This window comes from Xenopus laevis, chromosome 7L, assembly GCF_017654675.1.
Source record: "Xenopus laevis strain J_2021 chromosome 7L, Xenopus_laevis_v10.1, whole genome shotgun sequence".
NCBI lineage: Eukaryota > Metazoa > Chordata > Amphibia > Anura > Pipidae > Xenopus > Xenopus laevis.
The window spans coordinates 52669899-52791794 of NC_054383.1; the positions used below are offsets into that span (position 1 = coordinate 52669899).

General features: G+C 38.1%; 3 protein-coding genes across 3 annotated transcripts; all 3 read left to right on the forward strand.

Moving 5' to 3' along the window:
- Positions 1–32346: 32346 nt before the first annotated feature.
- slc18a3.L (solute carrier family 18 (vesicular acetylcholine transporter), member 3 L homeolog) lies at positions 32347–34958 on the forward strand. The gene is made up of 2 exons (XM_018225546.2): positions 32347–32643; positions 33124–34958. Exon 2 carries the CDS (start codon positions 33236–33238, stop codon positions 34826–34828), a length of 1593 nt encoding a protein of 530 aa, XP_018081035.1. The 5' UTR covers positions 32347–32643; positions 33124–33235; the 3' UTR covers positions 34829–34958.
- A 1952-nt stretch (positions 34959–36910) lies between these two features.
- chat.L (choline O-acetyltransferase L homeolog) lies at positions 36911–101996 on the forward strand. The gene is made up of 15 exons (XM_018225547.2): positions 36911–37208; positions 49467–49549; positions 55158–55349; positions 67863–67981; positions 75060–75113; positions 75850–76030; positions 87066–87243; positions 88038–88207; positions 92427–92527; positions 92734–92862; positions 93651–93773; positions 95179–95317; positions 96160–96222; positions 99777–99914; positions 100622–101996. The coding sequence occupies exons 2-15, from the start codon at positions 49487–49489 to the stop codon at positions 100877–100879; spliced, it is 1908 nt and encodes a 635-aa protein (XP_018081036.1). The 5' UTR covers positions 36911–37208; positions 49467–49486; the 3' UTR covers positions 100880–101996.
- A 10777-nt stretch (positions 101997–112773) lies between these two features.
- LOC108695802 (UPF0728 protein C10orf53 homolog) lies at positions 112774–121189 on the forward strand. The gene is made up of 3 exons (XM_041570012.1): positions 112774–112961; positions 119336–119455; positions 120800–121189. Exons 1-3 carry the CDS (start codon positions 112865–112867, stop codon positions 120862–120864), a joined length of 282 nt encoding a protein of 93 aa, XP_041425946.1. The 5' UTR covers positions 112774–112864; the 3' UTR covers positions 120865–121189.
- The last annotated feature ends 707 nt before the right edge of the window (positions 121190–121896 follow it).

Genomic DNA, 121896 nt, shown 5'->3' on the forward strand with positions numbered 1-121896 from the left:
ACATTCTGACGTGTTCTGCTACATCCAATTCCTTAAGTTCCGAATCCGGATTCTGATGTGTAAAAGTCGGGACTACAATTTCGTCCTTTAAGTGAAATGGAGAAACCACTTTAGGTTTGAATGTGGGACAAAGTCTCAATACTAGTCCGTCCTGAAAAATGGCCGGACTGTCCTCCGCGAATCTTAGGGCTTGTAGCTCGCCCACTCTTTTAGCAGAAGTTATGGCCACCAGGAAAACCACCTTAAGAGTTAGATACCAGAGGGAAATCGAATTCTTGATAGAAAATGGCCCTGAAGAGAGCATGTGTAGAACTAGAGGTAAGTCCCAGCTTGGGCATGTAGAACGTTTTACTGGTAAAATCCTCACCGCAGCTTTGAAGAACCTAATAATCAATGGATGCCGAGCCCATGATATAGCAGAGATTGCGGAGGTATGTGTTCTTAGTGTACTGACACTCAAGCCTTTATCTAACCCAGACTGAAGGAATTCCAAGATCTTTGAGACTGATATAGAATCTATTGATCCTAAATTTGAGTGAGATCGAAATAAATCCCATACTCTGGCATATCTGTTGCTGGTTGAAGATTTCCTGGACTGCAGTAAAGTGTGAATGACTTTATTAGAAAGCCCCTGAGCTTCTAAATTTTGCCTTTCAGTCTCCACGCCGCGAGGGCTAGGGATCCCGGTTCCGGATGAACAAATGGTCCCTGGATCAGTAAGTGTCCTGCTGTCGGAAGTCTCCATGGATGGTCTATTGACAACAGGATCAGGTCTGTAAACCAAGGCCTTCGTGGCCAAGCTGGAGCAATGCAGATTACTTCCGCTCGATCCTCCTTGATCTTTTGTATCACTTTCGGAATCAGAGGAAGAGGAGGAAAGATATAGCCTAAATGGAAATTCCATGATTGAGTCAGGGCATCTACTGCCAATGCTCTCGGGTCCCAATTCCTTGTGAAGAACTGAGGACACTTGGTGTTGCTGGATGATGCCATCAAGTCTATCGAAGGCTGACCCCACTTCTGCACTATTGCTCTGAAGACTTCCTGACTCAGGGCCCATTCGTGCGTTTCTGCGAAGTTTCTGCTGAGCAGATCTGCTACCACATTCAGCTGACCTGGAATGTAGACGGCTGTAAGGTCTATTAAAAAGTCTTCTGCCCATTGGAATATGGGTTGGACTTCTTCCAGTAGGCCAAGACTCCTTGTACCCCCTTGCCTTCTTATAAAGGCTACTGCTGTTATATTGTCCGACTTTATTTTTAGTCTTTTTCCTCTGAGTTGATCTTGAAAGAAGATACAGGCTTGTCTTATTGCCCTTAACTCCAGGATGTTTGATGGTACGTCTGATGATGGATAGAGCCAACGCCCCTGTGCTACTCTGGAACCAAGCTCTGCTCCCCAACCTAGACCTGAGGCGTCTGTTGACATTACAACCCAGGCCTCTGGAAATAATACTGTGCCCCTGTTGAGGTTGTTCTTTTCTTTCCACCAAAGGAGAGATGACCTTATCTGTGATGATACTGTTATCACTTGGGCCTGTGATTCTCCGTTCCATTGTTGTAGAAACGCCATTTGAATAGGTCTCATCTTCCAATGGGACTAGCCCGATTGAGGAAGACATCTTTCCCAAGATCTTCATAAACGTCTCTGCCGGGACTTCTGCTGTTGTTATTAGCCTTTCTGCTGATGACGTCAGAGAAGTCTGTCTCTCCACTGATAACCTTAATTGTCCTGACACAGTGTCTATTGAGGTTCCCAGGTAAGTAATTCTTTGAGCTGGCATGAGATGACTCTTCACCTGATTGATAAGCCATCCATGAGCTGACAAGGTTTTCAGGCACAGATCCCTTTGGATGATCGCTTGATCCCTTGTTGATGCCAGCAATATCATGTCGTCCAAATAGTGGAATAGGCGGACCTTCCTCCATCTGAGGTGAGCCACTAAGGTAACTAGGACCTTTGAAAAAACTCTCGGGGCTGTTGCTAGCCCGAAGGGTAGACACTTGAATTGATAATGCTGGTCTTCCACTTTGAAGCGGAGAAATTTCTGATCCGCTGTGGTTATGGGGATGTGATAATAGGCATCTCTGATGTCCATGGTGCACATCCAATCTCCCGGAGATATGGCCGATTTTATTGACTCTATTGACTCCATCTTGAAATGTTGGATTTTCAATACCTTGTTGACACTTCCCAGGTCCAGGATTGGTCTCCATGAACCTGTTGCTTTTTGGATTATGAAGAACCGAGAGTAGACTCCTTTTCCTCTCTGGTCTAGTGGAACACGGCCTATCACTTGTTGTTTTTCCATCATAACAAGACAAGCCCTTAGAGCCGCCTTTTTGTCGACACTCATTGGTAATGGAGAAGTTAGAAAACATGGAAAAGGAGGGTCTGTTTTGAATTCCAGCTTGTAGCCTTGATTTATGATTCCTAAGACCCATCTGTCTTCTATGGAAGCTTCCCAGGCCGCCTGAAAAAGGTGTAGCCTTCCCCCTAGAGCAGGCTCCTGGGTTGCACCACCTTCATAATTGCTTGCTGGAATTCTCCCCTGCCTTGCCCTTGGGGAGGCGAAAAAAACCTGATTGGCCTGCCTTCCAGCTGTCCTGTCTTGGGGCATCCTTTGCTGTACGAAAAGGTCGCCGGTCATAAGGCACAAATCTAGACTTAGCCGAAGACTTTCCCCTTGTTGTTTGTTTCCATGGTTGGCGTTTCTTCCTTTGAGGAAGTAACTGACTCTTGCCCCCTGAAGCCTTGGAGATTAAATCTTCTAGCCTCTTTCCAAACAGGACCTGACCTTGAAATGGTAAGGAACAAAGGGCCGTTTTAGAAGCTAAGTCTGCTTCCCAGGCCCGCAGCCATAATGCCCTCCTTGCCGAGACTGATAGAGCCAAGGTTCTGGACGCCAAACGGATCTGGTCTACCGAAGAATTTATGAGAAATACTGATCCAAGCTTCAACTCCTTAAGACCTTCGAGGATCTCTGATGTCTCGCGGCCCTCTCTTAAGGCTGCATCCAGGTTACCCAGCCAGACTTCTAATGCCTTTGCTACTGATAGATTAGCAATTGCTGGTTTGAGACCCTCCCCAGCTGTGGAGAATACTCTTTTTAAATCTGCATCCAATCTTTTATCCATTGGGTCTTTCATAACCGCATGGTCCTCAATGGGTAACAACGTATTCTTTGAAATACCCAGGATTGGGGCATCCACTTTTGGCATAGTGCAAAAGTCTTTGACCTCCTCCTCTTTAAACGGATATAGCTTATTGCTTCTGGATTGCAATGTGATGCGTTTAGAAGGGATATCCCATTCTGATTTTATTAGCTCAGTCACTTCCTTATGTAATGGAAAGGTCTGACCCTTCAATTTGGAGCATGGTAAAAAGCATGTTGAAGTAGAGGCTTGACTCTCATCCTCTAATGACAATGACGCCCTCACTGCCCTGATCAAGGGTTGGATTAGAGTGAAATCAAAGGAAGATTGGACTTCCTCTTCTTCTTCAGATGATAAAGATAATTGATCATCTGCTAGTATTGCATCCACAGAGTCATCCGGCTCCAGGTCTAACACCACCTGAGGGGTCTTAGATGTAGATGCTGTAGCATTCGAAATCTCTTTAGCCACTGCTTCCTTTATCCAGGCTAGGATTCCTGCACTAGAGCCTGCTTCTATGCCTGATGCCGCAGTAAGGCATGATTGGCATAATTTATTGTCCTGTAATGGAGGATTTGCACAACCCAGGCAAGTGGTATTTGAGATCTGCTGGACATCCTCATAGTCATCCGGTACATCCTTGGATCTCTCTTTCGATCTGGATGATCTCATGATGGCACTATAACCAGAAAACACATATGGTAATAAAAGTGCTCCAAACCCGTCTTTTAAAAAAAAAAATTTTTTTTTTTTTTTTTTTTTTACCTCAACCAGGGGAAGAAGACTTATTTGGGGTGGCGGCTGGGACACGATAGGGCTTACAAAAAAAAATCTGAAAAAAAACCATATTAAGGGTCTGGACGCCCTTCATACAAAATCACAAAATACAAGAAAAAAATGTCCCTCTACCTACCTCCAGGCGCTGCAGAGAAAAATGCCAAACCACAGCCACGAGGCTGCATACAGGCTAGGGTTTTAAAAGGTCATATGACTCCTCCCCCTAAGACACCCCTGTAATGCTGGTGTCCTGAATGGTCCTAAGCGCTGTGTAACCATTGCGCAATTGGAAAGTGACACATCACTAATGCGCGTCTACCCACGAGGCAGGGATCTCCGCTGACGCTCCCGGGTGACGTCATCGCTAAGCGCCAGTTTCATTGTGCAGCGCCTGCGGCTAAAAAACTAACTTCCGCCACCCCACCTGTTCCTAGAAATTGCGGGTGTGTTGGGCAGTGAACAGCCCCACAGCTTACCAGACGCCCTTGGAGAGGCAGGCCGTATGAAGCCTTAGGAACAGGGAGACACAGCAGGATGCTCGAAGCGTCCTCATGAGGTAGGCTGTATAGGGAAAACCCTTAGGCAAAAACCCTTGTCTCTGGGACGTAATCAGCCCCAACTCCTTCCCCTGAAAATAGCAGGCTCCTGTCCTCAGGAGCCAAAAGAGGGAAAGAACCCAAAAAAAAGACACTGAGGGGAGGGAGTTCCCCTAATTTATTAAGTTGGGGGTTGGGTTCTCGTGACGAGAGGGGAGGGGCTATCCCGAGGAGTATAGACATGGAGAGGGCCAGGGGAAAATACTTTTACCTAGGGTTTTTCAAAGCTGATCAGCTTCAAGCTGCCATGTTTATCCTATATATTAAGAGTTCCATTTGACTGTCATTGATGGACACAGGCCCCCCTATTTGAACAATGACATTGCAGTACTCCATAGTATTAGAGAACTACTTGAACTGGAAATAATTTGTATACTTTTGCCTCTAAATCAAAAACATTACCAGAAAGCGATGTGTTGTCTGTTATGTTTTTTTTTTTGCTCTTTTCTGATATTAACTTTTTCATAACAACTATAAATGTAGGTTGAGATGAGTACTCTATAGCACTGTGTCCACTCTCTGCTGTCACACTTGCACAGTTTAGTAAGATAGGTCTACAGATGGTGGTCTTGATAATAACATGTACTCAAGGGAAACCTGATTATATTTAGTGGAAAATGTCATCATAGTGATGTGGAAGAGTTTTTCCTTTAGAAAGCTAAGTTATTTTCAGTTTTCTTCCAATTGTGAAAATTAGGTTTTTTTTCTGTAGAAAGTAGCCTTAAAGGTCAAGTGATTAATGTGTATGGGTATATCTACGGTCACACATGAATATCTCAAGGGAACTGTTTGTTCAAATAATTATACAGTTGACATTGGGGCCATCCTTAGCTATTTATAGTAAAGGAGATAGGACAGCATCAATATACAATATGGATCTTTAAGTATAGAAAGTTAAAATTATGGAATTCTGCTGCAGAGGTGTTATTGATTATGGGAGGACACTGTCTGCCATATTGCTAACTGGAAATAATGAATCCACCTATCCACCTGCCCTACTGGTTTATTTGGCTAATGCTTCATTGTGTTGTGGGGAGGAAGGGGTGTTGTGGCACTGTGTAATTTTTGTGTGCATTTCCTCTGGAACAAGGACAAATGTGTTACTATATAAAAATGCTTACATATGTAGTGTAAGATAGCATACTATAGAAAAGGGAGATACGGAACTTAAACAAATTACACAAAAGGAAGTGATATTGGTATGTTGGTATTGAGATACCACTTTAATTTATAAGCAATGCCAGCTACCCAACCAAATGGATTAGATGTCAAGTGAAAACAGGCCAAAACACATTTTTCTTTGGCACACCACTTACTTTCTTTCCATAGGGTGCATTCAACTCCTCAGGCTACTTCCATCAATTTCTCATACATGAATTCCCATAGGGAGGAAGCACACCAGACACTTGGCTTTGCCTTTTAGAACATTTATTTCAGCAGAGATGGCATACATTTTCGGGGTCAACTTTGCACCTGAGGAAGGGGTTGACCCCGAAAGCTTGTGCCAACTCTGCTGGAATAAATGTTCTAAAAGGCAAAGCCAAGTGTCTGGTGTGCTTCCTCCCTATGGGAATTCAAGTGAAAATAGGCAACATACTGTCCGCCACATCTTGGGACCCATGGCAATGGAGGATCAAAGTTAAATGTGTTATTAAATTCAGACAATAATTTAGTTCCCATGCCAAATACACACCTCTATGTACCACTGGTGTTGTTTAGTAAGAAAAAAAGTATTTCAAGCATTATTGCCTTGTTTTCTATGAGGAAGTGCAAGGAGCGTGTTTGAAAGCAAGTACCTTTTCTTGATAGTGCCAATACATAGTTACATAGTTAAATTGGGTTGAAAAAAGACAAAGTCCATCAAGTTCAACCCCTCCAAGTGAAAACCCAGCATCCATACACACACCCCTCCCTACTTTTAATTAAAATTCTATATACCCATACCTATATTAACTATAGAGTTTAGTATCACAATAGCCTTTAATATTATGTCTGTCCAAAAAATCATCCAAGCCATTCTTAAAGGCATTAACTGAATCAGCCATCACAACATCACCCGGCAGTGCATTCCACAACCTCACTGTCCTGACTGTGAAGAACCCTCTACGTTGCTTCAAATGAAAGTTCTTTTCTTCTAGTCTAAAGGGGTGGCCTCTGGTACGGTGATCCACTTTATGGGTAAAAAGGTCCCCTGCCATTTGTCTATAATGTCCTCTAATGTACTTGTAAAGTGTAATCATGTCCCCTCGCAAGCGCCTTTTTTCCAGAGAAAACAACCCCAACCTTGACAGTCTACCCTCATAATTTAAGTCTTCCGTCCCTCTAACCAATTTAGTTGCACGTCTCTGCACTCTCTCCAGCTCATTTATATCCCTCTTAAGGACTGGAGTCCAAAACTGAACTGCATACTCCAGATGAGGCCTTACCAGGGACCTATAAAGAGGCATAATTATGTTTTCATCCCTTGAGTTAATGCCCTTTTTTATGCAAGACAGAACTTTATTTGCTTTAGTAGCCACAGAATGACACTGCCCAGAATTAGACAACGTGTTATCTACAAAGACCCCTAGATCCTTTTCATTTAAGGAAACTCCCAACACATTGCCATTTAGTGTATAACTTGCATTTATATTATTTTTGCCAAAGTGCATAACCTTGCATTTATCAACATTGAACCTCATTTTCCAGTTTGCTGCCCAGTTTTCCAGTTTAGACAGATCACTTTGCAAAGTGGCAGCATCCTGCATGGAACCTATAGTTCTGCACAATTTAGTATCATCTGCAAAAATAGAAACAGTACTTTCAATGCCCACCTCCAGGTCATTAATAAACAAGTTGAAAAGCAAGGGACTTAGTACAGAGCCCTGCGGTACTCCACTAACAACACTGGTCCAATTAGAAAATGTTCCATTTACCACCACTCTTTGTAGTCTATCTTTTAGCCAGTTCGCTATCCAGGTACAAATACTATGTTCCAGGCCAACATTCCTTAATTTAACCAGTAACCTTTTGTGTGGCACTGTATCAAATGCTTTAGCAAAGTCAAAGTAAATCACATCCACTGCCATCCCATAATCGAGGTCTCTACTTACATTCTCGTAAAAAGAAATTAAGTTAGTCTGGCAAGATCTATTACGCATAAAACCATGCTGGCACAAACTCATAGTATTATGATTTGCTATGAAGTCCAGTATCTTATCCTTTATTAACCCTTCGAAAAGCTTTCCTAATACTGACGTCAGACTAACTGGCCTATAGTTTTGAGGCTGAGAACGGGATCCTTTTTTGAATAGAGGCACCACATTAGCAATTCGCCAGTCTCTCGGCACAATACCAGATCTCAATGAATCCTGAAAAATTAAGTAAAGAGGTTTGGCAATCACAGAGCTAAGCTCGCTACTTACCCTGGGATGAATACCATCTGGCCCTGGACCTTTGTTAATCTTAACCTGTTCAAGTCTCTTTTGAATTTCTTCTTGTGTGAACCATGCATCATTAGTTGTATTACTGGAATTGGGAGTGTTAAGAAGGAAACCTTCACTTACTGGTTCTTCATTTGTGTAAACAGATGAAAAATACAAGTTCAGAATCTGCGCTTTTATTTTGTTTTCATCAACCAGCTGATCCCCCTCTGATAGTAAGGGTCCCACCCCTTCCTGCTTCATTTTTTTACTATTGACATATTTAAAAAATAATTTTGGATTTTTTTTACTGCTTGCTGCAATATCCTTTTCTATAGCAATTTTAGCTTGCCTTATAGCTTCTTTGCATGATTTATTGGCCTCCTTGTACCTTATAAATGTTTCGGCTGTACCAGCTAACTTGAAAGCCTTAAAAGCACGTCTTTTCTTACCCACCTCAACACCAACGCTTCTATTGAACCAAAAAGGTTTTGCTTTGCAACGACGTTCCTTGCTTACAAGTGGAATATACTGACAAGTATATTTATTAAGCAGCATTTTAAAGACTTCCCATTTTTGTTCTGTGTTTAACCCTGTGAAAAGCATTTCCCACTTAATATGTTGCAGAGATGCCCTTATACTGTCAAAGTTTGCACGTCTGAAATTTAGTGTTTTAGTTACTCCCTTATAGAATTGCTTCTGCAACAGAATCTCAAAGGAGACCATGTTATGATCACTATTCCCTAAATGCTCACCCACACAAATGTTAGAGATGAGTTCAGTATTGTTAGTTATTACAAGGTCCAAAAGAGAGTTATTCCTAGTAGGTTCTTGAACGAGCTGGAATAAAAAGTTGTCATTCAGCATATTTACAAACCTACTAGCTTTTTCTGTCTTAGCAACCCCATTACCCCAGTCAATGTCTGGATAATTGAAGTCACCCATAGCAACAACTTGACCCAGCTGTGAAGCCGCTTGTATCTGCAAGAGTAGCTGGGCTTCATACTCGACACTTATACGAGGTGGTTTATAGCATACACCAATGATAATTCTTTTTGATACCTTTTGCCCAGTCGAAATCTCTACCCAGAGTGATTCTACACCCTCACCAGTGCCAGCTATTTTTATTTCTTTAGCGCATGGCTTTAATTCAGGCTTTACATACAAACCCACTCCTCCACCCTTTTTAATCCCTCTGTCCCTCCTAAAAAGGGTGTAACCATTTAAATTCACAATCCAGTCACATGTTTCATCCCACCAGGTCTCAGTGATACCAATTATATCATAATTTTTAGAGCATGCAATTAATTCTAGGTCTCCCATTTTACCTGACAAACTCCGTGCATTTGCCAGCATACAGCGGAGGTTACTACTTTTACTTTTGAAATGTGCATTACTTAGTGAAGAATTATACGTTAAGTTAGTATTATTCTGTTTTCCTTGTAACAGAGGGACCTCCTTAGCTGGTAAACTGTATGCCCCCCTCACTCCTCCCCCATGACCCCTTACTAACCCCACTACCCCGTCTACACTAGCTTCCCCATAATCCTTTATCTCACCCACCCCCCTCTTGCCTAGTTTAAACACTCCTCCAACCTCTTAGCCATTCTTTCCCCTAGCACCGCGGACCCCCTTCCATTGAGGTGCAAACCGTCACGGCTGTATAGGTTGTACCCCAACGAAAAGTCAGCCCAGTGCTCTAGGAACCCAAACCCTTCCTTCCTGCACCAAGACTTGAGCCACGCATTAAGCTCCCTAATCTCCCGCTGTTTTCCTAAACTTGCACGTGGCACAGGCAAAATTTCAGAAAAGATTACATTGGAAGACCTTTCCTTGATCTTAGAGCCTAGATCCCTGATATCATTCTTTAAGGTCTTCCATCTACCATTTATTTTGTCATTAGTACCGATATGCACTAAGACAGCTGGGTCGTGCCCAGCCCCACCCAATAATTTGTCTATCCGATCAACCACATGCCGAACCCTGGCACCAGGTAGACAGCAAACTGTTCGGTTGTAGCGATCCGGACGACAAATTACCCTATCCACTTTCCTAATAATTGAGTCCCCTACAACCACAATCTGCTTAGGCCTGACTCTACTCTCCCCCCCACCACTACTAGAGAAACTGGTCTCCCGGCTGTTAGAGAGATCAGCCCCATCTAGAATTGCCAATCCAGAGTTCATACTCCCATCATCTTCACACAATCTGGCAAATTTGTTGCGATGTATAATCTCCGGATCAGCCTCCATTTTCCTTTTGCCCACCTTAGATTTTCTAACTGTCACCCAGCTAGCTGCCTCAACATCCTGCTGCTGTTCTGTTCCCCCCAAACTATCTGACCCCGCTAGGTCCTGCTCAGTGAGCAAAAGACTCCTTTCAAGATTGTCAATCGACCGCAGTGTTGCAATTTGTTGCTCTAGTGCTCTAACTTGAGCCTCCAAAGTGGCAATTTGCTCACAACCACCACAGAGGTAAGCATTTTGGATCTCTTGTTCCAAATCTGCATACATATGGCAGACTGTGCACTGAGTCAGACCTTCAATCTTGCTAGCACTCATTATCCCAGTTACAGATCAAAACAGGAAAAAATATAAGTAAATATATAGAAAAAAAATGAGGGTTTAGAACAAACTTTTGACCTAGTTTGAACCTCCTTTAGTTTTCAACTCCGGTGTTTGTAACTCCACTTACAGATCCCCCACTTAACGAGCAAACACTTAAGAGAAGCTAACACTAGAGCAAGCTCCACTGGAATGAACATTCTCTCATTAAAGATTGTTTTCATTCCACAGCTCTGTAAATCGGTCTTAATCTAAATAGTTATCTGTATATTCTTTAGTTAATGTCATTGTTTATTGGACTACTAAGTGATAACAAACTTAAAGGTAATTCAAATATTGCAAAAGGAATCATAAGCCTGTGGAGAGGCCTGACAGGTGACTGAAACTAGAGATGAATCCATGGTGAACACTTGTAATCTGTTGAACCACATGACAAGCTAGAGTTAGAAAATATGGGATACAGGAAAGTTGGGGCTCTAAAAACATGTAAATGAGGGACACATCTTGTGTAAATAACCTGACGGGTGTTGTGACTTGTTGGACTGCTCTGATGAATATACTAATGATGTCTTTTCATTAATGCCTTTATGGTGTTGTATTGCCAAAACAAATGCTCTCACTGTGCTACCAAGCACCAGCAGTCCAAATAGGCACTTTGGGGCTCATTTACTAGAGTGTGAATTTTATTCTTGTCTAAATTCATCAAAGTTAACCTTAATTTGCCAGGTGTATTTTCACAACACTTCTCATATTTACTAAAAATCATAGTACATTTTTTCAAGAGAAATATTGTGAATTTTCTCCTGGTGTTAATTTTCAGTATATTTTCCCTATAGAATTGTAGTGGGGAAAATTCTCGACAGAATTTTTGCCTTGAAACAATGAATAATGGAACATTGGCTTGGAGGTTCGATGTACATAAAGAGATTCAAAAGTGGCAGCTCTATCTAGTTCACCAGCCTGAACCTGGAGATATTTCTCTTGGCGAAAATTTGTTCTTGAGCTCATAGTAAATTGGAGAATATTCACCTGAGTAATAGAGGGCACATTTACTAATGTGTGAATTTTATCTTCATTTAACTTCAACGAAGTTCACCTCAATTTTCCAGATGTATTTTCCCAACAAATCTCATATTAACTAAAAATCCAACACATTTTCAAAAGAAATGTGGTGAAATTTCTCCTGGCGTAAATTCTCTGAAAATCCGCCAGTTTACTATTCCCATACATGTAGTGGAGAAAATTCTCCATGGATAAAATTGTCATGGAAAGAGTGAAGTTGATAATGAGGTTTAAAAGGCAGCTGCTCTATCTTTATGATGGTATTTCATCAGCCTGAACCTAGAGGAATTACTCTTTGTGAAAATACGTTCTTGTGATCTTAGTTAATCAGAGAATTTTCACTGGGCAAAGTTCACCTGGAGGTGAATTTATACTGATTCAAAGAGAATTTTCAATACTGCGAAGTGAATTCTCCAAAACTTGTTGTATTGTCCTTTTAGTAAGTTGGCGATGTTGAAGGGAATCTTAATTTTTGGTAAAATTACTCTGGGGTATAATAAATCTCGAAAAATTAGATTTTTGTTCTCTAAAAGTTAGAGTTTTCTAGTGAAAAATAATTAAAATTTTTCGAGATTTTAACATTCGGATTTTATTAAATAACCCCCTAAATGTTTGAAGACCCAGTTAGCTACATTGTGAAAAGATAACCAGTGATATGACCTATAGGGCATTTATGTGGTAAAGGAACACATTTCAATGCACATCCCATGCATGCTCCTTATTGCACATACATTATTTGCAAACAGAAGTTATCTGCAGGTGCAAGGTACATTTGGAGCCCTGTACCCACCAGCTGCTAAAAGCACAGGACACCCTTGTCTCTGCATCAGTGTTAGACATAAATGCCATGAATATTGTGCATTGATGGGGAGAACTCATAAGCCCATTATTTTGTATAGCTTGCATCTAGCATTCATAAATGAGCCCTACAGAGAGTGACAGCTTGCAAGGGAAGCATGGCTGCATTGATTTCACAAACACAAGATAACAGCTGTAGATCTTAAAGGCTATGCAAATCAGCACAGGATAATTGCTTAGTCAGCTTCCTTTAATGTGATTGCAAAATAGCAGTGTAATCTGATATAATACACAAGAGCCATGAATATCCTGTAAATTATATAGTGAATAAAGTACTCGCTATTGTAAAATATAAGGATATCATAAGTCACAGAGGAGTTCCATGACCATATATTTAATATTTTATACAGGTCATGGAACTCCGAGGTTACTTCTAATATCCTCATATTTTCCAACAAGTGGTACTTTATTTATTATAATACACAAGTTTTAGTCATGTGACAAAAATAAAATCAAATTCATTGTTCATTATTTCAAATGGGGTACACTGACCTCTAAAAAACAATGCTCTGTAAGGTTACAAATGTATTGTTATTGCTATTTTTATTAATCAGTAGGGATGGGCAAATTTTTTCGCCTTGTTCCGCCGCAAAAATTACGGCCATAGACTTGTATGGCGGCGTGTGTCCAAAAAAAGGCACGTGTCAAAAAAATTTCGATGCGCGACAAATTTTTTTTGCCACACTAAGGGGCACATTTACTAAGGGTCGAATATTGAGGGTTAATAAACCCTTGAGGTAAAATCCTACGAATTCGAATATCAATATCAAATTCGTAGGATTTGAAATGGGTCAAATTCACACATCCCTATTACTCACCTTTGTATTCAGACCCTTTGTATTCAGACCCTCTCCTGTTCATATTCCAGTATTTTATTCATATCAATGCAATGCAGTGGGAACCGACACAGCACACTCACCCAGGCTCAGATGGTGCGGAGAACTCGTCAAAGACGAGCAACAACAAGATCCAGCGCAGCTAAGCCCATGGCCTCCCAAGATGGCGCCGAATCCCCTCCAGAGTGCGCAGTCACGGAGGCAACAAAAGGGGTGAGTGACACGGCGGCAAAAAGGCTAGCAAAATATGCTAGGGACCCGCTACACCAGCGCTCCAGTAAAAGTGCACTCACAGCATAAGAACAGGCTCCATTGCACAATAGCACAGCGTCAGACATGGATTATACCACTACACCTGCAACTGGGCCCGCAACCCCACTCCCAGAACCAACATTAGCTGAAGTCCTAAATGCCATAACCTCTAACCACACTACACTGGTGGGAAAGATTGATAAAAATGGACTTTGCGATTTTAAAGCATGACGTGCAGAAATTAAGGGAGAGAATGGGGGAAGCTGAAAGAAGGGTCAGTGAGCTTGAGGATCATACAAACCCACTACCAGCCCGTATTACCACTACTGAAAGGCTATTAGTGCAGCTGGAAAATAAGGCGGATGACTTGGAGAACCGCCTCCGACGGAAAAATATAAGGATATTAGGCCTTCCAGAAAGGGCTGAAAGAAAGAATACTGAAAAATTTATTGAGCAATGGCTGTGTACTACCTTCAGCCAAACAACCTTCTCACCAGCATTTACTGTTGAGAGAGCGCATAGGGTACCGGGTAAAGCACCACCACCGGGAACCCCACTGCGCCCAATTATAGCACGTTTGCCAGACTTTTCCACAGAAGTGAGAAAACAAAGAGCCAAATTCACTGAGGCCAAAAAACAACTGAGGCAAAAACATATACAACTGAGGCAAAAACAAATACATTATGCTATGTTCTTTCCAGCAAGACTATGAGTTACTGACAATGGAAAGACATTCTTCTTCACAACACCTGAGGAAACTATAGCCTGGTCGCCTGCAAAGGCCACGTGGCTCGCCAAGAAAGGAATTCTGACGTTTCAGAGGAGTATAAGGAAAGGAGGAAAGAAAAGAGAAAGATGAGAGGAGAAGAAGAAAGGAAGATAGGAAAGAAAAAAGAAGGAAAAAGTAATGAATCATTTATACAACACAGTGACTATCTAACAACTCAGAATTCGGGACAGATAACTGGAGCTGAGACATATTAATTCTGTTTGCAGGACAGTCATTCACACAACATCCCCAAGTTCAGGGAAGTCCTATCTGAAACTTCAGGTGAACACTAACCCCTAAGTGCAAGTTATTGTTATGATTAAGCTTTACGGGAGAAAAGTCACTCTAAATGTTTTGGGGGAGTGGGGGGGGAGGGAATGGGTAGGTTCTGAATGTTATTTTTTCTCTAGTTATGATAGTTGTCATCACAGTGACCATAGGGTCAATGGGAAAAATGTGTATTATGGTTTTTTTTCAATACTTTCAATACGAGGTTCAATATTCTCGCACACTATCTGAAAAGTAATAACTATGGCGCAGGTTAAAATTATGTCATGGAATGTAAGGGGTTTGGGAGACCCGATAAAAAGGAGGCTAGTGTTTGATTTTATTCGTAAGTATAAACCCCAGATCATTCTCTTACAAGAGACTAATTTATTAAGAGACAGAGTGATGTCATTAAAAAAAACCCTGGATAGCTGCAATGTATCATTCCCATTACTCTAATTATTCCAGATTAGTATCTATTTTGGTGAATAAGAGCTGTTCTTTTACAATAGATAAGTTGATTACAGACAGATATGGGAGATACATACTTATCCATGGGGCCCTGCAGGGGAAACAAATTTCGCTAGCCAATATATATGCACCACCCCCTCCCACGGAAGAGTTTTTCACAGAATTGACGGGGAAAATATTGACATTACCAGATGCGCCTCTCCTTCTGATGGGAGGTTTTAACGCAATTACCAATTCAAAGTTGGACAAACTCCACCCCCCCCAGACTAAGTTCCCCAGCATTTAAAAAAATGGGTTTCTATACTCAGTCTGGTCATTCTATGGAGAGTCAGGGATCCTACCAGTAAACAGTATACATGTTATTCCCCATGACACAACAATATGTCCCGCATTGATGTTGCCTTGGGATCTGTAGAGGTGAACAAATGGGTTAAAAAAATAGATATACTTACTAGAGGTATATTGGATCATTCTCCAATTTTACTATACTTATCAACATCATTCACACCAGCGGATAGACTTTGAAGACTGAGTCCATATTGGGCCAAACATGAACAACTCAATTAATCAATACACAACAGTATTCAGACCTTTTTAACCTTAAATAAAGAGGATACCCCTCTGGCCACAATCTGGGATGCATTTTAGGCATATGTAAGAGGAGAGTTCATCAGTAATATGAAAGCAATAACGACCATTGTGCAGGCTGATATAGAAAAAAAAACCCAAAGAGCCCAAGAAATGGAGGCTACCTATGTTGCCCAGCCAAATGACCTAACACACCAACAATGGATAGATAGCCAAAGTGCTCTCACGCTAGCACAGGTGGAACTAACAAAAAAACATGTGCTTTATCAAAGAGCTACCATTTTTGAATCTGGGGACAAAAATGGGAAATTGGCAATTCTGTCAAAAGACAACACAACCACTATAGCGACCCCAGCAGTAAAATTACAACAGGGGGAGACGGTAACTTCTACGGAAGAGATAAATAATAGATTCCTAGATTACTATACGGAATTATATACTTCAAAACTGGAAACCTCTCCGGAGGAGATTAAAAAATATCTAAGAGAAACAGATTTACCAATGCTAGATGACCAAGGGGCCACAGAATTGGAAGCTGACATTACACAATTAGAGGTTGAAATGGCCATTGCGGCCTTTCCTGCTGGAAAAACAGCAGGGACAGACGGCCTACCAATAGAATGGTATAAACAACATGTCAAATCCATAGCCCCCTTTTTAATGAAACTGTATAATGAGGTAAAAAGAGGGAAATCCCTCCCTGACTCCATGAGAGAAACACTGATGATCTTGATCCCCAAACCCGGTAAGGACCCCTTAGAATGCCCCTCCTATAGACCAATATCGTTGATCAACACAGATGCCAAAATACTGGCAAAAGTGTTGGCAATGAGATTGGCACCACACCTCTCAGATGTTATCTCTCCGGACCAAACCGGATGTATGCCCGGTCGAACTACCAACATAAATATAAGACGATTGTTTACTAATATTGAAATTCAGCACGAAAATTCAGGTACCAGAGTGATAGCTTCCCTGGATAATGAAAAAGCGTTTGACTCGGTGGAATGGGAATACTTGTGGGCCACTATGGAAAGAGTAGAGATACACCGAGCATACATCAACTGGGTAAGGGTTTTATATTTTAATCCAGTAGCTAGAATTAGAACTAATCTAAACATATCCAAATCAATCCCAATAAAAAGGGGCACTAAAGAGGGTTGCCCTCTCTCACCCTTGCTATTTGCAATAGCAATGAAACCATTGGCATGCCGAGTTAGAGATTCACCAGAGGTAGGGGGACTAAAAATCGGGGGCCCTGAGAGAAACTATTTCAATGTATGCCAATGATACATTGTTATACTTACCCAATTCTCAGCAGGCCCTCACCTACGCTCTAAAGATTATTGACAAACATACCAACTATTCAGGTCTAAAAATATATTGGGCTAAATCGGTTTTGTTTCCCGTAGATAAATGTCCAGAAAATTCTTCAACACAGATGCTAGGTCTTAAGTGGGTAGACAAGTTCAAATACTTAGGGATATGGATAAGTGCAAACCTAACGCAATACAATGAACTGAATATGCAACCACTTATAAAACTTATAGAGACTAAAAGAGAACTGTGGGAAAAGCTACCATTATCATTAATAGGTAGAATAAACCTGGTCAAAATGGTGGTAATTCCAAAATTAACACATATTTTTAGACAAACACCAGTGGTGCTACAGCAACCTATCTTTGCAAAAATAAAATGTTTAATGATTTCCATTTTTTGGAACAAAGCCTCCCCAAGACTATCTCTTACAACACTGCAACTCCCTACTACTCAAGGGGGATTAGCGGCTCCAAACCCTTTTTTAAACTATGTGGCAGCTCAGTTAGCGGTAGCGAGACAATGGAGCGGTAACTTTGGAAGCTCAGGTCGTAGGTTCCTATGAACTTGGGAATTTACTTTATAGGGGTACTACCAGGGCTGGACTGAGAGTCAAAACAGGCCCTGGCATTTCAGGTCACAGAGGCCCAATCAGCCCACACAGAGGCCCAAACAGCCCCCACCAGCCCACTAAATACTGACTTTCTATGGCACCTTATAGCAGCCCCTCTGGCATTTGCCAGAACCCACAGATTGCCAGTCCAGGCCTGGGTACTACTTACTCAAATAAGATAACCCCACTGATGAAAACCACAGTTAAAGTTTGGAAAGCAGCCCTACAATATTGCTCAAAAGCAGAACATCACTGTTCAAAGTATGCCCCTCTATCATGTAATCCTCAATTGACCCATCTTAGGCAAATCCCAGACGCACAGATATGGGCCCGACACAATATCAAGTAAATAGCAGACATAATAGTTGAAGGCAAAATGTTAACTTTCCAGGAACTAAAGGAAAAATTCTCCCTACCTAACAAAATGTTTTTAGGTTTCTACAGGTTAGACATGCAGTGGCTACCCAATTTAAGGCCCAACATATCGAGACCACTCCAAACATTATAGAACAGGGGGTACATAGCGAAGAGTTGAGCAAACCTCTATCATACTTTTATAAACAAATGATACAGAAGTGTAGCTCAACCCTGACCAAATTGATAATGAAATGGCAACAGGACATTCCTGACCTAACAACTGATACATGGGAAGAGGTTTTGGAGGAGCTATTTGAGGGTAAAATAAGCACAAAAGATAAAATGACACAATTAAACTACTTACACCGTGTTTATCTTACCCCCCAGAGGTTGCATAAGATGAATCCAAATGTCAGCCCGGGGTGCCCTAGGTGTTCATATTCACCAGCTGGTTTTTTTCATATGGTATGGGATTGCCCCCGAATACAGAGGTACTGGGAGACAATTATACATCAGATATAAAGTTAGGACTGGTATTCCCCTTTCGAGAGATCCTAAGGTATTAGTACTACATAGGATGGAGGAACAGGTTCCTATACGAGCACAAAGGACTCTGTTATCAATATTATGTATGTATGCCAAAAAAGCTATAGCCATGAAGTGGAAGTCTCAGAGCGGCCCGACACTTAAAGATTCGGAACAACTGGTTGAAAAATTCATACCCTTATATAAACTTACTTACATGAGAAGGGGGTGCCCGGAGAAATTTATTAAAGTGTGGGATACATGGGTTGAGTGGGAACCAGTTGTAAATCCACCCTGAAAAAAGGCTCATAGAATGTGGACAACAAACACCAAGACTGCTATCCTTTTAATATGTTTATGTTTTTTATTGCTTTATTCATAATACTACTTAAAAGTGAAACATCTTTATTGTAATTACATATCAATGCTTATGATGCCAGTTATGTAATACTTAAATAAAATAATAAATAAATAAAGAATTGTTAAAAAAAAGAGAGATTATTATATGATCCCCTTATATTTTTATACATAGTTATCATATCACTCCTTAAGCACCTCTTCTCCAGTGTGAACATCCCCAATTTTGTCTTTCCTCATAGCTAAGATTTTCTATATCTTTTATCAGCTAAGTTGCCCTTCTCTGGACCCTCTCTAATTCAGTAATGTCCTGTTTGAGCACTGGAGACCAAAACTGTACAGCATATTCTAGATGGGGCCTTACTAGTGCTCTATACAGTGGATGTCAGATGTGATGTCAGGGGAAGAAGCAGTTCACTTCCTTATCTTCTGTGCAGGTAGAAACATCCTACCCGCCCTCCCCTTTTATGCATATTTTGTGAAGTTTCTCTGTATGTTGTCATATTATCTATCAATATGCAAATGTGGATGTATTCCTGCATGTATTGTAATATTGTGATTTTGGTACAGTTATACCATGAGAGAGTTTGCATGTTATTATTCATGTTTAATGAATGTCAAATGCTTGATCCAGGGAATGTTTCCGATCGCCATTAAGGTCAATTTTGTCCTAGTGAATGGCATTATGAGCAGCAATCAGCTTTATGAAGGATAGGTCATGTCAGACAAATTTGATTGCTTTTTATGATAAGGTAAGTAAGATGCTGGGCAGTGTGGGGGCAGTAGTTGTGTTCTATTTGGATTTTGCCAAAGCGTTTGATACTGTGACCCACAAACAACTGCTTTCTAAACTAAGGTCTGTTGGGCTTAATTAAGTCGTTTGCACATGGATAGGAAACTGGCAACAGGATCGGGTACAGAGGGTAGTTGTTAATGGTACATTCTCTACTTGGAGTAAGGTTCTTAGTGGGGTCCCTCAGGGCTTGGTATTGGGTCCACTTTCATTTAACTTGTTTATTAATGACTTAGGGGAGGGTATTGTAAGTAATGTATCAGTGTTTGCAGATGACACAAAACTATCCAGCCCAATAAATTCCATCCAGGATGTGGCATCCTTGCAACAGGATCTTGACAAATCTGGGCAAGTGTATTTTAATGTATTTTAAGTTTTATTTGTCACAGCAGCGGTAGGACCTTGCCAGAGTACTGCGCAGGTAAATTTAGAAGAGGGAAAAAGGAGGTTCTCTCCTGTGACTGCACAGTGGGTTGATTGATACCGACGATGTAACAATGGGGTTCAATGGGATGGCTGAAGGCGAAGGGTCAATTGAGGAGTCCCCTTGTCAAAACCCTTTATGAATATTAAGTCCTTTCTTATAAAATAAGTGAATGCACTTCTGTCTGCTGGAAGGACTTATCTGTATATTCCTGTTTATTTTGTTTTTAAAGTGACACTTATCTGTATATTCCTGTTTATTTTGTTTTTAAAGTGACACTTATAGATACAATTATTGTTTAATTAATTGTATATTCAAAATATCAAGGATAATGAGTACAGCTGCATTATATTTCTTAAACAGACAGAAGAAATTGAGGCTGCTTTTATGTTTATTCAAATTAATTATTAAACCTTCCTCTTTACAGGTTTTGACACCCTTTGGGTCACAGAATGCAGTGATGTAACCAGGTCCCTGACACTGCAATAAAATAATCCTTGCCTGGTTTGTATTCTGAGAGGCAAAAACAGCAGTGACGTAAACGTCAGCATAAGCCAATCAATTATTTCATATATTGAGCCACCTAAATTAATTTAACAATATTTTACAAGCATAATTCAACTGAGTTTAGCAGTAATAAATTACATCTGGCTCCCCAGAGACAAGCACAAGAGAAACTACTCAAGCAATTTCCAGACATAACCCAGCCTGGGTTCCATTTAAGAAAAAGGAAATGGCCATATCTTTGATTAAAATAGATACTTTAATCAGATAAAGTGCTTTGTAAAAATTCCAATACGCTTGTGTGGCTATTATATATTACAGCAGTGATTCTTCTTCCAAGGGAAAAGGTGACTTGTGATGGATCATACTCTTACACACCTAAAAATAAGCAGAATAATCTTTTTTTCACACTAAATAAGCTATGAAAAAATATACATTCTCTTTTCCAGTCCTACCTTTGATGGCATAGTTGGTAAATAATTTAGCAAAGGCAAGGATAGGAAAAAGTCTCAAATGGATGAGGGTTGGGGCTGAGTAAAAACTCTGAAATCTGTGAAGAATAGACAGCTTGAATGCTCTCAAAATATTGTTTGTTTGTTTTTTTTGAAGGACCAGCTAACAAGAATAAAAATAAAGGAGTACATTTATGAAAGCATGAAAGGATACTAGAGGGCAGATTTACAAAACATTGAGCTGGGTAATCCACAGGCAATACCAGTGGCTTCATACATTTGATCAGTTTGCTGACATTCAGGAACATTTTTCTGACATAAAAGTGTTTAACTAATTGAACACGTTTGCTGGTTGGGGGTAATGGTTCAGTTAAAAAGAAAGTTACATTAGTATGAATTGGCATTAATACATAATAACATTATGTGACAAAGAGCTATGTCCCAATAGGCTGCCTGTATATGATGGGAGGTATATAGCACCCAGCTTGAGGTATTGGCTCCTTTAAATCTCCAGGGTAAGACAGGCTAGGACCCTGGAGCAAGGATAGTTCAGTATGCTGCCCAATTAGTCCACAGGTGGGGCTGTTTAAGGGAGCCTGGCGGGGAGTGGGAGTGTGTTGTACTGGGAGTCAGAGAGTACCTCTGAACACGCGCTGTGAAGTGATTTTGAACAAACTGTGTATTTGACTGCAACTCAAAAGAGCGACTGTTTGTTACCGCCGCAAGGAACTTTCCTGTGTACTGTAACACTGGAAACCGGTGAGGTTTTCCTTATTATTGACTGTTATAGCACGGAACTTGTGCCTGTTTAAGTTGTCCGGTTTGAACAATAAAACCTCAGGCAGGAGCCTGTTTCATTTTTGTTGCAAACCTAAGCCTCCTGTCTCCTCTGTAAGAACTGTTTTACCTGAGCCCTACCCGCTGCTTTCAGCTATTCCCCACAATTAGTAAATGGGACCCACTTGTATGGTATATCTGCCCCTATGACTGATACACCTATATATAACTTCATGAAGCCAATTTAGATTAGTTAGGTGTTGGGCAACAAAGGAGAAAAACAGTAAAGATTGTGCACTTTTCAGGCATCAATTTAATTTTACACTTTTTTTACCCATGATCCTGTTTTTTCACACAATAAAAAGTTTGGAACCTAAAACCAGACAAGCATTAAACTTTTTGAAAAAAAATAAATTTGCCTGTAAATTAATATTTGTGCTTTGCAAAGTAAAATGCACATTTTTGGATAACACTGAAACAGCCAACTGACAGGGTCTAGAAATGCATTTAAAAAATTCCTATTTGCTATAGAAGCAGCAATTCTGCAGTCTGTCTAGGCTATAAAGCTTTCTGTGTTTCCCACATCTTAACTCCCCTTTTTCTTCTTTTCATCGAGTGAGGGCAATGCTGATTCAACATCACGTGAGCTGAGCTCAAGCCAAGAAAATCCTGCATTCTTTCTTAATCATCTTATTGCTTTAATAATGGCAAAATACTCCACAACCACAACATTAGGTAAGGCAGAAGTGCAAAAGCACAAAGGAGAGCATGTATGAGGATGGAGAGGAGATGGTAATTGCCTCTCCCTTTCTGTGCTTCATGATACAACGCTGCCAAATGCAGGCAGTGGTGCATTAATCAAAGCAGCCCTTCATGATGGAGTGAAAAAATATGGCACATTGCACCTGTTCTTTGCACCCTGTCTTGTTAAATCTATTAAATCTTGTATTGCATGGGAATAAATTGAATTTACAGTACCACTTGCATGATTATTAACTATCATAAAAAAGATAATTTTAACCAGATATGGAAAAAAGGTTTTGTTTTTTAGAAAACTGGGAAAATGGAAACCGTTTGTCAAAGTTTATGTTGATCATATTACAATGACTAAAGTTTTGGTCAAAGGAGAAAGAAAGACAAGTTAATTTGGTCGATGCCAAACGTTAGTCACCCCAAGTGATTGTGAATTGATACTCTGGGCTGATGCTTCAGTTAGCAGAAAACTGCTCCAGTCTGGGGTTCTTCTTACGGAGTACCACAGAGTACCACTTTTTTGTTCAGCTTTTCATTCAATTGTGCATGTGCACCCGTGCAAAGAAAGCAGGAAGAGGATTGCACTGTGGTGCTCACTGGAAGAACTCTGGGCCAGTGCAGTTTTCTGCTGATAGGAACACTGGCCCGGGGTATCAGGTAATTCACATACAATCACTGGGGGGTGCCTAACTTTTGGCACCCCACGGCAATGTTACCTCTAATTACTTCTCAGCTATGTGTGCAAAAAAAATCTTTTGTACGCATTTCTAAAACCTGTGTGCGCAGGTCAAAATAAATGTTTTTTGCTCAAAATTCATTCGGGCATATTCACTATTCACAATTCATTAGGATTCGGGATCCGACACTTTGGGCCACTTCTCCAGGCATAAATTTGTTACCACTACACTAATTTACTAAAATGCGAAGTTGCATCTCTGTAGCCGAACAATGACAACGTTTTGCTAGTGTTAATTCATCAGCGCGAGCATTTCATAGCAAAATTTTGCTAGCATTCATTTCTGCTTAGCGAAACTTTGTTAGTACACTTATGCTTAGGTCAATTTGAATAGGGCGGGTACATATAGGTCAATGTCTTTATTAGAGATGTTGGTGCAAATAGTTGAAGTGGCCACTTATTATTACAAATGTCCATGGAAGCAGTTTAAAGACAAAAGAGATTCTCTAATGCCCTAGGCATGAGCACACCATAAAACAAATGTGGCATGCCCCTCAAATGGTTGGGAAAAAATGTTAACACAAAAATCTTTAATAGTAAGGACTTTTGAAAGCACTGAAGTTTTACAATATGAAAAAATGCCAGCATTTTTTATAGAACTTTTATGCCTTTTCAGCGTACAGGATATGATTTCACTGACATAAGATTAAGGAGGAAACTCTGACGAAAGAGGTAAAATTCACACTTTAGTGAATTTGCGGCGTAATGATCGTTCGCCAGAGCGAAAATACGCCTGGTGATAGGGCATGAAACTGTGCTAACAGCAGACTCTATCGCTATCAAAATTGTCCTCTATGCCTGTTTTTCTGACGATTTTCACAAGCACACAGCTTAGAGGGAACATTGTCCCCAGTGATTGTTGCATTCTTCTCCTTAAAAGAAGAACCACAGAGTGTCGTATTCAATGGCCTAAGCAGGTAAGTAGTAAATAACCTCAAGGATTGGCAGTGTTTCCTGTTTTGGTTTCTTATATTCATTTTCAGTGAATCTCAAGGGAAGGATGCAAATGACTCAAAGATTTTTAATGGGATTAAAAATTCAGAAGAGGTAAGTTAAATGTATAATGAATTAAAGAGAACATATAATGTCAACCCTTCACAGTGGTTAATTAGTAATGTCGGTGCAGCTGTCCCCTGTTTTTGTCTTTTGCAATTATTGATTAGTTACTGAAAATTTCCACATACATTAGCACAACACTTCCTGTGAGAACGATTATATACACTGCACATACTGTATGTGCAAACTAAAAAGAAATTTATGAAAGTGTGATATTGCAATGCTAACTTATAAGATTAGGAAGGGAAGGAAATTCCAGGGAGATCTGTTCAGGGTCGGACTGGGGGGCTTTGGGCCCACCGGGGCTATTGCCCCAGGGCCCCGCTCCGGCCCCCGCTGCTGCTCCGGCGTGCTTCATCGAATGCAGTGCGCATGCGCGCGGCGCCGCATTTGTGCGCACGCGCAGCAATACCTTTGTGCGCATGCGCAGATCCTCTTTTCTACCGCGACCCCCGACAAAGTGGGGTCGCGCAGCCAAATTAAGTAGCGGATCTGGGCCGGCGGGGCCCACAAGAGCCCGGGGCCCACCGGGTTTTTTCCCGGTGTCCCGCCGGCCCAGTCCGACACTGGATCTGTTGGCTGCTGTAGCAAATTTTTAACTTTGCCGACAAATTATCCCATGCGCAATTCAGCTGACCAGTAAATGCTACCTGGTGATTGGTTGCTATGGGTTTCAAGTAGCTAACTTAAAAGCATTTATTACATTACCCACTTAATAGGCTTCTGTCAGTCAGCTTCTGTCTGCAGTATTCGAATCAAATTCTAATCAAGTTTTCCTCTGAAAAAAAAACTTGAATGTCAGGAAGTCAATTAAGATATTCAAATGGTTCAACAGACCTCTGCCTTTGACTTGTAAATGAACCCAGCAGGTTTTAGGTGGCGAATATTCGAATTAGAACTGTTGCTGTGATCGAGGTGCTATAAATCTCACATTCAAATTTACATTCAAGTTGGTCCTTTTAAATTTGAATTTGTGAGTGACACAAAAAAATTCAAAATTTGAACCTTAATAAATCTGCTCCAATCTGTTGAGACAGCCAGACCTGCAACAATTGTTACATATAACAATAGGTATAATAAACACAAGGTTGACTAAAAAGACATACCCCTGCATATGCCACATTAAACTTTGTCATGATTATAAATCTGATGGAAGTCTATAATTGCGGTTACATGTTTAACCAGGATCCAGACAATAAAGCAAACATCAATATAGTTAAAAACCCACATGAGAAAAAGAATACACTGAAAATAATAGCAAATTAGATAAAAATGGCAAAAGATTTTGGTGTCACCGACTATTGATGCTTCAATAACACATGAATATGTAGAAGCAGTAGCTTTCCGTAAAGAAAACATTTCAAGGAGAAATGATGTGATACAAATTATGTGGAAATTGCTCTTATACTATTAACACAAATTATTATACTATAATTATACACATAGTATTATTATACTATTATACACAAATTCTGTGTGGAAAACATTTCTGTTCTCGCATTAAGTAACATTTTGGGCAAACAATATTAGCTAGTTTGGAGCTGGTATAACCATTGGACCTTTGATATATATAAACTAGATAGCTAAATAGTTAAATAGTTACATAGTTAAATTGGGTTGAAAAAAGACAGTCCATCAAGTTCAACCCCTCCAAATGAAAACCCAGCATCCATACACACACCCCTCCTATCTTTAATTAAATTCTATATACCTATACTAACTATAGAGCTTAGTATCACAATAGCCTTTGATATTATGTCTGTCCAAAAAATCATCCAAGCCATTCTTAAAGGCATTAACTGAATCAGCCATCACAACATCACCCGGCAATGCATTCCACAACCTCACTGTCCTGACTGTGAAGAACCCCCTACGTTGCTTCAAATGAAAGTTCTTTTTTTCTAGTCTAAAGGGGTGGCATCTGGTACGGTGATCCACTTTATGGGTAAAAAGGTCCCCTGCTATTTGTCTATAATGTCCTCTAATGTACTTGTAAAGTGTAATCATGTCCCCTTGCAAGCGCCTTTTTTCCAGAGAAAACAACCCCAACCTTGACAGTCTACCCTCATAATTTAAGTCTTCCATCCCTCTAACCAATTTAGTTGCACGTCTCTGCACTCTCTCCAGCTCATTTATATCCCTCTTAAGGACTGGAGTCCAAAACTGCACTGCATACTCGAGATGAAGCCTTACCAGGGACCTATAAAGAGGCATAATTATGTTTTCATCCCTTGCGTTAATGCCCTTTTTTATGCAAGACAGAACTTTATTTGCTTTAGTAGCCACAGAATGACACTGCAGAGAATTAGAAAACGTGTTATCTACAAAGTCAAAGACCCCTAGATCCTTCTCATTTAAGGAAACTCCCAACACACTGCCATTTAGTGTATAACTTGCATTTATATTATTTTTGCCAAAGTGCATAACCTTGCATTTATCAACATTGAACCTCATTTTCCAGTTTGCTGCCCAGTTTTCCAATTTAGACAAATCACTCTGCAAAGTGGCAGCATCCTGCATGGAACCTATAGTTCTGCACAATTTAGTATCATCTGTAAAAATAGAAACCGTACTTTCAACGCCCATCTCCAGGTCATTAATAAACAAGTTGAAAAGCAAGGGACCTAGTACAGAGCCCTGTGGTACTCCACTAACAACACTGGTCCAATTAGAAAATGTTCCATTTACCATCACTCTTTGTAGTCTATCTTTTAGCCAGTTCTCTATTCAGGTACAAATACTATGTTCCAGGCCAGCATTCCTTAATTTAACCAGTAACCTTTTGTGTGGCACTGTATCAAATGCTTTAGCAAAGTCTAAGTAAATCACATCCCCTGCCATCCCAGAATCGAGGTCTCTACTTACCTTCTCATAAAACGAAATTAAGTTAGTCTGGCAAGATCTATTATGCATAAAACCATGCTGGCACAAACTCATAGTATTATGATTTGCTATGAAGTCCAGTATCTTATCCTTCATTAACCCTTCGAAAAGCTTTCCTACCACTGACGTCAGACTAACTGGCCTATAGTTTTGAGGCTGAGAACGGGATCCTTTTTTGAATAGAGGCACCACATTAGCAATTCGCCAGTCTCTCGGCACTATGCCAGATCTCAATGAATCCTGAAAAATTAAGTTTGGCAATCGCAGAGCTAAGCTCGCTAAGTACCTTGGGATGAATACCATCTGGCCCCGGACCTTTGTTAATCTTAACATGTTCTAGTCTCTTTTGAATTTCTTCATGTGTGAACCCTGCATCATTAGTTGTATTACTAAAATTGGTACTATTGAGAAGGAAACCTTCACTTACTGGTTCCTCATTTGTGTAGACAGATGAAAAATATGAATTCAGAATCTGCTCTTTTATTTTGTTTTCATCAACCAGCTGACCCCCCTCTGAAACTAAAGGTCCCACCCCTTCCTGCTTCATTTTTTTACTATTAACACATTTAAAAAATAATTTTGGATTTTTTTTACTGCTGCAATATCTTTTTCTATATCAATTTTAGCTTGCCTTATAGCTTCTTTGCATGATTTATTGGCCTCATTGTACCTTATAAATGTTTCGGCTGTACCAGCTAACTTGAAAGCCTTAAAAGCACGTCTTTTCTTACCCACCTCAACACCAACGCTTCTATTGAACCAAAAAGGTTTTGCTTTGCAACAACGTTCCTTGCTTACAAGTGGAATATACTGACAAGTATATTTAAGTATATTTACTTATTCAAGTATATTTATTAAGCAGCATTTTAAAGACTTCCCATTTTTGTTCTGTGTTTAACCCTGTGAAAAGCATTTCCCACTTAATATGTTGCAGAGATGCCCTTATACTGTCAAAGTTTGCACGTCTGAAATTTAGTGTTTTAGTTACTCCCTTATAGAATTGCTTCTGCAACAGAATCTCAAAGGAGACCATGTTATGATCACTATTCCCTAAATGCTCAGCCACACAAATGTTAGAGATGAGTTCAGTATTGTTAGTTATTACAAGGTCCAAAAGAGAGTTATTCCTAGTAGGTTCTTCAACGAGCTGGAATAAAAAGTTGTCATTCAGCATATTTACAAACCTACTAGCTTTTTATGTCTTAGCAACCCCATTACCCCAGTCAATGTCTGGATAATTGAAGTCACCTATAGCAACAACTTGACCCAGCTGTCGACACTTATACGAGGTGGTTTATAGCATACACCAATGATAATTCTTTTTGTTACCTTTTGCCCAGTCAAAATCTCTACCCAGAGTGATTCTACACCCTCACCAGTGCCAGCTATTGGTATTTCTTTAGCGCATGGCTTTAATTCAGGCTTTACATACAAACACACTCCTCCACTCCTCCTGAAAAAGATGTGATTCCCATATGAATACCATATACTTACAACAGGATAAAAAGCAAATAGTGTCATATGTATATTCTTCCATTTATCAGTCTAGTTGCGTGGCTCTGCACTTTCTCCAGTTCATTGATATCCTTCTTAAGGACTAGGGCCCAAAACTGCACTCCATACTCAAGGTGTGTCCTTACATGGACCTATAAAGAGGCAAAATTATGTTTTCATCCCCCACACAGTTAATGACTTTTGTGCATGACACTTTATTTGCTTTAGTAGCTGCTAATAACAATGCCTATAGTTACACAGCTTGTTATCCACAAAAATCCTCAAATCCTTACCAAGGGTTGGCAGTCTCAGAGCTATGCTTATTTAGTACCCTTGGATCTAAACCATCTGGTCAAGATTTTGGATAATTTAGATGGTTTTGGACTGAGTAAGGAAACCAGAGAACGAGGAGAAATTTGGCATAAACATACTAACTCATGCAAGGCTGGAATGCAAGACAATATACTGTTGTTGTGTCATTCAGTGACTAGTTGCTAGGGTGTGTTGGACCCTATCAACCAAATAGCTATTGAAATTCCAAACTGAAGAGCTGCTTCACAAAAAGTCAATACATTCATAAAATAAAAAAAATGGCAATTAAAGGTGATCACAGAGTGTCACTGTCTACATCATACTATAAATTAATTGAAAGGCAACTACCCCTTTAAAGCAGTTATTGCTGCAAACGTTGGCACCAAAAGAATTAAAATGTGGCAAACTGCATACTTTCATATTTCCATATTGCAATGTCACATTAAACAACTAAATCTGAGTTTACTGTTTCAGCATGGGGTGTTTATTTTCATAAAATGAACTGGCAAAGAGGATGAATACCTGCAAAATAGATTTTTTTTATCAAGCCCCCCCCCCCATTGAGGACCAGCACTGGGCCTGAGAAACCCTTATATCACAAGGCAGATACAGAAACATCATTTACAATAGTTCAACAAGTAGAACAGCAAATAAGGGTTTACCCCTAATTTTACCCAGTTTACCAAGGTCTTTAGGGGCTGGTGCCCAAGGCAAGCCCTCATCTCTGATTGCCTCAAATCCATCCCCCACCTCCTCACTCATGCACTACATTCAACCCCACTTTCTCCAAGACTTGCCCACCATAGCCCCCTCCATCTACTTATAAATAAAGGCCAAACCTAGGAGAATGCAGGCAGAACAGGCATGTGCCCAGTAGTGCTGTGCAGGTGGTCTGACAAAAGTGGGTTGGGGGGGGGGGTTGGGACTACTTCCACACATTTTGACATCAGGTATTGCTGGGTCGGGCACAGGAGGTGCAGACCAGGTTTGGTTTGGGTGGGTGCAGGTTAGGAATAGGTGTTTTAGGCTTGTGTGCAGGCAGGGGTGGATTAATGAATAGACTACCCTATAAATAGAGGTGCAGGCCAGGTGCAGGTTAGGTGAAGGATGGGAGAGGGTGATTTAGGGTCGGTGCAGGCAGGGTTAAATGAATAGGCCAGAATAAGCAACCCGGTCGGCTAACCCAAAGTGTGCGAGTGCAAAAGTGAATGAGCCATAACGGAGGGGAAGGGCAATGAAGGGGAGGTATCGGTGAGCATCAATGGGAGAGAGGTAGGAAGAGGTGAGTGACATGAGGGAGGCAAGAGAGGAGCTAATCTGGACAAGTAGTAGGCAGAAGACCCTTTAACAGGCACCTGCCCAGCGCCCCCACATCGTTGTGCCCTAGGCAGGTGCCTCTTCTGCCTACCACTAGTTCAGGCCCTGGAATAGGCTCACTCTAGCCCATCTAGCTATGCCAATTACTATTTTGTTTTCTTTCAGAAATGTATTTTTATCTACACTCCTAGGTTTGGGTACCTGCTGGGAGAAAATTAGGCAGCCAGACAAGGCACATGCGTGCGTGGTGTGCGTCTGAGCTCTCTAAAAGGCATTGGGTTCAGCGAGTGCCAGTGATGTCATGCATGCACATGCGCTTCGCCTTGTCTGGCTGCCTAATCTTTTCTCAGCAGGTACCTGTCCAAACCCATGCCCAGCAGCGCAAATAAATAGTAAAGAAAATACAAATAATAATTGAGAAAAGCTAGATCATAGGTACCTTGTTTCTCCAGATGCACCTGTGACTCTGATTTATTGTTGTATATTTCTAAACATTTTGGAGTAGGAGTAGCCTAGAAGTGGGGGGGGGGGCTGTGGAAAGTGCAGTCTAGGAGCCTCATATCTCATTAATCCTCCACTGGGTGCAGTGCAGGTCAAATTTTTGTCATATCACTAGTGCTTAGAGCCCACACATCTGCTTCTTCTACTTCATCTGACTAAGCCTAGTATTAGCCCTAATTTTACCCTTATCCAGTAATACAAAGAAGCGCAAAGAGGCATTCATGCCAGCTCTCATCCTAGCTAACATTAGCGGCTGATTCCCAAACCACCGTATGGCGGACAGTTCCACAGTTCAAACATTATTTCAGTTATGTTCACACTAGTTTCCCCTATTTAGAGGGACAAATACCACTCATATTTATATGGAATGGAATGCAGGAAAATAAATAAAAGATAAATAATGATGCCTGGTCTCCTTCAAAATGGATCGCTGTTATAATAAAAGGACCTTCATCAAGGTATATAATGTCTGAGTCTCCACCTTCTACTGAACTATAGCTTCAAGACAGGTAAATTGGTGGATGCTGGAAGCAGGAGTGTCCCTGTTCAGGCACTGCTACGCCTCACCCTGAACGCCATGCAACTGCTGGCAGAATATATTTTTATCAGAGTGCTGTATTATACTTCATATTAAAAGAACATTTCACAAAGCCTCATTACACTGGTTTTACCTTCAAAGCCATTGGCTCTGGGATGACAGAACCCTGAATACGTCGACAGTCTCCTACAATTAGTTTTTTTTTACCTTTATCAGGAGATTCCTAGTAGGGATGTAGCGAACTGTTCGCCGGCGAACTAGTTCGCGCGAACTTCGACTGTTCGCGTCCGCCGCAAGTTCGCGAACGTCGCGCGACGTTCGCCAATAGGCGTTCGCGTCAAAATCGGTCGCCCATTCGACCATTCGATCGCTAAAATCGAACGATTTTCGTTCGATTCGAACGAAAATCGTTCGATCGAACGATTAAAATCCTTCGATCGTTCGAATCGAACGATTTTCGGATGATCGAAGTTCGCGAACAGTTCGCGAACAGTTCGCAAATTATGCCGGTGTTCGCGAACGGCGTTCGAGAACACATCGGCGGCGGTTCGCTACATCCCTAATTCCTAGTTCTCTCCACGCCCAAGACAGAGCAACTTTTTGGTTTTGGTACCAAAGTGCATTGCTTGGGTTCAGAGAGCCAAAGCGGTTCTATTTATAACCCGTAGCATGAACAAAATGTGTGATACTGTAGAAAAGGGATATATAGATATTATCTATATAATGGAAAGAAGGTAGATTTGTAACAGATATAACTAAAAATGTAGATATGTAACAGATATAACTAAAGAAGGTGCAACGGAAGAGACAGAAACATCGGTATAAAATTAATGAAGGCGCAGGAAGGATGCTATGACCAGTCTCTTCAGCAGCGATAGTCTCCGAAATGAGGGAGTCCCGCTCCTATCTGTGATGTTACCAGAGCCACCAAGTGAGAGGGGAGGTTCGCTCACCGGCAATTGGTTAAGGTTCCTCCATGTGTTAAATTAGCATAAGGAGACGCCGCTCCCTAACGATTCACTTGGGGGCCAGTGCCAACAGTGCGTCACTCCCTTTGGTGGAAAGAAAGTAGAGGAGACAAGAAGCATGCAAGTCAATCTGTGCCAATGGCATCACAAGGGGATGGATGGAAGCTCGGATGATAAGGAGACCTCTCCCATGGTTCAGTCTCAAAGCGATACGAATCTTACAAGAAGCGCTTAGGCTGCTGGTGCTGCTGTTATTAATTAGGAAATTCCCTAGTTTGTGGAAGGCAGTGCTTCTCTGCTAAGCAGCTGGGCACCACTTGTGAGGATGATCCATGCCAACTGGATTTGATTTTCAAGCCCCAAAAGCGAAGTAAGTGATTTATTCCTGTCCCCTCATCAAAATGTTGAGAGGGCGCAAATCAAAGGCTGAAGGGGGTGGGCTGGTAGATTTGGTGGCGCAGAACGGAATTCTACCCGTTAAAATTCTGGTACCCAGAGCTTAGTAAATGAACCGTGCAGGCAGTAAAATTACTTTCTTACTGATCAGCAGTGGTAATCTTCGAGTCCTTTTACTGACCTGCTAATAGTGCAATGTATAATTCATGGCTTTGGGATGTGGCTGCTTTATTGAAGGGAATTTGATTTTCTGTAAACTTAAGTCTACTGCTACACCCTATAGGTGCAGGGAGCAGTTGCTTTGGTTAGTCCTGTTATTTTACTATTTTGGGGTCATCTGGGGCGAATAAAACATGTCTCATGTAAAGAAATGACAAGGAAGGGCCATTTTATAGACTTGTTTCAACAGCATAACCTTTATGTGGTTTCAATAACACGTTTTCTTTTGCTAAAGGGGGGACCTGTTACTGCAAGATCGTCGAGGACCTCATAGGTTTTTCTGACCCTTGAACTGTAGAAGAGCTTTCATCGCAGCTTCGTTTTCTGTGCATTGCTGTTAGATACCAATGGAAGGTATCATGGCTCCCGAGGAGACCCAAGGGGTGGCAAAGTCTGCGATGGAAAAACTATCCAGTGCCATGGGTGACAGAACTAAGCAGATTGGCACAGCAATAAAGGAACCACACCACCAGAGACGGCTTATATTGTTCATTGTGTGTGTGGCTCTTTTCCTTGATAACATGTTATACATGGTCATAGTTCCCATTATCCCAGACTTTATTCAAAACTTGAGATCGGTCAGTGAACATCATGCCAAAGGCATTAATTCCAGTAGTCAGTATAGGTATAATAAGTCTTCTGTAATTAGACCCCAATACCCAGCAGAAAATGAAGATATGAAGATTGGAGTCCTGTTTGCTTCTAAAGCAATCCTGCAACTACTAATCAACCCACTAAGTGGAACTTTTATAGACAGGGTTGGATATGACATTCCCCTTCTTATTGGACTGATTGTTTTGTTTTTCTCGACAGTCATATTTGCGTTTGGTGAAAACTATGCCACCTTGTTTGTAGCTAGAAGCCTCCAAGGAGTGGGATCTGCGTTTGCAGACACTTCTGGAATTGCCATGATAGCCGATAAATACACAGAGGAGGCTGAAAGGAGCAAAGCCCTAGGCATAGCATTGGCATTTATCTCATTCGGTAGCTTGGTGGCGCCCCCTTTTGGGGGCATATTGTACCAGTTCGTAGGCAAGCGAATGCCTTTTCTAGTTCTGGCTGGTATTGCTCTTATAAATGGCGTGCTGCTATTATTAGTCATCAAACCCTTTACTAATAGGACTAGAGCAAATATGCCAGTTGGCACACCCATCCACAGACTGATGATAGATCCTTACATTGCTGTGGTGGCAGGGGCTCTTACCACGTGTAATATTCCTTTGGCATTCCTTGAGCCCACCATAGCAAATTGGATGAAAACAACAATGGATGCATCTGAGTGGCAAATGGGTTTGACTTGGTTACCAGCCTTCTTCCCTCACGTCCTTGGTGTCTATATAACTGTAAAGCTTGCTGCCAGTTATCCTCACTACCAGTGGTTTTATGGGGCTATAGGAATGGTTATCATAGGTGCAAGTTCTTGTACTGTACCAGCATGTAAAAACTTCTGGGAGCTAATTGTGCCCTTGTGTGGGATCTGCTTTGGCATAGCCCTAGTAGACACTGCCCTATTGCCAACCCTTGCCTTACTGGTAGATATTCGGCATGTATCAGTTTATGGAAGTGTTTATGCCATAGCTGATATATCATACTGTGTGGCATATGCCATGGGACCTGTAGTTGCTAGTCAAATTGTTCATACTACGGGTTTCACACAACTTAACCTCGGTATGGGTCTAGTCAATGTTCTGTATGCACCGGCTCTTCTGTTCCTCAGAAATGTGTGTCAGATGAAACCCTCTCACTCAGAGAGGAACATATTGTTGGATGAAGGCCCTAAGGGCTTGTACGACACTATTAAAATGGAGGAACGAAAAGCCAAGTCGCACAAAAGAAATCCAAATGATGGGGTGAATGAAAGTATCATGGACAATTATCATGATCCGCGTAAAGGTAACTACGGGTCTGAAGAGGACTCATCTGATTATGAGTACAGTTAAATCCAATGATCCAATTTCCGTATGTTTATACAATACATTAATTATCAATTGTTCAGTTGTTGTGATGTCAGGATGTTTTCTGTCGACCTTTTTTTATGATTTGTTTGCTGACAGATCAAATTAATAGACAATGGAATGTGGAAAACCCAGGTTTGTTTTAAAGGCTAAGCGCAGTATTGTGAAAATGTTTTTTTCCCAGACACCCAAGTGTGAAATACTGTATATCTGTACAAAGTTAAATATATAAATATATTATACAAATGGGATTATTAATCTTGCATATTCAGGGAAATAAACTTAATATTGTATATACCTATATTTTGTGACATTGAATTAATAAATACTAAAACGTTCTGTGCCATTTGATTTGCAGGACACATTCCCTGTACTGATTACTGTTATTCTATAAAATCCCACATGCTGTTAACACTGCGTGCTATTCAATACAATCCGAACAAATAAACAGTTACACAAAAGAGAATTCTGGTGTGTTTATCTTGAAACTTTCAAGAACAGTCTCAAAAGTATTTGTTCGGGAACTGGAGGAATCTGGGTGCACACACATTGTACATGAAGTGATTGTGTTTAGAGAGAACCAAGCAGAACATACATACATATGTACACGCTATGTGGCCTGACAGATGCACCTGACAGATGCGCCTCCTGCACCAGTTCTTTCTTCTTTATGTACTAAACAACCCGCTATACACCAAGGAAAGAACCTGCCAGCACTGTTCCTAGATGTTACAACGCAACAAGTTATGTGGGGAATTATTGTTTAATTAACGTTCAAACAGAATATTTTGGTACACAATTTTGGTGTCACACTTTCGTTTCTCAGCCGTACTCTCCCAAAAAAACTGGTGTGTTTAGGAAAAAATGAGGAACTGTGTACAAACGAATTATTGAAATTAGTATAATAAAAGGTTGTATGTAGCTCCCATGCCCGTTTTTTAAATCCAGTATCCATATGCCTGATTACTTCGGAGAATCCCGGCTTTCCATCCATATTCATAAATTACAGAGTGTCCATCAAGCTTCCCAGGGTGATGGTGAGTAGCAAAGAAAGCAGAAGCGATACATCAATCACATTATGTCCTTGTTACTGCCATCCTGTCAGTCCACCAATCACATAACTGTGTCAGGTTATCGAGAGCTTTTCTGCACACCTGTTCGTGGCATAATACATAAGGCAACTAGTATTTTGTCAAATCCGAAACATTCATTGAATTATCCTCTGCATGTGGTTAAAAACCCATCTCTTTATTTTTCATACATGTTTTTTTTGTGTGTAAATCTCTTATAAATTAAAATGTTTGGGATTAATATCCCTCAGGTAGTATAAAAGCTTATTTTAGAAACGTCGTTAATCATATCCAGGGAGTGGGACAAATGTTAATTAAATCTTGCAACAACTGATCAATATTTAGGGGCAACTATAACTCAACGCAAGTGTTCCACAACCAAGAATATCAGGAGTTTTCAAGGAGATTGATTGTGATAGCAAATGCCCCTTTGAAGTATCCTTCATGTCGCTGCAGAGTCTGTATAAGATTTCTAATGATGTAGTTAAGTGAGTGAATAGACATATAGACAGATGAATGCGCTCAGAAATAGGGACAAATGAAGGGAAGGCGAGAAAGGGGAAACAGATACTTGGCCAGTTCATTACATCTCCTATAGGTTGTGTGCAGTAATTACATTATTCGTCGCACAAACCAATAAGGGCAGTAGGAAATACAAGCCACGTATAAGAATGCAGCCTTTGCAGATATTTTGCATGCATGCTTTGGTTATGATGTGGATGTTTTAATTGGGTTTCTTTTGTTCTCTGTTTCTCCATTCGTCAATATAAAACTCCCAATATAGTACGAAAACTGGTTACTTAGGTCATCCATTCATGCGAGGGTAGAGAGTTGCGCATTTGTGCCTGTCAATACGGCAAGCAGTTGCCATTCCGTGTGGTATACTCGTTGGCTTTTGATCGATCATGGTGGATCGGCAGAAGCATGCATACAATCGCACAATATCACTCAAAGTGTATCGAGTCTCGGAAAGAAAGTTGCAGAATGAGGGAGGTAACCTGGTGAAGTTGGTTTTGTCACTAATTATTAAAAGCTGCACAAATGGGAATGGGAGGGAGGAGTTATCCACAACATGACTGAAGGTGGGGATGAAGAGGTTCGTGGGGGCAGATCTGTTCAGTTGCTAGTGTATCTAAACACCCGCAAGATATTCCCTCCCAGGACTGAGAGTGGAAATGGTACCATGGACAGCGGCAGAGTCGCCAGCAGCGTTTTTCAACAGGATTCTCTGATCTTTGTGCCACTGGGAACTTATGAGAATACAGTCTGAAGCCCCACCTTATGAAGTAAAACAGGTAAATAATCTTACTAATGATTTAAAATCAGATAGGTATATGATTGCAATAGTCTGTCTGCTCTGGAGCCTTAAAATTAAATAATGGCAATACTTTGGCATCTGAAATGAGAAACCGTGCAGTTCTACATTACAGAAGTAATGTTTATAGAATTATAATGCATTTAGATTTTAATCAGCTGAAAGAAAAATACCTAAGATTAGAAATATCTAATGCATGTTTTTCTTGTCTAAGGGACTGGAACCTAGCTTTCATAGTTGTGCTACAAACAAATCTAAAGAAAGAAAAAAACGTTGTATTTTAAGAGCCAAATAGCTTTTCTGTAACAGCCCTGTGTGTTCATTGTTGGTTCAATTTGCTACTTAGAGCTCCTGGTTTGAAAACCATTCAGTATCCAGCTGATGCTTTCTGTGGTCTTTTCATTATTAATGATGCTAATGTGATATCATCAGCAACCTTATCTCCTAAACACTACTATTTCCTTTACAAATACAGCTTTACATTGTATATTTCTGTGTCTGGACATATGAGCACAGACAAAACAGCACTCTTTTTTGAACAACACAAGTTTATTAATCTCATTAGCACTGCAGTCAAACTGGCATTTATATGTCACTGGGAAATTACAGAGTATGATTATTTTATAGCATAACCACATTACTTTTAACAGTTTCCCTGAATTCTGTTAGTAAAAATCTTCCCCAAACCCTCGGTGACACCTGGCAACTAATGAGTGGCTGTACCTAACCTCAGAATTAAGAAACAAAAAGAAAACCTGGTATACTGGATTCTCTTATGAGTTTTAATTCTTAGGCAATTTCAAGCACCAACGCATTCTCTATATATTTCAACAGGACTGTCAATTTAAAGTCATTTTGTGCTGGTGATTAATGAAGAGTGATATGACAAGGACCTTTAAAGTAAGATTGGGGTATATGTGCTGCCATACATATTAAAAAATTAAAAATTTAAGAAGACATTTGTCAAGAACATATCAAACTATATGCAAAATACTTATAAGGGTTCTTAAAGATAAAGTACACTCTATGAGTAGGTTCCTCCTAAAACTAATTTAGTCTATAGATGTTATTGACAGTAGTGTTCCTACACCACTTTTTGGTGCCTGCTTTATGTTTTTTTTGTGCACTGCAATAGCATAGTATCTGAATAGCAACATTATGAAAGAGTCAGTGACCAGTCAATGGTCTGAATGACATCTAGAAAGAGAACAATTAGAGGGCATTGACATAAAGTTAAGCATTATTATGAAAACATAATAGTAAATATCTAGAGAAAGGCTTAAAAATGTGGGTAAATTAACAACATTTGAATGGGGAATCCTGGATTCCAGTCAATTTGTATATTCCAAGTATTTTCCTTATTTATGACAGACAGGTCAAGCTAGCCTGTAAAGTTCAACTAATCCAATAGGCCAGTTTGATATATTTGAGCTATATCAATATTTATCACTGTCTGTGCCACAGGGCTGCATATATAGAGAACGCAGACACCAAAACTGCTTTGTAACCGTGAGATAAAAGAGGCCATGTGCGAGGCCGATAAGTGGTGTCAGTATGTGTTGGAAAATGTCTATTCATACAGTTAAGTCGGACCGTAAAATTATTTTGCTGTAAGGCCCAGTAAAAGGGATTTGATATCTCAGCCCATCTAAATGTCAAAAATAATGTCTGGTATGAGATGTCCAATTCCATGCAAAGCTATGAGCAAAGTGTTTTCAAGTTTTTAGTTTTATTATTAAGATGATTAATATTGATTTAATTAATGCTCATTCCTAGCTGATTGATTTTAAAAAAAAATTAATTCAGACTGTTTCATTCTGGATCTAAAAATAAACTCAATCTGAATTGCTATTTGAGTTGGTTAATCCAAACATTATTATCAACAATCACAATCTACCATTTTATAAGAATTATTGTGACAAAAGATATGAAGTAACCTTAACAATCACAGGACAGTGCCTGGGAACCAACCAGACAAAAGGCAAATAGGTCAAATTCACCATGCCTATAGCTCAAGTAAATTTTGCAGTAAGAATAATTTTGTAGAAAGAATGCTGTGAACACAATAAGCCATTTGCTACCATTATAAAGTTATCAAACAAATTAATAAAAGCATGATATACACAGAAATAATGTAGTCAATAAGTCATAGTTTCTCTTTACTTATATCCACCATTTTTATTTTGTATTTTCAAGTGGTAGTGCTTAGGCACTATGATGGGTGGTAACTCTCCTAATGGAAAATCCTTTTATACACTTGCACTAAGAAATAAAAATTTTAATATTGAACAATGTTTTAATTATGTAGGAATAAATGTAGAAAAAATAAAAAACAAATTATGTAGAAATGGTACAAGATATATTTCTTCATGTGCATTTTATTTTATAGTACTTGAAATAATTGCACTGTGAAGTTTTATTTATATCAGTGTCTGGGGATGAATCTGAAGTTAAGTATTCTTAGAGCAATGTTTAGCTGGTGTTTATTTGCTTCATAATAATATATATATATAAATATTATAAAATAATATTTATTTACTTGTCTCACTGTTATGAATGCAATGCACAATTTATTAGGGCCTATGTGCATGTATTGTTATTGAACTGTAAAGGTGAAATATTCAAACATCAGCCAGCTTGGATATGTGTCTCTTTATACTTGAAAAGATGCAAATATGCCAATTAAAGCTTAGCACTATCACAAAAGAGGGCAAGTTGATATTGCAGGGCACCATTTAAGTGATTAGTATGCTGGCACAATCAGATACAGATATGAATGTTATGTTAGTCTAGTTAAGTCAGCTGCTGCCATTTCTTGACAATAAATCAAGATGCTCTAATGGCACAGAAGTTTATATCATTCAACATTGCTTCTGAACACAAAATATAAGACAATGTAGCAGTTTTTACCATTAACTGACTGTAGCAACTTGACAGTTACATGTTTCATTCCCCCAGATGCTTTGAGTAGACCTTTCCTTAAAGGACAGCTAATTAGCTATAGCGCTATATTATATTTCTGCACTGTAATCTCTTAAATGTTAATAATTTCCTATTATTATAATTGAAATATATTTATTTTTTATAAAAATGTCAGCTAATTTTCTATATGAATTCGCCATTCAGGTTGAAAAATTGTTTAAAGCAGCCGTTTACAATCTTTTTTTCACCTTAGTTTTCCAGGCCTCCCACAATCAATATTTCACTGTAACTTATATATCCCTTAACAAGCCTTCAAATAATTTGCCCGCCACAGATGTCAAATTTATGGGCCTATAATTGCCAGGCTCAGATCGTAATCCCTTTTTAAATATAGGAATTACATCAGCTTTTCTCCAATCCATAGGTACCAAACCAGATGAAAGTGAATCTGAGAAAATCAGAAATAGTGGCTGGTCTAAAATTGAACTAAGCTCTCTCAGAACCCAGGGGTGTATGCCATCAGGCACTGAAGCCTGAATCATATCCTGAGTCAGCCACTGACTAGATTGAACTGAACCATCAATGCAGCTATGAAGTGAGCCTGGGAACTCCTTATTGTATACACTGAAGAAAAGAACTGATTTAGCACATTTGCCTTTTCTGTATCTGTTACAACCATACAGCAACATGCTCCACCCTCATCTTTTTACTATAATATATTTAAAAAAAACTTTTTGGGGGCAGTCTTAGCCTCTGCCTCAATGCATTATTCATTTCCTTTCTTTGCCTTCCGGATTGCTGATTTACAACATTTATTTTAGTGTTTATATTCATTAAATGCAGCTTCTGTCCCAACAGACTTGTAGTTTTTAAATGCCTTTCTCTTCTTTCCTATTAACTTCTTTACTTCTATATTAAGCCACATAGGGCGATTCTTAGAGATTCTACATTTACTCCTTAAGGGAATAAATTGAGAACAGTAATGATTTAATATCATTTTAAATGACAACCATTTCTGTTTTGTGTTTTTAGCGGAAAACTTAATGCCCCAATCATTACTCTGTAGGGCAGCCCTCAAGGCACTAAAATTAGCTTTTCTGAAATTCATGGTTTTTGTTGCCCCAGTGTATATTTATGTTTTGCACCAGACATTCAATGATATAACATTATGGCCATTATTACCCAGGGGTTCAATGACTTGTACATTTGCTATAAGTTATGGGTAATTTGAGATCACTACATTTTTTCTGGTTGGCTCCTCAACAACCTGTGACATAAAATTGTCATGCAACAAGTTTATAAACTTGTTCCATTAACTGATCTGGCAGTACTGTTGCTCCAGTCAATATCTGGGTAATTAAAATCCCCCATTATCATTTCCTTACCCAAACTATCAGCCTTTTCTATTTGCATCAGGAGCATAGTCTCCTACTCCTAACTTACATTAGGGGGTCTATAGCATACCCCTACAATTAATTTGCTGGACTCTTTACAATTGGTGAAGAACTCCACCCATACGACTTCTTACCCCTCATTTTCTAACATAACCTCCTTCTTTATGTAAGCTTTTAAATCCTGCTTAACAAACAGACCCCTCGTCCTTTTCTATTGCCTCTGTCCCTCCGAAAAACAGTATAGCCGCTGATATTAACTGCCCAGTTATGTGACTCATTCAACCATGTTTCGGCCACACCAATCACATCATATTTTCCCTCCAGCACCTCCAGATCTCCCATTTTACCAGTCAGACTCCTTGTATTTGTAAACATACATTTAATAAGCTATATGTAACTTTAGAAGCACTTAATGTATGTATGGGAAGATATGTGTGCACTTGAATGTGAGCCTTGTGGGAGCACTATTTTCATGGGAGAGCTTGTAATTGCTCCTTTGAACAGCAAAAGATCAAGAAGACAAGAAGTAACACATGCTGTTCTTTAAATCCACATGCATGAACATTTAACACTCACACAACTTCCAATTGACCTTGGTATTTCATGGTCTTCTCTGTCCCTGATTTCTGTCCCTCTCCTTTATTCTCATTTCTAATTTTATTTCCTCTCACCTGCTGCCAGTGCTATAACATGTATACTCTGCCACCCCCTGCCAAAAAAAGTTGGACATATTTTCCACAACTTGCACCCTAATCCTCTCCACCATATTTGCGGGTGCATTCTGTCCTACACCCTTCATGTGCATGCCCATTTTGTGGTAGAGAAACAGGTGGTAAACGTTATTTTAAAAGGGAAAAATAGCATTTTTTAATGTGCTTTTTCTTTGAGCAACTTCCCCTGGAACTTGTTTACAAAGGTCTGAAGCAGTGTAAAATAACAGCAGCAAATCTGGAGTTTGTATGACGCAAATCAAAACACATCTTGATAAATTACCAATTTATTTTACACTATAGTGTACACTGCAGTATTTTACACCATTTTTTTCTGCAAATTTACTTTTATACAGCATAATAAACAGGCCTCTTAGAATCTGCATTTCTTCTGGTCAGGTGATCAGTAAGTGAGCAGTAGCACACAAAACATCACAAAATAGTGTGCAAGGCTATAGTTAATGGAGTTAGCCAGGCTCCTAATACCAATCGCTTTATAAATAATTGCAACTTTGCAATATACATTCATTACAAATTTGCTATGCTATTAAAGTTATTTGTATATGTATTGCTAATGAAAGTGTTTGTCTGTCCCTTTCAATTCTGTCTGATGTCTCATACTGTTGATACAATGTAAGACAAGCCAGCTGATTAACAGAAATGTCTTTACAGGGGAACCAAGACTTTTGCAACATTGTTTAAAAAGAAACAACCAGGAGTTAGGCAAATGCTGCTTTTAAAAGCAATTGTTTAATCATTTAATTAATGTATATTGAAAAGTTACTTAGAATTATTGTTTTTTTTATTAGGTAAATTTTTATTTTTGGGTTGACTTGCCCTTTTATCCACACTGGAGTCATCAATAGCAATACATGAACAAGGCACACAGGGTTAGGCTTATACTCACATTACAGCACAATAGTCAGCATACATGCTTGCAGGGTCAATCAGGTAACAATGGATTAGTTGAATAATGATGGACCACTTCAGCTTTCAGTTCCTCATCCCCTTCACTTTCTCCTCATCTCTCACACTTTTCTTTTACTTTTATCTCTTCATCCTGCACACCCTCTCTGCTTCAATTTTGTTGCTGTCCACCAGTGGTTTAATTAGCTAGAAATATTTATCCTATGTGGCAGAAGCATACATTTTCTATATGTGTAGAGCTGCTGGGATGTTTTTATTTCATCCCTGTGCACAATATGCCAAGCCTGTCATAGTAGATACACCTGTTTCCCTCCCAGTAACTATTCAGATTGACACTACTTAGTTTCTATCTTAAACAGACGCAGCAGCTTGGAGAGCATGCAGGTGGTCCTGAGCTGAGTCTCCTGAGCTGAGTCTCCTGCCATATGTCAATCTCTCAGCACACTTCAAAATGACAGAAATATTAAGTATGTACAGCACCTGTGAGGGAGAAAAGAATACTACAGATGTAGTGAGAGTGACTCAGCAGAGGGATCACATTAAAGGTGCAGTATATTACCTGGATCAATTAGCAGTAAGGCAGGTTTTATATAGATATAAAAGGTCTTTCAACCTAACTTACTATGTAGCTTCTGTATGTAACCTTGTTAAGCACATGTACAGTGAATAGGAATTTGGCAGAACATACTTTTTTCTTATTATTTTTATAACAAAAAGTCATGATTTTTGTTATTTTTTGAGCTTAACAGGGCAAACAGGGAGACTGAAGCCACTCCATATTTTGTCTTTCTGAGGAAGATAATACCACTATACAACCCCTTCCTAAACCTTGTAACTGTCTTGTTAGAAGGAGTCTAATATACATGGAAATTATCTGTGAACTGGTCATATAATAATCTTTATCGCAAAGACCAAAACTATTTTGCCCTGTTTAGCTCAAATTCCCACCATGTTAAACAAGAGGGTATACTGCCCTATTTGTAATTTTAGTAGTGCAGCCCATAAGGAAAATCTGTACTGTGGCAATACACCAGAGAAACCACCTCAAATTGGATGGAGGCACACATTGAATGACTGGGTGACAGTTAACAAAAACACCAAAAAAAAAAAATACAGTGGCAGCCTTTCTAAGAAGATTCATTCACAAAAGAAGATTCATTCATGTACATTTAGGTGTGTCCCCCTACACATGTGCTTTCCCATTGTTAAATTTTCTGTGTAGCTTCTCAATCATTTGACTTCATATTTGCTGAAAACTTTTAACAAAGAGATAAATAGGCATGCACTGCAATCTGATCAGTACATGTGCCTGCCGCTTTGATTAGTGATAACTTGAAGGTTTCTTTTGAAAATATTAGTTGAAAATTTTTCTAAGTCCCAAAAAAACGCTGGCACATTTTCCTTTTTTCAGGGTGATAGGCTGCAAAAGAGCGTAAAGATTTTTTGGGGTAACCGGCTTCCCCCCTACATTTCCTAACATATAGAACATAAACTATACACTGTGCTCATGTGTAGGGCATTATAACAACTCTATTTTCTTTTATTAAGCTTCCCTGGGCTTGTGTAATGTAATGTATTTGCTGCAACATATATGTCTTTTGCCGTATGCAAAAGCAAACGCTAGCGGAACTTCGCTCTGCTTGCCGAATTAATGTTAGCGCAACTTCGCCAGTGTTCGGCTCCCTGGACGTAAATTTGCATGTTAGTGAATTAGTGTTGTCTGAGCGAATTTTTGCCTGCGAAGTGTTGCATTGCCTGCGAAGCCGTCGCTGGCATAATTTTCGCCACTTAGTAAATTTGCCCCATAGTCTAACCATGCACATTCAGTGATTACTCACATAATTCCTTATGTGAACATCAGCATCATTTTTTTTATTGTGGCTGTCTGGTAAGAAGGAGAACAGGGGAAGACTTTTGCTATGCCATTGTTTTTAGAATAGGACATGAGGAAGATTCTTTATCTGATATTTTTTGTTTTGCCATCTTACAGTGACTCCTGCAAAAGCTTTTCTCCATAAACATTATTGTTTTTGCTACATGAGGTATTTTAAAGTTTACAAAACAAAAAGGAAAAATACAAATGAAATATGTAACAATTCCAGCAATATTTAATGCATAATGTTTTGTAGGTTTCCATAAGAATGGTGCTGTTTACATTTGGCATTTTGCACATGCCAAAACTTCCTCTTGGTTTTTTTCCTTACATTGTTAAGCAATTTTTATGTTAACAGAGTTTGCATTATAAATATTTATCTTTTGGTTTGGCCCTATAATCCATAATAATACAGAAATAAAATGAATTTACTATTTGTAGAAACTGGTAAATATCATAGATGCTCTTATAAAGTCTATTACTCTGATTCCTTGTCTGAGATCAATATCAATTTAGAAACACTAACAAATCTATAATATAGATTTTCATTTGAAAACTCTCCTCATACTATTAGCAAAGTGTACCTATGGGAGCTCTAGAGTAGGATGAACTTGGGATTTTGCCATCATTTATTGTTTACATGGAAAACATATAAACATCTGTGTTACAAGTGTTAATATTAAATCATTTTAAGAATGTAAAACTTGAAAGCATGAAAGCTTTGAAACCACAACCTGATAAAATGTCAAAAATGCACATAAAGGGCACAAAGCTTGGGGGCACCAGGCATGTACCCTCCCTGTCGCCTACACCTAGACCAGCAGTGTTACTTCACTGAATTGGGCCAAGCGAGTGCCATTCTCTGAAGGTAAAACACGCTGATACATGCCTATCTGCGCATGCTCATTTGCATGGCCTCGTGCATGCACCCGCTTGTTCCCATGTGGCTGCGTGCAGCGGGGGCAGGGTGGGTGACGCAGCCTGAGGCGCCCAGCCAGCTTGGCCCAGCACTGAATGCACCTGTCGGTGCAACTGCTTCAGGAAGAGATTTCCTTACTTTCAAAGCTCTTACTTTAACTAATGAAAAAAAAAACTTCTATCCACACTTAGATGAAACCTCTTTTTTTCTAAAATGGGATACCAGGAAAACTCCCGGTGGGCCAAGGTGTCAGTGGGCCCTCCTGCTTCTAAACATTTTTTCCTATTTCATGGCCATTACCAATTTCTGTGAGAACAAAGAGGATTAATACATGGATTCATAGATTATGATATGTAAAGAAAAGAGTCTAGGAGAATAGAGGTTGAGTGAAGAGAGGAAGAATAATAGTACTGAGAATGAGCCCCTGGTCTAAGGTCTTTGGGTGGGCCCCTTGTGTCCCAGTCCGACACTGTGTGGGGGCCCCCGAGGTAACAGTCCCAGTGGGCCCAGGACCCCCAGTCTGACACTGGCTGTCAGGTAGGAACTACTAGTGAATAGAACACCACCAAGCTTTCTGTATGGTTTCATTAAATGTTATAGCTAGTTATCATAATTCTCCTTAAGCTTTGCTAGTCCATCTTTGTAACAGAGATCTTCCATATCCTTTTTCAGCTTCATAGCCATTCTCTAGACTTTCCTCAATTTTAGTAACATCCCTGAGTTCAATAGGGCTTCTTCTGTACATACTATTCCCTATTGTTTTAAAAAAATATCTATATTTTATTTATTTCTTGAGCTAAACAGGGCAAACAGGGACGCTGATGCTATTCCATGTTTGGTCCCTGAAAGGTAGACAATTAGATAACAAGTATAAAACCCCTTCCCTACTCCCTTTGTTGTGACTGGTTTGTAAGCAGGAATCATTTATGAAGGGGCATTACCTGTGCCATCAATGTTGCCTTAAGACAACAAATAACCAAAACTATTGATTTTTCATGATTAAAATAATAAGCAAAAAGTATGTTTGGCAGAAGACCTGTTCATGTTGAACAGCGGATATACTGCCCATTTAACTGATCACACATCAGTTCCATCTGTACAAGTGAAATAGAGTCTATGAAAATCTAATTACTCAAGGATTCATTTCATCAAGCCCTAAGGTCTGTTTACATTCACATTTACCATAGTTGACTGCTGACTACTTGTGTAAGGTAAGCTGTGTGTACTACTATACATTTATACATCTACATTATATACGTAGATCCTATACCGTATGCGTAGATCCTGCAACCCTGCTTCCTCTACTATTCTTTTTAAACTGAGAGACCTTTGTGACCAAAATATTATTTTTATAATGGAAACACATTCAAAATCTGCATGTCAGAAATTCTCCAATAGAAATTGGGGGAATTCAATTGCTGCTTCACAAGGAAAGCCATTTCTTTAATAATAAACTAGTACCTTGTACTGCGCCGTTCCTGTACCCGAGGTGGAAATTCGGCTCTTAAAGGCACCAGCGAGCGAGTGATCTTGTACCTGTAATTTTGTGATTGTAACTAAGATGTACATATACATAGAATGTCCTATTACTAGCAACTTTTTAAATGCTCGTCAATATTTATTTTTTATAACTTTTCGAATCACCTTCATCTTCTACATCTTTCAAATGGCGATCACTGACCCTGTAACAAAAAAAATATTGTTAGCTTAGTTTACTGTAAGCTTGCAAGTTTATTATCATTGTTACTTTTTATTCCTTATCTCTGCTGTTCATATTTTAGTCTCTTGTTTAATCCACTGTCTGTTTACTAAGGTACACAAGACCATAGCAACCAGCTAGCTGTTGAAATTCCAATCGGGAGAGCTGCTGAGCAAAAAGCTAAATAACTGCAAAAACATTAAAAAAAAAATAAAAATGAAAACCAGTTGCAAATTGTCTCGGAATATCAATGTCCGTGTCATACTAAAAGTAATTTTAAAGGTAAAAAACCCTTTTAATGTATAAAGTTGTAAATACTGAAGAACATCTTACCAATACAAATCCCAGATCCAAAGCATACCAGTTAATAGATCCAATAACTGTTTAGAGTTTATAGGTCTTAGTTGCACCAGCCATGTTCTTGCATTTGTGACCTTACATTTTATATTTCTACTAGACTATTCATTAATTAAATTCAACTTTTTCACCTACCATTGTCAAGAGCTTATGTAACTTATCCAAGTATATCACATTCCAAAAAAATTATTCCAAATCCTATTTTATCACATTAGTGAAGCAAAATGAACTTTAATTACACTATATAAATTATTTGAATCTTGTTTCCTTCATTCTGGGAATTCATAATTATAGCAAGCAGGCAGGAGCCATTTTGTGGACACTTTTATTAAGACAAGCCTTGCATCATCTCAAAATCTTGTTTGTGCACCAGAATGGAGGACCTGATGTCCATCCCCATGCCCTGGCTACACAACTAAATGGTAAAGAGAGAGGAGGAATGTGGGGAGTGCATTGACATCTAGTTATTGCTGAATGAAAAGTGAAAGTAATTGCCTGCCCCGCCTCTATGCCTAAGGCATAGAGGAGGGGCAGGCAATATTTGATTGACAGCTGAGATTTTTAAATCAGCTATGAACGCTTTAATAAAAAAAAGAATTTGGATTTAATGTTTAATTTGAAAAGGACTTTTATTATACAGCTTATTATGTCTGGGTGACAGGTCCCCTTTAATGTTTGTGCAAGGACTGCAACAGAACTTTACAAATATGACAAATGTTTACACCAACTTTTAGTCATAGGGCTATGTAATAAAAGGCACTAAGTGTGCCATGGGACAGTAACCTATAGCAACCAATGAGCAGGTAGAATGCACTAGTCATCTGTTTAAATGCAAGTATCTTATTGGTGCCATGAGTTACTGCTCCTGGGCAAACTTAGTGCTTTACATTACATATAGGGATGTTTTATTCAGCATATAAATACTGCAAAATGTATAATGTATTATAGTTTGTGGAAAAAACAAAAACCTACATAGTATGGGGCCCATTTACTAAAGGTTGAAGTGAATTTTCAAATTCAAAAACTTTGAATTTCGAAGTAATTTTTGGGTACTTCGACCATCGAATAGGCCAAAATTCAATTTTAATTGAAAATACTTCACAAACTTGACCATCTGAAAATCAAAGTACTTCAAAAAAACGTCAAATTCGACACTTCGCCACCTTAAACCTGCCAAATTGCTGTATTTCCTGAATTCCTATAAACTTTCGGAGTGTTTGGCTTAGTTTTGAGTAGTCAAAGTATTTTTTTGTAAAATCGTTCGAATCATTCGATTCGAACGATTTAATCAAACGGTCGACCGATTTTTACTTCGGTCGAAAATGCTTGACTATCGAAGTATCAAATTCGATGGCCGAATTTCGAAGTTTTTTAACCTCGAAATTCGATCCTTAGTAAATGTGCCCCTATGTGTTTGTTGTTCTCAAAAATATTTAGGTTTATACCCATCAAGGAAAATGCCAGTGCTAAAGAAGTCCAACTTGGGAAAAACAGAAGGCAAAAGCTGTGAAGATGCAGAGGTATGTGGAATCTGTTTTTAATTTATGATAATTATCCATCCATGTTGTACAATATGCCAGAACACTAAAAGAACAAGTAGGTGGGTAGTTTAGTTAGCAAAGAGATAATGGTGATATCAGATGCTTATGTGGGTGCATGTGGCAACAAAGTTTTAATATTCTGTTTGCACAAGATGTATGCAAATGTTGTGCTTATTGAGGCTATTAATTTAAAATACTTGCATCCCAGCATGGCCTTTGCAATTCTGTATAGTATGTTAAATGCCATTCTGTCAATCCTGCCTATTTTACTGAATCATGCACAGATGCACCTATTAAAGCTAATAATATATTTCCATTGAATCATTAGACACAACAGACTTGTGCCATAAGAATCACACAATAATGCTATTTCAGAAGAACTAAAACTTCATCAGATTTGTGAACAAGCTAAGTTGTGCACTATTTAATGAATCAGGAACAATTGTAGTGCATACAGTTCTCAGTGCAGCCACAGTTAAATGCTGATTGGGCCCTGAAAATTATTCTTTGCACATTGCACTGTTTGTGAACAACCCTTTAATTGTTTTTATACATTGTAGCATTATAAGTTTCCTGCAGCATTTAATTATCATTATGGTTGTTGTACATACTGTACAACACACTTCAGCCAAAAGATCACAATTTGAAGCTTGGTTCTCCTAGGTTTCACTGCATATGTAGACAGCATAGGCAATGTTTGCCTTTAATTACACTTGCTTATAGTTACATAGTTAAATCGGGTTGAAAAAAGATTTAACCCCTCCAAATGAAAACCCAACATCCATACACACACCCCTCCCTACTTTCATATAAATTAAATATACCCATATCTACACTAACTGTAGAATTTAGTATCACAATTGCCTTTGATATTATGTCTATCTAAGAAATCATCCAAGCCACTCTTAAAGGCATTAACAGAATCAGCCATCACAACATCAACCAGCAGTGCATTCCACAACCTCACAGACCTCACTGTAAAGAACCACTTACATTGCTTCAAATGAAGGAGTGGCCTCTGGTACAGTGATCCTCTTTATGGGTAAAAAGGTCCTCTTCCATTTAGTGTATAACTTGCATTTATATTATTTTTGCCAAAGTGCATAACCTTGCATTTATCAACATTGAACCTCATTTTCCAGTTTGCTGCCCAGTTTTCCAACTTAGACAAATCACTCTGCAAAGTGGCAGCATCCTGCATGGAACCTATAGTTCTGCACAATTTAGTATCATCTGCAAAAATAGAAAGAGAACTTTCAATGCCCATCTCCAGGTCATTAATAAGCAAGTTGGTCATGGTGACGATTTATTGCAGTAATAGTGAATTCCTTTTCTTCTGATTCAATAAATTATTAGTTTCCTTTTATTCAGTGGAGATATGAGCTATAGCTATAGACAGGGGCTGTTGGTTCGTATATTTTGTATCTAGTGATCTCAGATGACCCAGAACTTATAGCAAATGTGCAAGTCATTGAACCCCTGGTTAATAGTGACCATAATGTTATATCATGTCTGGTGCAAAAAACAAATATACTCTGGGGCAACAAAAACCATGAATTTCAGAAAAGCTAATTTTAGTGCCTTGCAGCCTGGCAATTATAGGCCAGTAAGTTTGACATCTGTGGTGGGCAAATTATTTGAAGGCTTGTTAAGGGATCACAGTAAAAATTTTGTCCTAGTGAATGGTATTATGAGCAGCATAGGTTATGTCAGACAAATTTGATTGCTTTTTATGATGAGGTAAGTAAGATGCTAGACAGTGGGGGGGGGGGCAGTAGATATGATCTATTTGGATTTTGCCAAAGCGTTTGATACCGTGCCCCACAAACGTCTGCTTTCTAAACTAAGGTTGGTTGGGCTTAATGAAGTAATTTGCACATGGATAGGAAACTGGCTAAAGGATCGGTACAGAGGGTGGTTGTTAATGGTACATTCTCTACTTGGAGTAAGGTTCTTAGTGGGGTCACTCAGGGCTCAGTATTGGGTCCACTTTTATTTAACTTGTTTATTAATGACTTGGGGGAGGGTATTGTAAGTAATGTATCAGATGACACAAAACTATCCAGCCCAATAAATTCCATCCAGGATGTGGCATCCTTGCAACAGGATCTTGTCAATCTGGGCAGCTAAGTGGCAAATGAGATTAAATGTTGATAAATGTAAAGTCATGCACCTGGGATGTAAAAATATCCAAGACACATATACCCTTAATGGGACTGCACTAGGAATGGAAAGGGACCTTGGAGTCCTTCTAGATGATAAACATGGCTGTAGCAAGCAATGCCAGTCAGCAGCATTAAGGGCAAATAAGGTCTTGAGCTGTATTAAAAGGGGCATTGGTTCATGGCAGGAAGCAGTCATTCTTCCTATTTATAGAGCACTGGTAAGGCCCCATCTAGAATATGCTGCACAGTTTTGGTCTCCATCACTTAAACAGGACATTATTGTATTAGAAAGGGTACAGAGAAGGGCAATTAAGCTGGTAAAAGGTATGGAAAATCTTAGCTATGAAGAAAGACTAGCCAAATTGGGGATGTTTACGCTGGAGAAGAGGCATTTAATTTGTGATATGATAACTATGTCTACATATATAAAGGGATCATATAATAATTTCTCTGATGCTTTATTTACCAGTAGGTCTTTCCAGCTGACATGAGGTCACCCATTCCAATTAGAAGAAAAAAAGAAATATTCGGAAGGGTTTTTTTACAGTGAGAGCTGTGAAGATGTCGAATTCTCTCCCTGGATCAGTTGTACTGACTGATAAATTAGATAGCTTTGAGAAGGGCTTGGATGGCTTTTTAACAAGTGAGGGAATACAGGGTTATGGAAGATAGCTCATAGTACAAATTGATCCAGGGACTAGTCCGATTGTCAATTTGGAGTCAGGAAGGAATTTTTTCCCCCTCTGAGGCAAATTGGAGAGGCTTCAGATGGGGGTTTTTTGCCTTCCTCTGGATCAACTGGCAGTTAGGCAGGTTAAAAACAAGTTAAAAGGTTAAACTTGATGGACATGCGTCTTTTTTCAACCTAACTTACTATGTTACTATGTAACACGGACCACAATTACAACCCTATTGTCATGCATACATTTTTCCTTGTTCTACCCATTCCTATCTGGTGACTCTTGTTTTACTCAAATATTTTTTTCCACTTTCTGTTACCCTGCCCCTCACACCCCAGTTATTAACAATTTGACATACCTTTCTGTCCATCTTCCTTCCTGTACCTTTTTATTTATACTATTAATGGACACCATTCACTCTTCTGGGTTTTTTTCACCCTGTCCTAAATTGTCATCTTTATTCCTTTTGTATTACTTTGAATATGTCAGACATTTTCAGTGGAATAGCCAGTAATGTAACTAGAGGGGCGGGCCCTGGTGGGTGACGTGCAGCCGGGCCTCCCGCCCCCCTCCGCACGCAATTTTCACATTTAGTGGCGCACGGGCTGCCGGGGGGCCCTGAGTGGGTGTGGACCCTGGCCCACTCGCACCCCCTGCTCCCCCGGTAGTTCCGCCACTGGGAATAGCTAACAAATGCTCTTAACTAATGTTAAAACAAAATTAATAGGTGAACTTATTCAAAAATGGCTGTTGGTTATAAAGTACTTCAACAGGCATTACATTAATGTGCACCTATTTTACAAAATCCAGGCCCGGATTTGTGGAAAGGCCACCTAGGCCTGGGCCTAGGGCAGCAGAATTTTAGGGGGGCGGCATGCTGCCAAACTTCACCCATATTGGTTCAAAAACACTGGGGATGCGCTGGAGATACAATAACTTTTTTAATTTCCCATGCGACAATCTCCATTGCTCCAGTCCAGATGATGAAAATTTGCACGAATAAAGGGGAGGGGACAGGGGCGACGAACAGCAGTGGGCCTAGGGGAGCCCACTATGTAAATCCGGCTCTGACAAAATCTAAATACAAAATATTGTATTGTCTTACTTCATTTTTTGAAACTGTTTAAAAGCCTCTACTTTGCTTCATGTACACTATGATGCTATATATTGCTCTTTCCCACTATTTTGAGTCCCAAAGTTTCATTTACTTTGTCGGCATTACCTGCAGTGCAATGACTGTTAGTAGGCAATAGGCAATTACATGAAATCAACCTAGTGTGCAGAACTATAGGTTCCATGCAGGATGCTGCCACTTTGCAGAGTGATTTGTCTAAGTTGGAAAACTGGGCAGCAAACTGGAAAATGAGGTTCAATGTTGATAAATGCAAGGTTATGCACTTTGGCAAAAATAATATAAATGCAAGTTCTACACTAAACGGCAGTGTGTTGGGAGTTTCCTTAAATGAGAAGGATCTATGGGTTTTTGTAGATAACAAGTTGTCTAATTCTGGGCAGTGTCATTCTGTGGCTACTAAAGCAAATAAAGTTATGTCTTGCATAAAAAAGGGCATTAACTCAAGGCATGAAAACATAATTATGCCTCTTTATAGGTCCCTGGTAAGGCCTCATCTGGAGTATGCAGAGCAGTTTTGGACTCCAGTCCTTAAGAGGGACATAAATGAGCTGGAGAGAGTGCAGAGACGTGCAACTAAACTGGATAGAGGTGTGGAAGACTTAAATTATGAGGGTAGACTGTCAAGGTTGGGGTTGTTTTCTCTGGAAAAAAGGCGCTTGCGAGGGGACATGATTACACTTTACAAGTACATTAGAGCACATTATAGACAAATAGCAGGGGACATTTCTACCCATAAAGAGGATCACCGTACCAGAGGCCAGACTAGAAGAAAAGAACTTTCATTTGAAGCAACGTAGGGAGTTCTTCACAGTCAGGACAATGAGGTTGTGGAATGCACTGCCGGGTGATGTTGTGATGGCTGATTCAGTTAATGCCTTTAAGAATGACTTTGATGATTTTTTGGACAGACAGAATATCAAAGGCTATTGTGATACTAAACTCTATAGTTAGTATAGGTATGGGTATATATAATTTGTGTGAAAGTAGGGAGGTGTGTGTGTATGGATGCTGGGTTTTCATTTGGAGGCGTTGGACTTGATGGACTTTGTCTTTTTTCAACCCGATTTAACTATGTAACTATGTAGTGTAGTAAGGAGAATGAAAGCAAATGAATCAGAGGTGAGTGAGAATCATATGCTAAAAATGTCATAAGGCTTTATTAAATAAATAATAATAAATAAAAATGCCTTATATACAGAATATTCACTGGAAAACATTTCCATCATTTTTAGAAAGCAAATGGTTATACCATTAGTTTCCTCATCTTTTGTATTATATTGAAAAATACTTTTTTAGTTTTTAATTTCTCTGATCTATATTGTGCAAATGTATTAACTGGATTTTCCCTGAAAGCATTAGCGTGGTGAAAAATTACTCCACACACCAGAAGTGATAGCAAACAGTATAATAAAATATACAAACTTCTTTAAAAGGTTAATTACATTTTTGGTGTTATTGGCACTTTAAGTAAAAAGTATATTTTTCCATTACGGCAGCATTTTAGAAGAGGATACTTTTCCATTTACTTATTTTTCAATTTATATTAAGAAAACCACAATATAAAGTTTCATTATTGTTTGTATTTTTGCCCTTGTCCTTCTTGTTAGGTGCTGCCAAAGCTCCCTGTGCCTCCTCTTAAGCAAACTATGGACATGTATCTCAGGTGCATGAGACACTTGGTAACAGAGGAACAGTACAAGAAAAGTAAGGCCATAGTAGATATATTTATGATGCCAGGGGGCATGGGTGAAACATTACAGGAAAAACTGTTAGAGAGAAGAGAAAACATGGAAAGCTGGGTAAGATTCTTGAATTTTACAATTATATTAATATTTTTGATATGAAATAATGTCATATACTCAAACAACATAAAGTAATGGTAAGTAGATGCCTTCCAATGAGTTCTGGAGCAGCGACACCCAAATAGAAATGTAAATATTGTAGATGTACTTTAATAGTGTGATTACTTATGTCTAAGTATTTAGGGTCCTCTATACACTGAAATAGTATTTCTAAATTGTGCTAAGTACTGGAGACTATGCTTTTTTATTACAGTATTATGGTATTTTTCTGTAAACGTTTTGAGACAATACTTCTAATATAGCTATGACCAATTGTTTTCAGCTGGTCATTTACATTTCAGGCAAAACCACAAAAATTTAATAAATTAAGACCAACTGATATCACGGACTATCTATAAATGTTTACTCTAAGGTAAACTGCTTTACCTGAAAAAGTTAACTTAAGGCCACAGTCATTTATTTATTAAGAACACAAGCACAATTATATATTTCCTGCTGTTGAAATATATGTCATAATTTTAAAGCAAATGTCTTGATCTGTTTAGCCAAGCTCATATTCAATCAAATTATTCCCTAGTCCACCCTAGTCCCACCACCATTTTTAATTAAAAAAAAAATGAAGCCCAGCAATTCCAAAGTAAGATATTTTATTGCCCTTTTTATTAATAAAACATGTTTAATAAAAAAAACTCTCTCCCTTTTAACAAACCCTCATTCTTAAAGTAACAAACCACTAAATAGAGAGAACCACATTTTTCATTATATTAATTCCATATCATCATAAATAAGGGAACTAAAATCCTCATATTTACAACAAAACAGTTTAAAATATGTTGGTGCTTTATCTATTGAATGTATTGCTATTGAAAATTTTAAATAATAATAATTTATAAAAAATGTGTCAGTTCAAATTCACGGTTTAAACCTTTTGGGCACAATGTATCCACTTTAAAAATCCACTCTTGGGGAGGGGAACACCCATTCCTGTAAAAGAGAGAATAAAAAGTTGCTTGAGAACATCCTGTGAGACGAAACGCGCTGCAGAATTTAATTGTTATATAGTTGGCGCACATAACCTAAAGAGACTGAAAAATACACATTTTGTTTACTTTGTAAAGATGTTACAAAAGTGTGAGGGTGACTACGAATTCCACTATGGAGTGTCACAACTTTTCTATTACCACCCCCAGTTTTAACCAGAAGAACCCCATCCCTTTTTGAAGAGCAGGTTTGTTCCACCACAAGGAAGCGCAGAACAAAATCCAATCAATTCTTTTATACGGGCCTTTGCCAACGCAGGTGGAACACATCATGTTGCGTTCCACCTACGTTGAATGCTTACATGCGTATGTGTGAGTACAGGCCAGTGAAAAAATAATTTATTGTGTCTTGTCCTGCATTCCCTTGTAGAGGAACACATTAAAACTGAATTCAGGAATAAACGCTTGTGAGTAAACAGCCCTAACTGCCCACAACTTTGATATTTACAGTTCATAAGAAGATGGGCATACAGTTCTTAATGAAGATGGGCTAACAATCCCACCCTTTCCCTCCAATTCTTAGCACACATGAGGTAAGGGCAGGGGTGGGGGGTAGCATTACGTCCAGGTGACAGGAGGAGGGCAGGATCACCCATGGAAAATTCACATCCACTTTTATGTATTGGGTACTATATAATAAATAATTTAAACATTTAAACCCATCATTTATATAATACAAAGCAAAAAAATTGGCAAAAGTGCTTGTTTTGCAAAGTCCTTCCACTTTGGTAGGACTTGGTAAAAGGCAGACATCCTCTTTAAACAGAGTTATTTGCTTATTTTATACTAACACAGAGAATAGTAAAATATTTGGTTGCTAAGGCTTTATAACCCTGGCAAAAGAGCAGGAGCTTGGACGTCACATTGATAGGGTCTGTAAGTGTCTGATAAAGTTATAGGGAAGAACTTTTGATATGAAGCATAAAAAAAGTAGCTAACTAAGATGATAATCACAGCAAGCTTTCAGAACACTGCAGTTCCTTCTTCAAAGCTGATTACAATGAAGCTATGTTGTGTCTGATAAGAGTGAATTCTTATTTTTTCTGCATTTTTTTAAATGAGGGGCTTCTGATATTTCTACATGCACCAGTATAAGTATAACAGCAGGTTATGCCTGGGATATTGTGTATAATACATTTCCTGGTAACCTCATGTCAGCAAAAACTCAAGGGTAGGGTTTCCCTGCCCCTATTGTCAGGTCAAATAAGTCCAGTCCCTAATTTTTTATTTTTTGATTATTCTCTTTCTTTTTTCTTTATTAGCTTGCTATGGCTAATTCAGAGTAGAGGCAGAACAATTCTTGTGCTGGATGCTTTGATCCTCCTCTTCCAGGAAAGACATTTTGTGAATCATGTCTTTTGGTAGTGTCAGGGGAGTTCTAGTTCCACTTTAAAGACTTTGGCTAAAAATCCAAGGCTGGAGCATCATCCTCTAAAGGAAGAGGAGACTGCTCAGCTGGATGTGGAGGCTTTTTCAGGAGAAGAAGATGAGGAATGTTCAGTGTTTGACTTGGCCTTGCTGCCCCCTCTGATTAGGGTGGTTAAGCAAATTCTGGGAGTCCAGAAGGCAGCTTCAGCTTCACAGGATCTTAAGGTCTTTCTTCTAAAATAAAGGAATGTTTTCCTGTTTTTTCAGAGGTATCAAACTTGATTTCAGTTTAATGGAATAAAGTTTCTAAGAAGGTTTCTTCTTTATCTACTAGATTTGCAAAACTCTATCCTTTTAAGGAGCACAGGCTTAGGTGAGTTGACATCCGCACTGGCCTTTCTTTCGGAAGTAGCAGTAGACCAACAAGAACAAGAAGTGCTCTTTGGCTGAGATCATGTAGTGCAGATGCAGCTTCCAATGTCAGTTTGTGTAATTTGCCTTTCAAAGGAAACAGACTGTTTTTGTGCAGGCTTGGATGATTTAATTTCAAATGCCTCAGGGGGAAAACATTTCTTCCCCAGGACAATAAAAAGCTGAAGAACATCCCTTACAAGTCTTTTCTCTTTCATGGTTTAGGACAATCCATATATATATACTGCTCTGGAGTCTGGGCTCCTCTAAGTCCTTCACATGGAGAGGAGGCCATCGTTCGGACAGGGGAACCAAAGCTAAAGTTCCTCAGCAGTCCAAGAATTCTGAAGTAGACTATGCCACCAGCAGCAACATTCGGAGGTCGGAGTGCATCTCGCTAATTTTTTTGCCAGTTTGGAAAGCGTCTATTACTGGTCATTCAAGTAGAATTTCTATCAATTCCAAGTCTAGATTTTTTTCGTTACTTGCCAATTCAGAAGAAAAATTATGTCTATGAACATATTATACGTCAACTTCTTCTGGGAAAGAAAATGATTGCTTCAGTCCCAATGGATCACAGGGGGACAGGAATCTATTTCCTTCTTTTTCTGGTGAGGAAAGCTTCAGGAAGATGGATCTGAAGAGGGTGAATTCTAATAGTTCTCTGCAAATTCAAGATGGAATCAGTCAAAATGATTATCGTTACCATTCACAAGGGAGACTGGCTTCTATCAATAGACCTTCGACATGTCTGTCTCCATATACCAGTTGCCCCAAGTCATCACCATTTTTTGAGGTTTGCAGTGGGACAGAATCTCTTTCAGTTTCAAGCACTCCCATTCGGACTCTCAACTGCACCCCACACTTTCACAAAGGTGCTGGCAACACTGATTGCAGAACTCAGGAAGAATTATCTAGATGATATTTTGTTGGTCGGCAGTTCTCCAGAGAGCCTGAAATTTTGTTCTTGCTTTCCTCCAGTCTCATGGATGGTTAAAAAACTTGGAGAAGGGTCAGCTGCGGTCTTCCCAAATGCTAGTCTAACTTGAGGCTTTGTTCGACACAGCAAAAGGAATGGTTCAGAAAATCATTTCGGAAGTCAAACTACAGCAAGAGACTTCATGACAAAATGGGCAGATTTTCATATGAGAGAAGCCCAGTAACATTTTCTTAGTCAATGGGACAGGTTCACGGTCGACTGAGAGGAAATGATTTCCATTCCAGCCAGTCCTTCGAACTTAGTCTGGGGTTTACCCCTTTGTTTGACCAAATGGAAGATTCTGGAGACAGATGTATCTTCCCAAGGCTGGGGTAGAATCTGCATCCAGGGCTGACAGTGAAATGGGGTATGCCAAAGATAAATCTCATGGCAACCTAGACGAATACCTAGGTTCTAATGTTTTGTTGGAAAAACTAAAAGGAAAACTTCCCCAGTAAAAATGACGGCTTTTTACCTGAAAGCTGGATCTCAGCAGTACCCAGATGCATCATCCCATGATGGCGGCAACTCATGCTGCAGCAGCCCGGGTAGAATGATGAGGAGTCAGGTAACCCCACGCAGCTACACCAAGGCAAGTAAAAAACTCCCCTCTATAACCCTGCCACAAATAAAATAACTACTTACCACACTCCGCTAAGACATCCAGGGGGATTTTAAAAACATGGTGGCAGAGCTGCATTAAGAGATCACACAACTAGGCGGGTGTACAGACCACCTAGAAAATAAAATAGCAGTGTTAGTGAGCTCGCACAATGACCTCATAGATGCAAATACTGCTCTGAAAAATGAAGTACAGACGTAGAGGACAGAAATAGAAGGAATAATATTAAAATAAGAGGTATTTCAGAACAAATAAAAATAGAGAATAATACTTACAAGAAATGTTGCATGACATACTGCCTATCAAGAAGGACTCCAATTATTAAAACAATGGCAACTTGGGCCACCACAAAACTCGCCCCAAAAGAAACCACATAAAATGCCCAAACTCCAACAAGATTGGGAAACATCCAAAACCACTCCACAGAAAGTTCAAACAGGAACCCAACACAGGAACAGAGCAGTCTGGAAATATTTGACAATGCCTGAGGTAATAACCATACCAAAAAATGGGTCAGAAATTACAAAGGACTCAGCATATCACAACCTATACCTTACATACAGTATGTCACCCCCTGCGACAGACATATTTACAAACTAACCCCCCCAACCTTGGCCGCTAGGCACAGCATCTGGAAACAATGGCAAATCCAGAGCTTCTAATGGGATGCAAAGCCCCAGTGGGCCAAACTAAAAAATACTAAATCTTGTATTACTGTAAATAACATGAATCAACAGATAGATACACAAAAACAAGGCACTTACAAAACTGAATTATGAAACCTTAACACATGCCTCTAATCTCAAAAAGTACATGAAAATGCACACCCTATATGATGCATGGAGAGAAACATATCCGTTGGGAAAAGGATTTTACTTATTACTCTTACCCAAATACAAAATACTCAAGATTAGACTATCTATTCCTAGATAAAACACTACTACAGTACAACAACTAACACATGCAAAATAGGTCTAAGAACCTGAATAGACCATGCACCAGTGACAGCCACAATTGCCCCAATGAAACACATACCCTAGGCCACATTCTGGAGGCTCAATGAATCACTACAAAGCAACAACAAAGTTACACAAATGTGCACCAGGCATTACAGCACTACTTTGAGCTAAACTCCAATGGAGATGTCTCCACAGCCAATTTGTGGTTTCTTACATCACAAAACAAAGAGAACAGCAAAAGCAAGAACAATTACAAAAACTATAAAATCAAAATAAAACATGCCCAAATACCAAAATAGCTAAATCAATCAGAGAAACTAGCAACGAAACCATGAAATTGACCTTATTAAAATAGACTATTGCATTCAAAGACTAAGACTAACCAGATACTCTAAAGGAAACAAAGCATCCAAACAACTAGCTGACCTAGTGAAATGAAACAAGCTATAAATGAAATGAACAAAAGAACCAAGCTATAGACCATATTCTGGACAATAAAGGCAGGAAAGTCACAAACCCCAAACAATAGCTGATATTTCCGCTACATACTACTAAAACCTACGACTTGACCCAAACACACCACAACCAATGGAAAGCAATATACAAACCTTTCTTTACAAAGCAAACCTCCCACAACTAACGTCAGAACAACTTCACTCGATAAATAACCCCATCATAGAAACAGAAGTAAAGAAAGCACTCAGCAGTACCCCCACAGGGTAAGCACCGGGTCCAGATGGGTTACCAACATCTTATTATAAGCAGTTTCAAACTATACTTGTCCCTCACCTCACTTCCCTCAACCAAGTGCTGCAATAAAATAACTTCCGGGTGAAATGCTAACAGCCACCATATCAACAATACCGAAACCAATGTGTAAACGTCCGTCCCATTTCACTACTGAACTGTGAAATTAAGTTATATGCAAAAATACTAGCAAACAGTTAAAAGAAATACTACCCTCTATCATCCATCAGGACCAATCAGGCTTTACTAAAGGAAAACAAGGAACAGATAACGCAAGGAAAATTATATCTTTAATAGAAAAAGTGACAAATCAAAAACCCCAACCATACTGGTGCCATTGTATGCGGAAAAAGCCTTTGACAGTGAACATTGGCAGTACATGGCAAAAAAACCTCTAAGCCTATGGCATTCACAAAAACATTCTGCATGCCATATAAGCACTATAAACAAAACCCACAAACATGGGATTCCTATCGGATCCCTTCAACATCACCAATGGGACGAGGCAGGGATGACCACTGTCCCCCCCACAATGAAAATCTCAGTAATAAAAATTGGCACAGACCTAATTGTCAGGGAGCCGGGAGCTCCCTCCAAGGAGGTAGTCAGGATCGAGGAGGAAGCCCTCTTGAGGGAGCAAGGTTGCGGTGTCCAAAGGGTTAATTGACGGAGTAGTCAGAATCCAAGCAAGAGTTCACGGGCAGGCAGATAACAGCAAAGTCCAAAGTCCAGGCAAAGGGTCAGGATAACAATCAGGAACAAGATTAAATAATAGCAGCTCACAGGGAACCCAGGATACACTCAAGAAATGTTTCCTATACTTGGGCGCCATTCTGGCATCTGGGTTGCGCTTTTAAGTTCGAATTTGGCGCCATAGTGACGTCATTGGCGTCCTGACGCCGGCGTCGATGCGCTGCCGTGTTTGCGCCGGCGCCGCTACCCACGTGGCGGCCATGGGCGCCGCCATTTTAGGAGCGACGCCGGAAGGAATAGACGCGCCGCCCGGAGCTCCTGGAACTGCTCCGAGCAGCGTTCGTGACACTAATATTCGAACTGGGAAATTCTGTAGCCAACATCTACAAGCACAATTATGCTTCCAGTCAGCAGGCCAAAAGAAAGGGTTATCAAAACTCTACAAGATACTGTCAACCACCTCAAATAAAGAGAAACCAATGCACATTCAGAAATGGAACAAGATCTTTATCAGACATTCACAATGCCACAGTGGATTAGTGCAGCTAACTCACCTCTCAAACACTCAGACAGAAAACCAGAGAAAAATCTTATACAGGTGGTACAACACACCCTCATTATTACACCACATTTTCCCATCGACTCCTAAAATATGCTGGAGATGCAATAAAATGGAGGGAACAATGTACCATATCTGGTGGGCATGCCCCCAACCTGGCACCATTCTGGAAAGAGGTATCACAAATGATCACCCAAACAACCAACAAATCAACAGCACTAATACCAGCAATGGCACTATTAAACCATGATCTACATATCTTCACACCCGATCTTAGAATTAAGGCGTTCCACATTCTCACCACAGCCAGACTACTAATACAGTACCTAGCATATGGAAATCAAAAGGCACACAAAAGAAGGAAGACCTAATCCAATTAATATTGTGTTCAAAAAACTCTTAGCTAGAAGTAGGACATCTATAACACAAACTCAAACCCTAGACAAGAAATAGAAGGAATGGAAAACCAACAATTCCAACCAACAACAGAAACAATGAAGCAAAGTATATGATGTAGCCAAAGTAGCAAGAAGTAGCAAGTAGCAAGAAGCACAAAGTTATTACAATTGACAATTCCCCTCCCCTCTCCCCACTTACCTATTTCTCTTCTGTTTTTCACATTATACTCCTCTTTCCACTCTCGGGAATGCCTCAGTTGCATCTGAGGAAACGTTTACCTGTAAAATGCAAAATAATAAAAATCTCAAGTTAAAAATAAAAATAAAATTCAACTATGCGAAACGTGGCTTCTTCCAATCAGGAGGGATCTCCTGTCTCAGGGTCCAATCCTGCATCTGGATCTACTTCTCTGACCAACTACATAATTTGGGAAACATTTTTATTATGGCAGTCACAAAGAAGATACCCTACTTCCACTCCTTCCCTATCACAGGTTTTGGAGTTTCTGCAGAGTGGCCTCAATAAAGGTCTCCAATACAGAAGCGTAAAGGGTCAACTTTCTGCCATGACTAAGATCAGGTGGGTAGAAGATCCAAATATTATATTTATATAAAATATTTTTTTGTATATTTTTTCTGCAGCACTTAAGATAAGGCCACCCAAAAAAGATTGTTTACCCTCTTGGGATTTTCCAGTGGAAAAAGTATCTGTGCTGCTCCCTTTAAGCCATTGGAGGAGTCCATCTTATGGTTGGTTATGCTAAAAACTCGGTTTCTGCTAGCAGTCACAACTGCTTCAAGACTGAGTCTTCAGCAGGCCTTGGTAGTGTGCAAGGACAATATGTCTTTTCTTACAGACAGAGTAATTTTAAGACCAGTAGATTCCTTTTCGCCAAAGGTGGTTTCTGAATACTATCTAGCCCATGAGCTAGTGGTGCCAGTTTTTTATGACAGACTTTTCAGATGCTACAGCATTATTGGATACAGTTTAAGACCTTCAACATTATTTTCTTCTTACGGAGCCTATTAAGAAGACAGAGAGGCTGTTTATCATTCCAGCTGATCCAAGGAAAGGCCAAACAGTTTCAATTGCTACAATTTCAATATCAATGATTATTGTTATACAGAAGACCTATGAGAGCCAAGGCAAGTTAGCACAGAGCAGGCTTAAAGCCCATTCAATGAGAGACATTTTTACATCTTGGGCAGCGGAAACTGATTTTCCAGTACATTTCATTTGTGAAGCAACTGCATGGTCTTCAGCGAGAACTTTTTTCATGCATTACCGTCTTAACCGTAAGCCACCCCTTTCTTCAGTTGTTCTGCAGTCTGCAACCTGCATATGGGAGCAGTAGCATTTAGAACAGATTGGAGGCGTGAAAGGTGACTTGTTGGAATATCTGCGAGGAGTAGGTTGCAGTAATCAAGGTGGGAGATGATGAGAGACTGAATCAGTGTTTTAGTTGATTCTGAACTAAGATATGGACGTATTCAGGCAATGTTGCACAGTTGAATGCGACAAGATTTTGAAAGTGTTTAAATGTGTGGTGAAAAAGACAGATGTGAGTCTAGGATAACTCCTAGGCAGCATGCTTGTGTGGTGGAATGAAAGGTGGTGTTGTTTACTGTGAGTGATATCTGAGGGACAGGGGAAGATCTTGGAGGAAATATAATGAGTTATGTTTTTGCAAGTTTCAGGTGGCGCTGTGACATCCAGGATGAGACAGCAGAGAGACAGTCACTGTCTCTATCTAGTAACAATCCTTTTCACACTACACACCATCTACATGGGAAAATCCCCCTAAGGCTCCCAACCACATAATTCTTTTTTGTTCCTTATGTAAGCTGTTTGGGGCAATTATACTTGCTATTGATTAATCTTTCTTGCTGATTACCATCAAAGTTTAAACATTAAAGCTTAGATAGCTGGTTCGAGATATAGAATGCTCCAATTCTGTAAAATACTTTCTTTACCACTCTATACTACATACCATATTCTGAAATGCATCTTGCTTCTTCACCTCCTTTTCTGCAGTTTTTCTTTTTTAACTTAATGTCATCTTTTTAGCCTTTTCATTTCTCTACTTTGTTTTTACTATATCACACTTTTTATAACCCCTAGAGCTTAATTTTTCCACACTCTTCTTGGGCCTGCTGATAAAAAAAATTCTAATCTGTGCAATTACGATAAATTCTCACTAACTAGGCATAAGAGATATACTTTACTGAATGGGCAGGATAAAAAGAGTATTTCCTTAAAATAGTATTCCCAGCTATTTCTTAACTATATAATTTAGACATTGCCATATTATCCTGTAAATAAATAGTCAGATCAATGTGTTCCACATGATACTGCATAGAAAATTTAATATCGTATGGATTGTCGTTACTTCCTGTAGTTCAGGAAGTCAATTAAATCCTCCCTGGGACCACAAAATAAGGATAGTAAAAAGGTTAAATCTTGGAACAAAGATACATTTTATTAGGAGAAAAGTTAACTCTTACAATAATAAATGAATGCTCAGACTCTACAGTCACACAAGGTATCGGTTAGTTATAATAAAGAAAAGAAGAAGAAAAAAGGAACCTTGTTTTGTAACTGCATCAAACACTACACCTCTGTAGTTCACCCACTTCTCTCCACATATAGTTTCGGTTTGTTGTATAATTTAACAAGGGAATCCTTAATTGTTACAATAATCCAAACCGAAACTATGTTAGTAATCTTTAAAATGAACTGATAACACCAGATAAGAATGTTACAAAGTTGCTTGTTGTTAAAATCTCACTAGATTTTAACAACAAGCAACTTTGTAACATTCTTATCTGGTGTTATCAGTTCATTTTAAAGATTACTAACATAGTAATTAGTTAGTAATCTTTAAAATGAACTGATAACACCAGATAAGAATGTTACAAAGTTGCTTGTTGTTAAAATCTCACTAGATTTTAACAACAAGCAACTTTGTAACATTCTAATCTGGTGTTATCAGTTCATTTTAAAGATTACTAACATAGTTTCGGTTTGGATTATTGTAACAATTAAGGATTCCCTTGTTAAATACAACAAACCGAAACTATATGTGGAGAGAAGTGGGTGAACTACAGAGGTGTAGTGTTTGATGCAGTTACAAAACAAGGTTCCTTTTTTCTTCTTCTTTTCTTTATTGGAACAAGGATAAATGTCAGGAATTTGAGCTAAGGAAAGTAATACAGTAACTTCTGTACAGTGTCAATGTGGTGCCTTATATGTTGTTCGTACTATTAGGCAACTACGAGTAAGATTAGGGGATTAGCCCTGTCTTTAAATATTCTGACGTTGTTCATGGTGGGTCTACTCAAAAATTTAGGATTTTTGGGATTGATAATGTTGATGAAAAAAGTGGAGGTAATCCGATCACCAAATTGTTAAAATGAGAATCAAATTAGACAGTAATATCTGAGGGAATGAACAGTCATTTTGAATTAAAACCATTTATTACATCAGTATGGAATGATGATTATTATAATTGATTTTAAATATATTGTAATATATAAGGTTTAATCTGTTTTTTTTTGTTTTTTTAAAAAAGGAAACGTATTTTTATTTATGCATTTAGACAATTTAATGCACTTGAAAAGTATAGGCACAATGTTTGTGAATTTTTGGCAAATTTAGTGCACTTTTGACACTTTGTGAGGTATATGCACTATATTTGGATAATATTTAAACTGCAATGAAATTGAAGCATGTAAACATTTTTGTATGTATATACATATTTGTAATAGATCACATTTCAGGATGTGGAATTTTCATTAAATACAGTATAAGTAGTGCACTGTTTTGGAATAGAAATGGATATGTTTAAATGTATGTCTGTGGGATTGAGGAAAGTAATTAATTTATCCATGGTTCTGTAATAAACAACCTGAGCATTTTTAGTTGCCCTGTGATAGGGCTATAATATAAACAGTTGAATAACAAACCCCGAATCACGAATGGTGATAAATGTGCAGATATATAGACACAGCCTTCACATTTATTATTTGCTGTGATGATTTTGCACAAAAAAATGTCTGAAGTGAGTTACTGCCTGCTTAGATAGAGCAGTGGTGATGCAGGCTCCATATAAGACAGCAGGTCACCAATTTAAATCAAGACAGGCTGAAACACTTTGTTACTATGTGTGTTTTCCCAATGGCAGTTTACATTAATTCTGGTGGGAAAGTTATTTCAGTAGATTACTCACCAGGGGTAGAGCAGATTTACCACAGGCAACTAATCTCTTCAAGGGCCATCACCATAACAGAATACAATGGTATTCTACATAGCTATCTGTTATGTGTTTTGTACACCTGAGCTTCTCCATTTTCATCTTGAATGACTGACCCCTTGATTACACAGCAGCTTGTTTTATATAAACTCTAATAGGCTTAAGGAAGGAAACACAAAACTTTTACCAGTGCAGTGCATTGGTTCAATGCAAAAATGTTTTGGCTTCTCTGCTGAATTGTTACCCTGACTTTTTCATTTAATGCCTGCACTCAGGGAAGTAGCAACAGAGGAAGCAGACCCTGCAGTTGCAGGAGGGCCCATGAGAGAAGAAGGCCCATGAATGAGCAGTTTCAATTTATCTTGGTAGAATATGTTAACTTACCAATGTTTTAGGGCCCTAAAGTAAATTTTCTGTGAGACAGTTACACAACTGCCTGCATTATTGTGTGTGTTGCCAATCACATCTCCTTCTTTTACAGGTACATCAATACTGGCTGGATGATATGTATTTGAACAATCGTTTGCCTCTTCCAGTAAATTCCAGTCCAGCCGTTATATTTGCTAGACATAACTTTAAGGATACCAATGACCAGTTGAGGTATGAAACTGGAAAAATGTAAAGTTCCACATTTTTACAAGTATCTAATAGTAAATAATGGTATGATAATGTGGGCCCATAATAAACTCACTGAATGGGACTGCGTCAATGTCTGGCAGGATTTTCTAACATGTCCAGTTGCATCAATAGAGGATTACAAGCTCTGGAGCAATATTTTCCACCTTTGAACCTAGAACCCTTTCCCATTTCAGAAACTTACTACTTCAACAGGCCTACTGTCGCAGGACTGCAGTCCTTCTAACAGATCCCTCTGGGTGGTGGGACAGCTGAACCTGTCCAATAGTTAACCAGGCAAATGTTTAACCTGACATCAGTGAGGCAGACCATTGGCCAGTCTCCTAATATGTGCCAATAACAAGTTGACTAGAAGGCTCAAGTTGGCAACTTGTATTAATCCCTGTTTGGCCAGATTTTCACAGTAGAAATGTTTCTTGTCTAGAAAAAAAATAAAATTTTAAAGGTAAAAATCAGGATTATCAAGCAGCAGTAACTAGGTATACCATCTTTTCTGATGGCAAAATCTGGAAAAAGGACATAAACAATGGAATCAGTAGGTAAGATGATGACGTTGGGGGTGACCCATGGGGGCTGGAGGCAATTAAGACAGAATCATGGCATCAGGGGCAAGGTTATGAAATTGGGCAGACAGGCCGTTTGGAATTGGACTTTTAATCTTTTGTGTACTTTTTTACCCCTAGCTTTTAAAACATACAGTTTAGCCTGGCCTTACAGCAGTGGCACTCAGGGTGATTTGTGGCATTTTGTCAGTCTGGCTCTATGGACGGGGGACAAATCCCTTGAAATTTCTCAACATTCATTTCAATGAAAATTGCCTGGAGAATTTTGTCCCCCAAAATTCCCCAAGCTACAAAAAACTGTGGTGACTAAAAGCTCCAAATTAATGAGTAGTGTATGATCATTGCCACTTCATAAAAGATTAGCTGCAGAATGAGGTACAGTATTAATGGCTGTAGTGTGCATTAATAGCCAGAACCTGCACAATAAAGAAAAGAGAAGCACAATAATAAGATTTCTGTGAAATGTATTTAAACTAATTTAACCCTAATTTGGTTACTGTCTCTTTAAATAGCAATTAACCCTTGGCAATCCAGGGCCCTGGGTCCCTTTTGCATATGAAAAGTACTCGGAACTGGGATTTACAGCACAGTTCCTCCACCTAGGGAACACTGAGGAGCACAGCTCAGGGAATTTCCACTAGGAAAAATAAAACACAAAGTTTGCAAATGAAACAGATATAGACTTTATAAAAAACAGTAGTGAAAGAACTTGAGCAACATAATACACAATGTACTCCTGCACTGGGGACACGTGGGACCTACCTATCTCACTATTAGGTACCTGACTGTTTCTCCAACACAGTCCTTTTTATTATCAAAGTCCCAATCCACTGGAAGGGGTTAATGACCACACAGTTCAGTTCAATTAAAATTTCCCTTCCCAAGAGCTCTTATACTCCAGGGTAGCACTACCTTTTCCCTTTGGAACATAGCAGCTGCTCCCACTTAGCAGGTAAATGCACAAGACCTGTCCTCAATTTGGAGCCCAATGCTTGCATCCTTGCCAGTATCCTCCCTTGGGTGGCTCATACACTGGGGTGCTCTCAGAGGCAGTCACACTGGAGATTACAGGCAGCACTGCAGCAGGATCAACCTCACCAGTGGCACCTTTCACCTCCTGAGTCTCTAGCAGCTTGGCTGGTAACAGGATGGGCTCTCTCTCTGTACTCTGTACTTCTACAGATGCAGGAGCTTGGACAGTCTCACAAGAACTGGTTCTGGCTGGATGTTGCAGCATAAAACTCCTGTTAAGCTCTGTTGGGGACCCTATACAAATGGCTCCAAAGTCAGGCACTCCCTCTCTCCCAAGGATGCAATGGGGCGCCCAGCCAATCGGATGGCTCTCCATCGTGTAACTGGGCTGAATGATATCACTGACAGAAAAACAGGAGAAGGATTTCTCTGATCCCCTACACTTTTATTTAAAAATATATGATCTATATTTATAAGTACAGCTCTTTAATTAAACCCTCCCCTTTTTAGCTCACTCCTGGATCATTATCTCCAACATATAAATGTCCTTAAACTGTACCAACAATGCAGATTTTCTGGATATCCACCGATGCAGGTCCATCAGTTCTTTAATACAGAGGCCCATCTAGCAACTATCATAAACCCACTGTAAAATTATGCAGAACATATGACAGTGAGGCCTGAGGGCTGTTAAGAGACTATGCAATACAGATTATCTTAGTTGGAAGAATGACATCCAGAGGATTGATTCTTGCTGGGTTGATCAAAAAGCCAAGATTGTGGGCTTTGAGCAATACATGATCCCATACATAATTAATTTTCTGTATGTAGAATGCTGTAGAATACTCCAGATGGTAAGTTGTGCACCCCCCACCCAGTGGTGCCATCTTCTATTTTCTCTGCAGTGCAATTTCTGCACAAGGGATTGCTAATAAAATAGAAATGGTGGTGGCACAGTGTTTTATTAATAATACATGGGGCCCCAGGTTAACGATAAAAGTCAGTGAGGGATGCCTATAAAAGTGGGCACCACAGTTCACAACTAGTTGTTTTCAGATAGAACACCATAAATACTTTTCCAATGACTTTCTATTTTCTATGTGTAACCATTTTTCTAATATTGAAGTGTCAAGTGTGTTTTTTCACCTTCTGAAGCAGCCCTGGGAGGGGGGGTCGCCAACCCTGTAAACTGTTCTAAATGGATACATTTCTTATCTTTTGCCCCTGCTGAGTTTCATTACAGGCAGCTGTTAGAACAGATACAATAGTTGCCAATACTCCAGAGATGCTGCTGAAAAATGTATCAACTACATGTAGCAAAATTGTAACAGTTCAGAGTCTGCACCAAATTACTGAGCTGCCAGACTCAAACACCAGAGACAGGGACATTCAACTTTAAATTTTGGAAAAACAGTAAAAAATAAATAATGGAAAGTAATTGGAAAAGGTCTTTATTTCGGGTAACAATCTAAATACAACTGAATTGAACAACTTCAAGAACATTTTTGTCCAAATGTGAAAAGAGAGCTTATTCGATTTTGCCTTTTAATAAATAGGCCTCTAAGTACTGTATCTATGATGAACTCTAGTTTCACTCTTTAATAAAGATGCCCCATATGGCCATACTCCTTTTTCATTTTAAATTTTAAGCTCTAATGACCACTTTACCTCCTTAAAGGAGAAGTAAATGTTAAAACTAAGTAAGCCTTATCAGAAAGGTCCACCTAAATATACAAGTAAACCCTCAAAGTAGTGCTGCTCTGAGTCCTCTGTCAAAAGAAACACTGCATTTATTTCTATGGTGTACAGATGAGTTTCTGTATCAGACTTCCTGCCTTCAGCTTAAACCTCCTTGCCCCGGGAATGAGCATGCTCAGTTTGTCTAATCTGAGCCCAGAGCTATAAGTGAGCATGGAGAGACTCAGGCAGGAAATGATGTCATAACAAACTAATACTGCAGCTGCTATTCTAGACAAACAGAGAGTTTCTAGAGCTTTTTACTCAGGTATGGTAAAACATTCTACAGAATAAATATAGCATTCTAGTTTGCACTATTGCAGTTAGTCTATTGGCAATAAAATGCCTCTGTAGCTTTCCTTCTCCTTTAATCAGTCAGTATCTGTGTGCAATTTGTATGCTTGATATACAGTACATCCTTCTATTATACAGTGCTGTGGAATACATTTATTAATAAATAATAATAACAATAATAATAAAGAAAAATTAGTGCCTCAACTACAACATCTTCATAGACAGGTAGTTTTTAGGACTTTGATAACTTATTCTAACATATTCCTTTATTGCAAAGGGCAAGGCTTAGTACAGACATGAGAATAGTGACTATCAGAGTTAAGTCATGTCAGCAAGGGTGATAATGCTCTAATAGCATCTATTTTTTACATGCAAGTTGAAGTTTACAAGTCTAAGTCTAACATCATCTGTGAAGCAGTGCATTTCAGTGCATTCTGCACTGTATTAATTAGTCCTGTGCATTTTATTTCTTTTTGCATTCATCATTCATCTCTGTCCTTGTGGATACAGAATCATTGGGATGAATAGGACCAATCATCATAACTAGTAGCATGCAGTGGAACTACTGGAAAGCACAGCATGATAACAGAATAACAAAACACTAGTGGGTAGCAGTCCTAAAACATTTGCCTTTGGCAGTGTATCCAAGTCAGAATCAGTAATATATATGTATTGATATAAATCATGTAAAATAGCTGAATTAAGTAAGACCGCAAAACCATCTATCTTGAAAATAAGTCATACCTTGTTACATCTTTTTCTACTCCAATTCCTAATAGAAAAACAAACTTTGAAGTACATTTTAATTTTCTAATGAAATATGAATTAACCTGGGTTACCAATTGTTACAATTGCATACATTTTATTATTTATATAAGTGGTTTACAAAGCAAATCTAAGCTTTAGTGTATAATTATTTTCTATTTAGTGTGACTTTTATGAAGGAAAATACATTTGCAGGGACCATTTTCTTACATTTCTGATTTAATTTAGTAACTGTGTCCACTGTTGTGTAGTTTATACATTAATGGGATTGTGTTGCTGTTTTGTGTTATTAGGCCATGTGTGTAGTTAATGTAAGACTAATGTAAGACTAATGTAAAACTTTTTTATGTAAAGCACATATGAAATGTATGCTTGCTTTACATGTAATTGGTACATATTTGGCCCACACATTTGGCACCTTTTTTGTTAGAAATGCATGAAATAATCTTATTGTAATCTTGTATAGTGCGATTGATTGATGTCTCTTTTTAATAAATGTTGCTTTGTGGAGGAATGTGGTATTGGTTTCATGCTGTGCATACTTCAATAATTAAGATATGCAATAGATATGTTATAGATATGTAATATTGTTGGGTTTCACACCACTATTTTGACTTCCTATTCCTAAAAATTTTAGAAACTTGTGAAAACATCTAAGCTTTATCAAATCAAGAATTTTGGAATTGTCACATACATCCTGGTTTTACATGAAGTTATAATTATTCAGGACAATTCAACAGAAGGCATACAACAGACTGCTTCTTTGTTTTATGTTTAGCCACAATGACAAGCCAATCACCAAGTGAAAACAGCATCTTAAAGGGGAAGGAAACCTCATCGGCGCTAACCCCCCTCCCCCCCTCCCGTGTATTGCCCCCCCTCCCTCCTCCCCCCTGGCCTACCCCTCCCGCTGGGCAAATGCCCCTAACTTGTTACTTACCCTTCTGCGCAGGTCCAGTCCAGGGAGTTCACAGGCGACATCTTCTTCCACGCGATCTTCTTCCTCCTTTGACCGGCGCATGCGCAGTAGGATCGTTTCGCCGGTACGATCTACTGCGCATGCGCGTGACTTTTGGCGCATGCGCAGTAGATCCGTACCGGCGAAATGCTCCTACTGCGCATGCGCCAAAACGCCGGTCAAAGGAGGAAGAAGATCGCGTGGAAGAAGATGTCGCCTGTGAACTCCCTGGACTGGACCTGCGCAGAAGGGTAAGTAACAAGTTAGGGCCATTTGCCCAGCGGGAGGGGTAGGCCAGGGGGGAGGAGGGAGGGGGGCAATACACGGGAGGGGGGAGGGGGGATAGCGCCGAGAGGTTTCCTTCCCCTTTAAGGGATAAAGCATAGTTATTTATACATATGTACTAATAACATACAAATAAAAGTTCGGCACAACACAGGACTTGCAAAAATAGAACAACATTTATTCATAATTAGTGCATAAGAAGCAACTATAGGCCCCTCTTGTGAGCCTTCGGCATGTATATGTAGAGGTATGTAAGGTGCACACCATAAACAGTTCTGAGGTGCCCGAGCTCAAAAACAGCTTATCATATGCATACATGCAATTAATGTTTACATGAAAGAACACAATATACTATTTTATGCCTGTACCTTTTACAATATACATTTATGGTGATTAAGGTTATTATCACTTATGTTACAAACACAATATAATAATACAGTAATAATTGAGTTTATATGATGATTATTCTTAATAACAATAATAATGATTTCAGGTATTATCAATTCCTAATAATATTTCCATCACTTCTAAAAATATCTCTTTGTCTAAGATTCTCATGCTTCCATATTCTGACAAGCTGGGAATCCTTTAGTTATCTATAACATGTAATATAACTTTACATGTTAAAGGGGTTGTTCCTCTTTAAATTAACTTTAAGTATGATGTAGAAAGTGATATTCTGATGCGATTTGCAATTGGTTTTAATTTTTTATTATTCGTGGTTTTCGAGTTATTTAGCTTTTTATTCAGCAGCTCTCCCGTTTGCAGTTGGGCCTGAATAGAAAGATGAGTAATAGAAAGTAGTGATAACAATATTTTTGTAGCTTTACAGAACATTTGTTTTTAGCTGGGGTAAGTGACCCCATTGGAAAGCTGCAAAGAGTAAGATGCAAAAAGGCAAATAACTAAAAAACGATAAAAAAATAAATAATGAAGACCAATTGAATTAGCCATTCTATAACATACTAAAAAATGTACTTAAGGGTGAACCACCCCTTTAAATAATTCTGTACTTTATAGTTAAGATATATTGGTGTCTTATTAATGAGGAAGATTGCTCTTCTTTAAAGGTCCTCCATCCCACCTAGGCCTCCTTATTCACCCAAGCAAGATTTTTAGACTGGCACAGATATTAAAAAATTAATAAATTTTGTTTTGACCAATTTAAGGTTGAGAATAGTATATTTATAAGTTCTTATTCTAAATTGAATTCGTATTTATAATTGCATCTTTCCATATTCATTATTGCAATTATTATTTATTTTTAAATAGTAACGTTGTAATCTTAGTTAATGTTGTAATATCATCTATACATATAAAAGAAAGATCTAAATCATACCTTGCCTTTTAGCAGAACCTGCTTATACTGTGTTATATCAGGAGCAAATTTGGATCTATAATAGATGCAGTCATTTGTCAAAGTGGATGATCCATTGCTTGTGCTCATGCTAGGATGTCTGTCTTCCAGGTTTACTGCCAACCTTATCTCTGGAGTGCTGGATTACAAAACCATGCTGGATTCGTAAGTGACCATTCTTTCAGTCAATCAGAACCTGGATCACATCCATGAGTTTTCCCTGAAGCACTTATGTTAAAATTATTATTAATGGGGCTGTAATTGCCAGGTGATATACTGTAGTTCCACTATGTATATTCTTTCATCTTCTGTATGATCTCCTTTTTTCATAGTGCTTATGATTTGCTTTTGTCTCAAGTGGCTTCTTGGGAATTATTTTACATTTTATATACAATTTTACTTATGTTTGTAACTACAAATCTTAAACTGTACTCAAGCATTCAATCAATAATTATTTCCTAAAGCAAATACTGGGTTTACCAGTATGAGCAACTTCTCCATAGTGACGTCCCTGGTGTGCTTATGTGACAGATGAACACTTCGCTATAGGGAGAAATGACTTGATGGATGATGAGCTGATTTAATTTATGTGAAAACAGCATGGGAAACTGTGCACTGTCACAAAGTAAAAAAATAATTGAATGGAGTTAGCTTGAAGTGCAGTGTAAGATGTATTTGGAATTGCTACTCCTTTGCTATAGGAACATAATATGAACCTGGACATCAGAGAACTTGCATTATTGTGCATTTTAAAAATTGCACCTAATTACAAACGAATGCTCGTAGTTCTAAAGAGTCCTACTCTTGACCTAATTATAATACTATGCATGCAATAAAAAAAAGTCTGGCATTACGTGCATCTATAACATGAATTGTTACACTTGTTTGTTTTTTTTATTAGGCAAGCCCTGCCTGTTGATTATGCTCGCGGTCAGCTATCGGGACAACCTATGTGTATGAAACAGTACTATGGTCTCTTCTCTTCATACCGCCTTCCAGGAACCATCAAAGATACATTAGTGGCACAGGAAAGCAGCATCATGCCTGAGCCTGAGCACATTATTGTTGCATGTAATAATCAGGTGTGTAAGGTTTGGTATGTACAGTTAAGTCCATAAATATTTGGACTTTTTTCTAATTTTGGTTCTGTACATTACCACAATGAATTTTAGATGCAGTTGAACTGCAGACTTTCAGCTTTAATTCAGTGGGTTGAACAAAAAGATTGCATACAAATGTGAGGAACTAAAGCCTTTTTTTTAACACAATCACTTAATTTCTGTACTGTGTCACATCATCGATAAACACTAGTGTCCCAGTACCACTGGCAGCCATCCATGTCCAAGCCATCACACTGCCTCCACCATGTTTTATAGATGATGTGGTATGCTTTAGATCATGAGCTGTTCCACGCCTTCTCCATACATTTTTCTTGTCATCATTCTGGTAGAGGTTGATCTTGGTTTCATCTTTCCAAAGAATGTTTTTCCAGACCTGTGCTGACTTTTTTAGATGTTTTTTTTGCAAATTCCTACCTAGCCTTTCTATTCTTGAGGGTTTTGAGTGGCTTGCACCCTCTGTATTTACTTTCATGCATTCTTCTCTTTATGGTAGATTTTGATATCGATATGCCTACCTCCTGAAGAGTGTTGTTCACTTGTTTGGCTGTTGTGAAGGGGTCTGTATTCACCATGGAAATGATCCTGTGATCATCCACCACTGTTGTCTTATGTGGACGTCCAGGTCATTTTTTGCGTTGCTGAGTTCACCAGTGCTTTCTTTCTTTCTCAGGATGTACCAAACTGTAGATTTTGCCACTCCTAATATTGTAGCAGTTTCTCTGATGTTTTTTTTTCTGTTTTTGCAGCTTATCCTTAAGCTTGTTTCACCTGCATAGAGAGCTCCTTTGACCGCATGTTGTCTGTTCACAGAAAAATCTTCCACATTCAAGCAACCCCCCTCAAATCAACTCCGGGGCTTTTATCTGGTTCATTGATAATGACATAACGAAGCAATTGCCCACACCTGCCCATGAAATAGCATTTGAGTCAATTGTCCAATTACTTTTGAGCCCCTGAAATAAAGTGTTAGAAAAAGGCTTTAATTTCTAAAATTTTTAGGCAATCTTTTTGTTCAACCAACTGAATTAAAGCTGAAAGTCTGTATCATCATCATCATCATTTATTTATATAGCGCTGTCAAGATACGCAGTCTGTATATATATATATATATATATATATATATATATATATATATATATATATATATACGGTGTATATGTGTGTGTATATATATATATATATATATATATATATATATATATATATATATATAATGCATAGAAGAACCAGCACTTCCAGTTTTGTGGTTACATGTGTCTTTTTTATTTTACTTCATGCTGCTTCCAACGTTTTGGTCCCTTTTGGTACCTTTATCAAGGATAAAGTGAATATGCTTACATTTTCATTTATACACTCCCATTTTACCAAAAAAAAACAACCAATCGAGTTTCAGTGAGTCATGAATAAATAATTGAATAAATAATCCAATAAATAGTTAAATAAGAACCATCTCACCACAACATGTCATGGTTGTGTATATGTGAATATAAAAAATCCAAAGTTAAAATCCATTCAGTCCATCTGTTTGTTGCATATCAAAAATGAAAGATACCGTAACTATTCCATCCTGTCAAAAATAAATTTTACCTTTTAGTATCACTTTTCTAGCTAACTCTTTAACAATATTTTTAACATTCCACATAATGTGTTCTATTTTGATACATTTCTTAGTATTGCATTCAGGATGATAAGAGAATATTTCACAGCCTATATGAAGACATTACATAGCCTATATGAGGAAACAATTCAATGCTAATTGGCCATTCAGGCCCCTGGGAGACACGTAATCTAATTTGTTTATCCAGTGGGCCTCCCTCTTTAACAATGACAAATTCATATCACCTTCTCATGAGCCAACCTCAATGTGATCTATAGGCATACATCTAAAGGATGCCACATAATGCTTAGCTTCAAACCAGTGTTTCACCACTAACTGTTGGGCTATATCTTGTCTCTTATCATCTATCTGGGGGTCCAGTGCAGCTCTAATGCTAGCCGTATGCATTCCCATCCTCTCCTTTAGTTGCCTAATCATCTTCCTGCAGTACACAAGCCCACATGAGCATTTTATTATGTGTATTACGTAGGTTGTGGTAAATCCATTCTGTATTTGATATCATACCTCTCTCCCATGTGTGGATGAGAAAAATGTGAACCCAGAATCAGACACGTACACTGCATCTAAATACTCTTGGGGTGAGAAAATGTTGTGCTGCAGCTTTCTTATACTTATCCTTAGGATCAGAGGGACTCAAAAATTTCTTGAGATTTTTTCCTTTCTTATACGCAAAATTAGGTTTTATTGGCAAACTTTTCGATAGGATTTCATCAATTTTCACTATTGGCCAATTTTTAAGTACTTTTCCATACCTTATCACTATTCACTCCATATTGGCTTATGTAAGGTATACTCCCTTTCATGATCTCCTTTTTGCTCTTTAAACCTTGCTCTTTCAGTAACTCCTCACGATCCAACTCCAAAGCCAAGCTCATAGTTTCCTATAGTAATTGTCTTGGTCAACCCCCATTACTAAAATTTTCACTCATCCGCTCCAAATCCACTTTTCTCCTGACAGGGTCACTACTTATTCATGCAACCCTTAACATTTGCGACTTTGGCAATCAGTCCAAAAGGTGTATCGGATGATTACTGTCATAGTGCAGTCTCGTATTCCTATCCGTTGGCTTTACATAAATGGATGTTTGCAACATAACCCCTTCCTTATATATTTTAACATCAAGATATTCAATTTTACTGTCATTCGGGCAAATTCACTATGCGCCGAAGCACCAGTGGCGTAACTAGGGAGGAAGCAGACCCCACAGCTGCGGGGGGTCCCGGGAGGAGAGGGGGCCTGGCCGAAATCTATGTCCTCCTGCTCGATGCAACGTCCCTGATGAATGCAGCCAGCATCGGGTGTTTTTGCACAATTTGCAGTCAAGTAGTCACTGCACATGATACGATCCGTCATCCGTGACAGAATAGATCCTCTTCCTTCCGCCCTCCCTGCTCCGTACTGCGCCGCTCCTCATTCTTACTTCCGCCCTCTCTCTCTGCTCGTCTGTACTCGCTCGCCGTCTCAGCTTTCCGCCCGCCCTCCCTCTTCCTCTTGTGTAATCGTCGTGGACGCACGTTGTGACGTGAGTCACGTGACGGTGCAGGTGAGGGAGAGCGGAAGAAGCAAGATTAGGCTGCAGGCACCGCGTAACTCCTGGACTCGGGCTGGTCGGAGCTGCCTGACTGTGCTGCTGCTGTGCATGTGAGACAGAGAGTCAAGAGTGGAGTCTGGAGACGAGTACCGTACGTTTCCCCCCCTGACCCAGTGTTTGTACATGTGTGACTGTCGTGCTGGCTGTGTCTGTATACCTTACCTAATAAATAAAATGTGTGGGAATATGATGCTGCAGGGTCAAAGTTTTGAGGGGATTTTTGAAAGTGTGAAAAACTAGAATACAGATGGAGGAGAGAATTGGGGAATGGAAAATTGTAAAAAAAAAAAATTGTAAAAAGTAATAAATCATAAGGAAAGAAGAGACCAGATAGAACCACTGGCAGCCATGCATGTCCAAGCCATCACACTGCCTCCACCATGTTTTATAGATGATGTGGTATGCTTTGGATCATGAGCTGTTCCACGCCTTCTCCATACTTTTTTCTTGTCATCATTCTGGTAGAGGTTGATCTTGGTTTCATCTTTCCAAAGAATGTTTTTCCAGACCTGTGCTGGCTTTTTTAGATGTTTTTTGCAAATTCCTACCTAGCCTTTCTATTCTTGAGGGTTTTGAGTGGCTTGCACCCTCTGTATTTACTTTCATGCATTCTTCTCTTTATGGTAGATTTTGATATCGATATGCCTACCTCCTGAAGAGTGTTGTTCACTTGTTTGGCTGTTGTGAAGGGGTCTGTATTCACCATGGAAATGATCCTGTGATCATCCACCACTGTTGTCTTATGTGGACGTCCAGGTCTTTTTTTGCGTTGCTGAGTTCACCAGTGCTTTCTTTCTTTCTCAGGATGTACCAAACTGTAGATTTTGCCACTCCTAATATTGTAGCAGTTTCTCTGATGTTTTTTTTTCTGTTTTTGCAGCTTATCCTTAAGCTTGTTTCACCTGCATAGAGAGCTCCTTTGACCGCATGTTGTCTGTTCACAGAAAAATCTTCCACATTCAAGCAACCCCCCTCAAATCAACTCCGGGGCTTTTATCTGGTTCATTGATAATGACATAACGAAGCAATTGCCCACACCTGCCCATGAAATAGCATTTGAGTCAATTGTCCAATTACTTTTGAGCCCCTGAAATAAAGTGTTAGAAAAAGGCTTTAATTTCTCAAATTTTTAGGCAATCTTTTTGTTCAACCCACTGAATTAAAGCTGAAAGTCTGTATCATCATCATCATCATTTATTTATATAGCGCTGTCAAGATACGCAGTGCTTTAAGATACGCAGTCTGTATATATATATATATATATATATATATACGGTGTATATGTGTGTGTATATATATCTATATCTATATCTATATCTATATATATATATATATATATATATATATATATATATATATATATATATATATATATATATATATATATATATAATGCATAGAAGAACCAGCACTTCCAGTTTTGTGGTTACATGTGTCTTTTTTATTTTACTTCATGCTGCTTCCAACGTTTTGGTCCCTTTTGGTACCTTTATCAAGGATAAAGTGAATATGCTTACATTTTCATTTATACACTCCCATTTTACCAAAAAAAAACAACCAATCGAGTTTCAGTGAGTCATGAATAAATAATCAAATAAATAGTTAAATAAGAACCATCTCACCACAACATGTCATGGTTGTGTATATGTGAATATAAAAAATCCAAAGTTAAAATCCATTCAGTCCATCTGTTTGTTGCATATCAAAAATGAAAGATACCGTAACTATTCCATCCTGTCAAAAATAAATTTTACCTTTTAGTATCACTTTTCTAGCTAACTCTTTAACAATATTTTTAACATTCCACATAATGTGTTCTATTTTGATACATTTCTTAGTATTGCATTCAGGATGATAAGAGAATATTTCACAGCCTATATGAAGACATTACATAGCCTATATGAGGAAACAATTCAATGCTAATTGGCCATTCAGGCCCCTGGGAGACACGTAATCTAATTTGTTTATCCAGTGGGCCTCCCTCTTTAACAATGACAAATTCATATCACCTTCTCATGAGCCAACCTCAATGTGATCTATAGGCATACATCTAAAGGATGCCACATAATGCTTAGCTTCAAACCAGTGTTTCACCACTAACTGTTGGGCTATATCTTGTCTCTTATCATCTATCTGGGGGTCCAGTGCAGCTCTAATGCTAGCCGTATGCATTCCCATCCTCTCCTTTAGTTGCCTAATCATCTTCCTGCAGTACACAAGCCCACATGAGCATTTTATTATGTGTATTACGTAGGTTGTGGTAAATCCATTCTGTATTTGATATCATACCTCTCTCCCATGTGTGGATGAGAAAAATGTGAACCCAGAATCAGACACGTACACTGCATCTAAATACTCTTGGGGTGAGAAAATGTTGTGCTGCAGCTTTCTTATACTTATCCTTAGGATCAGAGGGACTCAAAAATTTCTTGAGATTTTTTCCTTTCTTATACGCAAAATTAGGTTTTATTGGCAAACTTTTCGATAGGATTTCATCAATTTTCACTATTGGCCAATTTTTAAGTACTTTTCCATACCTTATCACTATTCACTCCATATTGGCTTATGTAAGGTATACTCCCTTTCATGATCTCCTTTTTGCTCTTTAAACCTTGCTCTTTCAGTAACTCCTCACGATCCAACTCCAAAGCCAAGCTCATAGTTTCCTATAGTAATTGTCTTGGTCAACCCCCATTACTAAAATTTTCACTCATCCGCTCCAAATCCACTTTTCTCCTGACAGGGTCACTACTTATTCATGCAACCCTTAACATTTGCGACTTTGGCAATCAGTCCAAAAGGTGTATCGGATGATTACTGTCATAGTGCAGTATCGTATTCCTATCCGTTGGCTTTACATAAAAGGATGTTTGCAACATAACCCCTTCCTTATATATTTTAACATCAAGATATTCAATATTACTGTCATTCGGGCAAATTCACTATGCGCCGAAGCACCAGTGGCGTAACTAGGGAGGAAGCAGACCCCGCAGCTGCGGGGGGGCCCGGGAGGAGAGGGGGCCTGGCCGAAATCTATGTCCTCCTGCTCGATGCAACGTCCCTGATGAATGCAGCCAGCATCGGGTGTTTTTGCACAATTTGCAGTCAAGTAGTCACTGCACATGATACGATCCGTCATCCGTGACAGAATAGATCCTCTTCCTTCCGCCCTCCCTGCTCCGTACTGCGCCGCTCCTCATTCTTACTTCCGCCCTCTCTCTCTGCTCGTCTGTACTCGCTCGCCGTCTCAGCTTTCCGCCCGCCCTCCCTCTTCCTCTTGAGTAATCGTCGTGGACGCACGTTGTGACGTGAGTCACGTGACGGTGCAGGTGAGGGAGAGCGGAAGAAGCAAGATTAGGCTGCAGGCACCGCGTAACTCCTGGACTCGGACTGGTCGGAGCTGCCTGACTGTGCTGCTGCTGTGCATGTGAGACAGAGAGTCAAGAGTGGAGTCTGGAGACGAGTACCGTACGTTTCCCCCCCTGACCCAGTGTTTGTACATGTGTGACTGTCGTGCTGGCTGTGTCTGTATACCTTACCTAATAAATAAAATGTGTGGGAATATGATGCTGCAGGGTCAAAGTTTTGAGGGGATTTTTGAAAGTGTGAAAAACTAGAATACAGATGGAGGAGAGAATTGGGGAATGGAAAATTGTAAAAAAAAAAATTGTAAAAAGTAATAAATCATAAGGAAAGAAGAGACCAGATAGAACACAAAAGGGGAGCAGTATAAAAAGTGCTATAGATTTGGGGGCCCATAATTTTTCTTTTGCAGGGGGGCCCTGTTACTTCTAGTTACGCCACTGTGAAGCGCCTAACGCTAGCGTCAATTTGCTAGCGTTGGCCATTTTCGTTACTTCGCAAATTCACTAACGGACGCTGGCGTAACTTCGCTAGTGTAACTTCGCACCCTTATGCCTGGCGAATTTGCGCAACGGACGTAACTACGCATTCACTAACGCGCGCATTGTTCTGAACGCTACCTTTTACGCTAAACTTCCTTCGCCACCTCAGACCAGGCGAAGCGCAATAGAGTAGATAGGGATTTCTTCAAAAAAAGTTAAAATTTTTTCTAAGTCCCAAAAAACGCTGGCGTTTTTTCTATATTATGTGTGATAGGCTGAAAAAGATCGAAAAAATTTTTGGGGCTCCCCTCCTTCCCCCCTACATTCCCTAACTCATGGCAACTTAACTATACAGTGGGCACATGTGTAGGGCAAAATAAAAATTTTGTTTGATGTTTTGAAGGTTTCCCAGGCATTTGTAGTGCTGCTACATATTCATCCATTGAAATTTGAATTTGGCGCCGTATGCAAATTAACCATCGCTAGCGTAACTTCACTTAGCGAATCAACGCTAGTGCAACTTCGCAACCTTACGCTACCCCTGAGTGCAACTTTGGATTTTAGTGAATTTGCGAAGCGCTGGCGAAACTACGCCTGGCGAGGTGCGGCTAAGTGCAGTGAAGTTATGCCTGGCGCAACTACGAATCTTAGTGAATGTCCCACATTATGTCTCATGGTGAATCTGATCGGCCCCTGCAAGGAATTCAATTCATTTACAAACATTTCCAATTTAACCTTGCTTCCTAGCCAAATAAAAAATACGTCATTGATGAAGCACCTATAAAACGTTCCCCATCTCCTGAACAATGGATGTTTAAAAATGTTTTCACCCTCATATTGGCTTTGAATGCATTTGCATATGCGGGGGCTACTCGTGAGCCCATTGCGGTCCCGCCACTCTGTAGATAATATCGCTTTTCAAATTTGAAATAATTCTTATACAGAATAAACCTTAACAAGGCCAACACAAATTCTGTCGGGTCCCACATAACTTTCATTTCCCACTATTAGCTCTTTTACGTAACTGATTGTGTTTTAATTGTTAACTATTTATTTAATTATTTATTCATGAATCACTGAAACTCGATTGGCTGTTCTGTTTTTTTGGTAAAAATCAGTCCACGAAAGTACTCACGGCATGGACTCCTCAAATATACTTTAAAGGGCTTTTATTAGTGCATGGTGCATCAACGCGTTTCGACTCACATGGAGCCATCGTCAGGATCCTGATGACGGCTTCATGTGAGTCGAAACGCGTTAATGCACCATGCACTAATAAAAGCCCTTTGATGTATATTTGAGGCGTCAATGCTGTGAGTGCTTTCGCTGGACTGATATTTATGAATTTGGTTAGCACCCAGCTCTTAACTATATGAATGGTGAGTGCCGATTTACTCTATATATATATATATATATATATATATATATATATATATATATATATATATATATATATATATATATATATATATATATATTACACATGCTATGGTATATACACTGGCACAGTATAATTAAATGGGCCTTGGCATCAGGTTGTCTGGTGAGCCTAAGCTACCCCAGTCTGATGCTGCACAGTAACCAGTCAGATATTTGCTTTCAGAGAGAATAACAGTAAATTCTTCCTGGCTGCTTATGGGTTACTAGACAGGGGAACCTTTTGGCCAAATAATTTTTTCATGACAGTTGCTGAAAATTCTACGCAACGTCTCTATCTACTATAAATTGTGTATCCTTGTGTCTGTCAGTGTTCGGTCTTGTGAGGAGTTGTGTATTAGTCCTTCTCTTTGTGTACAGCTGAGACTGCGCCCAGGCTTAACTGTTATAAATGATGTATTAGTCTGAATGTCTCTTGTGCATTTGTAATTCTGTATCCTACCACCATGTCTTAAACATGATTTATTTATTAATCAGCCTGTTTCCTTTGAGCATCTGTGGCCTGCCTTGTCAGTTATAAACTACTGTATTTGTGTGTCAGTCTATGTCAGTCTACATCCTGCTTTTACTATTATAAATTATTTGGTTGAAATCTGCCTGCTTCTATTGAATCTGATTCCAAATTCTGATTCTGTCTTGTCTGTTCTATAGCACCACCTTTAGTGGTCATGACCCTGTTTGGCAGAAGCAAATGGAGGGTGTAAGGGCATTAGCTGCAAGGCATTATGTTTAACAAAATGTATTATAAAGCACTTGCTGGTGTTTTCTCATAAGAATCAATACAGTGTTAGTAATACATTTTTTGGTGAACAGACTTCCAAAAAATGTCATTCAGTGCAGGGCCTAGAAATAAATTACCATTGGCCAATGTAAAACAGTTGGCCTCTGGTAATAGAAAAGAATGTACGCACACCCTGGCCCTCCTCAATTTCCGGAAACTGGTGCTCAGTCCTCCCCTGAATCCACTGGAAACCACAAACGAGGAACTGGCACACATACAGTTAATGAATGCAAAAGGGGATTACCCCCTGAATGTTGATTGTGTCAAATGATACAAAACGTTTCAGGGGCTGGCCCCTTCGTCAGGAGATCATCTGAGGAAGGGGCGAGCCCCCGAAACACAATAAACATTTAGGGGTTAATCCCCTTTTGCATTCACTTCTGTGTGCCGGTTCCTCATTTGTGGTAAACAGTTGGCCTCTTTCATTAGAGTCTTTTTGACAAAAATACCTTGTCTTTAAAGGAGAACTATTGCGAAAATGAAAATTTAATATAAGCTTCCTCATACTGAAGTAAGAAACTTTCTAAATACAATCAATTAAAATTCTGCATTGTTTCTCAGCATCTGTTTCTCCCCGTTCTGTCTTCATGCAGCAGTTGGTGTCAGATGAATGATCCAATTTTAATTTTTCCTTTCAAATTTCAATTCCTTTAAGCTTTTTATTAGCAGTAATCAGTTAGACTTTACTTATTGGGCACCCTGGCAGCATAACTATCAAACTATACAGTTGTTTTCAAAAAATCATGATTAAAGCAGATGCAATAAGAAACAAATTTGTAATGACATTAGTGGTTTTTTTTTTACAATTGGTGGAACAGGGTGCAAAGTGCAAAAAACATATGTACATATATTCTTGGGGAGCAGGCTGCTGGAGGCACATAGGTATACCCCATCCAGTGCCCTAACTTCCACATCATTCATGCATGCAAGTTAAAGTGAGGCGGTGCGTGCATACTGAAAAGGAGCATTGTCCTGAAAACCTGCTCCTCACCTCCTTAAAAATCTGGTGAGAAGTGTAGAGCACAACAATGCCACAGACACAAGTGCTGGATAAATTAACACTAATGGAGTGTGAGTTTGGATCTATTAGTGCTCTAGCACTAGCAAGAAAGCAGCAACCAGTAGTGTATTTCCATGAATGATATATAAAATGCAGTATTAAGGTATAAATATATTCTCCATACTTGTTGACAAATGAAAAGGGAGCTCTGGGGTTCCTCCTCCCCCCAAGCCCCCCCCCCCCGGCAAACTTTATTGAACTTTCTTTTCATACTCCCCACTGTCCTTCTCACGGACATCCCAAATATTGATTCAAATTTGTTCTTTGTTCAATTTTACAGAGTATCTTATAAAAATCTACTCATACTAAGGAACACCATTACTCATTAATGTAACTAGAAGTTACTGGGGCTCCAGAGCAAAATCTTTTTAGGGCCCTGTAAGACATTTTTCAGAAATATATACTGAAACAATTGTCCCAAGTGGGCCCCCTATAACTCGTAGGCCCCCAATCATGTCAGGGTCAGCAACCTCTATATTTACTCCTGCCCTAACTATATTTTTTTAAATTCCTTTTTTATAAATGGTCTCTACACATTAGCACTATGGTGTCAATTCTGTAGTGCATGAATCAATGTTGTATATTGGTTCTATAACATGGTGAGATAAATAAATGAAGAATTATTTGATCACATGTTGAGTAATGTTTCTTTTTTGCCTTCAGTTCTTTGTTCTAGATGTTGTAATTAATTTTCGTCGTCTTAGTGAGGGAGATTTGTTCACCCAGCTGTGTAAAATTGACAGAATGGCAAAGAATGAAGAAGAAATGCTTCCTCCCATCGGCATATTAACATCAGATGGACGAGCTGAGTGGGCCCGTGCACGAGAAATTCTAATGAAAGGTTTGATACTGTCCAATTGTACAGTTATTATGGTTATTAAGTGCAAACTAGAATATATAAGGTACCATGGCATCTAGTAATTCAGTGCTGCAGCAGTTGATGCTAAGAGTGAGATATTGGGAAAACTAAAGGTACCATAGACACAGCGTAGTCATTCAGACAGAGAAATCCTCTGCAAATATAGGTGGTCATGGTTTAGTAATTAGCTTTTATGATGTTTACAAGGAATACCTTAACTAAAATGTTAAAAACTAAAGTATGCAGTTCACCATCTGTTGTGTACCATATGATCATCCCTCATCAATTACACTGAATATTGTGTATTCTATCATCTTCACAAAAACAAATATTGCTAGGGATGATAATCAAAGACTGTGTCAACCTGAATCTATAGCCTTGATTTATAAGGTAATGTAACAGTAAGTGAACCTAAATTAAAGATAGCACTGAACTTTGGGAATGATGAAAAAGCAATGCAAAAGCATGATGAGCTATATGAGTTATCAAATGACAAACATCACATTTCTAGCAAACATAATGAGCAATCTACCATATTTTAAAATATAAAAGACGAGTAGCTTTAATTTTTTTTAAAAAAAAATTAAAAGTCTAGGATGCTGAATGTAAATAGATAAGGTAGATATGTAATAGAATCTATTCACTTTTTGTACCGCCTCTGTGTTCGTTTTACACAGGAATTAAATTGTCTTGCTGAAGAAAAATAGATCCACATTATTCTTCATTAGTTATCACTGAGAAATCAATATGTTTTTGTAAATACTTTGTTTGAACAGATTCAACAAACCGCGATTCTTTGGATATGATTGAACGGTGCATGTGCATAGTGTGTTTGGATGCTCCAACGAAGTTAGATCTTGATGATACCAACAGGGCTTTGCAGTTACTTCATGGAGGGGGCATTGGTAGAAATGGAGGCAACCGATGGTACGATAAGCCCATGCAGGTAACTATTTAATTCTAATCTATTCAACAAAAAACACAAACAAATACATCTGTCTGTCCTTTGTCTTTACCAGTTCAATATGTCAGTCATATTAATTAGTTAGAATCTATTTATATCATTGGATAAGGGAGGGAATATCTGTGTTAACAGGCACTATGAGCCATCAATATATAATTTTACATCAAATTCTTTCCATCACCCAGTCAGAGGAGCCCAAAGTTCTGCACCTTGCTCTGATTAAAACACTGCCTGTGCTCAACACTGAATTCAGACAAGGTGGGTGGTATGCTCCTAGAATCCCCCTAGTATGACAGACATGTGGCTAGGTATAGCCAGGTGCCATAAGGTGCAAGACATCTCTATATTTTCTGCTTTCCTGTGGCAGGTGTTAAGTACAGAACCGGATTGTACCCAACAGTACCAGGCTCTGTACCTTGCTAGCACTTGTATTCATGGTGTCTGCAAATAACCCCGATATGCCTGGTTTGTGGCCTCAGTTTTGACAGAAATACACTTTAATGCAATTTTTAATGTGTTATTCAAAGCATTGACATACAGGTATATGAAAAAGTTTGGGAACCCCTCTCAGCCTGCATAATATTTTAGTCCACTTTCAACAAAAAAAGATAACAGTGGTATGTCTTTCATTTCCCAGGAACATCGGAGTACTGGGTGTTTTTTGAACAAAGATTTTTAGTGAAGCAGTATTTAGTTGTATGAAATTAAATCAAATGTGAAAAACTGTCTGTGCAAAAATTTGGGTACTTGAAATTTTACTAATTTGAATGCATGTAACTGCTCAATACTGATTACTAGAAACACCGAATTTGTTGGATTAGCTTGTTAAGCATTGAATTTCATAGGCAGGTGTGTCCAATCATGAGAAAAGGTATTTAATTTGGCCAATTGCAAGTTGTGCTTCTGTTTGACTCTCCTCTGAAGAGTATCATGGTTTAGGGGAAGGCTATAAAAAGCTATCTCAGAGGTTTAAACTGTCAATTTCAATGGTAAGGAATGTAATCAGGGAATGAAAGGCCACAGGCACAGTTGCTGTAAAACCCAGATCTGGCAGGCCAAGAAAAATACAGGAGCAGCATATGTGGAGGATTAAGAGAATAGTTACAGACAGACCAAAGATCACCTCTAAAGATCAGCAAGAACATATTGCTGCAGATGGTGTATCTGTACATCGTTCTACAATTCAGCGCAAGTTGCACAAAGAACATCTCTATGGCAGGTGATGAGAAAGAAGCCCTTTCTGCACTCACACCACAAAGAAAGTCGCTTGTTGTATGCAAAAGCTCATTTAGACAAACCACAGTCATTTTGGAACAAAGTGCTTTGGACTGACGAGACAAAAATTTAGTTGTTTGGTCGTCACAAAAAGCGCTTTGCATGGCGGAAGAAAAACATTGCATTCCAAGAAAAACACCTGCTACTCACTGTCAAATTTGGTGGAGGTTCCATCATGCTGTGGGGCTGTGTGGCTAGTTCAGGGACTGGGGCCCTTGTTAAAGGGTATGATGAATTCAACCCAATATCAACAAATTCTTCAGGATAATGTTCAAGCATCAGTCACAAAGTTGAAGTTACGCAGGGTTTGGATATTCCAACAAGACAATGATCCTAATTACAGAGAGAAGTACAATATTCTGGAATGGCCGTCACAGTCCCCCGGCTTAAATATCATCGAAAATCTATGGGATGATTTGAAGCAGGCTGTCCATTCTCAGCAGCCATCAAATTTAACTGAACTGGAGAGATTTTGTATTGACGAATGGTCAAAAATACCACCATCCAAAATCTAGACACTCATCAAAGGCTAGAGGAGGCATCTAGAGGCTGTTACATTTGCAAAAGGAGGCTCCAGATTTATCAATCGAATTGAAATCCTTTAGCGCTAAAATAGCATTCGATCAATCAAATAAAAATCGTTTGATCGAAGGATTGATTCGAACGATTTTTAGTGATCGATCGAAGGATTTTTATTCGATGCCAAAAACGTTAAAAAAATGCACTGGAAGGTCCCCATATGCTAATATAGCAATTCGGTAGCTTTAATTTGGCGAAGTATTGAAATCGAAGGATTTTTAAAGAGACAGTACTTCGACTATAGAATGGTCAAATATTCGGACGATTTTTACTTTGAATCGAAGTAAATTCGAAGTCGTAGTGTCCTATTCGATGGTCGAGGTATCCAAAAAATTACTTAGAAATTCAAACTTTTTGGACTTCGAAAATTCACTCAAGCTTAGTAAATCTGTCCCTAAGTATTGATGTAATATATCTGTTGCGGTGCCCACATTTATGCACCTGTCTAATTTTGTTATGATGCATATTGCATATTTTCTGTTAATACAATAAACTTTATGTCACTGCTGAAATACTACTGTTTCCATAAGTCATGTTATATATTAAAAGTTGCTACTTTGAAAGCTCAGCCAATGATAAACAAAACTCTAAAGAATTAAGAGGGCTTCCCAAACTTTTTCATATGACTGTAAGTGAAAACACTAGGGGACTTATTTATTTAATCTCAATCTTTTCTGGTCGAGTTTTTAAAGGGGAAAACAAATTTTTAGAGACAAAAAAAACTCAAATTTTAAAGGAAAAAAAACATTTAGAGGGAAATTGTTTTTTAGAGATTTATTATACCCAAAAGCTGCTAAAAATCCCAATCCGATAATACCACAACTTAAATCTGTTGAAGTCATGTAGAAGTTACAGTAACACCAAATTAAATGTACTGTTGCCCTGCACTGGTAAAATTGGTGTGTTTGCTTGAGAGACACAACTAAAGTTTATATAAACAAGCTGAAGTGTAGCCATGAGGCAGTCATACAAGCACAGGAAACACAGTAGATAGATAAATTCTGAAGAATCTAATTGTATACTACAGAGTTCATTTGTTATCAGCTGTGTATCCTGTGCCTTTTTTTAATTTTTCAGCTTTAAATTGCTAAACAGCAGCTTGTTTATATAAACTATAGCAGTGATTCTGAAACAAACACACCAAACTTAGCAGTACAGGGCAAAACTACATTATATTCTCATTACTTTAGCCACTTTCAGTGTTTGCTGCTCCTGATCCTTTAATGGCAGATGTCCCTTTTACAATTTGAAGATCTGCGCTGCTTTTTGTATGATAATTCGAAAAAGTCAGAGTTTTTGATGCGACAACTCAGAAAAATTGTACAATGTGAGCGTCAAAGTCAAAAAAATTGTACAATTCAAATTGTTGTACGATTTTGACGAGACTATTCGCGCACCAACTTTTTCGAGCTGATTTTTTGATAAATGTGTTGAATTTGTGAATGGGAGTTAGGTCGACAGTAAATTCGAGTTTTAGTAAAAGTTTGTTAAAAGGGAAAATATAAAAATTTCAAATAATGAATGATAATTTAAAGGTAGTGTCATTTATATTTAAATGTTTTAGCCTGTGACAGGAACTGACAGGATGTTAACCTTCACTCTATTATTCTGTTTTAAATTGGGTACATCAATGATTCTTTACTGGCCTTAACATTTTTCTTTGCAATCTGAATTATGTCCAATTTTTGGAAATAAAAAAATCTCAGACAGCACCAGATGTACTGGATGAAACAAACTCTCTCACAACTTTTCTTATAAGCCATTGGAGACCTCATTTAAACCAACCTATCCATCTGCTTCCATCTACAGAATGTAGGATGGCTTCAGCTTCATGTGTGTTACAAATGTACCATTTAAATTCATAGCAAAGGGGAATCCCTATTAACATTTCTTCCATTCAATTTCTTATTTACTTTTTTTTTTATTTTTTCAATGAATGAATGAAAATGTAATGCTAAGCAACTTTCCCATATACATTCATTAGACTGGAAGCTCCACTGGGACAGCAAATGATGTAAATGGTGTATAATCTCTATAAAGTTCTATGGAGATTTGTCATTATATAAATACCAGGAGGAAATAAATACAATGCAATATTTTCAGTGGTTGTGTTTGCTACTAAGTGCAGAGCCTTCTCCTTGCTATTTTGTGTTTGCAAATCAGAACCAGGACTTTGGAAAGGAAAAAATAATCCTGTTGTAGAAACATTACATTACAAATAATGTAAAACCTATTCACATTGTGAAATAATACATACATAAATGTTGCTTAAAATTATATTATAATTATGAATCATAACACTAATAATTAGATGCATCTGCTTCTACTCTCCTCTCTCTGCTTTCAGTTTGTCGTGGGAAGTGATGGGATCTGTGGTACAATTTGTGAGCATTCTCCATTTGATGGAATCGTCCTTGTACAATGTACTGAGCACCTCCTTAAATACATGTGAGTCTTCCTGTTGGCAAAAACATATCCTAGGAAATGGAATGAAAGGCATGGCTATTTTTTTACAGCAGCCATTGCTTCTAGATGTTGGTAGTGTTAAAACAGTGAAGAATAACGTTTTATTATATCTGTTAGTTCACATTTGTAACATTTTCCTTAAGAAAATTATTTCTCTTGTTCTTATAGTACCTGTTATTTATTTGCAGGAAAAATAGTCCCAAGAAATTAGTGAGAGCAGATTCAGTTAGTGAGTTACCAGCTCCAAGAAGACTTCGGTGGAAATGTTCTCCAGAAATTCAGGGGCACTTAGAATCCTCAGCACACAAACTCCAAAGGTACAGTATGGAATGGAGGGAAAATTTGCTGATTCCATTATGAGTAACAGACTTTTCAGCAGTAAAATCACAACCTGGAGGTGAAATCACTGTTACATTTTACTTAAAATCACATAAAATCAGAATAATGTAGAATAATGTATTAAGGAAACACTTTCTGTACTGTAAATCTATAATATGTTCACAATTGGAACCTTTAACATAGCAACACCAACAAAGTTGCAGTTATTTATGCAAATCATCATCTTTGAGGTTGAGTTTGGTTAAACATTCTTTATTTGCATTGAAATAATGAGTTTCCATCCACAGTGCCTCTGTTGCATTCACATTTACTGATCAGCATCCCTATTGTACACTGATTGAACAAGAGCAAAACTGTTCTGTGGATGGGCGCTGAAATGAATGTACTTGCTGTGTTTCTACTCTTTTGCGTGAGGAATAGCTTATTGTTTTTCCATGCAAATTGCATTTCATAAGTGTTTCAAACAGGCAGAATACAGTATAAAGGATAGTAGTACTTTTATGAATGCCATCAACAATCAACAGCAGGTAGAAGAGAGTCATGAGAGAGCTGCACTATTGAATATTTGTTCTGATAAACAAATATACTATATGGCTTATTTGCAGGAAAACTACAGAAGAAATGCCACTTCCAAATGATTTACTATTTTAATACATACTTATGCATAAAAATATTTTAATTGCGCCGTGTTGCTTAAACAACATCATGTATTTATTTGTTTTTGTCAAGCAGCAAGCTATAACTCATGTTGTTCATTTTATTATAGAGTTGTGAACAATCTTGATTTCACTGTTTATAAGTTTAAGAAGTACGGAAAAGAGTTTATCAAGAAACAAAGAATGAGCCCTGATGCTTTCATTCAAGTAGCACTTCAACTTGCATTTTACAGGTACATTTATTTAGTAACTTGCAACAAGGTTCTGTACACTGTAATACTATTATTTGATGTCTATTTGTTTTGTTGGGTTATTACTAGGTTAATTTTCTTTCTTTGTAATACCAATACCCCAAAGGTGTAAAATACAGAATTTTCTGTCTTCAATCTTCTAGGATATACTTCTTAATCTATTATGAAATTAAATTAATTTCAATTAAGAAGCATATATTTATAGTACATAATAAGAATATCACAAAGCTATATCAACCAGCTAGATATTTAGGGGCAGATTTATCAAAGGTTAAGTTATGTTTTCCCAAAAATGTAAGAGTTTTTTGAGTGTAGTTTTCAGTCAAAACCTGAATTTTTGGGTTTAAAAAACTTAAAAAATTTCAGAGATTTATTATACCCCGAAGACAGAAATAGCTGGAATCTGAAAATACTCCAGCTAAAACCTGCCAAGGTCATGTAGAAGTCAATGTAGAAGTCAATGGAAGAGGCCTTCATGATGTTTGGGGGGTTTTTTTTCAGTGGGTTTTGCTCAAAAACTTGATTAAATTGAGTGATTCAAGTTTTTTTCAGTGGAAAACTTAATTAGAGTATTCAGTATTCAGGTTTTTCACCCCGATTCACTGATTTAAGTTTTTCTCATAAATTAGAAAACATTTGAGTTGTGAGTTTATTCAAAGTATAAAAAACCCTCACAAAGTTCACAAACTTGCACTATACTTTTTGCTGGTAAAAAATATAAAGGCTTTGTGATGCTCTTTCCTAAATTCCTGAAGCAGTTCTCCAATCTAACTTGATAAGCTTCTGTAGAAATGGCAAGTTGTGCCCATTTGTGCTTAACTTACTACTAACTGGCAGTAATCCTTGCAACTTTGGTTGCTCAGACATTATTCTGTCCCTGATTGTAGCAGATGGAGTTATGCTGGAATTCTGGGAATGAATGCTGCATTGTACTTTTATATATATGTTGTTTAAACTATGAGCTGAATGTTGTATATATTTCAAAGAACACCACAGCTTCATTATATTCATCTTGAAAAGGGAATAAAATGTTCTGGAAGCTTGCTATGATTAGCTTAGTTAGCCAATAAAGGTATCACCTTTATACCACCTTTTTGTATTTTTTTTGCCATATGACTGGCTAACATGGTACAACAACTTTACCTGGAAGTTGACAAAGGCCAAACATTTCTGCCATCATGGAATCATTACGATTGATCCGGTTGAGTCCAAAATCATTTTTTTCATCTGTAATTTCAATGCAAAGGTCACAGTTTTACACAACTAATATTGTAATGTACATATCAGATATTACTTAACAGTGCCTATTGTGCAGAATCAAATATTTATTAATCTTGTCGCTATAAATTGAGAATAATGCATAATCAATCTTTGAATCTTTGTATAGCTGTCACAGAAAACTTGTGCCAACCTATGAGAGCGCATCTATTCGACGATTTCAAATGGGTCGTGTTGACAACATAAGGTCATCAACTGCAGAGGCGCTAGCATTTGTAAAAGCAATGGTTGATGACAAAACAACAACGGTAATAAACACATCTCTGTCACAGTCTTAAAGACTTCCTAAAATCTTTGTCATACAAAACATAATGCATGTTTAATGATGTGATAGAACTGGTGAAATTAAACCAAAAAATAAATAGTCATTGAAGGGGTAAGAACAGTTACAAGCATAGATTTTTGTAAGATGTTAAGTTAAGGAAAAGCCTAACAGTGCAGTCATATAAAGCAGATTGAGATAACAGTTTGTGCAAATTACGTCTAACAGCAATCTTGTGTAGAAAAATGGACCAAAAATTGTTTGTAGAACTTTAACAAACAGGCACACTTACAGGCATGGCAACAGCCCATGGATGGGTTTCAGGAATGTTAAGCTATGCACCAAAAACTTTCCTTTGTGCATACTTATGGGCTGATGGCATTCCTGTCAGTGTACACACAACAAGGGGTGGATGGGAGCAGATTGACCTTTTCTCTGCTGGTATATCTAAGCCAGCAGGAAAAATGCTATGTGTGCCTCTGGCCTTAGTCTTTTTATTCAAAGGGTGAAAAGAAGTGGGTTTCCTAAATCAGGTTAATCAATTGACAAGGAAAATGCTTACGGATGGGAGGTCTATAACATCATTCTGATTTGAAATGACTTAATTATCCTCAAAGCAAAATGGCTTATATTCAAACTGTTTGACTAATATATGGGTTGATCGACAAGCATTTATGGTTTGTTCTTTAGCCCAATATAGAGGGTCTTCCTAAAGATGATTTTTATGTTGGGTCCAAACGACATTGTCTATAAACAGTACTGAGCCAATATTCCATCATTGTCACCATCTGCTATACTTCTGACTTTATATTTTATTATTTTTTGCAGGATATAGAAAAGATGGAGTACCTGAGATCAGCAATAAAGTCTCAGACAGAATATACAATTCAAGTAAGTAAATTAATTTTATGTGATTATTTTAAATAGGGAAATAAATATTTACTAAATTCTGATAATACATTTTCCACCGCTGCTTGCAACAGCTGCTCTACAGCAGCTGGAAAACTACAAAGCATGTACAGGTAGAGAATACAAGGAACCATATATCAGTTGAGTTGCACAGCTGGTATGGCAACCACCATTAATTCTAATTCATTCAGTGATTGCAATACAGTGATTGCCAACCAAATGCATATGCACTTAAACCCAGCCCTGGACCAGATTGGCTTTCAGTGCACATCTTCACCTCAACTATCCCAGTAGTAGAAGCTTTTAGTGGGTGTGAAGAGGGCCAAAATCACAGCTGCTAGCTGCACAAATCCACAGGAAGAAGGGCCTTTTTAGGGTATGATGTGCAGTAGTTGGGGAGAGAGGGTAGGAGGGTATGTGAAATATAAATCTGATGTTAGCATTAAAATTTACACCGAAATGTCTTTACCATATATACAGTTAGGCCCACAACTTTTTTCTAATTTGGTTCTGTACATTACCACAATGGATTTTAAATGAGACAACTTAGATGCAGTTGAACTGCAGACTTTCAGATTTAATTCAGTGGGTTGAACAAAAAGATTGCATAAAAATATGGGGAACTAAAGATTTTATTTAACACAATCACTTAATTTCAGAGGCTCAAAAGTAATTAGACAAATGACTCAAAGGCTATTTCATGGGCAGGTGTGGGTAATTCCTTATTTTATTATCAATTATCAATATTATCAATGAAACATATAAAAGCCCTGGAGTTGGTTTGAGGGGGGTGCTTGTATGTGGAAGATTTTGCTGTGAACAGACAACATGCGGTCAAAGGAGCTTTGCATGCAGGTGAAACAAGACATCCTTAAGCTGCAAAAACAGAAAAAACCCATCTGAGAAATTGCTACAATATTAGAAGTGAAAAATCTACAGTTTGGTACATCCTGAGAAAGAAAGAAAGCAGTGGTGAACTCATCCATGGAAGACAACAGTGCTGGATGATCGCAGAATCATTTCCATGGTGAAGAGAAACCCCTTCACAACAGCCAAACAAGTGAATAACACTCTCCAGGAAGTAGGCATCCAAGTCTACCATAAAGAGAAGACTGCATGAAAGTAAATACAGAGGGTGCACTGCAAGGTGCAAGCCACTCATAAGCATCAAGAATAGAAAGGCTAGATTGGACTTTGCTAAAAAAAAAAAACCTAAAAAAGCCATAGTTCTGGAAAAACATTCTTTGGACAGATGAAACCAAGATTAACCTTCACCGGAATGATGGCAAGAAAAAAGTATGGAGAAGGCGAACAGCTCATGATCCAAAGCATACCACATCATCTGTAAAACATGGCGGAGGGAGTGTGATGGCTTGGGCATGCATGACTGTCAGTGGCACTGGGACACTAGTGTTTATCCATGATGTGACACAGGACAGAAGCAGCCAAATTAATTCTGAGGTGTTCAGAGACATACGGTCTGCTCAAATCCAGCTAAATGCAGTCAAATTGATAGGGAGGCATTTTATAATACCGATGGACAATGACACAAAACATACAGCCAAAGCAACCCAGGAGTTTATTAAAGCAAAGAAGTGGAATATTCTTGAATGCCCAAGTAGTCACCTGATCTGAACCCAATTGAGCATGCATTTCACTTGTTGAAGACTAAACTTCAGGACAGCAAGGCCCACAAACCAACAGCAACTGAAAGCCGCTGCAGTAAAGGCCTGGCAGAGCATTAAAAAGGAGGGAACCCAGACTCTGGTGATGTCCATGTGTTTAAGACTTCAGGCTGTCATTGGCAGCAAATGGTTTACAACAAGTATTAGAAATGAACATTTTACTTTCCGTTTTTTAATTTACCTAATTACTTTTGAGCCCCTGAGTGATTGTGTTAAAAAAAGCTTTAGTTCCTCACATTATTATGCAATGTTTTTGTTCAACCCACTGAATTAAATCTGAAAGTCTGCAGTTCAACTACATCAGAGTTGTTTCATTTAAAAGTCATTGTGTTATTGTACAGAACCAAAATTAGAAAAAAAGTTGTCTCTGTCCAGAGATTTATGGGCCTAATTGTATATCTCACATAGTATATGAAAATGAATACTGCTACATTGTCCAATAGAAAACAGTGGTTTACAGTACCATAAATGGATGTATGTTTGGATATTCTACCTAATTCTCTTGTGCTGTGGTATTTGTAAGGATTTATGAGTGAGTTTTCTTGGAAGAAATCCTGAGCTCCTGAGATTTTATTCTAATCATTTTCATTGAATGTGCTGGCTCGTAGTTTATTACATTAGCTAGTCTCAGTTTCCCCATAAGACATGACATTGATAAATGTTGCAAAATGTCAGTGTTATGAAAACTGTAAATGTTACATGGCAGGACGACATTTCATTTCATCTGTTATTCAATTTCCCTTGATGAGTTTGGATAGAAATCAATGAGTGCAGCTACCATCATGCAAGCTTTTTGCCTGACCCTTTTTTTTTTTTTTTTGCCTTGTCTTGCCTGTTTTTTCTCAGGGTAAACTCCTTTTAGATAAAATAACCATACTGTAAAATATGACAAGAAACACAGCAGTGAATCAATGGGAAGTAGCAAAAATCGTTCAAAATGTTTATCTTTTCAGCAATTAATACTCATTGTAGCTCATGTTTCCCCTAAGGAGGAACCAACAATAAATGAGTTAACAGATTTTGTTTATTCTGCTTGATATTATTTTAAGTTTTATCACTATGCAGAACTGCAGTGGGTAAATATTTGCAATTCTTTAAATCTTTCAATATTAGGTTGCTCACCTTAAAAGGAACACTGAACAAATTTCAGCTTGAACTGAAAATTACAAGTCACCACAAGACAATCCTCATAACAAGCCCATGTCTATTAGGAATCATGCCTGTTACCATATAAGCAGATCAATACGCATATAAAATATAAAAAATTCTATGTTAGGAGAATTTTAGTACTCTCCCTCTTAAAAATGATGTAAAATGTATGCCAATGACAGACTGCTCCAATGTTAGCACATCCTACATGGAACATTATACTGTACTTTAGTATATTTACCCTATCAAATAAGAAATTATAATGTGTAGGAAAGAAAAACAAAAATATACCTGGTGGCCCTTGTAGTTCATACAGGCAAATAATTATAGGCATCCACTGTTGAAATTATGTTTTGTAATTTTAGGCATTGCATCATTGAAACAAAAATGTAGCTGCACTACCTTCTCCAAGGCAACTTAATAATAAAACAGTAAATTATGGTACATCTAACATACTTTTAAAAAGATCTAGACGGCTATTTGTACTAAATAAATCTCCTGGCAATGAAAGATACAAAAGGGGAAGTTTAGAGCTGTAAAATAAAAAAAAAAATTAGCCGATGGATACACTTTTTCACAAAATAAAATTCTCCTCTAAGGTCATCTTCCACAAAGTGTCTCTCCTTCAGCTTGAAGGTGAAATCTGAAGGCGAAATGTAATCTAGTTATGGTAGTTCATATTTTCTATTACATTTTCTTCAGGCCATTACTGGAATGGCAATAGACAACCATTTACTCGCACTAAGGGAGTTAGCACAAGAGCATTTCAAGGAACTGCCTGAGCTCTTTAGAGATGAGATGTACTTAACTAGCAATCGATTCGTCCTCTCTACCAGTCAAGTAAGTGTTCATTTAACATTTATTTCAATTGGAAAGAAAAATTAGTCACTAATTATTTGTTTGTTTATTAATGCATATATACCGTTTGTATATCAATCCAAAAGATATATTCTCTACATCATAAACTTTATGTGACTGTTTTTTAAAAAATGTGTGTTCAAATTTGGCAAAGTTACAGTATGTACTAGATATTTAAAATGTGACAAAACCAGACAGAGAATACTGTATATGGAATATTATCTAAATATTTAACAGGTACCCCTTATCTATACATTATAATGTCACAAAAATAATACCAGTCCAATACATTAACTGCTTGAAGTACAAGTCAAGGCTCATCAAACCGTGTACTTAGAACTGCAACCTCCAAAATTAGTACAGGTATGGGGCCTGTTATCTACAATGCTTGGGACCAGAGGTTTTCCAGATAAGGGGTCTTTCTGTAATTCAGATCTCCATACTTTGTCTACTTGTCTACTAAAATAAATCATGAAAACATTAAATAAACCCAATGGAATTGGTTTGCGTCCAATAAGGATTAAATATATCTTCGTTAGAACCAAGTAAAAGGTACAGTACTGTTTTATTATTACAGGGAAACAAAATATTTTTAAAAAGTTTGAATTATTTGGCAAAAATGGAGTCTATGGGACATGTTCTTCCTTTATGCTTTTTAGAATGTAACTGAATGGTTGCCCTTTTTTCAGGTTCCAACAACAATGGAAATGTTCTGCTGCTATGGTCCTGTTGTCCCAAATGGGTATGGATGTTGTTATAATCCACAGCCGGAACACATCCTCTTCTGTGTCTCAAGCTTTAATGACTGCAAAGATACATCCTCAACAAAATTTGCCACAGCTGTAGAAGAAAGTCTCCTTGCCATAGGAGACTTATGCTTCAAGGTTAACCATGAGATCCAAACACCAGTTAAGGAGAAAAAGGCACAAAATGGGCACAAGCCTTAGCTGTTTTGTTTTGCTATGCAAAAATATAGGCAATAGAGTCAAAGTATTTTCTTTAATTATTTTTTTGTGACAGTTATTTTTACATATATTCAGACTAATGTGCAGATGCCAGATTTTAGGAAAACAAACCAATCAGTAATTAACAACCACCAGGACAATTTGTTTATTTTATATAAAGCATATACCAAATTTTTAATTTAAAAAATCAGATTATTTAAGAAAAAATTCATATTCATGTTTGTGTGGCATTGGATTCTCCTGTAATTTAATATATGACTACAGATAATTAGACTATCATAGCAGAAGTATGTGATCTGCACCTGTGACCAGAAGAGGAAAGTGGTCATAGGGTTGATTTTAGAAATAAAAATAATTTAATTATACAGTACATGATCTACAAGAGGAAAAATTCCTTTACTATTCTAAGGCAAGCATAATGTACTTTTCTAGGGCTAACATAATTTATGTAGAAAACTAAAGCAAAGTCGCGTTAAAATAAATAAGCAACTATATTTTGTTGTGGTCTTTAATAACAAAAAATGTATTTACACAATGCAGTAATAACAAAGTCCTACATCTAAGGCTAAAGACACAAAAAGTGTTTTGTTACCAAAACAAAATCACTTTTCAGGTAGGCTACATAACACCCTGTGTGCGATCACAAAAAAGTGCCAATAAAAGATGTTTATGTATACAGGAAAAAATAAATAGTATAGTAATAGCATTTAATTAATATTTAGCATTTTTAATACAACTAGTTCTTTAATTCAGTATTACTAAGAAATGAATGCTAAAAAATCATTACCATTAATTTCTTATATGCAGTGTATACTAAATATACTGGGTAATATGGATAGAAAATGAATGGCCGTGCTCGAAACCAAAGGTGCTGCAGACACTGTTTATTAGAGGATATAGTACAGCAGATAATGATTAATACTACTACCCATATGTGTATACATACATTTTACAGTCACCTTCTTATGATCAAAAAAGTAACACAGAATTCCTCTTGGCTAATACTCTCATGAGACTAACAACAATTAATTAAAGGGGAACGCCACAAAAACATAACTTGAGCTTTTTGAAAAGTAAACATAATTTCAAGCAACTTTGCAATATACATCATTTAAAAAATATGCAGACTTTTCATGATTTTTAATGGTTTCTGACAGTTTCCTAAGCCTAGCCCCCTGCTCTCCTGCTGATCTCTCTGACTACTTTGCTGAGCTGGCTGACTACTGTTACTTTGTATCAACAGTCAGCTGTCCTCAGCCTGCATCCTCCAAACCCCACAATACCGTGCACACATGTTTTCAATAAGGAAAGAAACATCATAGTGCAATGCATTGTGGGTTATGTAGTTCCTGCATGCTGTCTGTGAGCTGTGGAGTAGTTGTTACAATATGTTTCATCTGTGTTTAGTCGTTCCTTTCCTGCCAGGATTTCAAATTCTGCAGAAAGAGAAGAACTGTTAAAACAGATGGATTTCAGCATAGAAAATGGCATGTATTCATACTTTTTGAAGAAACAGTTAAATGTGATGGATATATTAGGGGTTTCTGTGTTATGCGGGCCTCTTTATCAAAGTTTGGTTTAGAAGCTGGAGTTACCCTTAAATTTATACTAGGATTGTAAAGTGGACAGTGTAGTACAGCGGCTAAATATTGATGACTGCAAGAAGATCTCATCATAAATTAAGAACCTAGAGTAACGTTGAAATTGTGCCCTATATGAGCCTTCGTCCCTGCTGTGATTTTCCTGACTGTAAGCAATAAACTTCCCTACTCCTTGTGGCAATATAAATGTGTATATGAATATATTATATATTTTTAAAAAAAATAAAGGGTTAATTTTGCTTAAATGTATGCCCAAAGCAAAATATGTTGAAAAAAGGAGCCAAAGCGAAATTATGTAAATATATGTTGTGGTTTATTAACATTTTAAGGTTCTAAATGAAGTGAACCATGCAGCAATTATTTTATAATGAGCAATACCTTAAAAACATCTCTTCTCTAAAATCAAATTAGAGCAAATTCTATGAGCAAATGTCTTGTGTAAAGGCAAATAGGCTCTGACTTCCATATTACTACAGAAGCCCACACATGTCTTGTAAATGAATTTTCTATGTCTTAAACAATGTAAAATTTGCCTTGAAAATCACATTATACATTTAACTGATTTTAAATTCTATTAGCAACATATCTTTAAATAAGCATTAGTGCAAAATGCCAAGCATCCAAACAAGATGATCTGCAGCTATTGCATTTACTTTGTATTATAATCCATCAAAATTTCAATTTATGTCAGACATAGAAATTCTCTACATCTTATATTGATACCTAAATTAAAAGAAAAAAATAAACTAGCCAACATGGCAGCTGCGTTTTACAGGTACCTGTTTAATTTGTTTCTGATTCTGTTAATAAACCTTGACAGACCTATTGCTGCGTAATAATTAAATCTATGAAAGATAAACCCAAACTCCTATTGCCAAAATTTTCCTGAAGCTATTAGATATATTAGCCATTTTAGATGGTAGCAGGCTTAAGCAATAATAAATGAGGCCATTTTACTGGGTCAGTGTAGGATATTTACTTTTTTGTTATTGAACCACTCTAATGCATTTAATAACAAAGAAGTAAATGTTCTACATTTTACTGGGTCAGTGTAGGATATTTACTTTTTTGTTATTGAACCACTCTAATGCATTTAATAACAAAGAAGTAAATGTTCTACAATGGCTCAAGCCAGGACCATAGGAACCATTTACAATTGCATGCCATTCAGATTGCAGGCTTAAGTAGAGCTCTTGTTTTGTTTATTGGATGCTTTGTATGTAATTCTGTATGTTCAATGTATAAACCCATTTGTTTTACAGAGCTCCAGAATATGTTGGCGCTTTATAAATACTTGTTAATAAAAATAGGCTGGCCAGGGTGCAAGCTCTCCTCAAGCGAAGAATCCAATTTCCACAATGTCCTGCATGCTTCTTCACAGATCTGTTAAAGAGATACTGACACCAGAAATTAAACTCTTTTTTACATCTATCACAATATTGCCTTTGAAAACAACTTATAACTTTGCCAAAAAATATTTGCAAAATGCTTTTACATTACCTGTCTGATGCCCCATGTTCCTGTATGAGGGGGCTGCCATATTTGTGCAGCAGGAGTCCGTTATCATTAGAATCTCTAACTGACAGGCTGTGATGGGACAGTCAGGTTGGCAAAACAGACAGGTTTAAAAACGTCCACTAACAATTACTTACAAAAACAAACCTCTCAGCAAAAAATGATCTACATGACCTATGGGTAACTTTGAATGTACATTCATATTTTAAAAAGTAGTTTTTGTAGTGTCAGTATTACTTTAATCAACTGGCTTCTGTTACATTGTTTCAATAGCCAGAACCAGCAAGGGACATATTTTGCATACATTTACATTACCATTACATTTACATATATTTGTAGAACCTGCAGTGCAGAAGAAAGAAAAGGACAGACAAATACTGCTTGTAATACTAATTACATTTACAAATAACTTTATCAACACTGGTAACACTGAACATTTGTTTGTTGCTTTGAATTATATTTTGTTAAAATAGGCAACATTTTACAATTCATTTAATTATCTGTTTTATATTTTGTTTCCATGTAACATCTCTTAGCATCATCTGTTCAAATTATCTCACAGATTTGGTATCCTTGCTCAGAATGCAGTACTTATATAAATATATAAATGTGCTTTTTTAACATAAAAATACAGTCTTTAGTGCCAAAAAAAGTTGTGTTTGTTGAGAGTTCTATGCATTAGAAATAATATAAATGTGTAGATATTTAAATATATTGATATGTACAGTATGAAAAATAATTTAATATATTTAAAGGTTATTATTTATTTTCTCTATGCAGAGACCATAGAGCCTATTTTACTATATATTATGAAGATGTATTTTATTCTAAAGAAAATGTGATTGCTGTATTATGCACTGTAAAGTAAATAAGCACTATTTATGGAGTCATGCCATTGTGCAAGTGTTTTGTGCCAATAAGCTACCAAGTCATTTAGGGGGTTATTTACTAAACTCCGAAAGCAATAATCACAAAAAAAAATTGTTTTTTTTTATTTTTAAAATCGGACTTTAAAAAATCACGAATTTTTTGGAATTTATTAAACCTAGAAGATGGAAAAGTCAGAATCTGAAAATCCAGCATCTCAGACCTGTCCACCAGATTGCATATAAGTCAATGGGAGAAGTTCGAATGATTTTTTGATGTGCGCTGGAGTTTTCACCTGGAAATTCTGAAAATTGGATTTTTTTTGCCGCAAAGCATATTTTCGGGAAAATGTAATAATAAATAACAGCAAAAAACCCGAGCAGATTTGATCCAAATTAGTAGCAGAAAATATTGAGATAAATTCGGACTTTGATAAATAACCCTCTTACTGTCATATTTGCCCCTCGAGCAGAATGTTTAAAATGGGAATAAAGGACAGTGAAAGCAAAATTTTGATGTTGCAACATACTGTACCTCTGTAGGAGGAGGAAAATGGTATGTCCATAACTAATGCACTTGTTGACACCAGATTCTGTATTCTGAGTTTTTAAAGACTTTTTTAGTCTTTAGGTGCTATCAGAAATGTTGAAAAAATTCCAGGGCACTTCAGGATTTTATATATTTTAAAAAATCCTTATTAAATAGCTACTTTTAGCAGGTATTTAACAAGGATTTTTTATATACTGTTTACAAAATCCTCAAATGTTCTGTAGTTATAGAAAGACTGGATATATGAGATTGCCTAGCTCATACCAGGGAGTACCAGGCAGTTTTGTTGCATGAGCTGAGCGCCATGTTAATACAAGCTTTCAGAAATGTATCAGATAGTTATACTGCTATTCAATAAACTAGGCTAGTGCTGAGTAGAACTCAAGCAGTTACGTGTTTCACTTGTTAAAGCATGTTTTTTTTATTACACTGTCCTGGTATTTACAGCTTGATCTCCACCATTTCAATACATACAAATATTGAAAGAAATGGCAAGAACAGAAGTGATGGCTTACCAGAGTTTGAATGATATGTACACCATTTTAATAGTTTTTATTTTTATGAAATGACCATTTCATGTCTTATGTATTTGTCGTATACTGTACATTGCCATTTCTATGATATGGTACAAAAAAAACTGTACGTTTATCTATATATTGTAATGTTTGAAAGGTTACCTGGAAAATAAAGGTTTATCTCAGCTTCATACTATGCTTTGAGAATTCTATGTGGCCCATTTATGACCAGTATGCTTCATGTAGAAATCCTTGTGTCTTTTATGGTATATGGATTCTGCTGAAACAAAGCCAGGTAACCTGTGACCTGCTCTGAACTGGGTTGAACTGACAAATGCTTTGAGTGACATGAATGTGTTCAGTAACACCATAACAAGAAAAACACAAGGCCCTCATTTTCAGCTGTTCCCGAACTCTCTAATCCTAAATGAAGCCCTTTCGATAAGAGAATTGTCAAATTAACCTTAAAGAAATTAATATGCTAGAAATGTTGTATTTTATATTAGCATAATGCATCAGACTAAGGGGTATATTTATCAAGAGTGAAGTTAGAGATTTCCACAGTCCGCAGAGTGAAATACCACCTCTCTCCATTCATTTCTATGGGATTTTAAAAGATGTATTTATTAAATGGTGAACTTTCACTACCACCCTTTGAAAAATACGCCTTTAACGCCTTTAAAAATCCTATAGAAATGAATGGAGTGAGGTCTGCAGCAACACCAACAAAGATCCGGTGTCACTTAGGACACCAGAGGAGTGAGGTATTGGATAGTAGAGGGTTCAGAATCTAGTCAGTCAGGAAAAGGATCAAGGAAGACAACAGTTATAGTATTCCAAGCTCCAGATTAAAGGTCCAAGCATTGTAGTACAAGATCAAGGCAGACAGAAAGGCACAAACCCAAATCTTGAAGATGAATCTAATACCCATGCAAGCAGAAACAAGCTTTAGAAGGATGCAAATCTGTGCATAGGAGATTGTGAAGAAATTGTGAAGGTGATTTAGTGTCAAAAATTGCCTGTGGGCACCTGCCAAGGAACAGAAAGACCCATGGCATGACAGCAAATTAGTTCACCACACTAGATATCCTTTCTCTTTGACAGCAATTTGTTCCAATTTAATCTACCGTCCTTTCAAAATATTACTACCATGTTACCTTACCTTTTTTAACCTTAAATGTGCCAGAAAACACTAAAAACCAGTTTAGAACTTTATTAAAAACAATATTATAAAAATTATCATCATTTTGTGATGGTATACTTTAAGTATTTGTACATTCAGTAAGATTCCATTTTCCTCAATTCTGATGCACTTGGCACATTAAATAATTTTGTGGCCAATACCCCCAAAATTCATATCTTTTTTGCCTTTTTTGGAACTCCGTTGTCTCTAGGAGGATGACTCAATGGTGCTTGCTGAGAGGTAAGGGAATATAATCACTGGGGATGCCTAACATTTGACTAAACATTTCCTTTAAGCAGGTTTCACAAAGGCAAAAAGGTTGAACTTGATAGATGTGTGTCTTTTATCAACCTCATCTACAATGTTACTTTGAAGTCAGCAGTTCACTGAGAACTCCTCTGTATAATGAACTAGTCCTTATATCACAGCCTAAGATTACTAACATTTATTATTATTATTATTATTATTATTATTATTAACATGTATTTATATAGCGCCAACATATTGCGTAGCACTGTAAAGTAAATGTGATTATACAACTACATCACATGAATTACATATATAGAATATATGGAGTAACAAACATCACAATCAATACAGGTACAAACAGGTGAGGAAGGCCCTATGTATAGGCATACAGTCTAAAGGTGTGGGAGTGGGCAAGATCGAATTAAGTGGGTGAGAAATGTGGTATTGTATGTGGTGTTGCGTTTGGTAGTTAAGCAGAGTGAGGGTAGGCTTCTCGAAAGAAGTGCGTTTTCAGAGATTTTTTTAAAGCAGAAAGGTTGGGAGAAAGTCGGACAGACCGTGAGAGAGCGTTCCAGAGGAGGGGTGCAGCCCTTGCAAAGTCTTGAATGCGAGCATGTGAGGAGGTAATGAGAGAAGAGTTGAGTAGCAGGTCAGTAGAGGAGCGTAGTAAGCGAGTGGGTGAGTATATAGAGATGAGTTCAGACATGTAGGGTGGGGCAGAGTTATGAAGTGCTTTGAAAGTCAGTGTCATTAATTTGAATCTGAAAGGTAACGGAAGCCAGTGCAGGGATTGACAGAATGGAGAGGCAGAGGAGGAGCAGTTGCTGAGGTGTATGAGCCTCGCAGCAGTGTTCATTATGGACTGGAGAGGTGACAGTCTCTGGAGGAGGAGGCCAATTAAAAGAGAGTTACAGTAGTCTAGACGCGATATGATGAGAGAGTGAATAAGAATTTTGGCAGCGTCTTGGGTGATAAATGATCGTATTTTGGATATGTTCCTTAGGTGGAAGTGACATGATTTAATAAGTGACTGGATATGAGGAGTGAATGACAGGGCAGAATCTAGGATAACCCCAAGGCACCGGGCCTGGGGAGAGGGGGGTGATAGTGGAATTGTTGACTATGATGGATACTTCGGGGATGCTACTGGTGTTAGTTGGAGCAAAGAGAACCATTTCAGTTTTAGAGAGGTTTAATTTAAGGTAGCGTTGCGACATCCAGGTAGAGATAGCGGACAGGCAGGAGGAGACGCGAGTTAGGAGTTCTGGGTTGAGATCTGGAGATGAGAGATAGATCTGAGTATCGTCAGCATAGAGGTGGTAGTGGAAACCATACAAATTTAATAATTTGCCAAGGGAGGAAGTATAGAGGGAGAATAGTAATGGTCCCAGGACAGAGCCTTGAGGAACTCCAACAGAAAGAGGTAGGGGAGAAGATGATACTCCATTGTAGGAGACACTGAAGGAACGATTGGTGATGTAAGAAGAGAACCAGGAGAGGGCTGTGTCACGAAGGCCAAGCGACTGGAGGGACTGGAGGAGGAGAGGGTGATCTACAGTGTCAAATGCGGCTGAGAGATCAAGATTAGCTAGGGGATAGGTGGGGTTTGTTTATACAGAGGACTTCTCAATAGACTAATTATTTGTTTTGATTGTTCTTATATGAACCAAAAGTAGAATGTAACATTAAAGTCAATGTAAAATTTTGCTCTGTTCAGTTGAACAATAACAAATAGAATTGTTTCCTAATTAAAACAATAGACAACAAGCACAAGCAACTAAAATTGAAAAAGGGGGTATACCGTCCCTTTGCTGACCATGTGGTATTTTCATTGTTTTAGCCACCCGATAGAATTTTTTTATAAATAGCTACATCTTCTGAAAAAGAAACAGCAAAACATGATATTTGTTACCAAAATTCATTTTGAAGCAGAATATCATTTATGGTGGTGGGTGTTACAATAAATTTGTTACAGTAGATTCCTCTCCATTGCATGCTGTCCCAACACATCTCTATAAAAACAAGACTTTTTAGATTTGGGGAACAATGTTTTATGTCATCTAACCAGGTATATATTACAAAGATAAAATTTAGACATTTGATTGCCAATGCTTTTCATAAGCCTGGACGTTATAACTCCAAACTATTATGTTTTCGTACTAATGATTACTATTTTCCTTAGGGATACTATACACCTGCTATAACTACTGTATTAAATGTTGTATTACATAGTTACATATTTATCAGGGAGTCCAAGTAGTTAAACATGTTCTCTTTTCTCTCAGTATAATTATTGTGTTATGTGTAAGCACCACAATGTACTACATTGGGTGTTCTAACAGACCCAGACAGCATATCTGGACTACATTATGTTTTTAAAGAACAATTCTGTTTATAAAAATGAAACTGTGGAGCTTAAAATACCCTTGTGCCATTACTCTTAGCTTTTTGTCAAATGTAGAATTTCCCCAATATTCCCAATGTTAAAACTGCTGCCTTAGGTCTGGGCCCCTTATACCTTTTTGGTAAGTACACCTATGGTAATAAGTAGGTTGCACACTTCATTGGTGGTAATGTTTTTGTTCCCCAGTATACAGTATTGTGGAACTGCATCTTAAAAAAACAATGCATGAATGTTTGCTTACTGGGTACAATTTGTTTTTCAATGCACTCATTTTACTGGGGCATTATGTTTGTAGAACTCGTAAGGTAGGTAGGTAGGTTTACAGAAATACAACCCTCACAACCAAAACAGCCGCTAGCCAGCTCTAGAGACAGAAGGGACCTCCTTAGTGACTAATAACATCCTTAAGTTTTACAACTGGATTTGTATATTCAGAAGCGGGGTATTTAATGGCTCATATTTTTCACTCTCAACTGTCAAACAGTGACAAATATAAACAATAATTGTAAGAAATATACAAATAGCAGATGTTACTTTGAACTTCCAGTGGTGTAAAATTCTTATATTGATTAAGGGGCTGATATTTTAAAGGCTAAGACACTCGACTAAATAACAAATGGTATTTGCACAAAGATAGATTTTTTTTTTTTTTTAATATGTGCTTTTAGAGTTGTGTTTTCTTCAAAAACAGAAAACTGTCAAGATTCAAACCACTGGAGTTTATATAAGCATGTATCTCAATTGAGAGCCACCTGTTTAACACAGTAGATAATTCTAAAGTTTATTGATTTTTTTTTTACCTCTTACCATATTAGCTTGTGAAAATCTCAAATCATTTTGTCTAGCATTTTTTCTACTGACAAATCTTGAGTATGAGTAAACAGAAACGTGAAAACATAAAAAGATAAGCCAATAGTAAGCCAATAACATTCCATTTTCCGAGAGCACCATTCTGTGAGAAAAAAAAACAAATTGATAAATCTCTGCAGGAAACACTGCCATACATTACTCTTTGGGCAATTTCCAGCGCCAAGTAAAACACGTTATAATCAGCATTGTTCCTCTACTTTGATTCACAAAATGTAAAAATAGCATTTCTTAGGAATTTCTCTAAGTAGTTATATATGTTGAAATAGACGTATTAAAAACCCCAGTTTTTATACAGCATGATGTATTACTCCGAGACACAGCAGTACGAAAACCAATCGATAATCAGCCCTGTTTAACTTCCTTCAGAGCCTGAAAGCTTTTCCTGCTCTGCTCTCCGGGCATGGTGGGAAGTATTCTAAGAGTGCTATTGGTTCAGCTGTAGCTTTCTCGATCATAAGGACGCGCTTGGTTGCTAGGGCAGTGTTTAAGCCTTTGGAGCAGTGTCATGCCGGAGAAGGCGCTGGTAACGCTCCGGTTTGGACCGTATTCGTCCAGCTCTGGATTAGTGGATCATCGCGTTTCCAGGCTTCAGGGTCTGCGAGGTGAGGCCACAGGCCGACATTAAATCAAAAATGTTCATGCTTGTGGAACTGAAAAAGTCCCCTGTGTAAACTTTGTATACCTGAGGCAGTGGTGTTATAAAAATCGTATTGTTTCTTATTATTTACTCAATTATATAGTATATCAGATATTAAAGGGATGTTCACCTTTAAGTTAACTTTTAGTATGTTATAGAATGGCTAATTGTAAGCAACTTTTCAATTGGTCTTCATTATTTATTTTTTATAGTTTTTGAATTATTTGCCTTCTTCCTCTGACTCTTTCCATCTTTCAAATGAGGTTTACTGATTCCATCTAAAAAATAAACAGGATGCACGTTTAATTATTATCATTATTCATATTCCAGTCTCTCATTCAAATGAGTGCATGGTTGCAAGAGTAATTTGGGTCCTAGCAACTAGACTGCTGAAATCATACCTCCCAACATTTTGGGGCAAATTTACTTAATGTTGAATATAGAGGGTTAATTAACCCTCGATATTCGACTGCCGAATTGAAATCCTTTGACTTCGAATATCGAAGTCGAAGGATTTACCGCAATTACGATTAAATCCTTCGAATCGAACGATCGAACGATTTTTGTTCGACCAAAAAAAAGATAGCTAAGCCTATGGGGACCTTCCCCATAGGCTAACATTGACTTCAGTAGCTTTTAGGTGGCGAACTAGGGGGTCGAAGTTTTTATATTTTTAAAGAGACAGTACTTCAACTATCGAATGGTCGAACGATTTTTAGTTTGAATCGTTCGATTCACAGTCGTAGTCGAAGGTCGAAGTAGCCCATTTGATGGTCGAAGTAGCCTAAAAAAACATTCAAAATTCGACTAAATAACAAATGGTATTTGCACAAAGATAGATTTTTTTTTTTTTTTAATATGTGCTTTTAGAGTTGTGTTTTCTTCAAAAACAGAAAACTGTCAAGATTCAAACCACTGGAGTTTATATAAGCATGTATCTCAATTGAGAGCCACCTGTTTAACACAGTAGATAATTCTAAAGTTTATTGATTTTTTTTTTACCTCTTACCATATTAGCTTGTGAAAATCTCAAATCATTTTGTCTAGCATTTTTTCTACTGACAAATCTTGAGTATGAGTAAACAGAAACGTGAAAACATAAAAAGATAAGCCAATAGTAAGCCAATAACATTCCATTTTCCGAGAGCACCATTCTGTGAGAAAAAAAAACAAATTGATAAATCTCTGCAGGAAACACTGCCATACATTACTCTTTGGGCAATTTCCAGCGCCAAGTAAAACACGTTATAATCAGCATTGTTCCTCTACTTTGATTCACAAAATGTAAAAATAGCATTTCTTAGGAATTTCTCTAAGTAGTTATATATGTTGAAATAGACGTATTAAAAACCCCAGTTTTTATACAGCATGATGTATTACTCCGAGACACAGCAGTAAGAAAACCAATCGATAATCAGCCCTGTTTAACTTCCTTCAGAGCCTGAAAGCTTTTCCTGCTCTGCTCTCCGGGCATGGTGGGAAGTATTCTAAGAGTGCTATTGGTTCAGCTGTAGCTTTCTCGATCATAAGGACGCGCTTGGTTGCTAGGGCAGTGTTTAAGCCTTTGGAGCAGTGTCATGCCGGAGAAGGCGCTGGTAACGCTCCGGTTTGGACCGTATTCGTCCAGCTCTGGATTAGTGGATCATCGCGTTTCCAGGCTTCAGGGTCTGCGAGGTGAGGCCACAGGCCGACATTAAATCAAAAATGTTCATGCTTGTGGAACTGAAAAAGTCCCCTGTGTAAACTTTGTATACCTGAGGCAGTGGTGTTATAAAAATCGTATTGTTTCTTATTATTTACTCAATTATATAGTATATCAGATATTAAAGGGATGTTCACCTTTAAGTTAACTTTTAGTATGTTATAGAATGGCTAATTGTAAGCAACTTTTCAATTGGTCTTCATTATTTATTTTTTATAGTTTTTGAATTATTTGCCTTCTTCCTCTGACTCTTTCCAGCTTTCAAATGAGGTTTACTGATTCCATCTAAAAAATAAACAGGATGCACGTTTAATTATTATCATTATTCATATTCCAGTCTCTCATTCAAATCAGTGCATGGTTGCAAGAGTAATTTGGGTCCTAGCAACTAGACTGCTGAAATCATACCTCCCAACATTTTGGGGCAAATTTACTTAATGTTGAATATAGAGGGTTAATTAACCCTCGATATTCGACTGCCGAATTGAAATCCTTTGACTTCGAATATCGAAGTCGAAGGATTTACCGCAATTACGATTAAATCCTTCGAATCGAACGATCGAACGATTTTTGTTCGACCAAAAAAAAGATAGCTAAGCCTATGGGGACCTTCCCCATAGGCTAACATTGACTTCAGTAGCTTTTAGGTGGCGAACTAGGGGGTCGAAGTTTTTATATTTTTAAAGAGACAGTACTTCAACTATCGAATGGTCGAATAGTCGAACGATTTTTAGTTTGAATCGTTCGATTCACAGTCGTAGTCGAAGGTCGAAGTAGCCCATTTGATGGTCGAAGTAGCCTAAAAAAACATTCAAAATTCGAAGTAAATGGGCCCCTTTGACAGTAAAAAGAGAGACATAAAAAATTTTCACACGTAGCTAAGCACATTTTTGACCACGCCAATTGATGTGGCCACACCCCAAATTACCATGTTCATTTTACAAAATTTGGCAGGTTATCAAAATTTTTAAAATATTTCTCCTTATCTAAACTGTGTTTTTGTGTCTCAAAATTCTTTCAAAGTCTCTTGTTTGCACCTGTTAACTGTGCTCTCTGCTAAAAGCCAATTAAGTTAGAAACCTTGTTTCTTTTTCTGGCTGTTCAGTGCAGAGAAAATAGGGACTTTCCAGTACAAATGAGGGACTGCGGGTTGAGCTGTCAAAAGAGGGACTGTCCCTCCGAAAAAGGGACAGTTGGAAAGTATGCTGAAATTGCAAACTGGAGAGTTGTTGACTAAAAAGCTAAATAACTCACCACAAAAAATTAAAACCAGTTGCAAATTGTCTCAGAATATCACTCTCTACATTAATACTTAAAGTAAATTTGAAGGTAAACAACCCCTTTAAAACATAAAGAAAGATAATCATTAGAGGATGCCGATTTATAAGGCAACCCCCAATTATTGATTGTAATAGGGGTGCTATTGCTATGAGTGCCAAGCTGCCATTTTGTTTCTATTCCCAGGTATCTTTGCTGCAGTCCTGGGCTGTGGACTAGGCCCTGGGTTTTACTGTACTGTAAATGTGCACAGCCCAGAGCAGCCACAAATGATCCATGGAACAGGCATGATAATGCAAAGCAGCAATAACTAGAATAGTATTGGACAGTGTGTTTTTTTAGCAGAAGTGCACTGGCCCACAGTTGGAGGCATGCCATTATAATCAGTGGGGGTGTGCATATCAATCTGCACCCCCCCCCCCAGTGATTAACCCTTTCCTTCTCTCTTATGCAGCTTATATGTCAAGTAATTACCAAAATTTGTAAAGGTCACTGAAAAGGTCAGATGACATTTGGCACCCATTTAGTTGTTTTTGTAATATGCATTGCTACATCACAGTTTAAACCAAAGCAGGATACAAAGTGCAGCAAGTGCAGCAAGTGCTCCATGCATGGGCCCTAAGGGACACAATTGTGCACCTCTTAGCAATGTAGCACTTTTATCTTTGGTAATTTTAAACTAAAATTTTACATTTCAAGATATATCTGCAATGTAAATGTTACATTGCTTTAATTTCTGTCATATGGACTATTTAATATACCGTAGTTCATTCCTCCCATTGGGAGGACTGTCCTGATTTTGACTGCTCAGCCCTCAGTTCCGGATTGTTGCCAGAAAAACATACAAAGCTTCTGAAATGTAAATAAATAAGAGACTCTTGTCAGAGAGCCCAGCAACACTCAGCAACTGCACTTTGATATATTTGTAACAATTTAAGATAAGCAAAGCTCTTGGGACCACTGAGATTCACAGCTTAAAGGGAAATTCACCTTCATTATCAAAACTGTCATAACACGTAAAACATTGCCCTAAAACTGACAGAAATGTGTTCAAACATTCCATAACCTTCCAAATTTTTTAAAACTGAAGTCATATTTAGGGGTATGGCCATAAAATAAGCATGGTCAAAAAAATTCACGGCGCTGCTTGAGGCAGATCTTTTTACCCCTCTTTCCATTTTTGAAATTTTGGGAGGTCTGCCGTAGCCTCCTACTTAACATAAAAAAGCATTCAGTGTCAGTATGTAAATTTACTTTGCAATAAGTGCAGCAGCACAGAGAACACTGATTGCCACAGCAGTCTTCACAGAAAGAGTCCCTGCACATTGTTTCTGTGGTGGCAGTCACTATCTGTGGTAGACATATTAGGCAGGTATTGAACAGGAACAATAAAGTTATAGTTTTGAAAGACCAACCAAGGAGAAATGATTAAACTTCATAATTCTATTAAGTGGATTGCAGCAACCAAAATGCTCCTTGAGTACAAAAAACACTGAACTTGTGCTGCTACTAAAGTATAATTTCCAGTTACAGAGCTGCTACATGTAACTGGGAAGTATTTCATTAAATTTCATATTTCTTTCTGATCTCTATGCTTTACACCTGTGTGCTTTTTCAATAGAATGATGATGAAATTCAACACACTCTGCTCTTTAGGGCTCTTACTCACTGGCGTTCTGACCTGCGCTCCCCTGCATTTTTCCTGCGTTCGGCGCCTACACGCGCCTGAGTGAGTACAGCCCCATTTGAAATAATGACATGCGTCTATTCCTGCGCTCCCCTGCGGCTGAATGCCAAAAAACGGAACGCAGGGGAGCGCAGGTCAGAACGCCAGTGAGTAAGAGCCCTTATACTCTGCCTGTCATCTACTATTGGTTAAAAATGCAGGCTCCATTTTAACCCTGTACTCAGCCCTGTTTCTGAGGCAGCTCATGCGATGCTGCCCCCCCCCCCTTCGCTCCAACTTACCTGTTCAGGGGGGGGAGGCAGCAACACAAGCGTGGAGAGTGCAATAACGCTCTCACACTAGTAAAGCCAAATTTCTGGTTAAAAACTAGAAATTCGGCTCATAAAGGTACCAAGAGAGACATTTTGCCGTCCCTGGAAACCTATCTGGCGCTGCCATCTGAGGCAAGTTGAAAAATTTGCAGAGTGCCCCAAAGCCAAAAAATCCTCAAACATTAGGTTTACCCCAGGAAACCATGTATTTTTGAAAAGTACACATAATATCTAATCGAAAATTGGTAACCATGTTTTTCTTCTCCCAATTACCAAACATCAAAGCTTTTCTTTGTGGTTTCTATAGAAATGTATGAAAATTCTGAAAAATCATCAAAAAAGTTCACTTTGCAAGTTTGTATCTCCCACACAGCATTAGGTACCAAGAAAAAACATCCTTAATATGAATGCCAGTTTGATGCCCATTGAACAGTTTGATGCCCATTGTGCTAAGTATCTGGCGTTTAGAGACCCCAAAATGCATAACAATTTTCCCAGAAGTCACATCAGCTACTGAATAATAAACACATTTACTGCATTTTTTGCAGGGTAAAAATACAAAAAATACGTGCCTCAAAGCTTCAAAGCTTCCACTTACTAGCATCTTATCTCCCACATTGCATTAGGTACCAGGTAAAAAACATCGTAAATATGAATGCCAGGGATCCACTAAACAGTTTGATGCCCAATAGGCATTGGTTTACCAAACTATGTGGCGTACAGAGGCAAAAAAAATGCATGTGTATATATATATATATATATATATATATATATATATATATATATCCCCTTGTGTTTTTTGACAGGCTGTGAATGACATATATTTCATGTTAATTAAGTTCCTACTGTTTTCAAACATAGATTTCGTTAAAAAGTAATAGATTTTAATAAGCACATGCCCATTTAGACTCATTTAAATTCTTTAAGTCATTAAGAGCTTTCATTAATAATAAAAATATTAATAAATCATAATCCTACAACAACAGTTTTATATATTTTACCAGCACAGATGGTGACAAGGATAGAGAGTAAATGGCTGAACAAAACTGAACTCATGTGGTTAGAGGATTAAATTAACTGCAAATGTACATATAATATGCTATTTCCTGAAAGAATATGCTGTCAGATGTACTCATATAGGTGACAGATATGAGACATCAAAGCAAAATTTCGAGCCTATATGACTGAGTGGAATTGAGTGGGGCTCTCTTCCTGGCGTGTACACTTGACAGACACTGGGAAGGGGGCCGGTTGACATGCAGTGCCTAGGGCAGCACCATATCTAAGTATAGCCCTGGCTGGCAAATATAGGCATTATATATCCACAGAACAAGCAGTCCGGGTTATGAAAATGTACTGTTGTTAAAGGGGTTGTTCACTGTTGAGATAACTTTTAGTATCATGTAGAGAGTGATATTCTGAGACAATTTGCAATTTGTTTTCATTTTTTAAATTGAAGGTTTTTAAATTATTTTGCTTTTTATTCAGCAGTTTTTCAATTTGCATCTTAAGCAATCTGGTAACTAGGGTCCAAATTACCCAAGCAACCATGCATTGATTTGAATAAGAGAAAGGAATATGAATAAAAGAGGGCCTGAATAGAAGGATCAGTAATAAAAAGTAACAATAACAATACATTTGTAGCATTACAGAGCATTTGTTTTTTAGAAGGGAGTCAGCAACGCCCATTTGAAAGCTGCAAAGAGTCAGAAGAAAAAGGCAAATAACTATGAAACTATAAAAAATAAATAATGAAAACGAATTGAAAAGTTGCTTAGAATTGGCCCTTCTATATCATAATAAAGGTTACCATAAAGGTGAACCACCCTTTTTGCCTTTTATTATTTTTTTAAACCATTTATATGTAATATATAAATTCCACAGTTTCAATTTCAATACTATGAAACATTTTTTAATATTACCTAATGGTCTATCTAGCATTCTATTTATGGTTGAGCAATTTTCTACTGCATCTATTTGTGGACTTGAGCTCTGGAGCACACTAAAGACCAAAGGGGCACAACTAGTTCCTAAGACACTAGATGGTTAAAAATAATGTATAATAGTTCAAATATAAAATAAAAACAAATTGTAGCTCCATGGGTAGGGGGGCGGAGTACTCGAAATCACACCTCCATGGCAGCTGATTGTTGACTAACTCAGCATTTCCAAGAGGTAAGTGCCTCTCAAGAATCTTTCACGGTGTTAGGGTAATGCAATTCAGGCAGAGGTGTAACTATAGAGGAAGCAGACCCTGCAGCTGCAGGGAGACCCAGGAGGCCCCATGGAGCCCTAATTTGTATACAATTTTAATAAATTAATAAAATCAACCTCTAGACATTTTGGGGGCCTCAAAACTGTGGGCCCCTCTATAATACATAAGCCCCTTGTTTTGTGCAGACAGGTCTATTTTGAGTATTTGGACACATACGGACAGATAAGAAATTTATATGCGATATTGAAAGTTTTTTATCCTGTGAGTGTAACTTTTTATGCAGGGATATGTTGAACTACAACTAAATACTGCACTTAGAAAAGATCCTTTGTCTCTTTGCGCTTTTATTTATTTTACTACATATTTATCAAGGGTCGAATTTCGAATTGAAAAAACTTCGAAATTCGAATTCAAATGACCACCCGAAATTAAGGAAGTTTTTTTTTGGTCGAATAGGTCCATATTGGGGCAAATTCGAATCATACGAATCGAAGGAATAACGCATTTGATCGAATTCAATTCAAAGTTTTTCCACCAACTGACTCCAAATAGGTTCTAGGAGGTCCTCCATAGGCTAAAACAGCAATACGGCAGGTTTTAGATGGCGAATGGTCAAAGTTCAATTTTTAGATGGCGAATGGTCAAAGTTCAATTTTTAAAGAGACAGTACATGATAAATTTTGATATTCAAATTTTTTTCAAATGCAAATTGAATTTGGACTATTCCCTATTCGAAGTACACAAAAAATAGCTAGAAATTCGCATTTTTTTCATTGAAAATTCACCTAGACCCTTGATAAATCTGCCCTATAGTATTGTGACTTAAGCATTGAACTAGAATAGTTTCTGTTGCAGCTGTGTTGGTTTCTAATGGGCACCAAGTTATTTTAGAAGAAATGTTGGATTGGAACACAGTAGAACTGATTGTCAATGGAGAACTTGTATTCCGGTGTAACATTAAAGATCTGGACTTTGGTAAGACAAAGACTCATTTACCTTTATTGTCTAAATGTGATACACATACCCTCATAACAGAAAGCTTTTTCGTCTAGGTCAATTCATTTTATCCATACACTAATGGACATAGCCATCAAATAAGTGTAATGTTTAATGGTCAATTTCATCTAACTGAACATAATGTTATATTTTAATTTTGTAATGTTTTTATGAGGTCAAACATTTAGCTTAACTATTTATTTGTATAATATGGCTGCAATATTCAGCTTGTTCTAATTATATACTTAGATCAGGCATGTTTATATTCAAAGTGAAATGCAACATTCAGTTGAGAGGTTTACATTTTTTCATTTTTGCTCTTTTTCATTCTTCATGTTGCATCTTTTTCTTTACTTTCAAAATAAGTGTAGACTCAAAGAAAACATTTATTGTTTCATATAAAAATGCCATATTATTAGCCCAACCCATTTCAATCCCTAATATGGCGTCTATATTGAGGGGAAATAACATATAACCATTTTTTATTATTTTTTTAAATTTAAATAGGAACCTGTTATTCATTTAAATGTTAACGATCATTATTGATTATAGAAAATGCCCCTCTATAATACATAAGCCCCTTGGTTTTTGTGCAGACAGGTCTATTTTGAGTATTTGTGTTAGTTGAAATTTGCACCTCACATCATTTTCTATCATGTGTGCACAGGACCTATCAAGTGTCTCTGCTGAACTGCTTCCACCTTAGCAGAATTTCAATGAGTTGCTGAGGTCAGCAACAACAGCAAAGCACAGCAAGTTATTAAAAAAACAGTACTTTTGCAGTTTGATATTGCAAAACTTCCCCCAATGTTAGTGGCTACATGGTTAATTTAATATCCACAAAGCTTCCTGCACAGTGGTACACTTGTCCCCATACCAAGGATATGGGTACTTTGAAGAAACACTCTGAGCAGAACTCTAGTTATTATTGCAAGCCATGTGCTGTATGTTCCAGATTAAAGTAATTGACCAAATACATGGGATATAGATTATTGTATTTAAGTTTGAGGCTCCTCTGTAATTCTAGTGTCTAGGACATTAGCAGGCTAGGCAAAGAGCAGGCACAATGGCACACATTCATGCAGGAAATCCCTTGTGTTAAATTAACCCCATAGCCACCAGCTCAAAAGGGTTCTACAATGCCCTGAAAAGTTGACATTTTACTAGCCTTTAAAAACCCCTTTTAATAGAGAATAAGATATTGTCCTTGCCCTTAGTAGAATTATTAAGAATTTCTTAGTAATGTAGGATTTCTATGCTGAATGGCATCCTACTGAAATCTAACAAGAATGAAATATTTGACAGTATGTTTTTTGGTTATAGGTGGAGATGGGCAACTAGACCCGCTTTGTGAAGAAGCCAGAAAGGCAGTTCAAAATGCTTATTAATGAAGAAATTGTCACGTATTGCTTGTTTGATCACAGTTTAACTGTCATGCAGTTCTGCTTCAACTTGCTGTTTTACAGTTTACAATAGCATAATAATAATTCCCACATAAGGTCCCTGCAGTGAATCTCTCTAGCCCTAAAAACTTAGAACATCGACACCAGAACTTACACAGAACTCAACAAAGAAGAGAAAAAATATGCTGTAATATAACTTTGCCTTGGTCGAGAAAACTGATAGCAACCACTGATCAATTAACAGTTATTATTGGTTCTGCAAAATGGGGAGAAACACACAGTTGAAAAATTAAAGAATTTATTCCTCACTGATCCCCCATTTGCTGTATTACATTATGTAAGTTGTCATATACTTAAGATTTGTGGCATTGATAGAAAACAGTCGAAACAAATTGTTATTTCTTGGTCTAATTTATTTACTCTGGTGTAGGTTACATGGGAAAAGTCCCTGAATAAAAAGTTATGCAGAGGATTAATGGCTCAAGTACAGATATTTATTCATTCCTCTCAGAGATTTCTGTATTATTTTTTTTAGCATTTTTTCCTTGTATGTCTACATATTGCTCACTTCATTTTGTATCATTCTTTCCACGGTATTGTTCATTTAATTTTTTTTCTAACATTTAAAATTGGTGTTTTTTCTCCCTGAAAAGCACTTTTCTCAGAGTTATTTTTGTAGAAAACAGGATATACAGTCATAGGAAAATGTTTTAGAACCCTTCTCAGCCTGCATAATAATTTACTCCAATTTCAACAAACAAGATAACAGTGGTATGTCTTTCATTTCCCAGGAACTGAGGTACTCGGGTGTTTTCTGAACAAGATGTTTAGTGAAGCAGTATTCAGTTGTATGAAATTAAATCAAATGTGAAAAACTGAACTGAAAACAAATTTGTAATTTTGCTAGTTTGAATGCATGAACTGCTCAATACTGATTACTGGCAACACCAAATTGGTTGGATTAGCTTGTTAACCTTGAACTTCATAGGCAGGTGTGTCCAATCATGAGAAAAGGTA

Coding starts and splice junctions, on each gene's coding strand:
- slc18a3.L (XM_018225546.2), top strand. CDS start 33,236: ATGGAAGGTATCATGGCTCCCGAGGAGACCCAAGGGGTGGCAAAGTCT.
- chat.L (XM_018225547.2), top strand. CDS start 49,487: ATGCCAGTGCTAAAGAAGTCCAACTTGGGAAAAACAGAAGGCAAAAGC. Junction 75,114..75,849: donor TACAAAACCATGCTGGATTC/GTAAGTGACCAT, acceptor TTTTTTTATTAG/GCAAGCCCTGCCTGTTGATT. Junction 92,528..92,733: donor GAGCACCTCCTTAAATACAT/GTGAGTCTTCCT, acceptor ATTTATTTGCAG/GAAAAATAGTCCCAAGAAAT.
- LOC108695802 (XM_041570012.1), top strand. CDS start 112,865: ATGCCGGAGAAGGCGCTGGTAACGCTCCGGTTTGGACCGTATTCGTCC. Junction 112,962..119,335: donor CAGGCTTCAGGGTCTGCGAG/GTGAGGCCACAG, acceptor TTTCTGTTGCAG/CTGTGTTGGTTTCTAATGGG. Junction 119,456..120,799: donor CATTAAAGATCTGGACTTTG/GTAAGACAAAGA, acceptor TTTTGGTTATAG/GTGGAGATGGGCAACTAGAC.